Consider the following 138,494-nt stretch of genomic DNA (forward strand, 5'->3'; position numbering starts at 1 on the left):
GTTCTTTGCCGTCCCTGCCAACCAAGAGACTCCCAAGACCGGCCTTAGAAAGGGGGTGATGGGAATTGTGGACCCTCCCGTCACCAAACAGGGGCAGGAAGACTTTCTAGAACCCCTGGCCCTGAGCCAATGATGCCCTCCCTCCCACGCCTCTACCTGGTGAGCCCACAGCCTACAACCATGCGCACGGGCGCCCAGGCCCATCTCCCAGATGCACCCTTTCTTGGCCCCAAGAGCCTTCAGAAACTGAGGCTCCAGGCGCCCCCTGCGCCCCTGGGGAGGAGACCCCGATCCTGGTGCAGTCACGGAGGGGAGTCCCGGGAACTCCAGGCTGGGGTTTGGAAAGAAGAGTGGGAAGAACAAAGCCCCCACCCCTACCTTAGGGTGGAGGGCCGGGCAGCGCCCAGCCCGGTTCCCCCCCCCACCGCCCCCCATTGCAGGGGCAGCCCACCCTCACCTCCCCTCCCACCACGCCGGCCACCGAATTTTCCGGTGGAACTGGGACCTGGACTGGAAAAGAGGGCCAGCCACGCCCAGGGCCACACCCCACGGCAGCCTGTGTGTGTGTGTGTGGGGGGGCGGTCCTCAGGCCCCATCGTGCTCCCTTTCTCACACACGCACACACCCACAGGGACGTGCCAACTTCAGCCCCCACCTGCCTGCACAGACCTGGTCTGACTCCCCCCCACCCACCCTGCGTGTCCCTCCTCGGCTCCGCATTTTGGGAGCAACCCAGGTAGCCCGCACCTGTCGGGCTCTGGCCCTGGCCCCCTTCTCCCGCCCCACTCCTGTCCGCAAGGCCGAGCCGGGGGGCACCTGGGTGGGGCTCCGGCTGCCCCACCGGTGACCGCGGGCCCAGCGGAGCGGCGCTCGCGCTGTCGCCTCCGGGGCTGGGCTAGGACCGGGCACTGGGGATCGGGGACGCAGCAGCCGAGGCCGGGTCCCCAGGGCAGGCCCGCCCGCCTTACCTGCGCTGCGGCCGCCACTCAGGCTGCCCGCCCAGCCTCCGCGCACGCCGGCCTCGGACCCGCCGCCCGAGCGCGTCTGCGAAGCCTGGCGATGCTGCGTCGGAGGCGGCGGGCGGGGGCGGGGCGGGACGGGCGTGCGCGCGGGAGGAAGGGGAGGGAGAGCGGAGGGGGAGGAAGGGGGAGTGAGATCACCTCCCCCGCCGCCCGCTCCGCCCCGCCGCGCCCTCGCCCCTCGTCCCGGAGGAGCCGGGCTGCAGAGCCTCGCGCGGCGGGGAACCCCTGCTGGCCCCTTCGGGGAGCTCAGCGGGACCGTTGCCCGCACCCCGCAGTGTCTCGCTCCGCGCACCTCAGTGGAGGCTCGGGACAGGAATCGTGGGGCGGGGATGCTCCCAGGGTTCGGGGCTGCGCCTCGGGGAGAGGAGTCGAGCAAGGAAACAGACACCCATCTGCCCTCCCCCAGCCCCTCTGCCCTCCAGGGTGCCGGCGATCTGTGGGCACTCACAGCCAACGCCGTCCCAGCCGTGTCCCCGTCTTGAGGGGTTTGGACGCCTCCCCACCCGAGGCAGGAATCCCGAGTCTCTGGGCTCTCCCCACGGGTCCCCCCTAGTCCTAGGCGCCAGCCGGGAGGGGTGCGCCGGCCTCGATCTCAGGCAGCCAGGAGCGCGCAGATGGAGCGCGCAGATGGGCACGCACGGGCTCCTGGGCAGTCCAGAGCCTGGGGGCCAGGAGGTGGCCGAGGGGGCGCCCCTCTCACTGCCACTCCCAGTTCCCAGCTATTCCTCTGACTCCCCGCCAGCTTTCCCAAGCTCCACGTCTTATTTCTTTGTGGTGGGGATTAGCCCCATCCCCACCTTTCCCGATGGCCCCCCTCTCCGCAGCCCAGCCCCGGACGCCTGGGGAAGAGCTCCTCTCCAGCGCCCCCCCTAGGCTCCTGGCGGTCACACTGAGGGCGCAGGAATTCCAGAGTGAGCCTCGCGGGCCGCAGGGCAAGGAAGGCCTAGGGCCCAGATGGCAGATTGCAGCCCTGGTGGCCACGGTATTTTTATGGGCATGCCTGTTGCCCAGTGAAGCATTCCCGGTGCCTTCAGCACAGCCTTCTGAGGCCTCGGAGCCGCGCAGGAGGCCTAGCTGGGCGCGGCCCTGGCCTGTTGTCCCCACCCCATCCAACCATCTCCTTGCTGGCTCCTGGAAGGATCTAGAAGCCATGTTTCGGGCTCTCTTTAGAAAGAGCATGCACAAGACTAGACACCTGAGCCCAGCCAGCATGGCTCAGTGCTTGAGTGTCGACCTATGAACCTGGAGGTCACAGTTCCATTCCCGGTCATGGCACATGCCTAGATTGCAGGCTGCAGCCCCAGTGTGGGGTGTGCAGGAGGAGGCAGCCGATCAATGGATCAATGATTCTCTCTCATCATCGGTGTTTCTATCTATCCCTCTCCCTTTCTTTCTGAGCTCAATAAAATATATATCTTTAGAAAAAGATTAGACACCTGCCCTGACCAGTTTGGCTCAGTGGATAGAGTGTCAGCCTGCAGACTGAAGCGTCCGGGTTCGGTTCCGGTCAAGGGCATGGACCTTGGTTGCAGGCACATCCCCAGTGAGAGGTGTGCAGGAGGGGGCTGATTGATGTTTCTCTCTCATCGATGTTTCTGGTTCTCTCTCCCTCTCTCTTCCTCTCTGTAAAAATAAATCAATAAAATATATATATTTTTTAAAAAGACTGGACACCCGAGTGAAGGTGGAGGGTCTTTCAGCTCAGGCCCAGCCCCAGGGCTACCAGTGGCCAGGCTTTTGGTGCCAGAAGACCACGAGTGGGCGTGCTGGCAGGGCTCTGTGCCACTGGCCCGGCCCCTTTAGGAACCGTGAGGAGGCTGAGCAGGGGCACAAGGCCAGTGGGCCCGGAGCGGGCTGCGAAGGGCCGGCCTGAGCAGCCGAGATGGGGGTATTTTCCATGATGCACTGAGCTGCACTCTGCTTCCTGACCGCTCTGATCTGATCACTGATAGGCCTGGCCTCTCTTCTCCCCAGCCACCTCTGCTTCCACTCACCCCCTCTAGTTCCCAAAGCCTCTTCCGCCGCCACCAACTTCCGCAAATCCTTTATAGATGACAGGGTTTGATGCTGACCGCTGCAACAATGATAAGAGTACAGTCAGAGGAGGGGAGAGCCGGTTAGGGTGCTCTGCCTAAGCACACAGAGCGCTCAGCTATTATACTAGTCCCCATCGCAATTAGTGCCCAGGGAGATCAACCATTAGTCCATATGACAGGTTTGGAACCTGAAGCCCCAAGAGTAAGGTAACCAGACGCCCCGCTTTTGGCGGGACAGTCCCGATTTTTAACAATTTGTCCCGCGGCGTTTTAAAACAGTCCCGATTTTTGGAAAGATTCGGGACTGTCCCGCCAAAAGCGGGACTCTGGTCACCTTACCCAAGAGGCCAAGGACTGGGTCCCAGGAGCACAGCCAGGAAGTCTTTCTCTTCACTTGCTCATTGTATCTGAACGTGAACCTGGGATAAAGATTCCGTTATTGTCCTCACCCTCCAAATGAGGAGTCCCAGGCCGCACGGTCACTCAGCCAGGTTGTGCTGTGCCCGGCCTTCCCTGCCCCGTGGCTCACCAGCTCCTCAGCCCATCACCTTTAAGTAAGCACCACGATCGCCCCCCTTTCACAGACGAGGGAACGGAGGCTCAGGCGGGCCACGTGACTTACCCAAGATGGCCCAGAAGGTAAATGGCAGAGCTGGGGTTTGAACTTGCTTCTAGATAACCCCAAAGCCCGTTTTCCCACTGCTGCTTGCCGAGATGGAGGGGTCAATGGGAGCAAGAGCAGGAGGAACAAAAGAGGAGTTGGGGCAGAGCAAGTCCTAAGACACATGTGTCAAACACAAGGCCCGCGGGCCAAATCCGTCCCGCCAGGCCTTGCAATGTGGCCCGCACCGCGCTGTCATCACTGCACTCCGCTGCGTTTCCATCACAATGACAGTTTATGACTGTTCAGTAAACCATTCGGCCCGCGATTTAGGCTGGATTTTAGATTTTGGCCCCTTCTCTGATTGAGTTCGACACCCCTATCCTAAGAGAACAGGAGGGACTGGCTTTGAACAGAGGGGAGCCATCCCTCCAAGGCCACGTGTTCCCTGTGAAGGTTGGGGGGGAGGGGTCCTAGACAGACAGAGGGCTGGGACTTGCCCATTCACACCCCCTGATTGCGGGCAGTCCCCCAGAGTCCGGCCAGACTTCCCCCAGACAGCCACGTGATGAGGGCTGTGAGCCACAGAAGCCACTGGAACAGGAAGAACATCCCAGCGGCTACCAGGGCGGGCTCAGGAGCCTGGCATATCTTTCTCTATTTGTCCCCTTTCCCTCTATGTCTGTGTCTTAGGTGTACCTCTTTTTTTTAAAATATATATTTTATTGATTTTGTACAGAGAGGAAGAGAGAGGGATAGAGAGTTAGAAACATCGATGAGAGAGAGTCATCGATCAGCTGCCTCTTGCACACCCCCTACTGGGGATATGCCCGCAGCCAAGGTACATGCCCTTGACCGGAATCGAACCCGGGACCTTTCAGTCCCCAAGCCGACGCTCTATCCACTGAGCCAAACCGGTTTCGGCTTAGGTGTACCTCTTGAAACAGCATGTAGTTTAGCTTTGGTTTAGTTTGATACCATCTACAAGTCCTTATCTTTTGTTTGTGTTTTAGGGGCACCAAAAACATGAACTTTTTTTTTTTTAAGTCCTTATCTTTTTTAAAATCAGCTTTATTGAAGTACTAGAGGCCCGGTGCATGAATTCATGCATGGGTGGGGTCCGGGCGGCCCACCCCAATGGGGGTCCATCAGGCCTGGCTGGCAGTGGGGAAGGGCCACAGGCGGTTGGCCATCCAGTCCTGCCCCCTGGTCGAATTCCCGGTCAAACTCCCGGTCGAGGGGACAATTTGCATATTAGCCTTTTATTATATAGGATAATTTACATATAGCTACATTCACCCTTTTGAAGCGTACAGTTCAATGATTTTTAAAAATATATATTTTATTGATTTTGTACAGAGAGGAAGGGAGAGAGGTAGAGAGTTAGAAACATCGATGAGAGAGAGTCATCGATCAGCTGCCTCTTGCACACCCCCTACTGGGGATATGCCCGCAACCAAGGTACATGCCCTTGACCGGAATCAAACCCGGGACCCTTCAGTCCCCAAGCCGACGCTCTATCCATTGAGCCAAACCGGTCTCGGCCAGTTCAGTGATTTTTTATAAATGTCATGTAACCACCACCAAAATCAAGATATAGCCCTGTCCACGTAGCTCAGTGGTTTGATCATCAACCTATGAACCAGGAGATCCCGGTATGATTCCTGGTCAGGGCACATGCCCAGGTTGCAGGCTCGATCCCAGTGTGGGGTATGCAGGAGACAACTGATCAAGGATTCTGTCTCATCATTGCTATTTCTATCCCTTTCTCCACCAACCTTCCTCTCTGAAATAAGTAGAAAATATGTATATTTTTTAAAGATATTGAACATTTCCATTACTTCTACAAATTCCCTCCAGCCCCAGCCCCTGGCCCCTGACTTGCTCTGGGCTACTTCTGTTTTTGCTAGAATGTATTACAAACACAATTGTACAGTATGTACTCTTTCATCTGGCTTCTTTTGCTTAGTGTAGTTTTGGGGATTGTTAGCAGTGTGTGTGTGTGTGTGTGTGTGTGTGCTCACACAGTTTTTCTGTTTTATTACTGAGTAGCGTGCCAGTATTTGTTTAGCCATAAACCCGCTGAAGAACATCTGGGTTGTTTGCAGCTTTGGGTGATGATGGATAGAGCTGCTCAAAACATTCACTGCATGCCCCAGCCGGTTTGGCTCAGTGGATAGAGCGTCGGCCTGCCGGTTAAAGGGTCCCAAGTTCGGTTCCGGCCAAGGGCATCTGCTTGGGTTGTGGGTTCGATTCCCTCCCCCCAGTGGGGGGCTTGCAGGAGGCAGCTGGTCAGTGATACTCTCTCATCATTGATGCTTCTATCTCTCTCTTCCTTCCTCTCTGAAATTAATAAAAATATATTCTAAGAAAACATTCACTGCAGAGGACTTTGGTGAGCAGCTTTCATTTCTGTAAGGTAGGGGTGTCGAACTCAATCAGAGAAGGGGCCAAAATCTAAAATCCAGCCTAAATCGCGGGCCGAATGGTTTACTGAACAGTCATAAACTGTCATTGTGATGGAAACGCAGCGGAGTGCAGTGATGACAGCGCGGTGCGGGCCACATTGCAAGGCCTGGCGGGACGGATTTGGCCCGCGGGCCTTGTGTTTGACACATGTGCTGTAAGGTAACCACCAAAGAGCGGACTGCTGGGTCACATGGTGACTTTGTCTGTCTGTCTGTCTTCTACCTGTAGGGTTTAGTTGATCTCATTGGTAGTGGTTGCTGTATGTTTGGATTTACTCTTGCCCGCTTACTAAGTGCTTTCTATTTGTCTTCCTTTCCAAATTTCTCTGCCTTCACCCCCGCTTTCTTTCCCCTCCTCTTTCTTTCTTTTTTTTTTTTTTAATACATTTTTATTTATTTCAGAGAGGAAGGGAGAAAGAGAGAGATGGAAACATCAATGTTGAGAGAAAATCATTGATCGGCTGCCTCCTGCACACCTCTCACTGGGGATTGAGCCGCAACCCAGGGACCCTTCAGTCTGCAGGCCGATGCTCTATCCACTGAGCCACACCAGCTAGGTCTTTCCCCTCCTCTTTCTATCAGTGAAGTTTCGGGGCAGGAAGCAGAAATTGCTCCAGCTATCTTACACAGAAAGACATTTTGTACAAGAAATTGGAATCATACAACCATCAGAGGGGCCAGAGGGGTGTGTTCTGGGCGGGCTCCCCAAGACAGCTAGCTGCTATCTCTGCCGCCCTCAGCAAGGTAGGGGAACAGGCAGTCAGCAGTGTAACTATTGAGTTCAAGAAGACACCACCAGCCCTGCCAGTGCTGCTCAGTGGTTGCACGGCAACCTATGAACCAGGTCACAGTTTGATTCCCAATCAGGGCACATGCCCAGGTTGTGGGCTCCATCCCCAGTGGGGGCGTGCTGTAGGCAGCCGATCCATGCTTCCCTCTCATCATTGATGTTTCTATCCCTCTCCCTCTCTGAAATCAATACAAAATATTTTTTTTAAAAGAAGAAGACACCACCATGACAGCCTCAATACTGAGGAGAAAATGGAAGAAAGTGGGTTTTTATGATGACCTAGATTTTTCCATTCAATAAACGTGGCTAACTGTGCTGAGAGAGAAAATAAAAAAAGACACCACCATAATCATGAGCCAGGGATCAGCAAGCTGGGACCTGGAAGCCATTGCTGCCACAAGAAGCAAAGGCTGGACAGGGAGCATTGCTGCTGAAGCCCCACTCCCCCTTGACCTTGACATCCAGCAGAGAAAGAGCTCCACACAGTAAAAAAATGCTCCTCCTCCTCCCTCCGCTTTCTTTAGCCTTCCAAATCTTTTGCAAGTGCACCTAAATGGCCCGGCTGCACACAGTCTGGGTCTGGGAAACACCCTACCTCAGCAATAAGTACAAAGGCACATTAAAAGGAAGTGGGAGGCCCTAACTGGTTTGGCTCAGTGGATAGAGCATCAGCCTGTGGACTGAGGGGTCCCAGGTTCGATTCTGGTCAAGGGCATGCACCTTGGTTGCGGGCACATCCCCAGCAGGGGGTTTGCAGGAGGCAGCTGATTGATGTTTCTCGCTCATCACTGTTTCTAACTCTCTAGCCCTCTCCCTTCCTCACTGTAAAAATCAATAAAATATATATTTTTTTAAAAAGGAGTGGGAGAAAGCCTGAACCCAAGCAACCATCCCATTCGTTCCCTCCAGTCTTAGTCATCTTTTAGATGGGTCGAACTTGTTTTTCTTTCATTTTCCCTTCTATTTATTTAGAAGCACTATATGAATTTTTTAGTAGTTACCCTAGCTATTTTAACATGCATTCTTAACAAAGTCTAAAGTTAATCAATATCTCTGCTCTGGTGGTTTTAATCTATGGCCACAATTTTTTTAAAAAAAATATTTTTTTATTGATTTCAGAGAGGAAGGGAGAGGGAGAGAGAGAGGAACATCAATGATGAGAGAGAATCATTGATTGGCTGCCTTCTGCATGCCCCACACTGGGGATTGAGCCCGCAACTCGGGTATGTGTCTTTGACCAGAATCGAGCCCGGGACTCTTCAGTCTGCGGGTTGATGCCCCATCCACTGAGCCAAACTGGCTAGAGCCACAATTTTTTTTTTTAATGTTCCTGTAAGAGGTTGTAGCTACTTCCCTTCCTCTTGAGTGAGGGCTGGACTTGGTGACTCAATTTTAAATAAATTTTTATTGATTGATTTGATAAAGAAGAAGGGGGAGAGAGAAAGAGAAACATTGATTTGTTGTTCCACTTAGTTGTGCATTCATTGGTTGCTTCTTATATGTGGTCTGACCAGAGGTCAAACCCACAATCTTGGCATATTGAGATGATGCTCTAACCCAGTGGTCGGCAAACTCATTAGTCAACAGAGCCAAATATCAACAGTACAAGGACTGAAATTTCTTTTGAGAGCTAAATTTGTTAAACTTAAACTTCTTCTAATGCCGCGTCTTGAAAATAGATACGCCCAGGTTGTGGTATTTTGTGGAAGAGCCACATTCAAGGGGCCAAAGAGCTGCATGTGGCTCGAGAGCCGCAGTTTGCCATCCATGGCTCTAACCAACTAAACTAACCTGGCAAGGTGGTAAATATTTTTTTAAGGTATTATATGTGTACATATCTTACCTTTGGCCCCTCACTCACTCTCATACATGCCCTCCCCCCCCCCCCAGAGTTTTTCGTCCATTGGTTATGCTTATATGCATGCATTCAAGTCCTTTGGTAGATCTTTTATCTCCCCCGTATCTCTCTACCCTCCCCGCTGTAATTTGACAGTCTGTTTCTTTTACTGTCTCTGTATCTATCTTTTTGTTCATCAGTTTATAATGTTCCTTATTATCCATAAATGAGTGAGATCATGTGGTGTGTTTTTTTTCTCTGACTGGCTTATTTCACTCAGCATAATGCTCTCCAGTTCCATCCAGGTTGCTGCAAATGGTAATAATTCCTTCTTTTTTACTGCACCATTATGTAGATGCACCATAGTTTTTTAATCCATTCATCTATCTGCTGATGGGCATTTAGGCTGTTTCCAAATCTTAGCTATGGTGAATTGTGCTGCTATGAACATAGGGGTGCATATGTCCTTTCTGATTGGTGTTTCTGATTTCTTAAGTAAATATTTTTAATGAATAAAGTGAAGCATAAATGACAGCTGGCAACTTTGAGGAGCAGGTCATAAAAGGCACCTCTGCTTCCTCCTTCCTGGCTCGCTCCTTCTGGAAGAAGTCAGTCGCCATGTTGTGAGGGCACCCACAGTTCTATGAAGAGACTCCTTGAGGTTCTTCTCATTGGGCATGGCCAACTTCTGCACCTTCTTATGCTCTCACTCTGCATATTCACCTATGACTCCCAACCTTCCACTCGCCCACACAATATCCCAACCTCTCAGTATCTTTTAAAAAAAAGATTTAAAATTTGATTTTAGAAACAGAGAAATGGAGAAGCCAAGAGTGAGAGAAACATCGATATGTTTCTCTCTTCTGCACACCCTCTACTGGGGATCAAGCCTGAAACCCAGGCACGTGCTCTGACTGGGAATGGAACCAGTAACCTTTCGATGCACGGGTCAGTGGCCAACCAACTGAGCCAACACTGGCCGGGGCCCAATCTCCCAGTTTCTTGACCTTACCTTCAAACACCTGGATCTCTCCTCAGCCCCCTCTTCTCACCGTTGTGCCTTCTAGACCTCTTCATCATCCACAGAATTGCTCTGACATGTTAAGATCCAAATGCCAAGTCTCTGAGCATGCCCTTCAACCTGTTCCTTCTCGTTTTCCAACTTCCTTCTTTCTACCACCTCTTCATTTTGAGCTCATAGAACTTTCCAGTCCCTAGACCCTGCACCAAAGCTGTTAGGTCTCACTTGGCCTTTCTGTCTTCCGCAGCCCACGTAGGCCCTATAGCGTACCATTCAACGTGCTCAAGTTTCCCCATTAGTGGAGAATTCGTGTAGGAATAAGGAAGACAGCTGCATATGTCCGGGTTCTCCAAAGAAACAGAGCCAATAGGATGAGTGCATGTGGATGTGTGTGTAGAGATTTATTTATTTATTTATTTATTTATTTCCTCCTCCCAGCTGCCGGCACCGGCTTCCCTCTGGCCCCTGGGACCCGGGCTTCCCTCCGGCCGCAGGCAGGCACCCGGGACCTGGACTTCCCTTGCAGACCCGGCTTGGCTTCATCTGGAAGGTTGTCCGGAAGGATGTCTGGTCTAATTAGCATATTCCACTTTTATTATTATAGATTGGCTCATGTGACTATGGAGCCAAAGAAGTCCCAAGTTCAACTATCAGCAAGCAGGAAAAAGGCCAATGTCCCAGTGTAAGTAGTCAGGCAGGAGAGTTTTCTCTTACTCTGCCTCTTTAAAAAAAAAAAAAAAAATCCTTATTGATTTCAGAGAGGAAGGAAGAGGGAGAGAGAGAAGCATCAACAATGAGAGAGAATCATTGATCGGCTGCCTACTGCAGGCCCTACACTGCAGATCGAGCCCGAAACCTGGGCATGTGCCCTTAACCGGAATTAAACCCTTCGGTCTTCAGGCCATGCTCTATCCACTGAGCCAAACCGGCTACGGCCTTACACTGCCTCTTTATTCTTTTCAGGTCTTCAATGGATTGAATGAACTTCACCCACACTAGGGAGGGCAATCTGCTTTACTCATTTTACTGATCCAAACATTAATCTTGTCTAAAACACCCTCGCAGACATACACAGACTGCCTCACGGCCCAGTCAATTTGACACATAAAAATAATCTTCACAACAGTAACCTCAGACACATGGATAGCAACGCAGGCAGAATCAAACATCTGAGCTTTGGGGAGTTTGAAGCAGGTTTATCTGTTTGTTTTTTTTAAAGATATTTGTATTGATTTTTAGAAAGAGAGGAAGGGAGAGGGAGAGAGCGAAACATCAATTTGAGAGCATAATATCAATCAGCTGCCTCCTGCATGCCCTCTCTCAGGGAATCCAGCTGGCAACCTGGGCATGTGCCCTAACTGGGAATCAAATCAGCACTCAACCTTTTGGCGCACGGAACAACACCTGACCAACTGAGCCATACTGGCCAGGGCTAAACCATGTCTTTAAGAAGCTCTGGGGCCTAACCAGTTTGGCTCAGTGGTAGAGCGTCGGTCTGTGGACTGAAGGGTCCCAGGTTCGATTCCGGTCAAGGGCATGTGCCTTGGCTGCGGGCACATCCCCAGTAGGAAGTGTGCAGGAGGCAGCTGATCAATGTTTCTCTCTCATCGATGTTTCTCTCTCTCCCTCTCCCTTCCTCTCTATAAAAAATCAACAAAATATATATTTTTTAAAAGAAGCTCTGGGGACCAGGTTTTCTTATTCACACCCTCAACCTCTCACCTCTGAACTATTATGATGGGACTCATTCCATGCTCCTGTTACCACCAACCAACTATATAATCCTCTCTTACTGTGTGTTTTCTTTTCCTTTTTCTAAAAATACATTTTTACTGGTTTCAGAGAGGAAGGAAGAGGAAGAGAGATATAGAAGCATCAATGATGAGAATCATTGATTGGCTGCCTCCTGCACACCCCCCACTGGGGATCGAGACCACAACGCAGGCATGTGCTCTGACCAGGAATCGAACCGTGACCTCCTGGTTCATAGGTCAATGCTCAACCACTGAGCCACGCCAGCCACGTGTGTCTGACTTTTCTCTATCTCTTTGCTTCTGCCTAATCTCCTTGGCCTTTAATCCTTAGTGATAATTGCATATTCTCCACACTTTTGGTTTCTAATCTCTCTGCAGTTTAAGTACCCATGAGAAAGAAGCTTATTGGCCTAAATACTCACTATCTCTACCTGACAAGAGTCTTCGTGTCAGCTAACCTGGGTAGGGAACTGACCAGGATTTAGACTGGCTGTTCTTGTCCAGGTACTTGCTCCTGGTCCAGGCAGTTGATGGGCTCTGTGACGTACCAAGTAGCCATCTGTTGTGGACTGAATTTTGTGTGTCCCCCGTACCCCCAAAGAAAACATATGTTGAAGCCCTAGATCCCCATGTGACTGTATTTGAAGCTGGGGCCTCTAACAAAGTAATTACGGTTAAATGAAGTCATAAGTGTGGGGCTCTGATTTGATAGGATTCGTGTGTTCTTCTAACAATGGTTCCCAAATTTCTCTCATGATGAGAATCACCTGGTGGAGTTGTTAAACTACAGATTCCTGAATCCCAACTAAGAAGTGCTAAACTAGAATTTTTGGGAACATATAGGTAAAAGTGTATACTTAACTAGTGCTCCAAGACAGAGATTTGAACAGAATTGCCCATTTGACTTCTCTTTTGTTGTTTTTGTTTTTTAATCCTCTTCTGAGGATATTTTTTCCCCATTAATTTTTAGAGAGAGTGGATGGGAAAAGTGGAGAGAGAAAGAGAGAGAGAGATGTGAGAGACACATAGATTGGTTGCCTCCCAACCAGCCATGACCCAGACCAGGGACTGAACCTGCAACCCAGGTATGTGCCCTTGATCCAAAATTGAACCTGTGACCCTTCGGTGCACAGGCCAAAGCTCTAACCACTGCGCCACACCCACCAGGGCCCATTTGACTTCTCTGCCCTCCCTTGCAGCTGCATAAAGTGCTGCCAGAGAAAACCATGTGAGTATGGAGACAGGTATCACTAGGCTCCAAGCAAGCTGGCTTGTGAGAAGCACAGTCCTGCCACGTGACCCCAGCCTGCCTCCCTCTCTTTCCACTCAGTTGCTCTTCCGGACTTTCTCCACATACTGTTGACTTGGAAACCAAGAGGCCCGATTAAACCCATGAGTTTACTTTCTCTTCTTCCTGAAACCTCACGAAAATGACATTAAATGACTTTTTAAAAGCAAAAATTCCCAAGGGCAAAAAATAACGAGATGAGATAACAGCAGCAAGATTGTGCTAGCTGAGCAGTAACCACTGTAGCAAATCCAAGGAAGCTGGGGGCAGTGGGGACAGCTGAGCAGCAGCTGAATTCTCATGGCAGAGCTCACGCATGGCTTACAAACCAGCAAAGGAAATGGGAGTGAGTGTAAAGCTGAAGCTGAAAATCTGCTTCAGACGCAGTGAGAGCCCGGCCAGCATAGCTCAGTGGTTGTGCGCCTACCTAGGAGCCAGGAGGTTAGGGTTCGATTCCCAGTCAGGACACATGCCTAGGTTGCAGGTTTGATCCCCAGTGAGGGGTGTGCAGGAGGCAGTCAATCAATGATTCTCTCTCATCATTGATGTTTCTGTCTCTATCATTTCCCTTCCTCTCTGAAATAGATTAGGGAACACCAAGAACAGCTTTAGGGGTTCCACACTGAAAACACGGAGACTAAACAAATATTTACCTACTGTATGTGGAGCATTCTTGCCCTACACAGCTCACTGAGTGCTGGCTGCCAGCCTAGGAATTAGACTGAAGCTCTTTCTCTTGCCTACTTGACCATTCCAAGAGGAAAGAATTAAAGACAGTAACATTGGGCCTGGCCAGGGTGGCTCAGTGACTGAGCATTGACTCATGAACCAGGAGATCACGGTTCAATTCCCGGTCAGGGCATGTACCCAGATTGCAGGCTTGATCCCAAAGAGAAGGCATACAGGAGGCAGCCAATCAATGATTCTCTTTCATCATTGATGTCTCTCTCTCTCTCTCTCTCTCTCTCTCTCTCTCTCTCTCTCTCTCTCTCTCTCTCTCTCTCCTTCCTCTCTGAAATCAATAAAAATATTTTTAAACAGAGTAACATTGGGATTCCCCACTAAAACAGCCTACTAGTAGGTACATCACCCTAAAATGAAACCCATAATTGACAAGCACACTCCCCCCAATAAGCTTTTTAGTGTCCCATTCTTAAATGTGAGACACCAACCAAAGATCACCAGACATCAGAGGAAGACTGTCACACCAAAACATAAAAGATAGCCCTAGCTGGTTTGGCTCAGTGGATAGAGTCAGCCTGCTGACTGAAGGGTCCCGGATTTGATTTGGGTCAAGGGTATATGCCTAAGGTGTGGGCTCAATCCCTTGTTGGGGGTGTGCAGGAGTCAGCTGATCAATGATTCTCTCTCATCATTGATGTTTCTGTGTCTCTCTCTCACTCTCCCTTCCTGCTCTAAAATCAGTAAAAAAACCATTTTTTTAAAAACATAAAAGATAGAGATCAAACTGAAATCTGTTTGAAAATCTGTGGGAAACAATATTATGAAGGATAAGAAATATTTTCTTTTTAAAATATATATGTTTTATTTATTTATTTATTTATTTATTTATTTATTTATTTCAGGGAGGAAAGGTGAGGGAGAGAGAGTTAGAAACATCAATGATGAGAGAATAACATCCATCAGCTTCCTCCTACATGCCCCACATGGGGGATCAAGCCCATCCAGGGGTCTTCAAACTACGGCCCGCGGGCCACATGCGGCCCACAGAGGAGTCTGATCCGGCCCGCCAGGTTTTTTGGGCAGTGAGCGCAGCCGAGGTGTTACAGTAGGAATTAGTAGTTCATATAGTCCGGCCCTCCAGCTCTCTGAGGGACCGCGATCTGGCCCCCACTTTAAAAAGTTTGAGGACCCCTGAAGGCAGTGCCCTGACCAGGAATTGAACCATGACCTCCTGGCCCATAGGTTGATGCTCAACCACTGAGCCACTCCAGCTGGGCACAAACTAGTTTTTTTAAATATATTGTATTGATTTTTTACAGAAAGAAAGGGAGAGGGAGAGGGATAAAGAGTTAGAAACATCGATGATAGAGAAACATCAATCAGCTGCTTCCTACACACTCCCTACTGGGGATGTGCCCACAACCAAGGTACATGCCCCTGACCGGAATCGAACCCGGGACCTTTCAGTCCGCTGGCCGACGCTCCATCCACTGAGCCAAACCAGCTAGGGCAAGAAATCTTTTCTTTGAAACTCCTAAACTTCCAAACAGAGATAATAGAATGTGACTATCCATGAAAAAAGAACAGGGTACTGTAAAAAGGAACATTCAGAGAACAAACAACTTCTGTGGTGACATAAATTAAAAGGCAGTAGATTGACATTTTGTTTTTGCCCAGGATACAAGAACTGGCGAGATAACCTCACTTCCACCCTAGCTACAAGAAGCTAGATAACCACCCTGGCCGGTTTGGTCAGTGGTTAGAGCAGGGGGTCGCACTGACCCACGGGCACTGTGGGTTCGATTCTGCATCCTCATCTGTTATGTGCAGGAGGCAACCAGTAGATGTGTCTCTCTCTCATAGATGTTTCTCCCTTTGTCTTTCTATCACTCTATCTCACTCTCTTCCCCTCCTCCCTCCCTTCTACTCTCTCTCTAAAGATTAATGGAAAATATATCCTTGGGCCCTGACTGGTTTGATGTGGGCGCTCCTGAGACCCCTGTTCATAGATCCTACTGAAGTCTAAGGGTGATGTAGAACTAAGATCCCCCAGGTACTCGGATCACAAGGCCTACTAAAGAGAAGGCTCTATCAGGGGTCTTCAAACTTCTCTCATTATGAGAATCACCTGGTGGAGTTGTTAAAACACAGATTCCCGGATCCCAACTATAAGAAGTGCTATCAGGAATCTGTGTTTTAACACCTCCACCAGGTGATTCTCATAATGAGAGAAGTTTGAAGACCCCTGCGTCTAACCCTACCTTGAAATACTCTGAAATCTATAGGGAACTGAATCTAGCTAAATCATTAAAAAATCTCAGACACAGCTTAATTACATACCAAATTGACTCAAAAACACTCTCTCCTCCCCTCACCGCCCCCCCAACACATACACACGTGTACACACACACACACACACACACACACACACACACATACTAACAGCTTAACAAAAGGAGAAATATGTCCCTTTGGGGAGGCATACATGTTATGATACTCATGTAGTCATGCACTTTGTATTAATATATTAGAAATCAACAGATGTGTTTTGTACTTTTTATACTGTTGGATACTTACTTATACTCACACTTTTACTAGGTTATTGAATAAATTTAGTCTTATTAGAAAAATAAATAAAAAATAAATGTTATGGCCGAAACCAGTTTGGCTCAGTGGATAGAGCCTCGGCCTGCAGACTGAAAGGTCCCGGGTTCGATTCCAGTTAAGGGAATGTACCTTGGTTGCGGGCACATCCCCAGTGAGAGGTGTGCAGGAGGGGGCTGATCAATGTTTCTCTCTCATCGATGTTTCTGGCTCTCTATCCCTCTCCCTTCCTCTCTGTAAAAAATCAATAAATATATATTTTTAAAAACAAAATTAAAAAAAATGTTATGCTACTCTGTATTGTTCTATTACATATAATGTCTGGCATTCAATTTAAAAAAAATTAAGACACATGTGAAAAATCAAGGAACTATGACCCATCATAAAGAGAAGAAATCATCACCTGGCGGGTGTGGTTCTGCTGGTTGAATGCGTCCCATACACTGAGAGGTTGCTGGTTTGATTCCCAATCAAGGCACATACCTGGGTTTTGAGTTTGATCCCTGGTCAGGGATCAGACAGGAGGGGGCCCATTGATATTTCTCTCACACGTTAATTTCTCTCTCTCTCTCTCTCTCTCTCTTTCTCTTTCTCTCTCTTCTTCCCTCCCTCCCTCACTCTCTCCCTCCCTTTCTCTACTAGAATCTCTAAAACCAATAAACAGATTCTCAAGTGAGGATTTAAAAAAATTAAGACAAAATAAAGTTGCATCCCCAGATAAGAATAAAGAATTCATTGTCAATTTTAAAAAGGCTAAATTAATTATTTAGATATAAGAGGAATTATATCAGGCTGAAGAAAAGAGTGCAAAATATCACTAAGAATAAATATATATGATTATTTACAGTTTTTGGAGAAATTTGTTATTATAAAATAACAGTATAATGTGGATTACTTTTTGCATATTGGATATAAAAATAATTTTATGTCCTATGTAAAAATATTGTATGACAACCGGAACACAAAGGGTGGGACCGTTGCAATTGCAATACTGTTATAACATTCTTTTTTTTTCTTTTTTTAAAATATATTTTATTGATTTTCCACAGAGAAGAAGAGAGAGGGATAGAGAGTTAGAAATGTCGATGAGAGAGAAACATCAACCAGCTGCGTCTTGCACACTCCCTACCGGGGATGTGCCCGCAACCAAGGTACATGCCCTTGACCGGAATCGAACCTGGGACCTTTCAGTCCGCAGACCGACGCTCTATCCACTGAGCCAAACCGGTTTCGGCTGTTATAACATTTTTATACTGTTCATCAAATTGTAGAATATTTCTTTGAAGGTAGAATGTGCTAAATTACTGTAAAGAAACATAATCTCTAGAGAAACAATTTAAAAATAGCACAAAAAGATTTATATCTAATAAGTCAACAAAGAACACCAAATACTACAAAATCCTATTTTCCCCCTCAAAAAAGGCAGAAAAGGAGAAATAGAAGAAAAAATTAATAGAACAAATAGAAGCCACACATGAGTTGGTAGACTTAAACCCAAAGATATCCATGATTATATTAAATATAAATGGACTAACTCTATCCTAGTTATTTTTGTTGCATAACAAATTGCTCCATGCTCAGCCTGCACGGTTCAGTGGTTGAGCATCGACCTATGAACCGGAGGTCACAGTTCGATTCCTGGTCAATGCACATTTCCAGGTTGCAGGCTATATCCCCAATATGGGGCATGCAGAAGGCAACCAATCAATGATTCTCTCTCATCATTGATGTTTCTATCTCTCCCTCTCCCTTTCTCTCCAAAATAAATTTAAATATATATATTTAAAAAAATAACAAATTGCCGAAACCGGTTTGGCTCAGTGGTGTTGGCCTGCGGACTGAGAGGTCCCAGGTTCAATTCCGGTCAATGGCATGTACATTGGTTGTGGGCACATCCCCAGTAGGGGGTGTGCAGGATGCAGCTGGTTGATGTTCCTCTCTCGTCGATGTTTCTGGCTCTCTATCCCTCTCCCTTCCTCTCTGTAAAAAATCAATAAAATATATTTTTAAATAATAATAAAATTAAAAATAACAAATTGCTCCAAAATTTAGTGTTTTAAAATAACTACAATAATTTTCTTACTGCTCATGTTTCTATAAGTATATATATATATATATATATATATATATATATATATATATATATACATGCGAAAGGCATTTCTCAAAAAGCTAAACAGGATTACCCTGTGATCCAGCAATTCTACTCTAGGTATATCTTCAAAAGAATTGAAAACAGGGATTCAAACAGATACTGTATACCAATGTTCATCGAAGCATTAGTCACAATAGCCGAAGGGTGGAAACAACCCAAATGCCCATCAATTGATGAATAGATAAACGCAGTATAGCTATACAATAGAGTATTATTCATTAATAAAAGGGAATGAAGTCTGGATATATACCACAATATGGAGGAACCTTGGAAACATTGTGAAAAAGGCAGACATGAGAGGATAAATATCGTATGATTCTATATGAAATAGCTAGAATACGCAAACTCATAGAGACAGAAAATAGATTAGAGATAACTAGAAGCTGAGGAGAATGGAAAGTTATTTCTTAGTAGGTACAAAAAATGTTTTGAAAAATGAAACAGATCAAGGTGGTGGTTGTATAACGTTGGGAATATAGTTAATGACACTGAATTATGCACTTGAAATTATATATACATATATACACACACACAGGGAGGGGCAAACTTAAGTTTTACAGTTATTTTGTATGAAAAATAATACCAATCAGAAAGGATATATGCACCCTATCACCAATCAGAAAGAACATATGCACCCCTATGTTCATAGCAGCACTATTTACCATAGCTAAAATTTAGAAACAGCCTAAGCGCCCATCAGCAGATGAGTGGATTATAAAACCGTGGTACACTACGGTGGAATACTACGCTGCTGTGAAAAAGGAGTTCTTACAATTCACAACAGCCTGGATGGAACTGGAGAGCATTATCCTAAGTGAAATAAGCCAGTCAGAAGAGATAAATATCACATGATCTCACTCATTTGTGGAATATAATGAACCACATAAACTGATGAACAAAAATAAATACAGAGCAGAAACCGGTTTGGCTCAGTGGATAGAGCGTCGGCCTGCAGACCGAAAGGTCCCAGGTTCGATTCTGGTCAAGGGCATGTGCATTGGTTACAGGCACATCCCCAAGTAGAAGGCGTGCAAGAGGCAGTGGTCAATGTTTCTCTCTCATCGATGTTTCTAGCTCTCTATCTCTCTCCCTTCTCTCTGTAAAAAATCAATAAAATATTTTTAAATAAATAAATAATAAATAAATAAATAAATAAATAAATAAATAAAATACAGAGACACAGAAGCTTGGAACAGACTGTCAAACCTCAGATGGAAGGCAGGGGAGAGGGAGGGGTAAGAGAGAAACCAAAGGATTTGTATGCATGCATATAAGCATAACCAATGGACACAGACACTGGGGAATGGGGTGAGGACATTGCTGGGGGTGGGAATGGCCAGGGAGAGGTCAATGGGAGGGAAAAAGGAGACTTATGTAATACTTTAAACAATAAAGAATTTAAATTTAAAATAACAATAATAATAATAATAATAATAATAATACAATAGCCCTAGCTGGTTTGGCTCAGTGGATAGTGACGACCTGTGGACTGAAAGACCCCGGTTTCGATTCCAGTCAAGGCCACATGCCCAGGTTGCAGGCTCGATCCTCAGTAGGGGGTGAGCAGGAGGCAGCCAATCAATGATTCTCTCTCATCATTGATGCTTCTATCTCTCCCTCTCCCTCCCCCTCTCCCTCTCCTTTCCTCTCTGAATCAATAAAAAAAATTTTTAATAATTTAATTAATAAAATTATTGTTTTTCAATAATAATATAAGAATAAGCTGTGTTTAGTGTGCTCAGATCTGTAAATTTACTTTGCCCCACCCTGTGTATAAGAATGTGGGGGCCCTATCTGGTTTGGCTCAGTGGATAGAGCGTTGGCCTGTGCATTGAAGGGCCCCAGGTTCGATTCCAGTCAAGGGTATGTACCTTGGTTGTAGGCACGTTCCCAGTGGGGGTGTGCAGGAAGCAGCTGATTGGTGTTTCTCTCTCATTGATGTTTCTAGCTCTCTATTCCTCTCCCTTCCTCTCTGTAAAAAAAAAAAAAATCAATAAAATATGTATTTTTTTTTAAAAAGAATTCTCTTGCCGAAACCGGTTTGGCTCAGTGAATAGAGCGTCAGCCTGCAGACTGAAAGATCCCAGGTTCGATTCCGGTCAAGGGCATGTGCCTTGGTTGTGGGCACATCCCCAATAGGGGGTGTGCAAGAGGCAGCTGATCGATGATTCTCTCTCATCGATGTTTCTAACTCTCTATCCCTCTCTCTTCCTCTCTGTAAAAAATCAATAAAATATATTTTTTAAAAGAAGAAAAAAAAGGTACATATCTAAAAATAAATACATAAATACATAAATACATATTGTAAATAAATAAATAAGTAAATAAATAAATAAATAAGAATTCCCTGTTTTCTCCATGAGGGCTGGCTAGTTTGGGCTTCTTCCCAGCACGGCAGCCTCAGGGAAGAGCGAGTATCCGTGCTAACAGGGCAGAAAGCGCGTTGCCTGTTCTGACCCAGCCTCGGAAATCAAGCGGCGTCACTCTGACCACATTATGTTGATTCAAAGCAAGTCACAAGCCTTCCCAGATCACAGGGGGAGGGCTCAGTTCCACCACTTGATGGGAACATGGCAAGCTTCCAGAAGAGCATGTGGGCTGGGAGATATTGTTGGGGCTACCTTTGAAAAACACAATCTGCCGCACACGCTGGTGAAAAAGGCTAGAGACTGTCAAGCTCGATAAAATAGCTATATGTTATTTACAAGAAGCGCGCTTTAAGCATAAAGACACAGACAAGCTGAACATAAAACGGGGGTTAACGATATACGACACAAACGCTGAGCATGAGAAAGCTTGCATGGCTATAGTCATATCGGAGTGGAATTCAAGACAAAGAGTATTAGCAGAAATAAAGAGGGACGTTTCACAATGGAAAAGGGACAAATAATCAGGAAGACATCATCATTTTAAATCTGTAAGCAGCTAATAGCAAAGCCACCGAATACATGGAACAAAAATGGACAGAGTTCTAGAAACAGACAAATCTTCAAACAGAGCCGCAGACTTTGACAACCCTTTTCAGTAATTGATAAAAACAAATAGGGAGCCCAGGGCATGGTTCAGTGTTTGAGCATTGACCTATGAACCAGGAGGTCCCAGTTTGATTCCCGGTCAGGGCACACGCCCAGGTTTGGGGCCCAGTCTCCAGTGGGGTGCATGCAGGAGGCAGCCAATCCATGATTCTCTCTAATCGTGGATGTTTCTAGCTCTCTCTCCTTCTCCCTTCCTCTCTAAAATCAGTAATAATATATATATTTTTAATAATAGGGAAAACTATGCCATAACCAGTTTGGCTCAGTGGATAGAGTGTCAACCTGCAGACTGAAGGGTCCCAGGTTCGATTCCGGTCAAGGGCATATACCTTGGTTGGGGGCACATCCCCAGTGGGGAGGGGGGGTGCAGGAGGCAGCTGATTGATGTTTCTCTCTCATCAATGTTTCTAACTCTCTATCCCTCTCCCTTCATCTCTGTAAAAATTCAATAAAATAAAAAAATTATAATAGGGCCGAAACCGGTTTGGCTCAGTGGTAGAGCGTCGGTCTGCGGACTGAAAGGTCCCGGGTTCGATTCTGGTCAAGGGCATGTACCTTGGTTGTGGGCATATCCCCAGTAGGGGGTGTGCAAGAGGCAGCTGGTCAATGTTTCTCTCTCATTGACGTTTCTAGCTCTCTATCTCTCTCCCTTCCTCTCTGTAAAAAATCAATAAAATATATATTTTTTTAAAATTATAATAGCGAAAACTCAGTAAGATATATTTGACCATCAACTCTCAACAATATCAACCCAAGTGACCTACTTGATATTTTTAGAATCCTACACCCAGCAACAAGAGAATGCACATTCTTGTCAAGTACACTCAGCAACATAGATAACATTCAGAGCAGAACAAGCCTCAATAAATTACGAAGGAGAGAAATCACACAACATAGAATTTCTGACCACAGTGCTATTGAATTTTAAATCAATAAAAAATGATTTCTAGGAAATTTCTAAATATGTGGAATTGAAAAAAATAGACTTCGAAATAACCCATGGATCAAAGAAAAAAATCCCAAGTTAAATTAGGAAATATATTTATTTTACTTTTTTTTAAATTGTCTTTAAAACAAAACTGGAATGTTATTCCCCTTAAAATGTACAGCATTCAAAATGCTCTGTAATGATTAAAAAACACACACACACATGCAAAGTGCCACAATGTAAATTTTCACAATTTTCCAGTAAATGACATTTCTGGATCAAAAATTACCATTACAGACCCCTTAATCCAGGGGTGGGAAAACTTTTTCCCCCGCCAAGGGCCATTTGGATATTTATGAGACTGACGCGCTACCTACTGCGCTAACGAGGCACCTCATTTGGATATTTATAACATCATTCACGGGCCATATAAAATTATCCACTTAAAAATTAGGCTGCTATATTTGGTCAAACATTTAATTAACTCACCCCTAATGCCTTGGCAGGGCCAGACCAAATATTTCACGGGCCGTATACGGCCCGAGGGCCAGACGTTTCCCACCCCTGCTTTAATCAAATGTTTATTTTCTGTTTCTAACATTACAATTTGCTGTAATTCATAAACTTTGATCTAAGTAAGCTTTTAAAATTTTTTTGTTTGTTTAATCCTTACCTGAGGATATTTTCCCATTGATTTTTAGAGAGAGTGGCAGGGAGGGTGAGAGACAGAGACAGAAACAGCAAAGTGAGAGAGACACATTGATTGGTTGCCTCCCACATGCATCCCTAGCAGAGCCTGGGATCAAGCCTGCAACTGAGGTATGTGCCCTTAACCTAGGGGTGTCGAACTCAATCAGAGAAGGGGCCAAAATCTAAAATCCAGCCTAAATCGCGGGCCGAATGGTTTACTGAACAGTCATAAACTGTCATTGTGATGGAAACGCAGCGGAGTGCAGTGATGACAGCGCGGTGCGGGCCACATTGGAAGGCCTGGCGGGACGGATTTGGCCCTCGGGCCTTGTGTTTGACACATGTGCCTTAACCAGACATGAACGCAGGACCCTTCAGTCCGAGGGCTGACACGAACCATTGAGCCAAACCAACTAAGGCCCAAGTAAGCTTTAGGCACTGACCTCATATAGGTAGTTAGGTCCTTATGTCAAAGAGATCATTCAGCCACCACACTTGAGTGAACAATGCTCAGTGTTACTTGAAAAATATCAAGTACATATGGGCCCTGCAAATTTGTCTCAGCTGGTAGAACATCGGCCCGTGGACTGAAGGGTCCCAGGTTCGACTCCGGTCAAGGGCACGTACCTCGGTTGTAGGCTTTATCCCGAAAAAAATCCATGGAAAAAATGTCTTTAGTGTGGTTGACGAAAGTAAAATAAGATACAGGTGTGTTGGAGATTATTCTAGATTACAAGCGACTCAAAAATAAAACCAAATGCAATGTGTGGACTTCGTTGGACAACGGTTTGAACACACCAGCTGTAAAAAGACATTTTAAAAAATCAAATGCATATGAGTTAGCGGCGAGCCCTGCGGTCAGTCACCGAGGCTGTGGGCCTGGCATGGCTAGGCAGCTCCAGGCAGCAGGAGAGCACCAAAATCTTGGCTGAGTTCTTCTCATTTGGCATCAACAGCATTTTATATCGGCGTGGCATCTGAAACCTTTATCGCGTGCAGAAATATGGGCCCACCTTGCTTGTAATTACTGATTCTGAGCTCATGAAATACCTAAATAATTTGGTGGAACAACTAAAAGACTGGTTATACAAGTGTTCAGTTAATGTATTTATATCTTAAAATATATTTTTATAGATTTCAGAGAGAGGAAGGGGGAGGGAGAGATAGAAACATCAATGATGAGAGAGAATGATGGATTGATCGGCTGCCTCCTGCACACTCCCTCTTGGGCACTGAGCCCACAATCCAGACATGTGGCCTGACCAGGAATCGAACTGTGACCTCCTGGTTCATAGGTCGATGTTCAACCACTGAGCCACACTGGCGTGGTAACAACTATTCTGTTTAGAAACCAGTGGTAGTCATCACGAATATTGAAAGTGGGAAGGCCCTTGAAAGATGACAGTTTGGCCCTGGCCGGTTTGGCTCAGTGGATAGAGCATTGGCCTGAGGACTCAAGGGTCCCAGGTTCGATTCCAGCCAAGGGCATGTACCATGATTTCGGGCACATTCCCAGTAGGGGGTGTGCAGGAGGCAGCTGATTGATGTTTCTCTCTCATCGATGTTTCTAACTCTCTATCCCTCTACCTTTCTCTCTGTAAATAAAAATCAATAAAATATATTTTTTTAAATAAGAAAGATGGCAGTTTGATATTGAGTGTGACAAGGCTGTCACAGATGATAGTCTACCCAGAGAAAAGCCTCAGAAATCCCCTCATTGGCACAGATCACAGCTACAGTGCCATTTCTGCCACGGTTGGAAGTTTCTTATTCATTTGACCTGCTGATCTATACAGACAAAGATTTGCTTACATCTGAAGAATGGGAAGAGTTCATTACCAAATTCATTACCAATTCTGAGTAAGTGCGACTGCGTTCCTTCACTACCACAACCCACAAAGCAAAAGGCGTGGTGAGCCAAAACCAGTTTGGCTCAGCGGTAGAGCGTCGGTCTGCGGACTGAAAGGTCCCGGGTTCAATTCCGGTCAAGGGCATGTATGATAGTTGCGGGCACATCCCCGGTAGGGGATGTGCAAGAGGCAGCTGGTCGATGTTTCTCTCTCATCGACGTTTCTAGCTCTCTATCTCTCTCCCTTCCTCTCTGTAAAAAAATCAATAAAATATATTTATAAAAAAAAACATGGTGGCCGACAAAATCCTGTCCGTGGAGATGAGATGAGAGCAAGCATGGAATTCCCCAATGTGTGTTTCCCGAAACCAAGGCGACCATAGTTCATGCTTTATTTCATTGATTAATTTTTATTTTCCCCCAATAATACACAATTTAATATCATATGTACTACATAATGAGATTTTCCAACTTTCACAGCACATTGACAGAGTTACTAGGAAAACTGGACTGTCACAACAAAGATATTACAGATGCACAAAATTCTGACAGGGAGAGCCAAGATCAAGGACTGGTTTTCTTTAGGAACCAATTCTACCAAAAGCACGTGAACAGAAGTAATTTAAAATGTTCAGGACATGGCAAACGCACGACTGACTCCAAATTGCCATTTAGTATGCTTTGTATTCTAGGATATAAAAACTACCCCCATCTACGGAATGCTAAGCTGACACCCAAGACAATCAGTCTCCCATATTCAATGTCCCACTATTTTCTGGTTGTGCCAAAAAATAAACAACCAGCAAATGATTTCACCTCTTAACAAAAAGCATTTATATTTCTAAAAAAAATGATGAAGTGGAGTTCCCTTCTTCTTAAAAATGTTTCTAGAGCTACTAAAAAATTTGCATTTGCAAAATAGTTGATAAAACTATTCCTCTGGATTGTCCAAGAAGGAAGACAGGGACCACTGGTGAGACAAAGGCATATGGCATTCATCAGACTTGGCTGCTTTTTCTCCTGCTTTTTCTGAGGCTGGACTCTCCTCATGTTCAGTTCTCCATTTTCCACAAGTAGATCTTCTTCTTCTTCTTTTTTTTTCTTTTTAATATATTTTATTGATTTTCTACAGAGAGGAAGGGAGAGAGATAGTTAGAAACATCGATGAGAGAGAGTCACCAATCAGCTGCCTCCTGCACATACCCCACGGGATGTGCCCGCAACCAAGGCACATGCCCTTGACTGGAATCAAACCCAGGACCCTTCAGACCGAAGGCCGACGCTCTATCCACTGAGCAAAACCGGCCAGGGTGTAGATCTTCTTTAGGTTCCTGGTCAGCCACGTCGGCCTGCTTTCCCTTCTCCCCTTTTCCCTTTCCTTTGCACTTTTTTGTCTGCAGATTTATCCTTTCCTGCTGCCATTTTGGGCTTCGTTTCCAATTTTGCAGGAGCAGGTTTGGCTGACAAGCTGGCCCACCTCCTCTTGGGCTCCTCCTTGGCCACCCCCTCCACAGAGCTGACCTTGCTCTTGGGCATTGTGAACCTGGGCTGCCTGGCCGATGCCGAGTCTCCGGCTGCCCAAGCTCCATTGATTAATTCTTAGATGAGGAAAACTTCGCATTATACTTTTCTCAACTGTATACACTGAGTGGCCAGATTATTATGATCTCTGAACACACAATAGTCTGGCCACTCAGTGTGTATACATATATATTTGAGGCCCGGAGCATGAATTCGTGCATGGGTGGGGCCCGGCCAGCCTGGCCAGGGGAGGGGACATAGGTGGTTGGCCGGCCTGCCTGCTGGTTGAACTCCTGGTCGAGGTGACAATTTGCATATTAGCCTTTTATTATATAGGATATACACTGAGTGGCCAGATTATTGTGTGTTCAGAGAGCATAATAATCTGGCCACTCAGTGTATATTGTTCCATTTTTTAGTATCTGACTTTCCATAGAGTTGACGTAATTTTTTGCACATGGTTCAAAGGGAACCAGCAGATTACATCAGCACTGTAAAGTCAATTCCTTTGAAGGTGGCACCTGGAGATGGAAAACTTTTGCTATAAAGCTAAACGCCTTCCTAAATCAGACTTTTTTGTCAAGTAGCTTGACTCAGAATATAGGTAAATATGAAGCACAGCAAAAGAAGTCTAGCCTGGCCGGCATGGTTCAGTGGTTGAGCGTTGACCTATGAACCAGGAGGTCATGGTTCGATTCCTAGTCAGGGCACATGCCCAGGTTGTGGGCTCAATCCCCAGTGTGGGGCGTGCATGAGGCAGCCGATCAAACAATTCTCTCTCATCATTAATGTTTCTGTCTCTCTATCCCTCTCCCTTCCTCTCTGAAATCAATATCTTTTTTAAAAATATTGCTGAGAGAAATGAAAGAAGCTTACATAAATGGAGACAAATAGCCTATTCATGGGTTGAAAGACTCATTATGGTTAAGATGTCAATTTTCCCCACACTTATCTATGGAGTTAATGTAATGGTAATTAAAATCCAGCTCTTTTTTTGTAGAAACTGACAAGCTGATGTTCAAATCTACATGGAAATGCAAATTACCTAGACTAACCAAAATGATTTTGAGAAATAACAGAGTTGAAGAATTTATACTATCTGGGTTCAAGACTTACTATAAACCTACAGTGATCAAGGTAGGTATTGGCATAAGGACAGGATAGACAGTGGAACAGAATTGAAAGGCCAGAAATAGACCCACACACAGTTTGTGGCACAGGTAATAAGGTAATTCAATGAGGAAAGGACAGTCTTTTGAACAAATGGTGCTGGAACAACTGGTTATTTGCATGCAAAGGAAAGAACCCAACCCTAGAGAGGATCCAAGATGGCTGCTCTGGTAGACACCTAACCGCAGCAGCACACAACAATTTCAATGGGATACAACTAAAATGTAGAGTGGACATCGCCCAGAGCTACAGGTAGTCGACTGACTGAAAATTCTACAACAAGAAGGAAAGAGAAAACCAGAAGGAAAATCAGAGGAGCTGAAAAAAAGCCTAAGGTACGGAGACATGCTGCGCGCTCGCATGCGTGCGCGGAGAGGTCGCAGCCGGAGAGGAGGAGAGGGCTGGGTGCTGCCTGGCGTTCCCTAGCAGGAAGGAAATAAAACCCCCAGCCTGGGCTAAACCCCCGAACCAGCAGCGCTGACCCCCAGTTATGAGCCAGACCCTGGGGACCCAGGCTCCGGCGGAGGAGACGAGGCTGTGAGGCGGAATCCCAAGCGAGCAGCGAAAAGCAGGGCCCACGGAGTCGCGCGCACTTTGCGCGCAGAGGACTGAATGTTGACTCTGATGCTGGATTACCCTAGCCCACATGTGTCAAACACAAGGCCCTCGGGCCAAATCCGTCCCGCGGGCCAAATCCGTCCCGCCAGGCCTTGCAATGTGGCCCACACCACGCTATCATCACTGCACTCCACTGCGTTTCCATCACAATGACAGTTTATGACTGTTCAGTAAACCATTCGGCCCGCGATTTAGGCTGGATTTTAGATTTTGGCCCCTTCTCTGATTGAGTTCGACACCCCTACCCTAGCCGGAAGAAACAAAGCCTCTGGCAGTGCTGAGCCTCAGTCCGGACTGCTCTGAACCCCAGTGCTGGACCAGACCCTGGGGACCCAGGCTCGGGCAGGGGGAGACGGGGCTGTGAGGTGGAATCCCAGGGGAGTGGCAAAAAGCAGAGCCCCCAGAGTGGCACGCACTGCGCGCAGAGGACAGTCTGTTGACTCTGATCCTAGACTCCCCTAGCAGGAAGGAGAAAAAAAAAAAAAAAAGCTCCAGACTGGAGGAATGTGACAGGGAGCAGGAGCCCCTGTGGGACACCAGCCAGGACACCAGCCAGCCGGGCGCCGGCAGGAAGCCGGGCGACGGGGCCCCCAGGGGGGGGTGCCCCCAAGCCATCGACCTCTGAGCGCGGGCAACAGAGCCAAGACCAGGGGCTGCTTCCTGGGCGGCGCCGACCCCGGCAACAGGCTGGAGCAGCGCGGGAGCTCGCGGAGAACAAAGGGGTGCCACAGGCCAACCTGCTGAGCTCCCAGGACAGGAGGAAGAAACCAAAGTTCTCAATGTGAAGAAATCAAGTGGGAGCAAAAGATAGTAAAATTACTTAAGAAAGAATACAAAGAAGATCTTGAAAAATCAAAGACTAAGTCAGAACTCAACTCACCAGCCAACATTGCAACATAAATGCGTTTAAAAAAAAAAAAAAGGACAGAATGTTGGAACAGCGGCGGCCAGGCCTAGAGTGCCCAGGCACAAAGCAATGGCAACCGGGCCCGGAGCAGCAACGGCCAGGCCCCAGAGCAGCAGCAGCCAGAACCAGAGCAACAACAGCCAGCACTGGAGCAGCCAGACCTGAGGCGGAGGCAGCCAAGCCCAGGGTGGCCAGTCCAGGAATACCCAGACCCGGAGTGGCCGGACCCGGAGAAGCTGGGCCCAGAGCAGCCGGGTTGGGAGCAGCCAGGTCCAGAAGAGCAGTAGCCAAGCCCGGAGCATCCAGGCTGGGAGCGGCCGGGCCCGGGGCAGCCGGGCCCAGAGCAGCCGGGTCTGGTGCGGCCAGGCCCGGAGCACCAGCTGCCAGGCTGGGAGCAGCCAGGCCCGGAGCAGCCAGGTCGGGTGTGGCCAGGCCCAGAGCAACGGTTGCCAGGCCCGGAGCAGCAGCTGCCAGGCTGGGAGCGGCCAGGCCTGGAGCAGCTGGGCCCAGAGCAGCCAGGTCGGGTGCGGCCAGGCCCGGAGCAGCAGCAGCCAGGTCCAGAGCAACTAGGTCGGGAGCGGCGGTGACCAGACCCGGAGCAGCTGGTTGTGGAACAAACCAGAGCAACAGAGGCCAGGCCCGGAGCAGCCAGGCCCGGAACAGCTCGCTCCTTGCCTGCCCCTGCCCCACGGCTGCCTCTCAGACATGGCTGGAAACTTTTGTGGGAACTTGAGGGTCTGCTGAATCAAGTGATGAAGGCTTAGACCTGGATGTGTTGAGTTAGTATAGTGCTGGGGTGTTGATCTGTGAGTGCCTTGCGTGGGGCCTGGATGAGGCTGGTTGACCTATTTGGAAATGTCTTTTGTGTGAAATGTATCATTGGGCATGTGGTGGTATTATTGATATGAGAAAATGCTAAGTAACAGATTTACTATCTGAAAAGGGATTTACTATCGGGGAAAGGGAGGGAGGAAGAGACAACATAAACTGCACTTATGGATGAGGACAATGGGCGATGGGGAGGGGGCGAAGGGTGGGGTGGGAACCTGGTGGAGGGGGGAAGAAATGGGGAACCTTTGTAACAATATCAACAATAAAGATTGATTAAAAAAAAAAAGAAAAAGAAAAAAAAAAGAACCCAACCCTAGCCGGTTTGGCTCAGTGGATAGAGCGTCAGCCTGCAGACTGAAGGGTCTTGGGTTCCATTCTGGTCAGGGGCACGTGCCTGGGTTGCAGGCTCCATCCACAGTGTGGGGCATGCCCAAGGCAGCCAATCAATGATTCTCATCATTGTTTCTCTCTCTCTCTCTCTCTCTCTCTCTCTCTCTCTCTCTCGCTCACTCGCTCTAGCTCTTGCTTTCCCTTCTGTCTGAAATCAATAAAAATGTATTTTAAAAAATTTTTTTAAAGAAGGAACCCAGACCTTTACCTCATACCATGCACAACATTTAACTCAAAATGAATCCCAGACTTACATATAAGAGCCTGAAATATAAACCATCTGGAAGAAATCATGGCAGAATATCTGTGACATTGGATTAAGCAGACTTTTTAGATAGGACACAAATATACAAACTATGGAAAAACCCCAGATAAAATTAGACTTCATCGAAATTTAAAATGTTTCCTTTTTAAAAGACACTTTTAGTCAAATCAAAAGGCAAGCCACAGACTGGGAGAAAATATTTGCAAAACATATCTGTTAAAGAATTTGTAACCAAAGTATGTCAAAAGGGAACGAACTCTTACAACTCAATGACTGAGAAAACGTGAACAAATTGACAAAAGATTTGATTATTTTACCAATGAATATATACAAATGGCAAATAAGTGTATGAAGATTCTCACCATCACCAGTCATAAGGAAAACGCAAAATAAAACCCCGAGAAAAATACCAATAAAGCTGAAACCGGTTTGGCTCAGTGGATAGAGCGTCGGCCTGCAGACTGAAAGGTCCCGGGTTGGATTCCGGTCAAGGGCATGTGCCTTGGTTGCAGGCATATCCCCGATGGGGGGTGTGCAAGAGGCAGCTGGCCGATGTCTCTCTCTCATCGATGTTTCTAACTTTCTGTCTCTCTTCCTCTCTGTAAAATATCAATAATATATATATATATTTTTTTTAAAGTAAAAAAAAAAAAAATGTGTTTACTTCAAAGAAAAAAGGAGATGCCAAAACCTGTCTGGCTCAGTGGATAGAGCGTTGGCCTGCGGACTGAAGGGTCTCAGGTTCAATTCCAGTTAAAGGCAGGTTGCGGGTGCATCCCCAGCGGGGAGTGTGCAGGAAGCAGCTGATCGATGTTTCTCTCTCGTTGATGCTTCTAACTCTCTATCCCTCTCCCTTCCTCTCTGTAAAAAATTCAATAAATATATTTTTAATAAAAGAAGAAGAAAGGAGAGGTAGAAACATCCACGGTGAGGGAGAATCATTAATCTACTGCCCCTTGCACGCCCCCTACTGGGGATCAAGCCCACAACCTGGGCATGTGCCCTTGATCTGAATCAAACCTTGGACCCTTCAGTCCACAGGCCGACCCTCTATCCACTGAACCAAACCCGCCAGGGCCAATTTGCCAGTTTCTTATCAACTGAAACATACACCTATCATATGACCCAGCAGCCCCACTTCTAAGGATTTCTCTGGGGAAATAAAAACATGTGCCTACAAAGGCTTGTACTCAAGAGTTCAGAGAAGCCTTCTTCATAACAGCCCCAAACTGGAAGCAACCCACATGTCTGCCCATCAGCTGGCACTGGGCTAAATGAGCTGCGGTTCATGAACACAATGGAACCCTACTTAGCACTATTGGTAAGAGGAACCAACTCCTGACACACAGCAGAGAAACTCCGCTGAGTGAAAGGAGCCAGACACGAAACACTACATGCTCTATGGTTCTACTTAAATAAAATTCAAGAGAAAACAAATCTGTAGTGCTAGAAACATCCTGGTTGCTAGGCTCCAGGTGGGAGAAAAAGATTGCAAAGGGCCATGAGGGAACTTTCTGGAATGATGCCAACGTCCTATGTCATGATAATGGTGGTGGTTACACGACTGTATCTGCGGCAAATCTCATCAAACAATTTGTGAATTTCATTTTATGCCAATCTTACCTCAATGAAGCTGATTTTTAAGCCATTCAGGCCCGGCCGGCATGGCTTAGTGGTTGAGGGTTGACCTGCATGAACCAGGAGGTCACGGTTCAATTCCTGGTCAGGGCACATGCGCGGGTTGCAGGCTGGGTCCTCAGTGGGGGGCGTGCAGGAAGCAGCCGATGGATGATGGATTCTCTTTCATCATTGATGTTTCTCGCTCTCTCTCCCTTTCCCTTCTTCTCTGAAATCAATTAAAAATATATTTTTTAAAGTCATTCAGGACAAGGAGAGAAATCATTGGCTGAGCCACAAGAGTCAGAAGAGTGGAAGCATTGGGCACTGATGACGCGGCTCTCGATGCAGCTGTATGGAAGGCAGGCGGGGGGGGGGGGGGCTGTGTGGTGGTGGTGATGGTGAACAAGAGCCGGAGGTTCATGTCTGAGTCACACAGAGGTAATTACTCAGAGAGCCCCTGGAAGGAGCTAAAACCGGTTGGTTCTGCCCTGGGAAGGCGAAATGAGAAGCAGCTGTTGCTTTTTCTTACAAGCCTCAGCCTCGAACAATCTGCTACTTCAAGCCACATGCCTGTATAACTCTGACCAAAAAGGGACATCTTTTGCCCAGCCAGGGGTTGAGCATTGACCTATGATCCAGGAGGTCATGGTTCCATTCCTTGTCAGAGTACAAGCCCGGGTTATGGGCTCCATCCCCAGTAGCAGGCGTGCAGGAAGCAGCCGATCAATGATTCTCATCATTGATATTTCTATCTCTCCCTCTTCCTCCCTTTCTGAAATCATATATTTTGAGATAGAGAGAGAGAGACGCCTCCTACAGGCTGCCTTCCTCTCAGATGGGGACCTCATGGCCATCTGGGGACACAGCCCTCAACTGCTCACCTGCCTTCTACACCCCAGTTCCTCAACCCAGGAGAGGGGAGCCCCAGAGCGTCCTAGGAGGACCCTGCCCTTCCCAGCCTGCAGGGCTCCTAACACACCAGCTATCACCCTCCTCCTTCTGCAACTTTGCAAGCAGGCTCTATTGAACTTTACTTTGGACCTTCGATGAATGGTCACCCCATCTTCCTGTTGTCATTGGCCCATGCATGACCCAGTGGACACTTGCATGCACGTGCCCTCACTTCCCTCTTCTATCCCTTCCTTTGATCCCATCCTTTGACTCAAAGCTCTTTCTCCCATCCGGGCCTCTCCCAGGCACATGAATGACATCAGGCTCTCCTCGCTGGGCTCCTCGGGCATCATTTCAGTTGGTGTAAGCACATTCATTCTTCCCACTGCCACGCAGGTCCGCCATCTGCAATGTGCGCCCAGTCAGAAGAGATGTCCAGTAGGGATGCGTCCTCCTTCTCTGGGCCTCTCAGCAGCTTTGCTGTGTCTTTTCTTCCCTTGGGGCTCCTGTCTGTCCTCCGAGCCTTGTGAACCCAAGCTCTCCTGGCGTGTTCTTATATTCTCAGTAATTTCAGAGAGGAAGGAGAGGGAGAGAGAGAAACTTCAATGATGAGAATCATTGATTGGCTGTCTCCTGCATGCCTCACACTGGGGATCAAGCTTGCAATCCAGGCATGAGCCCTGACTAGGAATGGAACCGTGACCTCGTGGTTCGTAGGTGGGTGCTCAGCCACGGAGCCACGCTGGCCCGGCGCTCTCCTGGTTTTCCATCACTCCTTCTCCGTGTCCTTGGCTGGCTCCTCTTACACTTTCATCCCAAATGTCTTTCAAGAGTCTATCCAGCCAAAACTGGTTTAACTCAGTGGATAGATCGTCAGCCTGTGGACTGAAAGGTCCCAGGTTCGATTCCGGGCAAGGGCATGTACCTTGGTTGCGGGCACATCCCCAGTACGGGGTGTGCAAGAGGCAGCTGATCTATGATTCTCTCTCATCGATGTTTCTAACTCTCTATCCCTCTACCTTCCTCTCTGTGAAAAAATCAATACAATATAAGGGGGGGGAAAGGTTCTGATTAACAGCCTGGCTGTCCTGGCTCAGTGGTTGAGCGTTGACCTATTTACCAGGAGGTCATGGTTCAATTCCTTGTCAGGGCACATGCCGGAGTTGTGGGCTCAATTCTTAGTGGGGTAGGGGAGCTGGGGTGCAGAAGGCAGCCGATCAATGATTCTCTCTCATTATTGGTGTTTCTATCTCTCTCTCTCCCCCTGCCTCTCTGAAATCAATCAAAATGTAAATAAATAAAAGGTTCTGGTTACAGAGAGCCAGTGAGAAAGCAGGCCAGGCAGATCTGGGGTCCTGCCAGCTCTGACCTTCTGCCCTGGTGGCTGGCACCTGGGACAGCCCGTGTTCCCTGCTTCCCGGGGCCTCCTGGCTGCTGCTCAGACCGGAGGAGAGTGGAGACAGAGCCCCACAGTTGGACCGCACACAGCGTGCTTCCTGCCAGTGGAATCTTAGAGGGAGGTGGCGGAAAGCAGGGCAAAGGGGCTGCTCTGGGGGTGGAGGGGTGAGGAGGATGTCCACTCAGTCCTGCCCCAGGCCCCAGGCCCCAGGCCCACTGAGGGTAACTGGCCAGCGCATGGCCAACCACTTCTCCAGCCTTCCAGAACGAATTTCCCAGTGCTCCCCAGGGTGAGCGTGGGCCAGTTAGGCCACCCCCTCCAACATTTCTCAAGGATCCTGCCTTCTGTCTCCTCTCCAGGGCCCCCACTCACCTGCCTGTCTCCAGGAACGTGCCCTGCTCTCAGTACGTGCTGCCCAGGGGCAGCCCAGTGGGCAGCCCAGTGCCATCTCTGCTGACGCACTGGCCCTGAGCGTGAGTAATCCAGTCAGCCTTTCTTCCCACGAACTGCTGCCAAGCTCCATCTTTCCTATGGGTGGCCGGGGCAGGGGCCTCTCCCCTCTGACTGGCTCCTTGCTGCAGGCAACGGGACTCCGCCAGGCTGGCCTCTCCCTAGCACGGTGCCCACGCAGCGCCAGCACGTGCACCACGAGCTCCTGAGCCTCCGGGGCTCTCAGCTGGGGAGCCAGGCTCCCTCGGACACACCCTCCTGCCTTGGTGGCTCTCAGATCCTCGGAGGCCCCCCCAGGACTGTTCTGGCGGGCCAGGGGGGAGTTCCAGAACAGCTTCCCTTTCTGTCCTGGCCTCGGCGTGGACACAAACCCCTCCCCTTGCTTCTTGGAGCTCAGAGAAAGCGACAGGAAGGGGGCCTTCCCCAACACTTGTCCCTGGCTCAACAACAGGAAACAAGGAGTGCGCAGAGCAGAGATGGTTACAGCCCGGCCTCATGGCCCGGGGCCCCGCCCTGCGTCAGCTCTCCGCTGGGATCCAGCCCTGCGAATCCAAGAATCCAAGCGGAGAGACTCATAAGGAAGTGATTGCCTGGGAAGGCTGGCACCCCTTCCTGGCCAGTCCCAGGGGCTTCTCTCGCCAGCTTCTAGGCACTGCCCTATCGTGGTTAAAGCAGGCGCTTCCGGAGGCGCTTCACCTGCGGGTCAGGACATTGCCCATCCTATCGCTGTGTGTCCTCTTCTTTTTTATTTTCATTCTTTTTGTTTTCTTTTGTTGTTGTTGCTTTTTAAATATATTTTGATTTCTTTTTTACAGAGAGGGAGAGAGAGGAAGAGTTAGAAACATCAATGAGAGAGAGTCATTGATCAGCTGCCTCCTGCACACCCCCCACTGGGGACGTGCCTGCAACCAAGGTACATGCCCTTGACTGGAATCGAACCCAGGACCCTTCGGTCTGCAGGCCGACGCTCTATCCACTGAGCCAAACCGGTTTCAGCTGTTGTTGTTTTTACAGACAGGAAGGGAAAGGGAGAGAGTCAGAAACATCGATGAGAGAGAAACATCAATCAGCTGCCTCCTGCACAGCCCCCACTGGGGATGTGCCCGCAACCAAGGTACATGCCCTTTACTGGAATCGAACCTGGGACCTTTCAGTCCACAGGCTGACGTTCTATCCACTGAGCCAAACCAATCAGGGCCTCTTTTTCTTTAAGGGAGAGAGAGAAAGAGATAGAAGCATCAATGATGGGGATTGAGCCGCACCTGGACACGTGCCCTGACTGGGCCTGGAATCATTACCTCCTGGTTCATAGGTTGACGTGCAACCACTGAGCCACACCAGCTGGGCCACCATAAGTCCACCTTCGATCATTAGATTCCTGCTGTACAGAGGGGGAAGCTGAGGCGCAGCGAGCTGGGCATAGCCTGGGCAAGGTCACACAGCTGGGGATGGCAAAACAGGGACATATGATCCTCTGCGGGTGCCTCAGTTCCCGGGGTGGACAGGGAGGTCCCACCTAACCTGCAAGGCTGGGAGAGTCTTGGGGACCAAGGCCACAGAAGCCACTGCAGGCTGGTACATATGTGTGTGTTGTGTGCATGTGTGTGCACTGAGTGCTGTGTGTGCGCATGTGTGTGCACTGAGTGCTCTGTATGCTATGTGTGCAGTGTGTAGGGGGTGTGGTACATGTATAAGACACCTGCCCCCACCCAAACCTATTTAGCTCAGTGGATAGAGCGTCGGCCTGCAGACTGAAAGGTCCCAGGTTGGATTCCGGTCAAGGGCATGTGCCTTGGTTGTGGGCACATCCCCAGTAGGGGGTGTGCAGGAGGCAGCTGATCCATGTTTCTCTCTCATTGATGTTTCTAACTCTTGATCCCTCTCCCTTTCTCTCTGTAAAAAAAAACAATAAAATATATATATTTTTAAAGACACCTGCCCCCACCTCCGCTGCTGCCCAGTCAGAGGCTGGGAGGGGCTGGGGGACAGCCAGTCTGTCTGGGTAGGAAGAGGCTTGGCCTTGGTTGTACTTGGGCCCGGTTGGTGAGGGGCTGTTCTGGCTTCTGCAGGTCAACAGAGAAGACGGATAAACAGGAAAAAAGAGGCAAACTCTGGCCAGAGCCTGGCCCTTGGCCTGCGCAGGCTACCGCCTTGGGCTGGGCTGGGCCAGCCTGGGCTGAAGGCAGGGGAGGGGTGAATGGGGGCGCCTGGATCGGGGAGAACGCTGGGCGAGAGGTTGAGGGAGTCCTAGAGCCTGAGGAGGGGGGAGGAGGCGGGGGAGGCCCAGCCTGAAGCCCCTGGCAGGGAAGCGCCTCTGGCAGGGAAGCCCACACGTGTGTCTGTCTGTGACATCAAGTGCGTATGTCTTTGTGGGCATGTGGCTGCTTCATATAAGTGAGGTGTGTGCGTGCGGGGGAGTGGAGCTGCAATACTCACTAGTGTGGGAGCTCAGAAGCCCCCTTCTCCGGGGCCAGGTAGTTTCAGGTGGGGGAGGAGCGGGGCAGGGGTGTCCCTGGCTGCCATTGGGCCTTGGGGAGGAAACTGGATCTCACAGGGCACGTTAAGACCTTGATCCCACCCCACCTCCTCCCTTCCTGTCCTTCATCTCCGGCTGGCCCTAATTGAGGAGGAGGAGGGGCTTCGTGGGCCTGGGAGGGCCGGCCCTCTGTGTTAGCGGGGACTCCTGGTGCTCTCACCCTTTCCTCACTTCGTTCAGCGTCTCCATCCTATACCCGGGGAAACTGAGACCCAGGATGGAGACGCTGAACTGTGATCTCCCAGAGGCCTGCCAGACCCAGCATTCTAGTAAGCTGGGCCCCATGGGGGGAGGGGGCCGCAGGGGCAGAGTGGGAGGTGGGGAGCCGGCCTGGCGGTCACAGCCGGCCACGCTGGGGACCAGTCTCCGGGCCTCAGGAATGGAATCCTGGGGACAGACCTGGGAGGGGCTGGGGGCGGGAAGGGAAGCAGTCCTTCCCGGTGCCACAGGCAGGAGGCCAGCAAAGGCGGAGGGGAGGAGGGGAGGAAGTCCCCCCCTGGGCAGGTCACTCCCAGACGCTGGGCTGGGGCGGGGCGGGCGATGGAGAGCAGAACTGAGCTCCTGGGACACCTTCGAGCCCGCTGCTGCCCAGCTTCCCAGGAACCCTCCCAGGACCCCAGGAGCCCAGCCAGGTAAGGGGCCGCGAGGGTCCCCAAGGAAGGCACGCAGGCCCTTCCAACCCAGTCCCCAGCCCTCCTGCTGCGCTCTGCGTCTCTGTTAGGACACGGGTTCTAGATGTTTGTCTCCGGGCTGTGGACTGCCTAGGTGCATCCTAGGCTCCGTTTGTCTGTCTGTTTCATTGTTCCTCTTTCTGTCTTCCCCTGCCCAGTTCTAGGAGGAGCAGAGCAGGGCCCCATGGGTGTCCCCCCAGCTGCTGATCGCTAGAACACACACACACACATACACACACACACACCAGCGCCCAACCGCTGGAAAACACACATGTGCATACACACAGTTGCACGCACAGACTGGTACCCCCACCCCACCCCATCCCCACACACCGTGCCACCCTAAGGGCTTCTGGCCAGAGTCTGGGCAGGGGGGCCGGCCTTGGGGTGGGAGGTTGAGCTGGCCACCCTGTCTCCCCCAGGCGCTCAGGAGACCCCACCATGCTCACGGCTCCCACCATCTCTGGTAAGGTTCCAGCCCCCGAGCCCCTCCTCTCCCTGGACGGGGCAAAGCCAAGCGGGCTGGCTGCAGTGGGGTTGGAAGAAGCCTAGAAGTCCGATTCGGGGACCTCTTTCACCCTCTCTCCAGGCGGTCCCTGGGGGCCGGGGCTGCCCCTCTCTCCCCAGCATGCGAGGTGAGGGGTGAGCGGCCTGCGGGTGGGGCATCTGAAGACCCAGGCCACTGGCTCTGCTTGTCCCCTGAAAGGAACCTCCTTCGGTTCTCTGATCCCTGCAGAGCACACCCCCTAACTTAGCCCTCTCCCCCTCCCCCCACCCTATCCCATTCCCCTCCTTGCCCAGCTGTGCCTCGACCCCTCTCTCAGCCTCTCCCACCCGGGAACAGCAGCAAGGAGGGGCGTGCGGACATCCGGGACCCGCTGCTGGCCCAGGCGGAGCTGGCCCTGCTCTCCATAGTCTTCGTGGCCGTGGCGCTGAGCAACAGCCTGGTGCTGGGTGCCCTGGCGCGGCGGGGCCGGCGCGGCCGCTGGGCACCGATGCACGTCTTCATCGGCCACCTGTGCCTGGCCGACCTGGTGGTGGCTCTGTTCCAAGTGCTGCCCCAGCTGGCCTGGGATGCCACCGACCGCTTCCAAGGGCCCGATGCCCTGTGCCGGGCCGTCAAGTACCTGCAGATGGTGGGCATGTACGCCTCCTCCTACATGATCCTGGCCATGACTCTGGACCGCCACCGCGCCATTTGCCGCCCCATGCGGGCCTACCGCCACGGAGGGGGAGCGCACTGGAACCGGCCGGTGCTGCTGGCCTGGGCCTTCTCGCTGCTCTTCAGCCTGCCCCAGCTCTTCATCTTTGCCCGGCGCAACGTGGGCGGAGGCAGCGAGGTCTTCGACTGCTGGGCCATCTTTATCGAGCCCTGGGGCCTGCGCGCCTACGTCACCTGGATTGCCTTGATGGTGTTCGTGGCACCTGCTCTGGGCATCGCTGCCTGTCAGGTGCTCATCTTCCGGGAGATTCATGCCAGCCTGCTGCCCGGGCCAGCAGAGAGGGCCAGGGGGCGTCGAGGAGGGCGCCGGAGATCTAGTTCCAGCCGGACAGCCAGTTCCGGCGGCGAGGGAGCCCCTGTGTCGGCAGCCATGGCCAAGACCGTGAGGATGACGCTGGTGATCGTCATCGTGTATGTGCTGTGCTGGGCGCCCTTCTTCCTGGTGCAGCTGTGGGCGGCGTGGGACCCGGAGGCACCGAGGGAAGGTGGGTGTGGCTGTGGCAGTGCCACAGGGAACGCCCGGGGCTTGGCTGCGTACGCACCTCTACCTGCACCCCCTCCCCCCCACATCCAGCCCCTAGTAGGCACATGGGGTCGCCCCCCTGCCTGGGTACCCTCAGCCCCAATCCTTCTCCTCCCCCCACACAGGGCCCCCCTTCGTGCTGCTGATGCTGCTGGGCAGCCTCAACAGCTGTACCAACCCCTGGATCTATGCCTCCTTCAGCAGCAGTGTCTCCTCCGAGCTGCGCAGCCTGCTCTGCTGCGCCCGGCGGCGCGCCCCGCCCAGCCTGGGGCCCCAGGAGGAGTCCTGCGCCACCGCCAGCTCCTTCCTGGCCAAGGACACTCCCTCCTGAGAAGCCAGGGGGCGCCCTCCTCTCAGAGGCCCGGGGTTTGCTGGGAGAGGAGGGCGCGCGGGGAATTGGCTGTGGATTGCGAGGGGCCCGGGAGGTCAGCTCCTTGGCACGGGGTACGGAGAGGGCAGCAGCGTGGCTGCCTGGGAGATGGGGGTCCACGGAGCCCAGGAGGAGGGAAAGGGGGTGAGGCCAGGAGAACTTCCTTTCTTCACCTCCTTAGTTCTCCTCTCACTGTCTTTCTAATAAAAGTGTCAGCTCCTTTTCCACCCAGTGAGTCTCCTTGGATCCGGCTAACAGACCCATGCCCCCCCACCCCACCCCACACACACATGTATGACTGTGGAGCCCACGATGCAAGTGACAGCTTCAAATGACCAAGCCCCCAACCCACACAGCCCTGTGCTGAACCCCCCGACCCCCAGGAGAAGCTGGCCCAGCTGTCCACCCTGCCACCTTTGCTGAGTGCCCTGGCATCTGGCCTCGAGCAGTGAGGGTGCCAGGGGGTTGACACTGTGCCCACATGCCCAGTCCCCCAAAACAAGACACCTGGCTCAAGCAGGGGAGTCAGTGGTCAAGTCTTTATGAATGGCTGCCAGGCCCACCAACCCCCGCCAGTCCTGAGCCCCCGGTTGAAGCAGAGAAGGGCCTGGGCACTGGCAGGCCTGCAAGGGCATCTGAGCAAGGGTACCCACCACCCAACAGCCACTGATAAGCCCTCACAGGCAAAGGGGCCTAAGCCTGGGCTGGGGCAGGCAGGGGGTCGTTTGGGCAGCCACGTCCTTCTTTCCACAAAGGGTCAAGAGCAGGTGCTCCGTGCTTGCTGGCCAGGGCCAGGGAGAAGCAGAGGGCCTGGGAGGGAGGAGGGTCTTGCAGGCCACCCCTTAGGGGGAGGGGAGGGTGTGCTGAGGAGCCAGCAGCACCTCAGTGTGGCTTAAGGGGTGAGTCCAGGCCCGGGGGCTGGGACGTTGAGGGTGAGGCTGGCGCCCCGGGGCTGCGGGAGAAGCCTTTGTTCTTGCCCAGGCGGCCACCGCCTAGAAGCTTCGGGCTTCGGGGCCCCGGGCTGGGAGAGCTGGTGGATGCTGGCCCCAGGCCCTGGCGGACGGCCGTCTTTCCCAAGAGCTCCTTGAACACAGAGTCCATGGTCTGCGCCACAGCCTGGCAAAGAGGTGAGAGGGAGGGCATCTGGTAGGGGTGTCCCTCACTGCCCTGCCATTCCCCCAACCCCGGCTCAGCGTGTTGACAACGAATGCAGGAGCGAGGCCCTCCTACACCCTGCTGCCCAACCCTCCACCGAACCCCCCACTCCAAAACCAAAATCATCTGCCACCAACCTGTCCCTCCTCCCTCGCCAAGTCTCCCTCCTGCCACCTTTGCTGTGGCTGTCACCACCTCCTCTGGGGACAGCAATCTTCAACCCAGCCTCTGGCTGAGCCCTGACTGCCCCCTTCTCCTTCTTACACCCACCCTCTCCCTGGCTGAGATCTCCCACATGACCTTGGGGGCCGCCAGCATGCAGGAGCTCCCAGGTCAGCATCCATCTGCACCCCGCCGGCCCCCACCTGCTGACGGCCTCCCCTGGAATCTCTCAACCTCCATCCCCCGGCTCCCAGCCTGGCCACTGGGCCACATCCAGACACAGCCTACTCGCAAGCTCTCTCCTCAGGCCTGGTCTGTCCTCAGGGCCTCTGTCTCAGCTGGGAGCAGTGAGCACCCATCGGGTGGGTGCCCGGGGTCCAATGGACAGAACAGGAAGCCAGGGCTCCCCAGGCTGCACCCCATGCCGGGGCCATGCCCAGTACCCCCTCTTGCCCCCTGAGAGAACCGCTGTCCTGCCCAGCTCTGCAGCCAGCCACCCCCTCCGACCTCTTTGCCATCTGTCCTTCTCATCCTCCCTGGCCCACCAAGCTCCTGCCATGTCACCACCTGCCACCCAGCCTGGCTCTAGATTCCAGCTTTGAAGCCTGCCCGGTAGCCCCTCGCCCAACCCACTCACCACTTCCCACTCAAGAACCAACCACGTGAGAAATGTGGAGTCAGCCCAGCCGGTGTGGCTCAGGGGTTGAGCATCGGCCTATGAACCAGGAGGTCACAGTTCGATTCCCAGTCAAGGGCACGTGCCCAGGTTGCAGGCTCGATCCCCAGGGGGAGGCGTGCAGGAGGCAGCTGATCAATGATTCGCTCTCATCATTGCCGTTTCTCTCTTTCTCTCTCTCTCTCTCTCTCCCTTCCTCTCTGAAATCAATAAAAATATATTTTTTAGCCCTAACTAGTCTGGCTCAGTGGATAGAGCGCCGGCCTGTAGACTGAAGGGTCCCAGGTTTGATTCCGGTCAAGGGCATGTACCTTGTTGCAGGCACATCCCCAGTAGGGGGCGTGCAGGAGGCAGCTGATCAATGATTCGCTCTCATCATTGCCGTTTCTCTCTTTCTCTCTCTCTCTCTCTCTCTCTCTCCCTTCCTCTCCAAAATCAATAAAAATATATTTTTTAGCCCTAACTAGTCTGGCTCAGTGGATAGAGCGTCGGCCTGTAGACTGAAGGGTCCCAGGTTCGATTCCGGTCAAGGGCACGTACCTTGGTTGCAGGCACATCCCCAGTAGGGGGCGTGCAGGAGGCAGCTGATGGGTGTTTCTCTCTCCTGGATGTTTCTAACTCTCTATCCCTCTCCCTTCCTCTCTGTAAAAAATCACTAAAATATATATTTTTAAAAAGAACCATGAAGCCCAAATGCATGAGCCTCCGGGTCACCCCTGTCTTGCCGCTGGGCACACCCTTCCCCTGGCTGGCCTGCCCCGCTCTGGGATGGGCTCAGCCAGCCTGTCTGAGGTCAGGAGGGGCGGACCCAACCTCGGGGGGGGGGGGGAATTTGGTTCATGAAGGGGGGCAGGGGATGCCCCCCAGGAAAGATATTCCCCCCTGCCACTCAGCCATACCCCCACTCACCTTATCCACCTCTACATGTCGGTCTGGGGAGGTTGGGACCAAGCAGTGCCGTCTGTGCCCAGATGAGCCCGCGGGTGGGGTACAGAGCTCTGGTCTGCAGGGCACAGACAGTGAGCCAGGCGGGGCCCTGGGAAGTCTGCACAACCGGGCAGGGACTCCTCCCATGCCAAGGGAAAGACAGAGAGGCTGGCCCAGCGGGTCCATTCTCTTCTCCTGTGGCATGCCTCACCCAGACAACGGTCCCCCCACTGTGCCCAAAACCTGGCCCCATCCCCCTCCAGCCCGGACCATGTCCTGCTGCCCGGGACAGGGCTGGCCCCCAGGGCACTGCTCAGATGGGGGCGGGCAGTGAGGCCACCAGAAGGTTCTTCCCGAGGAGCCCACCTCCCCTTGCTCACCGCTGGGTGGTCTCCGCAGCCGGAAGCCCCTCCGCACTGCTCAGCAGCTCCCCAACCTGCAGTGCCGGGCCCACCGCGTGCTTCTCTGCTCTGGGGTCAGAAAGATGGCCTGTTTAGGGTGCTGGGGGCCAGCAGGTTCTGGGCCTCAGTGGCAGCAAGAAGTGCTCAGAAGGGCACTCAGAAAGCCTACAGACTGCCCAGCTGGTGTTGCTCAGTGGTTGAGCGTCGACCTATGAACCAGGAGGTCACGGGTTGTTTCCCGGTCAGGGCACATGCCCAGATTGTAGGCATGATCCCCAGTGTGGGGTGTGCAAGAGACAGCCAATCTGATTCTCTCTCATTATTGTTTCTATCTCTTTCTCCCTCTTCCTTCCTCTCTGAAATCAATTTTTAAAAATATCTTTATGGCCCTGACCGGTTTGGCTCAGTGGATAGAGCGTCGGCCTGCAGACTGAAAAGGTCCCAGATTCGATTCTGGTCAAGGGCATGTACCTTGGTTGCGGGCACATTCCCAATAGGGGGTGTGCAGGAGGCAGCTGATGGATGTCTCTCTCTCATTGATGTTTTTGACTCTCTATCCCTCTCCCTTCCTCTCTGTAAAAAACAAAAAAATCAATAAAAAAAATATTAAAAATATATATATCTTTATGCCCTAGCTGGTTTGGCTCAGTGGTTAGAGCATCGGTCTGCAGACTGAAAGGTCCCAGGTTCGATTCCGGTCAAGGGCATGTACCTTGGTTGTGGGCACATCCCCAGTGGGGGGTGTGCAGGAGGCAGCTTCTAACTCCCTCTCCCTCTCCCTTCCTCTCTGTAAAGAAATCAATAAAATATTTAAATATATCTTTAAAAGAAAGCCTCCAGACCCTGAGACTTGGGACTTGGGGCAGGAAAGGGCCAGGCCCGGGGGAAGGGCCGCTGTGGGGGGTCCCGGACAGCACGGGCACTCACCCCTCGGGCAGTGTGATGTACTTGTGCGGAATGAGCCCCCAGGTGCCCGCGCACTCGCCCCGCCACCAGTCCTCCGAGGCCCGCTCGTGCAGCCGCAGCGCGTCCCCACGCTGGAAGCTCAGCTCTTGGGCCGTGCGGCCCGTGTAGGCGAAGCAGGCCACCGCCTCCACGATGCCCTCCAGGACTGAGGAGGAGAAGGGGTCTGAGCGGGGGGGTGTAGTGGGCACTCAGGGCAGGGCCAGGGTGGGGTCCTCCTTCCAGACACACTCACCATCCTCCTGGGCCGGGGTCCCAGCTTCCAGTTCCGGCTCGTTCTCGCCTGCCAGACCCTCCACCTGGGTGTCCCTGAGGCCCAGAGTAAAGCGAAGACGATGAGCATTGAGAGGGCTCCGCCGGACACCCCCCGCCTCGAACCCCACCCGCCAGCAGCACAAAGAGCGTACCCCAGGCAGCTGGCGGAGGGCGGTGCCATGCACTTCTCGTAGACAGGGCCTGGCAGCTGGGCGAGGGACGGGAAAACCCTTGCAGGCTGCACGATGAGCGTCTGCACCAGCTGGTTCACCTGGCCCTGCAAGGCCACGGGGTCCTGCCCAGGGGGCACGGGCAGCAGCGTCGGCCCAAAGCACACGGCCAGGTTGTAAGGGTCCATCATGTTCTCATCGCTATACTGGGCCAGGCTGGGGGCACACGCGGGTCACAAGCAGGGAACTCCCTGCCCCGTGTTCCCCGCACCCCCCTGGGCAGCCGCCCTGGCCCCCCAGAAGCACTCACTGGCTGAGGAAGGTGAAGAGGTAGCGCAGTACCACCAGCACCGGCCCGGGCAGCTGTGCCAGGAGGCGGCTCACCAGCTCCACCCGCTCCTCCAGGGCCTCCAGCTCTGTGACCGAGGCCACCACCCCAAGAGGAGAGAAGCCCGTGAGTGCGGCCAGAGGTAAGGTGACCAGACGTCCCGCTTTGGGCGGGACAGTCCCAATTTTTAACCATTTGTCCCACGTCCTGAGGCATTTTTAAAAAGTCCCAATTTTTGGAAAGAATCATTTAAATCTTTTGGACTTTAAAAAATATATATATTTTATTGATTTTTTACAGAGAAGAAGGGAGAGAGATAGAAACATCGATGAGAGAGAGTCATCGATCAGCTGCCTCCTGCACACCCCCTACTGGGGATATGCCCGCAACCAAGGTACATGCCCTTGACCGGAATTGAACCTGGGACCCTTCAGTCCACAGGCCTATGCTCTATCCACTGAGCCAAATTGGTGTCGGCTAATCTTTTAAATCTTTTGGACTTTTTTAAAACGCTGTGGGATGCAGGACAAATTGTTAAAAATCGGGACTGTCCCGCCCAAAGCGGGACATCTGGCCACCTTAGCCATAGGCCACTGGGGACCCGCCTTCCCACCCCGCCTGCCTCAGGCCCTGGCCTCACCCGCAGAAGCCAGAAGCTCCAGGAACAGGTCTGGGGGGAAGAGCGGGGGCTCCAGGCTCCGAAAGTAGAGCTTCAGGACCCCCGCCACCGAATCCAGGTCACCGGCCGAGCAGCCCTCCACCAGCGGGTCCTCCCCTGCGGACAACGCAGGGAGCAGGAGGCTGAGCACAGCCAGGCTGGCCCGCCTCCCACCCCACCCCACCCGCTCGGCCCCACCTCTCTCAAAAGCATCTCGGATCTCTGAGATGCGGAGCTGGGCCCCCGACACTCGGAAGATGCCCTCATGCTGCAGGCCTGTGGGAGGACAAAGGGCTGGTGGGCACCAAGGCCTCCCCCGCCCCCCAGATGGGTGCCAGGTGTCGGTGCCAGGCTTACCGTTGAGGTTAATGAAGCGGACACAGCTCTCCACCACCAGGGGCACGGGCTGGCCTGAGCTCTGGGGACAGAGAGGGTGTTCACGTCTCTCTGGACATGGCACGTCCCGTCTTGTCCTCTCTCTCATTTTTTTGTTTGTTGTTGTTGATAATCCTCACCCGAGGATATTTTCCCATTGATTTTTTCCCCCCAGTTCAAGGTTCTTTTTAGTTTTGCAATCTCTTTCCAGACGAAAGCAATAAAAACTTAACAGTCTTCACAAGAAGTTAACAATGGAATGTTGGGACAGAAAATCTGTATACATTACCATTTACAGCAATTTTACATGGTAAATTAACTGTGTAAAAAAATGTTCTTTCGAAATCCCTCTGCTGCCGTAACTCTTGGAGTATTATTGGTAGAAGGCCTACCTGGCACTATTTACAAATACCCGAATTAGACTGCATAACTTACATAAGCTATTACTTTCGCACCTTTGACTAGTCAGTACGCTGTGTGCAGGAAAAAGTCCATTGATTTTTAGGGAGAGTGGAAGAGAGAAGAAAAGACGGAGAGAAACGTCGATGTGGGAGAGACACATTGATTGGTTGCCTCCTGCACGTGCCCCAACCAGAGCCCGGGTTGGGGAGGAGCCTGCAACCAAGGTACGTGCCCTTGACCAGAAATGAACCAGGGACCCTTTGGTCTGCAGGCTGATACTCTATCCACTGAGCCAAATCGGCTAGGGCCAACTTGTCCTCTCTCTCTCTCTCTCTCTCTCTCTCTCCCTTTTAAAAATATATTTCTTTATTGATTTTAGAGAGTGAGGGAGAGAGAGAAACATCAATGATCAGAATCACTGACCGGCTGTCTCCTGCACATCCCCTATTGGGGATAGAACCCTCAACCCAAACATGTGCCCTTGGCCGGAATCGAACCTGTGACCCTCCAGTCCGCAGGCCGATGCTCTATCCACTGAGCCAAACCAGTTAGGGCCAACTTGTCCTCTCTTAACAATGCATTATGGTTGCTGGCAACGAGGCCCGGCAAGCTGCGTGCAAGACTGGCTCCCAGGTATTTGATGTCCCCGGTGCCATTTTGGGCAGAGCCTTACATTTTCCTTGCTGACTGTTTATTGCTGGCATGTGAAAATGTAATCCGATTCTGTATGTTGACCTCCAATCAAGTAGCATTGCAAAACTCGAGTTTGTTTGTTGAAATAGCCTGTCGACTCTATTTAGAATTGTTTACATACATAATCACAGCCTGAAAAATAATAGCTGCTGCCGCAGGCGCTCTGTGGATGCGTGTGACTAGATAAGGACCGTCCCGTCCATCAGTGGAGGCCCAGCAAAGACCCACCCAGGAAGGTGGGCTGACAAGTGCGTGGCAACAAAGGACACCGGGGTCATAGGCAGTGGGCTACAGAGGTGGCTCAGGGCCAGAGAGAGACCAGAATGCAGGCCTGCATTTATTTACTTAGTTAGTTATTTTCACACATATTTTTATTGATTTCAGAGAGGAAGGGAGAGGGAGAGAGAAACAGAAATATCAATGATGAGAGAGAATCGCTGATCAGCTGCCTTCTGCATGCCCCATACTGGGGATTGAGCCTGCAGCCGGCATGTGCCCTGACCAGGAATCGAACCGTGACCTCCTGGTTCATATTAATAGGTCAACCCTCAACCACTGAGCTACGCTGACTGGGCAAGGGCCTGGATTTAGTTGGAGCGCGAGGCAAAGCAAGTACCTGGATAAACTTCTCCATGTCTCCCCCGAAGAGTTTATGGTGATACTGGGAGCTGGGGCGGGGGTGGCGGCTCTTCTGGAGTTTTCTCTGTGTGTACTGGGCGCTGTGATGGATGGGAGCTGGCTCTGAGGGTTTGGGGCGTGGAGAACAGGATGCTCCGCCCCCCAGCCCAAGCAAGCAGGGCCCTGGAGCGTGGGAGTTATTCCAGAACCCACCGGGCAAAATGGGGAAATTGAGGCCACAGGGGAATGAGTAGCAGAGGACGAGGACAGGGGGGGTGGAGTCATCACACCTTGCTTGACCCCTGCAGAACCCCAGCTCCTTGAAACCAACCAGCCCCTCATGAGGGACTCACCATGGCACTTCCTGCTCCTCCTTGTCACCTGGGAAACAGAAAGCATTGGTGTGACTCTCAGGCCAGCAGGTCCACAAGGCCCTGCAGAGAGGAAGGTGTGGCCTGAAGGCCAAGGGCAGTAGCAGGGCCAATAGAGGCCAGGAACCTGGCTGGATTATTTCCCTCACGCCAAGCAAGCTCTCTGGGCAGAGAGGAGCATGGGTGGGTGGGCTTCCAAGGTAGGAGAGCCAAGGGCAGGTGCCACTCCTGGCCCTGGGGGTGAAAGAGACTAAGGGGGCCGGGCATGGGGCCCACCTCGCTGAATGGCCTCCTGCAGTTTCTCGTGCTTGGCCTGCAGCTTGGCAAGGATGCTCCGTCCACTCAGGTACTCCTCGAGCTTCTGGAAAGCCCCCCAAAGAGCCCGCAGGTTTAGTCCCAGCTCTGGGCCCTCCCTGTACCCCACCCCTGCCCCCCGGCCCGGCCCTCCCCACCGAGATGTAGAAGGATTCAGTCTCCTGTTGCTGGCCCCGCCTCCGGCCCGCCTGCCGAGCTCCTGGGTCAGAGCTGGTGGACTTGAGGGACTCAGTGGAGGGACTGGCCTGGAAGGAGTCAAGCATGTCCCCATCCTCCAATGCCACCACTTCCAGCAGGGCCTGGAGTGTGGCCTTCAGCGTCTTGTTCACCTAGGGAGGAGACAGGGCAGAAAGAAGTGGGGGACAGGCAAGGGACAAGAATCCAACTCTGGCCCAGCCAGTGGGGCTCAGTGGTTGAACCTATGAACCGGGAGGTCACGGTTCCATTCCTGGTCAGGCCACATGCCTGGATTGTGGGCTCCATCCCTAGTGTGGGGGTGTAGGAGGCAGCCAATCAATGATTCTCTCATCATTGATGTCTTCAATCCTCTCTCCCTCTCCCTTCCTCTCTCTGAAATCAATTAAAAATACATACGTATATATTGTTTAATCCTCACCGAGGATATTTTTCCATTGTTTTTTTAGAGATAGAATGAAAGAGAGAGGGAAAGATGGAGAGAAACATCGATGTGAGAGAAACACATCTATCGGTTGCCTCCTGCATGAGCCCTGACCCAGGCCGGGGAGGAGCCTGCAACCGAGGTACATGCCCTTGACCGGAATCAAACCTGAGACCCTTCGGTCCACAGGCCGATGCTTTCCACTAAGCCAAACCAGCTAGGGCAATAAGGTATATTTTTTAAAAAAAGAATCCAGCCGAAACCAGCTTGGCTCAGTGAATAGACTGCCGGCCTGCGGACTGAAGGGCTCCAGGTTCGATTCCGGTCAGGAGCATGTACCTTGGTTGCAGGCACATCCCCGGTGGGGGTGTGCAGGAGGCAGCTGATCGATGTTTCTCTCTTATCAATGTTTCTAGCTCTCTGTCCCTCTCCCTTAAAATATCGATGTTTCTCTCTTATCAATGTTTCTAGCTCTCTGTCCCTCTCCCTTACTCTCTGTAAAATATCAATAAAATATATATTTTTTTAAAGAATCCAACTCTGAAGGAAAAGGAAGGGAGGCTATGGCCATCTGGTTCCGTGTTTCCAAGTCCTTATCCCCCACGCCAGGCCGGGCCATTCATACCTCCTCTGTCTCTATGGTCTGTCCGTTCAGGCGGCTCTGGATATTCTGGGCTCTGGGTAGAATCTCGTCCCGCAGCTCCACCTCCACCCGGATCTCAGCCACCTGCAAGGGACAGCGTCAGGGAACTGGGGCCGAGCCTGCAGACAGAGAGCTCAGACGTGGGGGTGGGGCAGGGGCTGGCACTGAGGTCTGCGGGGCACCAGGGAACTGAGTGCATTCCGCTGCCTCTGGTACAGGACCAGCAGGCCTTGACGCTTTGTACATCTGCCTCTGAACAATAGCGAGGGCGCCGCCCCCAGAGAAAGGAGCACACCCAGACTTGCGCACGGATTCTCATGGCTGCACACTCACAACAGCCCGAAGGCAGCAGCAACCCAGGCGCCCAGCAGCCACTGAATGGATCAGCAAGTGCGGCGCATCCACGCTAAATAGAATGGTATTCAGGCATGAAAATGAATGAAGTCCTGGCTGATCCCGGCTACAAAGTGGGTGAACCCTGAAGACATTCTATTGAGTGAAAGAAGCCAGACACAAAGGCCGTGTATTCCAGGAGTCTATTTACATAAAATGTCCAGAAGAAGCAACTCCATAGAGACAGAAAGGAGATTAGTGGGTGCCAGGGGCTGGGGGAGGGGAAAGCAGGGTTAAGTGGCTAACGGGAACAGAGTTTCAGTCTGGGAAGAGGAAAAAGGTGTGGAGGTGGATGGCAGTTGTGGTTCATGTGCTTAATGTCACTGAACTGTACACTTTAAACATGGTAAATCTTATGTATATTTTACCACAATGATAAAAGCATCTCCACAAAAAAAGCAAAAATAAATTTTGGAAACAATAAACAAATACAGCCAAGTTGCAGGATACAGAATCAATGTGCAAAAATCCATCACCTTTCTTGCAATGGACACAGACAAAAGGGGGCGAGGGCGAGGGCAGGACTGGGGGGATAGGGGATATTGGGGTGATAAAGACACATTTGTAATACCTTAATCAATAGAAAATGCATAATTTAAAAAATCCACTGCCTTCCTGTATACTAACAACAAAACTTCAGAAAAACAAATGAAGAAAAAGAAAACAATTTCTGCCCTAGCCGGTTTGGCTCAGTGGATAGAGCGTCAGCCTGTGGACTGAAGGCCCCGGGTTCAATTCTGGTGAAAGGCACATGCTTGGGTTGAAGGCTCATGCAGCCGATCAATGGTTCTCTCTCATCGTTGATATTTTTATTTCTCTATCCTTCTCCCTTCCTCTCTGAAATCAATAAAAATATATTTAGAGCCGAGGCCGGTTTGGCTCGGTGGATAGATCATCGGCCTGCAAACTGAAGGGTCCCGGGTTCGAATCTGGTCAAGGGCATGTACCTTGGTTGTGGCCACATCCCTAGTGGTGTGCAAGAGGCAGCTGGTCGATGATTCTCTCTCATCAATGTTTCTGACTCTCTATCCCTCTCTCTTCCTCTCTGTAAAAAATCAATAAAATATATATTTTTTTAAAAAATTTAGAAAAAAGAAAACACAAAAAGTAACCCCCCCAAAAAAATTTCTTTTACAATTGCAACCGAAAGAATAAAATACCTAGGAAGAAACTTAACAAAGAACATGAAGGATCTATATACTGAACATTACAAAGCATTATTAAAATAGATAAAATAGACACAATAAAATGGAAAAATATTCCATGCTCATGGATTGGAAGAATCATCATAATTAAAATGGCCATATTACCCAAAGCGATATATTGACTTAATGCAATCCCCATCAAAATCCCAATGTCATTTTTTAAAGATTGGTATGGAACCACAAAGGATCCAAAATAGCCAAAGCAATCCTGAGGAAAAAAAAGAATGAAAATAGAGCCGAAAACGGTTTGGCTCAGTGGATAGAGCATCGGCCTGCGGACTGAGGGATCCCAGGTTCGATTCCGGTCAAGGGCATGTACATTGGTTGTGGGCACATCCCCAGTAGGGGGTATGCAAGAGGCAGCTGATCGATGTTTCTCTCTCGTCGATATTTCTAACTCTCTATCCCTCTCCTTCCTCTCTGTAAAAAAATCAATAAAATATATATATTTTTAAAAAGAATGAAGCTAGAGATATCACACTACTTGGCTTCAAATTATACTACAGAGCTTTGATAATCAAAACGGCATGGTATTGTCAGAGAAAAAGACACACAGACCAATGGAACAGAATAGAGAGCCCAGCTATAAAACCATGTGTACGCCCTACTGGCATGGCTAAATGGCTGAGCATCGACCTAAGATCCCAGAGGTCACGGTTTGATTCCCCATCAGGGCCCATGCCCAGGTTGTGGGCGTGGTCCCCAGTATGGGGCAGGCAGGCAGCCAATCAATGATTCTCTCTCATCATTGGTGTTTTCTCTCTCCCTCTCCCTTCATCTCTGAAATCAATAAAATATATATATTTAAAACCACATGTATATAGCCCTAGCTGGTTTGGCTCGGTGGATGGAGCATTGTCCTGCGGACTGAATGGTCTTGGGTTCGATTCCAGTTAAGGGCACATGCCCAGGTTGTGGGCTCAATTCCCAGTAGGGGACATGCAGGAGGCAGCCGATCAATGATTCTCTCTCTTCATTGATGTTTCTGTCTCACTCTCTCTCCCTTCTTCTCTGAAATAAATAAAAATATTTTTTAAAAATCTACATGTATATGGACATAATTTTCAACAAAGAAGCCAGAAACACACAATGGAGTAAAGATAGTCTCTTCAATAAAATGGTGCTAGAAAAACTGGAAAGCCACATGCAACTGAATGAAACTGGATTACAGTTTGTCCCCGTGGTCAAAAATTAATTCAAAATGGACCAAAGACCTAACTATATGACCTGTAACAACAAGTCACATAAAAGAAAATATAGGGCCAAAACCGGTTTGGCTCAATGGATAGAGCGTCGGCTTGGGGACTGAAGGGACCCGGGTTCAATTCCGGTCAAGGGCATGTACCTTGGTTGCAGGCATATCCCCAGTAGGGGGTGTGCAAGAGGCAGCTGATCGATGACTCTCTCTCATCGATGTTTCTATCTCTCTCCCTTCCTCTCTGTAGAAAATCAATAAAATATATTTTAAAATATATATATATATATAGGTACCAAACTTATGGACCTTGGTAAAAGAGAACATTTTGTGAATTTGACCCCAAAGGCAAGAGAGGCAAAGGCAAAAATAAATGAATGGGATTATATCAAACTGAAAAGCTTCTGCACAGCAAAAGAAACGGACAACAAAACAAGCAGGCAGCCAACCAGATGGGAAATGATAATTGCAAACAGTAGCTCCAACCAAGGCTTAGTTTCCAAAATATATAAAGGACTCATTAAACTCAACACCAACCAAACAAACAACCCAATCAAGAAGTGGGCAGAGGACCTGAAAATACACCTCTCCCAAGAAGACATACAAACAGCCGATAGATATATGAAAAGATGTTTAACCTCACTGGCAATCAGGGAAATGTAAATCAAAACTATAATGAGATACCACCTCACACCTGTCAGAGTGGCCATCATCAACAAGATAAGCAATAAGTGCTGGAGAGATTGTGGGAAAAGGGAACCCTCATTCACTGATAGTGGGAATGTACTACCGTGTTTCCCCGAAAATAAGACATCCTCTGAAAATAAGACCTAGCACATGGAAAGATAAGACATCCCCTGAAAATAAGACCTAGCGCAACTTTGGGAGAAAAAATTAATATAAGACACTGTCTTATTTTCGGGGAAACAGGGTAGTAGACTGGAATAACCACTATGAAAGCAGTCTGGTGATTCCTCAAAAAATTAAGAATAGATGCCCAATTTGGCTCAGTGGGTAGAGCGTCGGCCTATGGACTGAAGGGTCCCAGGTTCGATTCCGGTCAAGGGAATATACCTTGGTTGCGGGCACATCCCCAGTAGAGGGTGTGCAGGAGGCAGCTGATTGATGTTTCTCTCTCACTGATGTTTCTAACTCTCTATCCCTCTCTCTTCCTCTCTCTAAAAAATCAATAAAATTTTGGGGGGGAATTAAAAATAGAGCTACCATATGACCAGCCATCCCTCTGCTGGGTATAGATCCAAAAAAACTCAGAATCATGTATTTGCAAAGATATATACACCCCTGTGTTCTTTACAGCATTATTCATGGTGGCCAAGACATGGAGAAAACCAAAGCGTCCCTCGATAGAGGACTGGATAAAGAAAAAGTGGTCCATATACACAAATGAATACTACTCAGCCATAACAAGGATGAAATAGCGCCATTTGCAACAACATGGATGGACTTTGAGAACATTATGCTAAGTGAAATAAGTCAGTCAGAAAAAGCTACGAACCATATGATCAAAAAAGACTCAACAAAATGGAAAAATATTCCAACTCATATGTGGGATATAAAACTGAAACCTATGCGCCCTGACCGGTTTGGCTCAGTGGATAGAGCATTGGCCTGCGGACTTAAAGGTCACAGGTTCGATTCCAGTCAAGGGCATGTACCTTGGTTGTGGGCACATACCCAGTAGGGGGTGTGCAGGAGGCAGCTGATTGATGTTTCTCTCTCATCGATGTTTCTAACTCCCCCTTCCTCTCTGTGAAAAATCAATAAAATACATTTTTAAAAAATAAATTAAAAAAATAAAACTGACCGGGACTGGTTTGGCTCAATGGATAGAGCCGTCGGCTTGGGGACTGAAAGGTCCCGGGTTCGGTTCCGGTCAAGGGCATGTACCTTGGTTGTGGGCATATCCCCAGTAGGGGGTGTGCAAGAGGCAGCTGATCGATGACTCTCTCTCATCGATGTTTCTAACTCTCTATCTCTCTTCCTTCTTCTCTGTACAAAATCAATAAAATAAAAAATAAAAATAAAAAAAATGCCACTGGGATGCATAATTTAAAAAATAAATAAATAAAAAATAAAATAAAATAAAATAAAACTGAAACTTATGAACACAAACAGCAGTGTGGTGGTTGCCAGAGAGAAGAGGATGGGGAGACAAGAGGGTCCTAATATAAGGTGACAGGAGATTTGAATTTGGGACTTGGGCACACAGTGCAATATACAGATCTTGTAACATAGAACCCCACACATGAAACCTATACGTTCATGTTGACCAATGCCACCCCAATCAATTTAATAAATAAATATTTTTTAAAGACTATCCAGGCCATAGGAAGCACTGAGGTTAGAAGTCCCACCCTCTCAAAACCCACACGAATAACGGCAAGCTAGAGATTGACTCTCGGGAAAGGATTAATCAGAGGAATGCTGGACTCAGAGACACTAGTCACAGCTGAAGGTGACGAAGCTCCCTACTGATGAGAAAGAGCAGGCAGCCGCCGCCATCTGGAGCGGGCCGGCCACTCACAGCTGGGTCTTGGTGCTGTCCCACTGAACATAAGGAATGTCAGAGAGCATCAACGTCAGACAAGGCCCCTCTGTGACCAGGAGGGGTGAAGACAAAAGCATGACCACCTTGTAATCATGTCTGAGCACAAACAGAAACAAAAACGCTGTCCAAGCCACAAATATCAGCAAACTGTCCTCTGTGCCAGCTCCTAAGTGGCTGCTGCTTCCTCACTTGAAGACAGCTTTAGCCTCCCTTCATCGCTCACCCTGACTTCCAGATAAGACTTTTTGTTGTTGTTGTTAATCCTCACCCAAGGATGGAGATATATATATATATATATATATATATATACACACACACATACATATTTTTTTTTTTAAGAGAGAGTGGAAGGGAGATGGAGAGACACAGAGAGAGAAATATCGATGTGAGAGAGACACATCAATTGGTTGCTTCCCACATATGCCCCAACTGGAGCCTACAACCGAGGTACGTGCCCTTGACCGGAATCGAACCCACAACCCTTCGGTCCAGGGGCCAACGCTCTATCCACTGAGCCAAACCGGCTAGGGCTAGATAAGACTTATTAACATACACACCCAGAGTTACCCCTGCTTCCTATCAGCATCCAAGTCAGAGTCAAGCCTCTCTCCCAACTCCCCTCCCCTCCCCCCATTCTAGCTCAAGTCCTAGAGTTTTCCTAGCACCCTCTTACTGAGATGCACCTCCTCGGTTCCCCAAGGTGTGGGTCTCCCTTGGAGCATCGATGTGAGTCCCCTTCCAGCCACCCTGTGGGGAAGGGCACTGTTGACCAGCTCTGCTCACACACATCACATTTTTAAAAATTGATTTCGCTGAAACCGGTTTGGCTCAGTGGTAGAGCGTTGGTCTGCGGACTGAAAGGTCCCAGGTTCGATCCCGGTCAAGGGCATGTTCCTTGGTTGCGGGCACATCCCCGGCAGGGGGTGTGCAGGAGGCAGCTGGTCGATGTTTCTCTCTCATCGATGTTTCTAGCTCTCTATCCCTCTCCCTTCCTCTCTGTAAGAAAATCAATAAAATAAAATAAAAATAAATAAATAAATAAATATATATATATATATATGAAAAAAAATTGATTTCAGAGAGGAAGGGAGAGGGAGAGAGGGATAGAAACATTAATAATCAGAAAGAATCATAGATCGGCTGCCTCCTTCACAGGCCCCGCACTGGGGATGGAGCCCGCAACCCAGGCATGTGTCCTAACTGGGAATCGAACCGTGACCTCCTTGTTCATAGGTCGGTGCTCAACCACTGAGCCACAGAGGCTGGGCCACATCATGTATTTAATTCCCCTCTCTGTGCCTCCTCTTACATATGAACGATGGCCAAGTCAGCCATTTCGGGGAAACTCTAAAATAGAAGACAGATCAAAACAAATTTTTAAAAATACTGGAACAGTTGAAACCGGTTTGGCTCAGTGGATAGAGAGTCGGCCTGCAGACTGAAAGGTCCCAGGTTCGATTCCAGTCAAGGGCATGTACTTTGGTTGTGGGCACTTCCCTGGTGGGGGGTGTGTAGGAGGCAGCTGATCGATGTTTCTCTCTCATCGATGTTTTTAACTCTCTATCCCTCTCCCTTTCTCTCTCTAATAAATCAATAAAATATATATTTTTAAAAAATACTGGAAGAAAATGCAAGAAACAGAGAAAATTGTCCAGCAAACAAAAATAAACATTGCAGAAAGATTCGAGAAGATATTATATTCGTGAAACAAGAACAGAGGATTATTCTAAACAGAAACTTGTAAAAGAAAACAGAATTCTTAGAAACAAAATATGAAAGTACACTTTAAAAAAAATTCAACAAGGGGTTGGAAGAGGTCGTTGAAGAAATCTCTCAGAAAGCAGAATTAAAAGGCTTAGTGATGTGGAAATAGAAAGCATAGATAAGGAAATTAGAGAATTAACCCATGAGGTCCAACATGTAACTACAGAAAGTCTCAGTCTGGTTTTATTTTCTTTTTCAATGACAGTTGACAGTCAATATGATTTTTATATTAGTTTCAGGCATGCAAGAGGCAGCCAATGATTCTCTATCATCACTAATGGTTCCGTCTCTCTCTCTCCTCCTCCCTTCCTCTCTCTGAAATCCATAAAAATATATTTTAAAAAGTGAAAATAAGCCAAAACCAGTTTGGCTCAGTGGATAGAGTGTCGGTCTGTGAACTATTGATTTCTTTACAGAGAGGAAGGGAGAGAGATAGAGAGCTAGAAACGTCGATGAGAGAGAAACATCGGCCAGCTGCCTCTTGCACACCCTCAACTGGGGATGTGCCCGCAACCAATGTACATGCCCCTGACCGGAATTGAAGCTGGGACCTTTCAGTCCACAGACCGACACTCTATCACTGAGCCAAACCGGTTTCGGCGAAATATATATATTTTTTAAAAAGTGAAATTAGAGGGAGTGCACAGATCGCCTGGCACAATGGACAGGACGAGAGGACTATTACAGGGATATGGTGGGGCTGAACCCTGATCATCCATGGAAGGAAGTCAGCAGGGCCTGGGCAAAGTTGAAAAGCAACTAGCAGCCGCTGCATGATCTGAACACGCACACAGAAGGTCCAGAAGCAGCAGCTAGAAGACGGGGAAGTGGCTATTTTGGGGGAGCAGGAATCAAGAACAGAAAGGGTGAGGTCAAGAATGGCTGTATGCCACTGAGAGCCTGGAGTACCCTTTGACTTTTTCTTTTTTCTTTTTTTAAAAATATATTTTATTGATTTTTTTACAGGGAGGAAGAGAGAGGGATAGAAAGTTAGAAACATCGATGAAAGAGAAACATCAATCAGATGCCTCTTGCACACCCCCCACTGGGGATGTGCCCGCAACCAAGGTACATGCCCTTGAAGGGAATCGAACCCGGGACCCTTCAGTCCGCAGGCCAATGCTCTATCCACTGAGCCAAACCGGTCTTGGCCCCTTTGACTTTTTCAATCATTATTTTGGTCAAAAGACACATGAAATAACTGATAGCTCCATGTAATGCCAGTCCATGAGTAATGCCCATTAGAATAAACTGGTAAAGGAAAAAATAGTGCAGAGACAAGTAAAAAAATAGTGCAGAGCCGGTTGAATGTTGGCCTATGAACCAGGTGGTCACGGTCTGATTCTTGGTCAGGGCACATGGCTGGGTTGTGGGCTCAATCCCCAGTGGGGGGAGGGGGGGTGCAGGAGACAGCTTATCAATGATTCTCTCTCATCATTGATGTTTCTTGCTCTCTCTTCTTCTCCCTTCCTCTCTGAAATCAATAAAAACATATTAAAAAAAAAAAAAAAAACCACCAACAACTCCTAGTTATATTTTACTGCTTGTATGGTTTCTTTCCCTCCAAGTCTGTTATGGTATGTCTAAAACATACAGAACAATTGGAAGAAGACTATATGGACAGCCATAAGCCCACCTGCTGTCAACACTGATGATATATTTTTTAATATATTTTATTGACTTATTACAGAGAGGAAGGGAGAAAGATAGAGTTAAAAACATGAATGAGAAACATCGATCAGCTGCCTCCTGCACTCCCCCTACTGGGGATGTGCCTGCAACCAAGGTACATGCCCTTGACTGGAATGGAACCTTGAGTCCGCGGGCCGACGCTCTATCCACTGAGCTAAACCTGTTAGGTCAACACTGGTGATATTTTTACTGTGTTTGCCTTTGGGGCAGGTGGGTGTTCATGAGCTGGATGAACTGCCATGAGCTGCAGAAATTCGTTTGCTTCCAATGCAAGCGTGAAGACCTCATTTGCCTCAAGGCCACTGAATGAGGGTCCAAGAAATAAGCTACATTCAGGAGTTGCCACCCCTTAGCGAAGCGAAATTCATTGACTTACCTGAAGGGCAGGGAACGCAAAGCCCTTGGTGTCCATGCCGGGGGCACTAAAGGGGCAGGGGCGGTGACCTCACCTCATCCCCCTCGTGGGGCTGGTAGTCAAAACGCTGCGGGGGGCAGAAGGCCACTGAGTGCACCTCCAGCACCTTGGCCTTGTCCCCTGGAGGATCTAGGGCCTCCACCGCCTCCTCCAGGCTGCCCAGGCCCTGCATCTGGGAGGCCTGGGTGCGGCTCTCGGCAGCCGTGTAACTCCGGAGCACCTGCCCCAGGGCCAAGTGGAACCCTGTGTCGCAGCACTGGGGAGAGAGCAAGGACACGGCTCGGGCGGGCCCCAGGGCACTGGGCACCAGCTCCCCCGCCTGTCCGCCTCGCACTCACGTCCATGAGGTCCAAGACGTCATACAGGTAGTAGTTGCTGACTGCGGCGTTGACGCTGGCCAGGCTGAGCAGGTACTCGTTGCGCGCCTTTGTGCACTTCAGTCTGTGCTCCAAGAACTTGGCCTGACGCTGCTCAGGGTCAAGAACGCCAGGGTCATCTACCCAGCCGGCCCCTACACTCTTCCCCCTCCCTACCCCCTCCAGCTCCACCTAAAGCCCCACAGGCTCCTCCACAGCGAGGCCAGAAGCCCCGACGTGCTCACCCACCCCTCCCGGCTGTGCACAAACCCCGCAGTCTCGGGCTGGCAACCCCTCCACCTCAGCTGTTCCCAGCTTGGCGCCTCTCCATTCTGGTATCCCTGCCACCCTCAACCTCTCCAGCCTCTCTTCAAATGCTCCTTATCCCTGCCCATCACCCCAGCACCCTCTCTGTGTCTCCCCGCGCCTCTGAAACCTCACGGCACTGCAGGAGGCAGGGAGGGTGAGAGTTCTCTTTGCCTCTGATGGGCTGGGGGGCAGGCAGCTAAGAGCACGGGGCAGACAGACGCCATCCTCCTGACCTCTCTGTGCTCCACCCCAGCATGAGCCCTCCAGAGCCAGCAGGGCTGACTAGGCTCAGCCCATCCCTCCTCTTACAGCCCTGGCAGAGGTCTGTGGCTCTCCCCTCCGCAGCTCTGCCTTCCCCCTCTCTGCGCCACCTTCTAGCAGGCCCCGGTCAGGGCCAGGGCTGGAAGGGACAAAGGCCAGGAGCCATGGCCTCCAGGCCCACCTTTTCTACCAGCCGTGATCCCTTCTTGACAGAGATCTTGCGCAGGGGCCCTGCCTCGGTGGTGGCCGTGGCCGTGGCAGGAGCAGGACTACGGCCAGCCCGCTTCTCCTCCTGCCGCTCGGCTTCCCGGAGCTTGGCCTCAGCGTTCATGCTCTCCGTGTGGTACGTCTGGTATGTCTTCTTGGCCTGGAGGGGGGCCCAAGGCCAGGCAGCCCCGCTGAAGGCCAAGGCCACAGACAGCCCTCCCCGTCCTCCTCCCAACCCGACGGGGCCTCAGACTTACTCAGAGAGTAAGGCAATCCCATATGAGCCCCCAGCCCACCCAGCCTGAGCCCATGCTTATGGTCCTTGGGCCCCCATCCTCCTCCTGGGGCCTGGCGGGAGGTGCGGGAGGACAGAGATGTAATGAGAGCCTCCCTCTCATTGTCATCCTCACCGTCTGCAGCTCAGACACCACCTCCAGGAGCTCTTCCTGCAGCTTCTGCTCCAGATCCTTACTCTGGGGAGAAGGGGAAACGTGACAGGATCACTGCCCCCGTGCGGGACCCGCCGCTGCCCTGGGATGGTCACTGCACCTCAGCGTGGCACCCACGCCTGACACCCATTTGGTCTCTTCGCCCTCCCAGGCCTGATGCCTCTGGAGTGTGTCCCCACAGGCTGCCCTTGATAGATCCCGAGGCCATTCACCCCTCCTAGACCCAGGGTCAGGGCTTACCTTCTTTTTAAAAAATATGTATTTGGTTGATTCCAGAGAGGAAGGGAGAGAGCGATAGACACATCAATGATGAGAGAGAATCATTGATCGGCTGCCCCCTGGACACCCTACACTGGGATGGAGCCTGCAACCCAGGCCTGTGCCCTGACCGGGAATCGATCTGTGACCTCCTCGTTCATAGGTTGATGTTCAACCACTGAGCGACACAGGCCAGGCAGGGTCTTACCTTCTTTTCTTTTTTAATTAATTAATTAATTAATTTTTATATTTTTCTTGGTTTCAGAGAGGAAGGGAGAGGGAGAGAGAGATCGAAACATCCATGATGAAAGAGAATCATAGATCAGCTCCCTCCCACTGGGGATCAAGCCCACAACGTGGAATCAAACCCGGGATGCTTCATCCGAAGGCAGATGCTCTATCCACTGAGCCAAATCAGCCGGGACCTGGGCCTTACCTTCTTGACTATCCGCCCCACATCCTCCGCAATGTGACTCAGGCGCTGGACCAGCGGCCCGGCCAGCACCTCGCTGAGGGCCGCGCTGTCCCGGCTCTGCTGCCGCGTCTGCTGCAGCAACACGGCCCAGCAGTGCAAGGACGACAGGAGGGTCGGCTCCTTCCTGGGGACAGAGGGGCACTCAGCCTGGGAGCGGGGCTTGAGCCCGGCCATGGCCATCCAGCCCTCCAGGACCTACCGGAAGCTTTGGTGCTCGCGGCTGCTGCCCCCCAGGCGGCCTCCTCGGCCGGAGAAGCGCTCGGCCAGCTTGTCCAGGCCCCGGGAATACTCCAGCTCCACCTCGGCCCTGCGCCGCATGAACTCCGACAGCTCCTGCAGCAGCTCCCGCCGCAGCTCCCCCTGCAGCTCCAGGCAGCGCAACTGCTCGCTCAGCTGCGAGCGCATCTCTGTGGGCAAACCGCGGCTCAGGCCTGGGCAGCAGGCTGTCCCGTCTGCCCCGAGGGTGACGGCTGGGGCAGGAGGGGAAGAAAGAGGCCCCCAGGGAGAAGTTCCAGGCTCAGACGTCCAGCTGGACTCAGATCAGTCCTGAAGAGAGGGACCTCTGGGCTGAGGCTAAAGGGAACCAGCCAGGCCCCACTGGTTGGAGAGGAACAGGAAGGCTATTTTCGGAGAGAGGGGAGAGCCATGCGAAGGCCCAGGGGTGAAGAGGGAGCATGGCGGAGCCAGGAGCCATGAACACAGAGCTGCCCGAGCCCCATCTTGCCCCGTCCCAGCCAGACGCCATTCACTTAGGCTTCCCACAACTCCCCGGTTTCTGGAAAGCCCCCGAGTTGCTTCCCATGCCACTTCCTGCCCTGTAGGTGCCCAGGACCCCAAGCAGAGCGGCCTCCCTACAAAAGCAGACACACGGGGCTGCACGGCGGCATGGGGGCTGTGGCGCTCTGCCAAATCCGCAGTGAACTTGTGGCCACGGCGGCCTCATGGCCAAGGTCAGTGGGCAGGGGGTGCTGGTCAGAGCTGACAAGTGAAGGGAGGGAGGAAGCTGGCCTGTCTTCTGTCCCCAGTTCCCACTCCCGATCACCCACCCCAGGGCACCCCCAGTCCCACCTCCCAGCAGACAGAGCCACACCCGGGGCCCCCACTCCGCTGGCTTTTGACACCTTATCACAGGCCTGATTGAGCAACGCTGCTTTCCCCACACAGACCTACGCGGCCAAGAACCGCCTGACTGATGAGCTGAAGCAACGGCTGCAAACATCTGTGCCGCCCACTTGCGTGCCCAGGTGGGACCTGGGGCTCCTGGGTGAATAAGTCACAGTCCTGGCTTCTGGCAAGCAGGTCACCCACGGACTGATCTCTGTCCACGTGCCCCGGGAGGGACATGAACTGCTTTCTGCATTTCGCAGAAAGTTGACTACACACCCAGTTTGCGCCAGGAGCGTTCTGGATGCAGAGAGGGGTGACCGAGAGCGTCTGCCCTCATGGAGCCGAGATGGGAACGGGGGACAGACAGCTAGTGACCAGATCAGAGCAGAGGCCCCAGTAGGGTTCTTTTAGAGGAGGGTGGTCAGAGCTGTGGGGACAATTAGGGAAAGAAAGTTGGGGCAGAGGAAACAGTGAAGGTGGTTGGAGCCAGTGTGGCTAGTGAACAAACGGTGCCAGGGGAAGTGAGGAGCCTGAGAGGCCAGTGGGGGCGGGGAGCCGAGGCCAGGGAACTCCCGGCTGAGGCCACGAAAGACGGCAGCCACAGCCCCCTGGGGGTGCCGTGGGGAGCCCATGAGGAGATCAAATGCCAGAGGGAAGCGCCCAGCCCAGTTGGCCACTACTGTACCAATCCAGGCAAAAGACAATAAGGGGCCCTGACTGGTTTGGCTCAGTGGATAGAGGGTTGGCCTGCAGACTGAAGGGTCCCAGGTTCAATTTCGGCCATGGGCACACGCCCGGGTTGTGGGCTCGATCCCCAGTAAGGGGAACGCAGGAGGCAGCCGATCAATGATTCTCCCTCATCATTGCTGTTTCTCTCTCTCCCTCACCCTCTCCCTTCCTGTCTGAAATCAATAAAAAAAAATATAATTAAAAAGAAATAAAATTAGTGAAAAGGTGCTTTTATTCCACCGTGGGGTCAAGCTGGGTAAATGGAAGCCTGGGGAAGGTAGTGGTAGGGGGTAGGGGGTGAGTGAGAACTTCCTGACAGTGAAACCAATGCAGACCAGGGCAGAGGCAAGCAAGACAGCTTCTTCATTGATTTGGGGTAACATTTTTTTTAAAATATATTTTATTGATTTTTTTACAGAGAGGAAGGGAGAGGGATAGAGACCTAGAAACGTCGATGAGAGAGAAACATCGCCCACCTGCCTCCTGCACACCCCCTACCGGGGATGTGCCCGCAACCAATGTACATGCCCTTGACCGGAATCGAACCCTGGACCCTTCAGTCCGCAGGCCGATGTTCTATCCACTGAGCCAAACCGGTTTCGGCTGGGGTAACATTTTGTAAATAAAAGGAAATTCCATTTCATTGCAAGAAATGTCTGAGACCTCAAAGCTCACCTCATCTTCCTCTGGCATCTGCCCACCTTCCGGGAGCAACAGCTCCCTGGGGACAATGACAGAGCTGAATGGACCAGCATGCCACGATGTTTCATTTATTCTTCAGGGCAGCCTTGCCTGGATCAGGATCCAGACATGCGCACTGGTTGCTGTCACGTAGGAGGCAAGGGAATTAGCGCTCTCTAAGCACCAAGAGCTGGTGCCTGGCCCCAGCCTCTAGGGCACATGTGTCAAACACAAGGCCCGCGGGCCAAATCCGTCCTGCCAGGCCTTGCAATGTGGCCCGCACCGCGCTGTCATCACTGCACTCCGCTGCGTTTCCATCACAATGACAGTTTATGACTGTTCAGTAAACCATTCAGCCGGCGATTTAGGCTGGATTTTAGATTTTGGCCCCTTCTCTGATTGAGTTCGACACCCCTACTCTAGGGCCAGGCGTCCTCAAACTTTTTAAAGTGGGGGCCAGATCACGGTCCCTCAGAGAGCTGGAGGGCCGGACTATATGAACTACTAATTCCTACTGTAACACCTCGGCTGCGCTCACTGCCCAAAAAACCTGGCGGGCCGGATCAGACTCCTCTGCAGGCCGCATGTGGCCCGAGGGCCGTAGTTTGAAGACGCCTGCCTAGGCTGTGTCTCTGTCCACCTCTCAGACCTCAGCTCAGATGCATGCATCAGAGAACCCTTCCCTGATCTCTCCCCAAACTAGGACCGTTCTTCCTACCCCCTTTCTAGACATCCCGGCTTTCCCTTTACGGTGGTCAGCATCATAATTAAAACTATGTGATGTGCCGAAACCGGTTTGGCTCAGTGGTAGAGCGTCGGCCTGCGGACTGAAGGGTCCCGGGTTCGATTCCAGTCAGGGGCATGTACATTGGTTGGGGGCACATCCCCGATAGGGACTGTGCAGGGGGCAGCTGGTCAATGTTTCTCTCTCGTTGACATTTCTAGCTCTCTATCTCTCTCCCTTCCTCTCTGTAAAAAATCAATAAAATATATTGGAAAACAACAACAACAAAAAAAACTATGTGATGCCGCCCAGATGGTGTGGCTCAATGGCTGAGCATCAACCTATGAACCAGGAGGACCCGGTTCCATTCCCGGTCAGGGCACATGCCTGTTTTGCAGACTTGATCTCTAGTGTGGGGCGTGCAGGAGGCAACCGATCAAATATTCTCTCTCCTCATTGATGTTTCTCTCTCTCTCCCTCTCTCTTCCTCTCTGAAATAACAATGTTATTTTAAAATAAAAATAATTGTGGGCCCAAACTGGTTTGGCTCAGTGGATAGAGTGTCGGCCTGCAGATTGTAAGGTCCCAGGTTCAATTCCAGTCAAGGGCATGTACCTTGGTTGCGGGCACATCCCCAGTGAGAGATGTGCAGGAGGCAGCTCTCTCACCAATATTTCTAACTCTCTATCCTTCTCCCTTCCTCTCTTAAAAAAAAATCAATAAAACATATTTTTAAAAATAGTTGTGTGATGCCTTGTTTACTAGATGTCTCTGAGCTGTAAGGACGGAAGCGACTGGTTCTCTTTTGCTCAGCAAAAGAGTCAGAATAGATGCATAGAAAACATCTGTCATAAGGAAGGATGGAATCCACTGTGCTTGGGCCCCACCAGCACTTCCTGTGAGCGAAGGCCTAGGTCTCACTTCTGCTGACAAGCAAAGCAGAAGAGAAGATGGCCTCCCAACCACGACTCTGCTGACCTGTCAGAATTTGGGGTGTCAAGACAGTGATCCTGTTTTCTCGCCTGGTAGGAAGTTTCTTTTGTTGGTGGTGGGAGTGGGGGGCGGGGAACAGAAGCTAAAATAATCCGAGGGCCAGAGCAGAGAAGGAACATCGGAAAGACAGCCTCACTCACACTTCCAATTTGTCCATGTGAATGAACTGACACATATGTGCTGACTGAAGACTTTCCAAAGCCCTGCAGCCCACCTCGTGGCATTTTGAGGAAGCAGGATGAGCAGCATTCTCTTCATCTTGGAAATGATGAAGGTGAGGCTTGGGGAGCAGGCTCATCCTCACCATTTAAAAAAAAAACATATTTCATTGATTTTTTTACAGAGAGGAAGGGAGAGAGATAGAAACATCGATGAGAGAGAAACATTGATCAGCTGCCTCCTGCACACCCCCCACTGGGGATGTGACTGCAACCAAGGTACATGGTACATGACCTTGACCGGAATCAAACCTGGGACCTTTCAGTCCGCAGGCCGATGCTCTGTCCACTGAGCCAAACAGGTGCCAGCACCCTCCCCATTTAAAAAAATATATATTTTATTGATTTTTTTTTTTTTTTTTTTTTTTTTTTTTACAGAGAGAAAGGGAGTTAAAAACATCGATGAGAAACATCAATTATCTGTCTCCGGCACATCTCCCACAGGGGATGTGCCCACAACCAAGGTACATGCCCTTGACCGGAACCGAACCCAGGACCTTTCAGTCTGCAGGCCGATGCTCTATCCACTGAGCCAAACCAGTTAGGGCTCACCCTCACCATTGCCTCATGCTGGCTCCGGGTGGAAGGCCGCCTCTCTCAGGCGGGCAGACTCCAGCATTATTTTAGTATAAATTGCTTGCATTGATAATTATGTTGCAACATGCATCTGTGTGTTGCAAGAAACGTCAGGGGTCGTTTCATTTGACCTCCTAGGAGCTGCAGTGCTGTGTGACTGCGTGCCAGCCACTGCTCCTCTGAGCTTCAGTTTCTCCCATCTGTAAACAGAGCGATGGAGAATGCTCTATGGGGGCCGCGCAACGAAAGACACTGAGAAATTTTAGGACCCCAAACTGCTGGTGCTTTTGGATGCTACCTCTTCCCTCTGCCGGAGTCGCCACACCCTAAATAAAACTCCTAAATAAAACCACAGAAGTTGCCGACTAAGAATCTGCAAGGCTGATTTGCATGCGATTTGCACAGCATGTTTATCAGCGCCCAAGGAGGTCTACTCTTCACACGGCTGCGAGGCTGGCCCTGCCCAATGTCTCAGGCCAGGACTCCCTGTGCCCGCTTGACCCAGAGAAAGTGGCCCTCGCTCTGAGCCACCTCCGTGCCCAAGGGAGGGCAAAGAGGCTGGGCGCCAGGGACTGAAGTGGTTTAGGGACAAAGCCATCACTCATACATCCACCGAGGCACCTGGACTTCCTTCCTGGGTCCCCCTCGGCGAAGTCAAAGTGTTCGATTTCATCGTGGCTAGAATGCCACTTTCTAGGGGGTCATCTTGGTGCACCCAGGGCCCCATTCTCTCCTCGGGCTCCTTGGGCGAGGTGCAGGGAGAACTCAAGAGGGCAGAGACCAAAGGAAGGGAGTGATGGAGGAGGGAAGGGGGAAGGAAGGAGTGACGGTCAGGGGGCTCAGGTTCCCTCCTTCAACACCCCCTGAGGTCACTGGGCCAGCAGCGGGACTTTTGGGGCTCCCCCACAGCCTTGGGCCCCCCGCAGGGCACCGGACCGGAAGAGCCCAGCGCCCTCTCACCTTTTATTTGCGTCTCATACTCGGCCTGCAGCCCCCGCTCCCGGCGCAGCTTCCCGTGCGCGGCCATGGCAGCCGGGCAGCGGCGCCGTCGAGGCCTGCAGCTACTACACAGGGTTCCTGGGGCTCCGCAAGCGGCACCCCGCACCAGCCCCGCCCCGCCCCGCCCCCAGCGCGGCCCGGGGGCGGGGCGACCCAGGCCTGGCAATGCCCTGGAAGGATGCCTGTGGGGGTCCCACTGAGCTGGGGCCCTGCCTCCCCTCCCGCTGGGCACTAGGCCCCACCTGGGCTGCCTGGTGCCCAGAGCTCTCCTGCCAAGCAGCCAGGGCCAGTGTGAGAGCCCCAAAGTGCCCAGCAAGCTGGCACCTTCTGGCTGCTGACCTGCCCACCTCTAGAAGGCTGCCTGGCCACCCCTGCCACACGGGACCCTTCACAGCACGGCCACTGGCTCTCAGGATATCAGATGGAGCCCACCCCTTGCAAGCCACAGCCCTGAGGGATGAGTGCAAAGAGCCTGGAGAACCGGGTGGAACATTCCCAGGGTGGGCTGGGAAGGAAGGTCAGCACCAGAGACTAGAACCTCAGCCTTGCCGAGACTGGTTCGGCTCAGTGGATAGAGCGTCGGCCTGTGGACTGAAAGGTCCCGGGTTCGATTGCGGTCAGGGGCATGTACCTTAGTTGTGGGCACATCCCCTGTGGGGGGGGGGTGCAGTGGGCAGCTGATCAATTTTTCTCTCTCATCGACGTTTCTAACTCTCTCTCCCTCTCCCTTCCTGTCTGTAAAAAATCAATAAAAAATATATTAAAAAAAAAAGAAAAGAACCTCAGCCTTTGTTCCCTCCAGCCCCCCTCTGAGGGGGACAGCAGCGCTCAGCTAAGGTTCCCCTTTTGCTCCACCCCGTAGGGAGGAACAAGCCTTGTTTCCCCATAGGTGGTTACCACTTCCTGCTGCCGGAAGAGACTGTCTCTTTTCCCCTGCAGCTTGCACCTGTCCTGTCCTAGGCCTGGGGGTGGGGGTACAGCCTTCCCCCCTGCCCCTCAGAGCAAGCCTGGGGGCCCCCCTGTCATCCAGGCATAGTTTCCCTGCACCCCTCTCTGCCAACTCAGAGCCACAGGGCGACAGCTTTCCTCCAGGAAACTGGGAAGGCAGGAGCAGGTGGCAGGTGACAAGCCAGACTATACCAGTCTTCAGTTGGGTGGGAGGGAAATCCCGGGGGTATAGATGGTGGGAGAGGAGAGAGGATTGTGCTCAGGGAGGCTGGTCTGTAGGCTGGTGCGAGGGATCCAGGCCTTTGTGTGCAGGGATATCAAAGTCAGGCTCTGTACACGTGTAAGCACATGTGACCTAGACCTGCAGCTCTTGGGAGGGCGGGCAGAGGTGCAGGTACTTCCTGCCTTTCAACTATAAGCAATTCTCCCCCCCCCCCTGCCGGAGGGGGAAAACATACCTCCTCAGCTTGCTGCCCTCCCCCAAGTAGCAAGGGCCTTCTCTAGGATGCTACGTGTCCATGGGGCTTGGGGCTGAGAGGCCTGGGAGCTGGCCAGTTCCCAGCAGGCCCGGGACCTGGGCCTCCAGCAGCTGGTCTCAGCTGTACTAACTGCTGGAATCCTTCAGCAAGACAGATGAGGGAGCCTCAGTCCTTTTCTGACGCCAGAAATGCTAACACGTGGTCCCATCCAGCCACTGCTTTAAAACCTCAAGTAATTAGCCCTGGCTTTTAGGACACTTGTTTGCCATTTAAGGCCTTTACTGGCCTCTGTTCCATTGTTCCCACAGAATTCAAAATCCCATTATCCCGCATTAGGCAAGGCCCAGATCTGCCGGGCCTTGCTCAACCTGTTAATGAGCGGAGTGCACACTTGGTCCTGAGGGGCGACCACAGGGCAGACGTGATCAGATCTGCTGCACGGCTGACAGACCAGAGGGGGAGAGGAGATAAAAGGGGAGGCTGTTACGAGCAGTCCACATCAGAACAATAACTGGGCCGTGCGGCCCCTCCTATTCCTCTACAGATCAGCCCTGCAGAAGTTTAACAATGAGGTGCTGCAATGTTATGCGCCTTAGTATATAGGTTGGCGGGGGGGGGGGGAGCCACACGGCGAGAGGATAAGGGAGCCAGCTTTCCCTCCATCAGCCTTAAAGCCACAGCTCAATTCATTGGAATGGAAGCGGCCCCGCCCAGAGGAAGGTGCTGCAGAGGCGGGGGAAGTGCTGGGCCCCAAGGGCCATTCGGGCCTGCGGCTTCCCCTCCTTCCCCTTCCCTCCCGCCCGCAGTTCCCACCTCCGCCCAGGAAACTCAACCGCCTGGGGGCGGCCGAGTGTCAAAGGCCCGCCAGGGAACCGGGCGCCGAGGGCAAAGGGTGTGTGATAGGTCCCTGTGGGCTGGGCGGAGGGAGGAAGGCGGGCGCCGCCTTGCGCCACCGGCTTCCTCCCACCAGCGTTGGGGCGCGGCCTCTGCAGCGCCGGCGGACGCCGGCCTCCGGTCGGACCAGTCAGAACCTGGGAACGAAGCCCGCGGCTCGCGAACCGGAAGGGACTGACGCCAGACGTGGAGGGCGGAGCGAGTAACGGAGCCAATCAGAACAAAGCGCCGCCCGAGCCGGCGAGCAAGCGGCTGCGCGCAGACGCAACCCCGCCCCCTAGCTCCACCCCCCCTCCGCTGCCTGTCGACCACGTGCCAGGCGCCAGCCAATGAGAACCGAGCTCCAGGCCAACGACGAAAAATTCAGCCGGGCGGGAGGAATAGCGTGCCATCTGCAGTAGCAGGGACATAAGGTACTGACAGCTCAGGAGTGCTGAGCTTCCCTGGGAGGTGGGCAGCCCAGACAGCCTGCCCTGCGTCTAGGAGCAGCAAGGGATGGCGCTGCAGCCAGAAGAAAGGGCACAGGAACAAACCTGGGGATTATAGGGAAGCTGTGCAATGACATTATGCATTTGTCAAAAAGCCATAGAGGGAAATGTAACCCCTGGACTATAGTTAATTATCAATATCCGCTCATCAATTGTAACAAATGCAACACCATACTAAATGTTAATAGGGAAAACGGGATAGATGGGGTGTGTGGAAACCACACACTGCTCAGTTCTGTAAACCTAAAACTACTAAAAATAAAGCCTATTAATTATTTTCAAATTAAGGCTTAGGTTAGGAAGTAGATTCAAGGGGCATTATGGTGGTCAAACACACAGAACCCACTGACCTTTTGGATGCAGGAGATGGAGGAATTAAAAACAGTTGCCAGAACTTCAACTGGGTAGCTGCTTGGGCCATTATCCAGATAGGACATCAGTGGATAAGCCCAATGAGCATTTGGACTGAGGCATCTAAAGCCCAGCAAGGCAGTGAAAAGCAGGGCTCAGAAGGCAGAACAGCTGTCCCCAAGGCTCCCATAACACCAGAGTCTCCCTCCCTAGACCCCAAAGATGCTGAAAGCCATCAGACTTAGGAGCTCCACCTCCAAACCCACACGAAGCTTCTCGGGCTTTCCAGGATGCGCTGTGCCAAAGGCTCTTGAGGTCCAGCCCCGCAGGGACACAGAGGGGCCTGAGAGAGGCAACCCCCCACAAACGCGCACACTCGCACACACAAACCCCCCCCGGGTGAAGTTTATTGTGAAACCTCGGGTGAGGGTGGCAGGGGCAGGCCCGGGCAGAGCTGGAGGCTCTAGGAAGCGGAGTCGGAGGCCTCTGAGCTGTCCTTGACGTCGGTGCTCTCTGTGGTCTCGCTGACCTCGCTGAGGTCCTTGCTGTCACCACCGCTGTCCTCGGCAGCCAGGCCCTTCTCCTCTCGACCGGGCTCTCCCGAGCTGGGCACTGAGCTGCCCTTGCCCTCCGCCTTGTTCTCGATGGCGCCCAGCACTGTGTGCCTGCCCTTCTCCTTCAGCTCCAGGTGCCGCCTCAGCTGCCACCAGGGGCCCAGGGAGAAGCAGGAGGAAGATGACAGGGCCTAAGTCTCCAGACCATGTGGGCCCTCTCTGGCTGCCCAAGGGAGCCTGTGCCTGTCACTTGCTGGGGGCAGAGGGTCAAATGAGAGGCAGCAGGGCCAGGGTAGGGAACACAGGACTGTATTGCGTTGAATCCTGGCCTCTGCTCTCTCTGGGGCTGTCTCCCTTCCTAGAAAGGAAGAATGCTCATGCCTCCCTCATTTCAGCCGCTGTTTTTGTCTTACCCCTGAGCCTGGGGCCTCCCTCCCTTGCCTCTCACATCACGCCTCAGAGTGGCACAAGCCACTGAGAATGGAATCTTGGGGCCTCCTTCAGAGCCCTGACAAGGCCCAGCTCCCCACCTGACAGCTGGGGAAACTGAGGTGACGAGCGCCATGACTCCCAGCAACGTAGCTACAATGGCTAGCGCCTGATCCGTCTTGTCTCTAGCCCATCGCAGGCCTCCTACTGTCTCAGGGCCCCTGGGAGCTTCACCTTCCCTCCAGCGGGGACTCCCCTACTTACCTTGCTCTCCTTTATCTGTGGGGACTGTGGCCCTGCCCCCCTAGACTTACCTCCTCGGCCATCTGGGTGAGATCCCGCTTCATGGCGTAAGCATCTTCCCCATCCGCATAGTATTTGGGTTCCACTTCACTGATCCTGTGGGCAGGCAGGGGTTAGAGAGAAGGACAACCGAGAATCAGGGGTCAAATTCTCCTCAGCCTTCTGGCGTCATAGGCCAGTGGAGCAAGATGTCATTTCCACCCAAAGGACCCTTTGGTAGACAAGCCCCATTTCCAACGCAGCCTTCCCTCTGCTCTGTCAAGCGCCTTTATCCCTCTCCCCACTCCCCGGGTCCCGCCATGGTCCTGCCTATCCTAACCTGGCTACCAAGATCTTTTTTTTTTTTTCTTAATATATTTTTATTGATTTTTTACAGAGGGGAAGGAAGAGGGATAGAGAGTAAGAAACACCAATCAGAGAGAAACATCGATCAGCTGCCTCCTGCACACCCCCTACTGGGGATGTGCCCACAACCAAGGTACATGTCCTTGACGGGAATCGAACCCGGGACCCTTCAGTCCACAGGCCGACGCTCTATCCACTGAGCCAAACTGGTTATGGCGTTCTGTGGTTTCTTGCGAGCTGAAGCCCTGAATTTGGCCATCCTCTTCCCTCCCTGCTCTGCTCCCTGTCACTTACTGAGAACGCACTGTCGGTCCCTATGCCTAGCAATTGGAACGGAGAGGAGGGGCTGAGCTTTCACTGGAGGTGTGCCCGCAGGCTTGGGCATCTGCCACTGAAACGGGGTCTGGACTCAATGGCCCAGAAAGTGCCTGCCATACCTAAGCCCCTGGAATGGTTGATCAGAGGTGTCAGCATCTGGGTCAAAGATTGCTCCTCAGATTGTATCACTGTGGGGAGGACAGGAGGCCCACACAGGTGCACCTCTGCCCTTCACATCTGTCACATCCACCCAGGCCCTGACGCCCCCACGCAGAATTGTGCGTGCCTCCCTTCACAGCCTCACCTGGGAACTCTAGACAGCGTGTTCCATAGGTGGCCACCAGACACGTGGCCCCCTGAGACATGCTGCCAGTGTAAAACACACCAGAATCTAAAGACTTAGCCCAAAAAAAAAAAAAAAAAAAAAAAAAAAGAGGATGTATGCCCGGCCGGTGTGGCTCAGTGGTTCAGCATCAAACCATGAACCAGGAGGTCAAGGTTCGATTTCCGGTCAGTGCACATGTCCGGGTTGCAGGCTCCATCCCCAGTAGGGGGCGTGCAGGAGGCAGCCGATCCATGATTCTCTCTCCTCATTGATATTTCTCCCCCCCCCTCTGTCTCTCTGCTTTCCTCTCTGAAATCAATAAAAATATATTTAAGAAGAGGATGTAAAGTAACTCAATAATTTCTTATATTGCTTAACTGTTCAAATGAGAAGAATATGGATTTATTGGGCTAACAGTGATAAAAAAAAAAAAAAAAAAAAAAAAAAAAAGATTGTTCCTCAAATGCCCTTCACAACATTCCCTTCTCATCCCCCACCAAACTGAGGCCGAGTCCTGTCTCAGGGGGCTCCTCCATGGACAACCCACCCAGCTTCACTTTCAAGTAGCTTCTGCCATCATGTATTGGGAGCATCAGTTCTCTGCCAGGCTCTCTCTGCCCTGTGCCGGGCACACAGAGACTCCAATGCGCCTGATGGACCCACCCTCGTCCGCCAGGCTGCCCAGGGCTCCAGATCAGCGGCCACCAACCTTTCCGACCTCAGGGAGCACCAGTGGTCCGCAGACCACCGATTGGCGCAGTCCCTCTGCTCCCCATGCTGACAGCGCATCCTACCTGGATGTGCTTAAGCTTCTGTGGCAGCAACATTCTCCTTCCTTCTGGTCCCACTTTAGGTGCCTGGCCACTTTGAGTTCTATTCCTTGGCTTCTGCTATATCCTGAGCCCTCATATATACTCCCAAGAAGCCCATGTGTTCTTCACCACGCTGCCCATCATCTGCTCTCAGCCACCATCAAGCAATCCTTCCTCCACCCAGCAAGACACATCACACATCCTCCTGCATCACCCAATCCCTGAGCAGATGGCAGCAGGCAAGTGCCATCACCGTTGAGAATGGAGGAGGCACCCTGGCAATGAGTGTGGAGTCCAGGACCCGCTCCCCCTCTCAGCTGCCCCTGCCCCCAGCCCGGAAGGCAGCTCAGTCCATCTCAACAATCTGGATGAGCCAGCCAGACCTGGGACTACCCCCACGCCATTAGAAAAATCTAGATGTACTTACTGGAAGTTGAGGGTGTTGGAATAGAGGTGCAGGGCCGCCCGGTTACTGCAGGAGAATAAGGCACTGCTGAGCTGTGCAGACTCGGCCAGGCAGGGACAGCACATCCAGGTTCTGCCCCTTTTCCTAGTGCCCCCTCCCCACTGATCCCACTTCCCAGATCTTCTCCAAAAGCCAGGGTACCCCACGACCCACATCAACAGTGTCTTTTCCCCACTCCTCCCTTCCCTCTTCCCCGGCTTCCACCTCTTCCTGACGTGCAGGGAGACATATTTGGCATTGAAGTTCTCGATCATGGCTCGGGAGGCCTGGTCCATCAGCTTCTGAGCCAGGCCAAGGCGCCGGTGGGAACGCTTCACAGCCTGGAGGGAGAAGGGGAGGAGCTTGAGGGCTGCCCCAACTAACCCCTATATCCATCCCCATCAAAGCCTACGTGGGCCTTACGCACCAGTGAGGTGATATGTCCGTGAGGCACATCATCTGGGTCCTCTTCCCTGTATCAAGAAGAAAGGAGAGAGGTTAGCAAGGAGCCCTGTGAAGATGCAGCCATCCCCACCACCTGGCACATGCGCATGGCAGGAGCACGTGCCGGGAGGTGGCCCCAGATCTGGGGTGGCGGGAGAGCTGGAACTCTCAAACCCCTCACAGCAGCCAAAAGACATATATAGTGTCAATGGAGTACAATGGAATGTTGTTCAGTGATAAAAAGAAATGCACTAGCTGAAACCGGTTTGGCTCAATGGATAGAGCGTTGGCCTGCAGGCTGAAAGGTCCCAGGTTCGATTCTGGTCAAGGGTATGTACCTTGGTTGCAGGCACATCCCCAGTAGGGGGTGTGCAAGAGGCAGCTGATGGATGTTTCTCTCTCATCAATGTTTTTGACTCTCTATCCCTCTCTCTTCCTCTCTGTAAAAAATCAATAAAATATATTTTTTTTTAAAGAAAGAAATGCGCTAGCAAGCCATGAAAAGACACGAGGGAACCTTAAATGCACACTGCTAAGTGAGAGAAGCCAATCTAAAAAGGCTACCTCATTTCGGATTGCAGCTAAATGACATTCTGGAAAAAGGCAAATCAAAACTATAATGAGATACTACCTCACACCTGTTAGAGTGGCTATTCTCAACAAGACAAGCAGTAACAAGTGTGGGAGAGGTTGTAGAAAAATGGGAACCGTCATTCACCGTTAGTGGGAAGGTAGACTGGTATCACCACTATGGAAAGCAATCTGGCAATTCCTCAGAAATTTAAGAATAGGGGACCCTTTTCCTCTCCCCATGTGGGAGTCTGTACTTGTTCTTCAATAAATCTCCACCTTTGCTATAAATAAAAATTAAGAAAAGAACTACCATATGACTCAGCAATCCCACTCCTGGGTATATACCCGAAAAACTCTGGCCCTAACCCTAACCCGGCCAGCGTGGCTCAGTGGTTGAGCATGGACCTATAAACCAGGAGGTCACAGTTCGATTCCGGTCAAGGCACAAACCCAGGTTGCAGGCTCCAGCCCCAGTAGGGGGCGTGCAAGAGGCAGCCAATCAATGATTCTCTCTCATCACTGATGTTTCTATCTCCCTCTCCCTTCCTCTCTGGAATCAATAAAAATACATTGAAACATTTGAACTGAAAGTTGAACTTTAAAAAGTATATAAATTAATTTTAAAGCACAACCAAGGCAGCACCCACCAGACACGTGCAGTGCTGGTGCCCCCACCCCGTGGCAGATCCATGCCCCATCCCCCAGCTCCCACACCAGGCTTCTCTCCCTCCTTGGAAACTCACATTTTGGCCAGGACATACCCCACAATCTTCCCATTCTCATCCTCAGCGATGTAAGAGAGCTGGGTGACAGGGAGGAGAAAGAAGTCAGAAAACAACTTCCTGTCAGAGGTGAGGAGCCCTTAGCAGCCACCTGGTGCCACGGCCCGCTGTGCGCTGTGCGCATGACAAGCAGTAGTCCCTCCAGTGGTGAGTTCAGTAATAGCTCCTGACCTCCAGGCCAAGTGAGTGCCTTGGTTTCCCCATACCACACTGTGTCCTGTCACAGGCAGGGAGGACACACACAGGTGGAAATCCTGTCCCTCCTTTGGCCCAGGCCTTAAGCTCCCCACCTCAGCTGAGAGCACCCACTCCCTCCCACACGGACGCCTGGTGTCCCCAGTCCCCACATCCGGCTGCCCACCTGGGGCCAGGAGAGGCCATGGTAGAAGTAGTACTTCATTTGGTAGTTCTCTGGCAGGCACAGCAGGTTGCAGTGCTGCATGTTCATCAGGTCCTCTGGCTGCGGGAGGAGGGCACGGGAATGCGGTCAGGCCAGGGGCTGCGGTGACTAAGCAGGCCTGGGTCCTGTCAAAGCCCGATCGCTGTCTGTCTATTCACCGACACACACACGCACCCGACCGCTGACCCCCGCAGGGCTGGGCGGGCCAGTCTGTACACATGTCCGGCTCACAGCCACTGTGCAAAAATCCTCTGTTCCTGGAATGATCGTGGGTGAAAGGGGAGCTCCCAGACACCATCCAACGGAGCCCCGACATCCCGCAAAGACGGGATTTGCAGCCCTGAGCCCCGCTCCGGGTAGATCCGACCCCCACTCGGTGTAGGTCCAGCCCCACGGGCGCGATGGCCTTCCCCAGCCCCGCACAGGGCGGTCGGCCCTGGACTCTAGGCCCCTCGAGAGCATGCGCACGCGGCCACCCAGCCCGCACCCACGCGACACAGTCTTCCGCCCCGGACCCTCACCCGTGCATTGCGGATGTTCATGACGGCGACGAGGATGGCGGCTCCCAGCGGATCGTGAAGGCGCAGTCAGCTGCTGCTGGCCGGACCCGGGCTGGGGCTGGGGCTGGGGCTGGGGCTGGAGCAGGGGCCAGGCTGGGGCTCGCGGGGAAGGCGGCGGAAGGGGCGGGGCGGACCGGGCGGACCACGGGCCGGAAGTGCTGCCGCTGCACCCGCCCTCGTGACCGCTCGGCCAATACGCGAGGCGGACAGGGGGCGGGGGCGGGACTTTGGGTGGGCGGGGCGGGGTACGCAGATACTCTGGGCAGTGGGGACTGTGGGCTGGTGGGTCACTGTCGGGGTGAGCAGGTGTCCTCCGGCCATCGCGGCTGCTGCCCCTCCCTCGACCCCACAGACACACACACACACACACTCGCGGGAGTGGAACAGGCTCAGCTTTATTTTGCGGCTCCGAGGGACGGGTGGGAGGGTGCGAACCCGGCCCCTGGAAAGGGATCAGGGCCTCAGCGGCTCAGCAGAGCGTCCAGCATCTCTTCGCACATGGCTAGGCACCGCGGCACGTGGAAGCAGCCTGCGGGAAAGGCGAGATTGCAAGTTGGGAGGGCCGGAGTCAACCAAATCCCCAGAGTTCCAGACACCCCACCCCGTCTCCGGCTCACCTTTGAAAGGACCTCCTTTGATGGTGAGGGCAACCGTCCCATCTCGGTTTAGGTAGCCAAACCACTCCCCATGCTCAGGATCGCGAAACTGGAATAACAATGGCAGAGTGACAGCCAGGAGCTGTCCCTATGAGACAGGCCTGGGAAGGGCTTCTCACTGCCCCACTGCACCGCGACCAGGGTCAGAGCTCCGGTTCACCCCGGGTAACGTGGCTCCAGGATCAGTGCTCAGCGTAGTGGTCAAAGATAAAATGGAGGGGCTTCCTTCCCTTTTTCCCTTCCTGAGAGGGGGCGGGGAGGATGAAAGTCTGCAGTTGGATAACCCACTGAGGGAAAGGGCCACAGGCCGTTAGATGAAACACTGGGAGATGAACTCACAAGAACCCTGGCTTGGGATGACAGAAACGCCCTCTGTCTTGTTCAAACGCCATCTCTATCTCTTAAAGACATATTCCTTAACTGTAACTTCAGACAGTTTAAACTGGTGGCCTCTAGCACATGTTCTTTATGAATGCATTCAATATTAAGATATAGCCTTGCCTGCCAAAACCGGTTTGGCTCAGTGGATAGAGCGTCAACCTGCGGACTGAAGGGTTCCAGGTTCGATTCCCGTCAAGGGCATGTACCCTGGTTACGAGCATATCCCCAGTAGGGGGTGTGCAGGAGGCAGCTGGTCGATGACTCTCTCTCATCGATGTTTCTAACTCTTTCTCTCTCTCCCTTCCTCTCTGTAAAAAATCAATAAAATATATTTTTAAAAAAATATATATAGCCTTGCTGAAACCGGTTTGGCTTAGTGAATAGAGCGTCGGCCAGCAGACTGAAGGGCCCCGAGTTCGATTCCGGTCCAGGGCATGTACCTTGGTAACGGGCACATCCCCAGTAGGGGGAGTGCAGGAGGCAGCTGATTGATGATTCATCGATATTTCTAACTCTCTATCCTCTCTCTCTTCCTCTTTGTGGAAAATCAATTATATATATATATATATATATATATATATATATATATATATATACACACACACACACACACACACACACACACATACCGTATTTTTCGGACCATAAGACGCTCCAGACCATAAGACGCACCAGTTTTTAGAGAAGGGAAATGAAGAAAAAAAGATTCTAAAACAAATAGTGTCCTAAAATATTTTATGTGCATTAAAACCCAACATCACAGTCATAAACACATGTAATCAACCCTGTAAAGTAAACAGCAGCATTTAGAACCATTTTAGAGCCGGGCAAGCACACAGAGACCACACAGAGCCGGGCAAGTAAAAGAACTTTTTTTTTAAAGTATATGTATAGGCTATATTTGGACCATAAGATGCAGGGACTTTTCCCCCCCACTTCTGGGGGGAAAAAAAGTACGTCTTATGGTCCGAAAAATATGGTGTGTGTGTGTGTGTGTGTGTGTGTATATATATATATATATATATATATATATATATATATTTTTTTTTTTTTTTTTTTTTTTTTTTTTTTTTTTTTAAGATATACCTTGCCCTAGCCAGTGTACCTCAGTTGGTTGGGTGTTATACCTTGCATGGAAGGGGTGCCAATTCAATTCCCAGTCAGGAAGCATGCCAGGGTTACAGGCTCCATCACAGTAGGGGCTGTGCAGGAGGCAGCAAATTGAAGTTTTGCTTACACATTGATGTTTCTCTCCCTCTGTCTTTAAAAAATCAATAAAAAATTTAAAAAAAAATTTTAAATATAGTTTATTGATTTTTTTTCAGAGAGGAAGGGGAAGGGATAGTTAGAAACATCAGTGAGATATGCTCGTAACCAAGGTACATGCCCTTGACCAGAATCGAACCTGGGACCTTTCAATCTACAGGCCGACGCTCTATCCACTGAGCCAAACCGGTTTCGGCAATAAAAAACATTTTTTAAAGACACAGCCTCGAGTCTCATGAGCCCCTGGTTTGGAAAAAGTGATGAGCTTGTGCTATACTTGAGATGCCTCTCTAAGTACAGTATAACATGAACGTATAAAAATACGGTATCGTATTTTTTGGACCATAAGACGCACTTTTTTCCCCCCAGAAGTGGGGGGGAAAAGTCCCTGCGTCTTATGGTCCAAATATAGCCTACACATATACTTTAAAAAAAAAAGTTTTTTACTTGCCCGGCTCTGTGTGGTCTCTGTGTGCTTGCCCGGCTCTAAAATGGTTCTAAATGCTGCTGTTTACTTTACAGGGTTGATTACATGTGTTTATGACTGTGATGTTGGGTTTTAATGCACATAAAATATTTTAGGACACTATTTGTTTCACAATCTTTTTTTCTTCATTTCCCTTCTCTAAAAACTGGTGCGTCTTATGGTCCGGAGCGTCTTATGGTCCGAAAAATACGGTATGTGGGGTTTCTATTGGTGACAAAGTCAGGCGCTGCTATTGTGGTTACTGCCTCCATTCATAATGGGAGTAAATGCTGGGTTTCAGTTAGTGCTTAGTAAAAATAACGATGGAATTTTCCCTTAGTTTTGAAGCCCACAAACCCCAGAATAAGACCCCCTGCTGATTCTTGTCTCCTTTGCTGGGCCCCCCTATTCCCTCCTCTCCTGTGCTTTTATTTATTTTTTATTTTTATTTTATTTTATTTTAAAATATATCTTATTGATTTTTTTACAGAGAGGAAGAGAGAGGGATAGAGAGTTAAGAAACATCGATTAGAGAGAACCATCCATCAGCTGCCTCCTGCACACCCCCTCCTGGGGATGTGCCCGCAACCAAGGTCCATGCCCTTGACCGGAATCGAACCTGGGACCCTTCAGTCCGCAGGCTGACGCTGAAACGTGAACTCCAGGGGAGCAGGGACTGCTTCGTTGACTAAACAGAGCGCACTGGGGGACCTCCAGGAATTCTCATATCAGCTTTGAGAGACCACATTCAATGAAGGAGAGAGTAGGGGGTCGGGGATGAGCCACCCTATCCCTCCCAGGGAAGAATGACTGCCCACTGTGTCTCCCACGCCCTTGCCAAGCCCATCGAGGACTGTGGACCGGGAAGCAGCACGTACCTTGCGGAAGGTGTACTCAGCCACCTGGTAGAAGAGGTGCAGTAAGGCAGGGTCCCCGCTGTCCCTGTAGCCCATGAGGAAGGCAATCATGGCTTCACTGTGCGGCCACCAGAGCTTCATGGCCCACTCCAGCTGAGAGCAGAGCAGAGGCAGCATCTGAGAGCCCTGCGTCCCACCACCCACCACCTGTCTCAGCAGGAATGTCACCCCATCGTTCCGGTCCTGGCTCAGACTCCCTCTGGCCCAAGCACTTGGAGCTTGGTCACAGGATGGACATCTCGAGGGTTGGAAAGACTCCTAAGAATAAGACTAGCTTGTTTTTTTTTTTAATTTTTTAAAAATATTTTATTGATTTTTTACAGAGAGGAAGAGAGAGGCATAGACAGCCAGAAACATCGATGAGAATTATCGATTAGCTGCCTCCTGCACACCCCCCACTGGGGATGTGCCCGCAACCAAGGTACATGCCCTTGACCAGAACCAAACCTGGGAGCCTTCAGTCCGTAGACTGATGCTCTATCTACTGAGCCACACCGGTTTCGGCAGAACTAGCTTCTTGAGCCAGTGCACCCCAAAGGCAGGGGTGAGTCAGGCTACTCTTTCACCTTGGAATTGAAACCATGTCTCTCTTGTCAGTCTGTCTAAATCCCCTCAGACACTCAGCCACCTTCTGGAGATCTCAACAAGATCAAGACACAGAGGAAACAGACTAGGGAGCAAATCTGTTCCCCCTGCTGACACCTTAAAATCACCTAGACAGCTCCTCCAGTGTGGCTCAGTGATTGAGCGTTGACCTATGAACCGGGAAGTCTTAGTCACATGCCCGGGTTGTGGGCCCCGATCTCCAGTGGGGGGTGTGCAGGAGGCAGCTGATCCCTGATTCTCTCTCATCATTGATGTTTCTATATCTCTCTCCCCCTCCTTCCTTTATGAAATCAATCCTATATAATAAAAGGCTAATATGCAAATCTACCAAATGGCAGAACAACTGGTTGCTATGATGCACACTGACCACCAGGGGGCAGATGCTCAATGCAGGAGCTGCCCCCTGGTGGTCAGTGCACTCCCACAGGGGAGCGCCACTCAGCCAGAAACTGGGGTCAGGGCTGGTGAGCCCCCTGGCAGTGGCAGGAGCCTCTCCCACCTCCTTGGCAGTGCTAAGGATGTCCGACTGACGGCTTAGACTAAGCCATCAGTCAGACATCCCCCTGAGGACTTCCGGACTGCGAGAGGGTACAGGCTGGGCTGAGGGACCGCCCCCCACCTCATGAGTGCATGAATTTCGTGCACTGGGCCTCTAGTACAAATATCTTTTTAAAAATTGAAAACTTTTGCCGGGACCGGTTTGGCTCAGTGGATAGAGCGTCGGCTTGGGGACTGAAGGGCCCCGGGTTCGATTCCGGTCAAGGGCATGTACCTTGGTTGCGGACATATCCCCAGTAAGGGGTGTGCAAGAGGCAGCTGATCGATGACTCTTTCTCATTGATGTTTCTAACTCTCTATCTCTCTCCCTTCCTCTCTGTACAAAAATCAATAAAATATATATATATTTTTTTAATTTGAAAACTTTTACTAAAACAAATCACCCAGCGAGCTTTCAAAGATGAAGGGGACAAATGTCTCTGCATCAGCATTGTCTGTGCTCCCTCGTGGCCTTCCTCTGCACACAAGGTTGAGGACCACTGGGGTCACACTGGGCAAGTTCACTGCTGAGCCCTGAGTCCCCCTCTATGAAATAGGTGATGGCAGCAGCTATGAATCACCCAGGACAGAAAGCTTGGAACAGGTTAGCATCACGTGGTCCTGGACGCACTCCCACCTGGGTAGGGCAGAGGCCGTCCACATCCTGGAAGTACAAGAGGCCTCCGTGGTCAGGATCCCAGCCAGAGCGGAAAGGTAATAACAGGAACTTGTCAATAACGTAGGCTCGAAGTTCAGGGTCACCTTTCCGGGTGGCGTGACGGAGCAGGAACCATCCAGCTTCTAGTGCGTGGCCTGGTGAAGGATCGGGGTAAGGTAGGCATTGGGTTCTCCCCTAGGCAGGGAGGCTCAAGCCCCTATACTGACCACTGTACCTTCCTTCCTCCCTAACAATGGGAGCTGCTCTGAGCTCCCTGGCCCACCCAACAGCCTCTCCCATGCAGAAAACTCCCCCCCCCCCCCCCCCCGTCAGCCCCAGACTACCTCTCCTGCTGATACCCCAGCCTGGGAGGCCTGTCACCCCTCTTAGCCTGGTCCTTGGTTGGCGGAGGGTGGACGGAGGAAGGCTGTCCCCATGCTGAAGCCCAGGGACCAAGGCTGGTCACTTCCCTTCTCCTGGATGGCACCAGCCCACCCAGCTCCTCACCTGCGTTCTGGTGTCTCCCCAGGCAACCGGGGAGTTCCTTGCCATCCTCTGACACATTCTCAAGCACAGCCTGCCCATCTCTCTGCCAGGGGAAGAGAAGGGAATTCTGGCTTCAGCTCCTACCATCCAACCAGAAGGACCCTCCTGCCCTCCCGAATCTGCAAGCTTGGGCAAGCCTGGCTCAGAGGGGCATTTGAGGAGGGGCCAATTCACCGCCAGAAGCCCAGATACCTTGTAACCTGGCCTGCCCTCCCCGCTCCAAGAAGGAAAAGGTGAAACATTAAAGAGGACTGAGAGTGGACGGGCTGGGCTGCCCACGGAAGCGAGGAAGGACTTGGGTCTGGCTGGTTTCCTGCTGGTTGATGTGTCCCAGGCTCTGGCACCCTCCCTCTCTCTCTCTCTCTTTTTTTTTAATCTTTTTATAAATATATATTTTTAATTGATTTTTTTACAAAGAGGAAGAGAGAGGGATAGAGTTAGAAACATCAATGAGAGAGAAACATCGATCAGCTGCCTTTTGCACACCCCCTACTGGGGATGTGCCCGCAACCAAGGTACATGCCCTTGACCGGAATCGAACCCGGGACCTTTCAGTCCGCAGGCTATCCACTGAGCCAAACCGGTTTCGGCCCTTCCCTCCCTCTGGCCCTCAGCCCCACCCAGCTCCCTGGGCTCTTCACATTTCCAAGGGTCCAGGGCCAAGCCTTCCCTCCCTATCATTTTTTTGTTTTGTTAATCCTCACCCAAGGACACTTTTCCATTGATTTTTAGGGAGTGGAAGGGAGGGGGAGAGACAGAGAAACATCGATAAGACACAGCTCTATCTATTGGTTGCCTTCCCCACAAGTCCTGACCTGACCAGGGCCGGGGATCGATGGAGCCTGCAACTGAGGTACTTGCCCTTGGCGAAATCAAACCCAGGACCCTTCAGTGCACTGACTAATGCTCTATCCACTGAGCCAAACCGGTCAGGGAAAGCCTCCCTATCTTAAAGGGGACCATGAGGACCAAGGTTGGGGTGGGTGTGTGAGGAGGAAGAGCCCAGCCCGGAGGAGTGGGAAGTGCCCTGCCCCCCAGTGCCCAGGCCCCCATCTGGCAGTTGGCATCAGCCACCTGCCCCCACCTGGACGTGCTGCAGAATCCTCTGTGCGCACCAGTCACCCAGCTCCGCGTACTTGCTCGTCATCTCCTTGTCCGCCTCCCCGAGCTGATCCACCAGGTTGAGCAGCACCATGGGCACCGCCATGGACTCCGAGGCCGGGGCACCTGAGAGCCAGGGCCGGCCCAGTCCCACTGGGTCTTTCTGCACCCAGTGTACGATCTGATCCATCATCTCCACTGCTTCGCTCTGGGTGAGGGAAGGGGATGGGAGGCCCAGGCTGAGGCTTCATCCCATCCAGCCCACCAATCACAGGCCACCTTTCTCCCAGGGCCCGCCCCGGGCCTGGCCCCTCATTGTAAGGATCTGCCCCACCTCGACTCAGAGGTCCCAGTGGGGGGTATAGGCCAATGGTCAGCAAACTCATTAGTCAACAGAGCCAAATCTCAACAGTACAATGACTGAGAATTTTGGAGAGCCACACTTTTTCAACTTAACCTTCTTCTAACGCCACTTCATCAAAATAGACTCGCCCCGCCCGTGGTATTTTGTGGAAGAGCCACACTCAGGGGGCCAAAGAGCTGAAGTTTGCCGACCATGGGTATCGGCTACTCCCAGGTGGTGAGGTTGGGTTTGAAAGCACAGGAGCCCCAGGAGGGAAGCTGGGCAAGGATTGGCCGCTTTGTGCCCAGGGCCCCTGTGAAGGTGTGGGGAGAGAGGAGGAGTTCAGAAGTGAACAGTTTGGCTCAGTGGTTACAGCACTGGCCTTCGGACTGAAGAGCCCCAGATTTGATTCTGTGCCTGGGTTGTGGGCTCCATCCCCAGTGTGGGGCATGCAGGAGGCAGCCCATCAATGGTTCTCTCTCATCACTGATGTTTCTATCTCTCTCAATCAATTTAAAAAATATATATATTTTATTGATTTTTCACAGAGAGGAAGGGAGAAGGAGAAAGAGTTAGAAACATCGATGAGAGGGAAACACCGATCAGCTGCCTCCTGCACACCCCCCACTGGGGATGTGCCCACAACCAAGGTACATGCCCTTGACCGGAATCGAACCTGGGACCCCTGAGTCCACAGGCCGACATTCCATCCACTGAGCCAAACCAGCCAGGGCTGAAATAAATTAAAAAAAAAAAAAACTTTTTTAAAGACTTCTGGGGGACACCCTTTGTGACAACACAGTGACAACATAGTGCAATAAGAGGGGTATTGCCAGCAGCCTTGGAGCCCTGGCGACCCCTAGGAAGGATTAACATGGACAGATCAGCCTGCAGACAAGGCCCGGGGAAGGATTTACATTGAGAGCAGATCCAGCCCTCAGACAGGGTGGGAGGGGGAGGGGCGGAGGGGCGGGAGTGGGGGGTGGTGCTCGCAAGAACTATGCCCGGCGCAGGCCAGAGCACAGAGACGCTCAGAACAGCCTTCTTCCCACACACCTGGTAGCGCGCTTCCCCTGTCACCCTCCACAGCTCGTTCATGGCCATGATGTAGAAACACTCGCTGAAGATGGTTCGCTGCACCTTGACCGGGCGGCCATCCCGCGTCAGGACAAAGGCACACTTCTTCCCGGGAGGCGCCACTCGAGCGCAGCGCAGCAAAAACTCGCCCCCTGGTGGTCGGGAAGTGGACATGCTACCACTCAGTTGAGAACACCACCTTCCCTCACTTCATTCACTGTTTCTAAACCCCCGTCTCCGCAGGAAGTAGGAGCACAGGAACTATTGAGTAAACTTGGGAGTGACCTCTGGGGAGGTGGGGCAGGGTGGGGGCACCTGCTTTAGCCGATTCCAGAAGTTCAGGGCGGCGGAAGCGCTCAAATTTGCGGTACAGATGACAGTACATCCACACCTGGAAGGGCAGAGGGAACACGGCTTAAACGGGGAGCAGAGGGACCCCAGGGCTGGGATGAGGGGGAGTCAGGAGAGGAATCGTGTTTTGAGATGCCAGGCCTTGTGGTGTGGGTGTTTGTGCATGCGTGGACCGTAAGCCTGGCGTTGGCTTATGCCCCTGGGAGAGCTACAAGCCTCAGCACATCCCTACCTGCCTCCCCTGCAGCCAGACATACTTGAGGTCGTCATACACCTTCCCATCTCGGCCGAGGCAGGTGAAGAAGCCCCTGTGGGACACACCTCAAGTTAAGGCCTGCACCCCCCACAGCCCACTGGGCCCAGCAGATCTGTGTCTGCTGGGGGGGGGGGGGTCAGGGGGGCAAAGACCACGTTGAGGAGATGAGAATGAAGAGGCGAACCCGTGCTCCTGGTCGTGGGAGTGCTCCGTCCAGAAAGCCACCACGCGGTCCAGCTCCTGCTCCACGCGCTCCTTCCAGGCTTGCAGAGTCTCCCGCTCCTTCTCCATATCCTGGGCAAACTTAGGACTTGGAGGCTCAGCACCCGACAGACCCCTCCTCCCCATCACCCTGGTATCCACCCTCCTCAACGGGCTCCTCTGTGCCCAAGACACCGCAGGCTTGAGTGGGCTGTCTGACCCCTCTCCCGGGCTTGGGGACCCAGCCCTTGGGGGTCCCCCACACCCCCACCAGCCGTGTGCAGGGCTGTCCTCCGGCCCGGGATCAGCCACAGGGCTGATCCCACCAACCCCGGACATCTACCCCGCACGGGTCCCACCATGGGCCAGCCACACTCTGAGACACCCCCCTCCACCTCATCCCTACCTCTCCTCCAGGAAGCCAAACGGAGCGGGTCAGGGTCCCGTGACTGTCACTCAGCTGATCCAGATTGCCCCACCCATCCCCTCCTCCCGGGTTTTGTAGGGCCTGAGGGCGGGGAGCCGCTGCGGGGCGGAGCTTGGTCACCGCTAGGCCCCGCCCCCGCGCTCGGGCTCCGCCTTCACGTTCGGGCTCGCTGTGGCCCTCTGGTGGCTGAACTTACCGATTGCCGCAGCTGGGGCCCTCAGCTCAATAAACTCTTGGTGGGAAATACTGGGTAGCCGAGAGGAAGGTCTGGGGCTGTGGGGGGTGTTTTGGGGAACACGAGCCGGCTTTCCCTCCTTAACCACCTCCCCCTGAATCCCAGGGCATATATGCACTAGTCTTTGATGTCACAATGCCTGCCTGTCACAATGCCTGGAGGCCCCTGGGCTCGTCAGGTCAGAGTTGGTGGAGTAGGGAAGCTGTGTCACAATGAGTAGGACCCCACCCAACATGAGACACCACGAGCCCAGCAGAGTTAGCACCAGGGAAAGAAGAGCTGGCCCTGAGAGGCTCCCTGGGAGAGAGAGAATTGGACTGGGCCTCCCTTGCAACTGTGTGCCTGCCGGCACTGTATGAGTTCCTGCCGAAGGCTGACCTTCCCAACCCTTTGTGATGTTTGAGAATAAGACTGACCTCCCTTAGTGTGGTCCCATGCACCCCGAAAGATCATTGGTTCAATTCCCGGGCAGGGCATATACCCAGATTTCAGGTTCAATCCCCAGTAGGGGCTTCTAGGAGGCAGCTCATCGATATTTCTCTCTCATCAGTGTGTGTGTGTCTCTCTCTCTCTCTCTATATATATATATATATATATTTTTTTTCCCCAATAAAATTATATTTAGCCTTAGCTGGTGTGGTTCGGTGGATGGAGCATCGGCCTTTGGACTGAAGGGTCCCAGGTTTGATTCCAGTCAAGGGCACATGCCTGGGTTGTGGGCTCGATCCCCAGTGGTTGTCAATCAATAATTCTCTCTCATCATTGATGTTTCTCTTTCCCTCTCCCTTCCTCTCTGAAATTAATAATGACAAAGACAAAACATCTAAGAAGTGCAATAAAACAAGGTATGCCTGTACATTGTAGCTCTCTGTGCCACCTCCACCCTCTGCCTTAGCTCAGGCTCAGGGGCCTCCTTGCTTTGGGCCCAGCCAGGCTTGTGTTGACCTGCCCTGCTCACAAACGCCTGTCCTTATTGATGGCATGTCCCTGTACATTCAGCCTCTCCCTTGTCTTCCTCTCACTCTGTCCCCATCATGCCTAGCCAAGGCTTGGCTCAGTGGATAGAGCATCGGTCCCGGGTTTGATTTGGTCAAGGGCGCATGCCTGGGTTGCGGGCTCGATCCCCAGTAGGAGGTGTGCTGGAGGGCAGCTGATCAATGATTCCCTCTCATCATTGTTGTTTCTATATATCTCTCTCCCTCTTCCTTTCTCTCTGAAATCAATATAAATAAATAAATAAATAAATATTGACAACATTCCTTTCCCCTGGTGGGTCTCTGCCCAGGAGACTGATGAGTGGTGAGCCCATTAAAGACCTTCACCAACTGGTGTAGCCCTGCCTTCTTTTTTTAAAAAAAAAAAGATATTTTATTGATTTTTACACAGAGAGGAATTGAGAAGGACAGAGTTAGAAACGTCGATGGGAGAGAAACATCGACCAGCTGCCTCTTGTACACCCCCTACTGGGGATGTGCCCGCAACCAAGGTACATGCCCTTGACCGGAATCGAACCCGGGACCTTTCAGTCCGCAGGCCGATGCTCAATCCACTGGGCCACACCGGTCTCGGCATGGCCCCGCCTTCTGGAGTGCCATACAGGCCACCCTGAGGCAGGTGAGTGAGTTGGGACAGCAGAGAGTAAGTGGGAAGAACCCTTACAGCACTTCAAAGATTAAGCATCCAGCCATCTGTCACAGGCCTGACAGATCTGCACAGGCCCCGCCCCTTCTGGGGCCAGCCCCACAGACCATTGGCAACAGCTGGTCTGCATCAACCCCTCACCCCAGCATTGCTCCAGCTACTCCAATCTGGACCTGTGCCTGCCTCTCCCCGTGCAGGCGCCTGGGCTCATTCAAGTCTGAGTTGGTGCAGCGGGGAAGACAGAGCTGTGGCTCCCAGTGTCACGATCAATAGGACCACACACAATACGAGACACCAGGAGCCCAGGGAGTGAGCACCAAGGAAAGAGGAATTGGCTCCGAGGGGCTTCCTGGGAGAGATGGAATTGGACTGGGCCTCCGTGACCTGACACTGCATGGGCATGCGCATTTGCCAGGCAGAGATGGAGGCAGCTTTTGGCACCAGAGTTAAGGGGCCGGGGGGGGGGGGGGGGGGGGAGGCAGGTGTGCTGAATTCTCCCCTTGTTTTGTCCTGAGCACCCTCTGACCCTGGCTATACCCTAGCAAAAGCACCCCACCCAACAGCAGGGCTATCACAGTTGGTTCTGCTGCTTCCTCTCTGGGGGTGCAGCACAGGGAACCTGGACAAGAAGATTCACTCTTGCAGCGCCAGACAGGGGAACCACCCAGTGGGCGACAACAGCTAGGTAATTGATGTTCTGAGGTCCTTTTGGGGGTCCTGGGCCCCTGGTGGAAGGACCTCCGGCTAAGCCCTCCCCAACTGGCAGCTAGTGTCCTGCCCAGCCTTTGCCCCAGCCCCCTAGTTGGGAGAGGTGATCTGGTCCCGACAAGAGTTAGTAGTAACTACTATGGGACCTTCTGCTGAGACAATCTGGTCCTATCCAAGGTCAAGGGCCATGGTGGAACCTTGAAACGTGAGGCAATTGGGAAGCAGAATCCCACTCACACAAAGTCCCTGCAAAAGGCTCCCTGGGGATTTGAACTTGGGAGTCCCACCTCCCCGCCCCTGGTCCCCTCCCAATGGGAGTTCCAGACACACTGAAGACATCAGGTGGTTATTTCAAAAAAGGTCTTTTAATTGTTCAAAATAGCACAAAACGACATTGCACTATGGTAATATTGAGTCACGGGGGTTACTCTACAATAGAACGGGCGTACTGTTCTTAGAAACGAGAAATCAAAGGGCGCTTGGGACGAGGGACAGGGAAACGATGAAACCAGGCGAATGGGCTCCAAGGTGACTAAACATGACATTTTCCACAGCGAAATATACTATAATACAACAACCAGAGGCCCCAGAAAGGAGCCAGGCGGTGGGGGCATGGGGGGGCAGTCATCAGCTACAGCTGGTCTCCACTGCAGACTGGGGTTGGGAGGCGGCGCCTGCAGTCGGGCAGCTCACCTAGTGGGACCGGCTTGCAAACCTTGCTCCTTACCAGAAAGCTGGCTCAGTAGCCACTCTGAGCAGAGGCCTAAGCCCGAGTCCCCATAGGACTGACTACACAGCCTTGGGACAGTGCTGCACATTCAGAGACATGATAGCCAGTGCTGTCAACCCACACGCATGCCCTCTGACTGCCTGAAGTTCCCCTTCATGCCTACCCCACCCTTCCCCTTACTAAGTTGCTTGTGGAGTGGAAGTGGGTGGCTGCAGGAAGCGGTAATTTAATTGAGGGTGTCGGATACTCGAAGCCAGCTATGCCAAGGAGGGAGCCTGGGGGCGGGGGGCGGAGGGATGCTGTGAACCAGGATCAGGATGGTTGGCCCGGGCCTCTGGACTGTCCCCCTCAGAAACCTGACTCGAGGTTCCCGCACATTTTCAAGCTCAATCCTGTGGTGTGAGGTGGAGCACTCGCCCGTGGAGAGTGATGTTTGACAGCTCACCCCTTCTTCATCCCGGAGGCTTGAGGACAGGCACAGGGGCAGAGGGCAGAGCCGGGAAGAGGAAATTGAGCTGCGCAGAAAACACCGGGTGCACGGGGGGGGGGGGGGGGGGGGGAAGATTCCATGCCTCGTCTATCCTGGCTGCCCCCAGCTTTTCCTCCCGAAGGATGCCTGCGCCAAGGCTTAGCCAAGGAGAGAAGTTAACAACAACAACAAAAAAATACACATTCTGTACACAACTAACAAAAAAGGGACAAAACCCCACACGCTAAGGCTAAAATTACAATAAAAATGTTGCCTTCAATTTAAACTTAAAAAAATACAACAAATGCAGCAGTTGGTGATGTGGCCCCTGGCTCCAACCCAGGGGGGCCGAAGCCAGGCTGGGTGGGGGGGGGGGGGTAGGGGGCTTCTGTAGGCCCCGCCGGGAGCCAGGTTTTCACAGAACACTGCTCAGCCCACCATGGGGCCCCTTCTCCCCCTTTCGGCTTCTTTCTTTCTTGTCGTCTCTTACAAGGGAAGAGGGAAGGAGGAGATGGGGGAGATAAAAAGGCCTCTGAGAAAAATGTGTAAGCTTCCCATGGGATCACGGGCAGAGATGGGCTGGGTTAAGTCAAGGGCGGGCTATTAGGTGGCGGGAAATGCAACGGGAACAAAATAAAATAAATCATACACACACACACACACCCAGCTCAGGCTGCCCCCACAAAGCGGTGTAGGGGGGGTTGAGGGGTGTTGTTCCCTGGCTTCAGTCCACTGCCCCTCGGCCGCCTTCTCCAGCCAAGGGGAATCAATAGCAAGAGGCTCCCAGGTTGGCGGGGCGCGGGCCCCCACTGCTTTCGCATCTTTGCTTTAAAGTTTGTTTCCCTCCCTCGGGGTCTCTGGCCTCGGGGGCGCTCAGCCCCCACGGGAGGCCTGGAGAGGAGCAAGTGCACTGCTCTCACGGGCTCACGTTTCTTCCAGACCTGCCTCTGCTTCCTCCCAACAGCAACGGTAAGATGTGCTTTCTTGAGATTATTTTCAAAACAGAGAAAAGGAGAGAGAATGGATGGTGGCCAGTAGCTTGGGAGGGTAAAGTGTAAGCGCTCAGGGGTGGGATGGCCCGGGAGGGCCCTGGTGGGTGGTGTTCCTGAAGCAGAGGTGGGGTCAGGAGAGGAATCCAGGTGCGAGCCAGCTGCCTCTCACTGGCCATCTGCCTTAGATTTCTTTGGAGCGGTTTTCCTGGGGAGATGGGAGGAAAAGGGAAAGAGAAAGTGGGCGTTAGCATGGCTCCTGACGACACTATAGGACTTGCAGTGGGGGTTCATACCCAGTTAAGCCCCCTCCATCATTTAAGAAGTGAAGCCCCCCACCCCGCAAAGGGCTTACATTTCGGGGGAGGACATGGGCCGCTTGCTGGCAGGCTTGGTGCCAGGGCTGTCTTTACTGGTTTCTGAAAGGAAAACGGAGCAGTGAGACACGGTAAGGTGGGTCCAGTAACTTCAGCCACACAACAGTCCACAGGCGACCCACCCCTGACCCATCCCATCCCCTCCCTCAGCCTCTGGCCCTACAGGGGGACCAGCTGGCCTGCTGGATCTGCGGCCCCTCCCTCTGGTGGGTACATTCCCCATGGTCCTGGCCACCTGTGTGCCACCCCAGGTGGCCCTGGACTCAGGTTAGAGGCCCTCACTGTCCTCCCTGGTCAGCCTAGGGGAGCTGACTTGCCAGGGCAGCCTGGGGCCTCCACTCCCTACCCTTCTTGTCCTCTCCACCCAGCTCACCTCAAACATCCCTGGGAAGCTTTCCCTGTACCTCCAGATGAGGCAAGGTGCCCCAGGGGACCCCCACAGCACCCTAGGCCCTCACCCACCCCATCTGATGCTTGCCAGGGCTTCCACTCCCTAACCTGCCCCTCCGCAGAGAGCGCCCAAGAAGCCTTAGAAATGAATGACACCCACCTTGCAACCACCTCACTTGGGTGGCCGGGCCGTAGCCCTTCTCGTTGCGGGCGGCGATGCGGAAGATGATGGCAGGCTTGGTGGTGTAGTCAATGTGGGCGTTGGAGAGGCTGGATGATTGCACGAGGCAGGAGGGGCTGGGCCCGCAGTACACGCGCATGAAGGCCAGCTGGGCCGGGGTGGAGCTCTTGGTCTCACCGCCGGCCTGTGAGCTCTGGATGGCCAGGTACACCGAGTACTCAACAATCTTGCCGGAGGTCACAGAGGGCGGCTCCCAGGTGAGGTGAGCACCATCCGGACTCTAGAACCGAGGTGGCAGAGGTGAAGCGGTGCTGGGCTTCGGCCTTTGAGTTTATCCCGCGCCCTGCCTGTGCTAGGCCACTGCACCACTCCCAGAGCTGACCACCCCCCGTTCCCACCACTCCTGTCACAGCAGGCTGCTGTCACAGGAGTTCAGGGAGCGCCAGAGATGGCTCATCTGCCTCCATCTAGAAGGAGCCTCATGTAATGGCTAAATGATCAGAGCCCGGCCAACACGGACCAGTGGGTGAGCGTCGACCTACGAACCAGACTCACTTTGCTGATTTTAATGGCACAGGGGGCCCCTGGGAAACCAGGCAGACACGTCTTAAAAGCCGAGATCTCACTGAAGGGCCCCCGGCCACAGGCGTTGATCCCAGCGACACGGAACTTGTAGGCTGTGCCAGGCTGCAGTTCATGCTTCTTCAGTTGGTTATAGTCCGGAAGAGTGCCCGAGTCGTCCTGGGGAAGAGGCCGGGAAAACGGGAAGAGGGAGAGAGGAAAGTGGCGTCAACCCCACTATCAAGAGTAAGGTGACCAGATGTCCCGATTTTTAACAATTTGTCCCGCGGTATTTTAAAGAAAGGTCCCGATTTTTGGGGGGGAAATTGTCGAAAATCGGGACTGTCCCGCTAAAAGCGTGTTGTCTGGTCACCTTAGTCAAGAGGGCAGCTCTGGGGCCAGCAGACCAGTTTTTCCAACCTATGGACCTGTAGGTCCATGTCGGAGAGAGGAAGCGAGAAAGAGAGCAAAAATGACAACCCCTTGCCAACAAGAAGGAACACTGCTGCCCTCGGCTGGCTCCAGGCAGGGGGCTTTAGAAGGCCCCTCAGGGCCCTATGCCAGCCTTATGACCAGGACCCACCCACCTGAGGGCATCAACTCCCAGGGTCACTTACATCAGACGGGGCAGCATCATCAGGTGGCAGGAAGTAGTGTGTCACCATGACATTAGTGCCCTTAATAACGCCCACATCAAACCACTGGTTCTCTTTCTTCACGGGGGCTTTGCTGGGCGGGGGTGGCAGGTCTGGCTTCTGGAATACAGAGAGGGAGGAGGTCAGGCCCTCGGTCTTTGGGGCCCAGAGGTAGTGACCCCCGAAGCCCCATCACTTGAGACTCACCACACCCAGGGACTCAATGCCATTGGCCACCTCAGTCAGGGTAGCGGCGGCCTGCAGCTTAGCGGGACTGGATCCCACGACTGGCTGGGGGGCCACAAACGTGTTGGAAGGAGCCAGGCCTGGGAGGAAAGAAGGTGTCAGCGGGAAAGAACCCAGAAACTCCGTTTCTGCATGGGGGCCCTTCCCTCAGACCAGGCCGCCCTCCCAGTCTGTGCGGGGAGGGGGGGGGGGCACAGATAACCCCCAAAACCTCTCCCCAGTCCGCGGAGACCCTGGGGGACAGTGCACATGGCCACACGGGGCTCTACTCACTCTCAGTGGCTGTGGAGGGCAGCAGGGCCACAGTGCTGGGCACGGCCCCGGCCAGCTCACTGAGGCAGTTGCCCTCGATGGTCGGGTCGTTGAGGCTATCGGCAGGGGCCAGGGCCTCCGTGGGCAGGTGGTGGTGCTGCTGCTGCTGGGCCTGTGCCTCCTGCAGCTGCTGCTGCTGCTGCACCAGGGCGGCCAGCTCTTGCTGCGTCAGCACGATGGGGATGGTGGTGGCCTGGCCCTCCTGGCCCTCAGCAGACAGGTGGCTCAGCTCCGCCTGGGTCACAGCTGCTGCCCCCTCGGACGTGTCCATGGCTTCCCCGGTGCCTGCTCCAGAGTGGAGAGAAATCCTCCTCAGCAGGGGCGCCAGCTAGGCGGAGCCCATCCCTGGCTTTCCAGTGTCGCCTCCTGAGCCCGCCCCCCCCCGTCAAGCAACCCAAGCCCCGAAAGCCTGTCCCATCGGCCACGCTTCCTGGCCTACCTCTCCCCTGCCGTTCCACAAAGAACCTGCCCGCTTCCCGGGTGTCCAGCGAGCCTAGCAGCTGTGCCCCTCTCCTCCCCTTTATGTAGGCTCCGCTCCTCCCTAGCAGGAAGCAGGCCTCCTCCTCTTCTCTTGGCTGCCCGTCAGCAGGGAGGTTCCAGAACCCTGTGTTCTCTCTCTTCCTGAGGGCTCATCCTCCCTTCGGGGCACTGGTGTGGACTTGACCTCACACGGAGGAGTGAACTCTCCGGCCCCAGCACCTACCCATGACAGCCTGCTGTGCGGCCTGCAACACCGCCTGGATGGCCAGGGCCTGGGCTTCCTCTGTGGCCGCAGCCTGGGCAGCCGCTTCGGCAGCGGCGGTCACTGCCAGCTCCTCAGGGGTGAGCCCCGTGACCATGAGGGTGGTAGTGCCCGCTTGGGCCTCAGCCATCAGCTCTTGGGGAAGTGACAACTGGTCTACTTCCGACTGGGTGGGCGCCGGTGGCTGGACCACCACAGTGGCCACCATGGCGGAGTTGGCAGACTCCTGGCCCGAAGCGGGGTCGCCTGTGCTGCTCAGATCCACAGCGGCCTGGAGCTCAGAGGTCTGCGAGGCTGACAGGACCTCGGCGGACTCCCCCATCATGGGGGTGGAGGCAGGCTGCAGGAGTTGCTGTGGCGGCAGCTGCTGGCGAGGCCCGGGGGAGGCCTGGAGTTCCTCTGGGGGCTGCAGGATGTCAACAGCAGAGAAGGGCATGTCAGAAGTTTCTGTGTTGGCTATGGTCACTGTTATCGTGGCCGGGATGGGGACTTCGGTGGTCAGAGCCCCTGGGGCAGTTTCGGTCACTGATGAGATCTTCTAGAAAGGGAGAGAAGCCCCTGTCAGAGGGGAGGAGAGGGAGGCCAGGACCAGGCACCCTTCATCTTTCTTTAGGGCCTGGATTCCCATTCGCCATGGACCGGCACAACCCCTCTAAACGGGCAGGGGTGGCAGGTCACTGAGCAGCAGGTGTCCAGCAATGGGAGAAGACACCTCTGAGACCTGCTGGCCAATGCTAACCCATCCTCAAGGAAGCCTCCCAGACTAGTCAGAAAGGGGCACTCAAATGCCCCCCACCCTTGTTGCCCCTCTAGGCTATAGTGAACCGGCAAGCCATGGCCCTGGGGGACCGGTGCCTCTCGCCCTGTTGTGCCAGGAGGTTGCCCCTCTCATAATCTGGAGAAGGGGCCAGGAGCAGCGTTGTGCGTGGTGCAAGAGTGACACCTGGTGTCCAAAGCCGGAACAGCAAGGGCAGCAGATGCACTGGGCTGCAGGGAGGCAAAAGGGGACTTTCCTGGGGCTCTTACCGGCACCGAGGGGCCGGGGACTGGGGTGGACTGTGTCACGGTGGTCACAGCCCGCGTCAGCGTGGAGGACACAGTCGTCGTGATGGCACTGGAGCTGGTGATGTTCACGCTGTCGCCCTGGGTGCTCTCCGCCTCTCCTTGGTCACTGGCAGCTGGTGGCGGATCTGAGGGGACAGGCACAGCTGGGTGACAGGCACTCAGCCAGCAGGGACGTAGAGATGAGGCTGGTTGCCAAGAGCCCCGGGGTCTCTACCCAGCTTTGCCACTAAAGGACAGTTGCCAGGACTCCGCCCCCCTCCCCCCCCAGGTAAACCGAGCCCCACGGGATCTGGGGCTCTGGCTAGATAGATCTTTTACCCACCACGGCCCTTACTCTTCTAGCTTGGGCTCCAGGAGACCACCGACACCAGACTGGCCACCTGCACTCACCTTGGTTGGAGCTCATGTTGGAGGTGACCGTGGTGGCCGTGTGCGTGGTGCCTGTCTCGTGAGTCTCACAGGGGGGGTTGGAGCACACCCTCTGTGTTGGGAAAGGGGTCAACAGCGAAGCGCTGGTCTGGGGAGCGCTGGTGGGCGGTGCTGCCCCCTCCAACCCGGACTCCTGGGTCCTGAGGGGCGGGTTGCTGTCCGGGGCTGTGGCACCCACGCTGACTGACATGGTGGTGCCGGTGGAAGTGGTCTGGTGCGTCTCGCAGGGGCGGCTGGCGGGGGGCTGCTGCTGCTGCTGCTGCTGCGCCCCCTCGGGCTGGCCTGCACCCACACCGGAGGTGGCGGTGGTGGGCGTATGGGTGGTGCCCGTCTCATGGGTCTCGCACGGTGGGTTGGAGCAGACGCGCTGGGCGTTGCCTGCATTCGAGGTAGTGGCCGTGTTGGTGGTGCCCGTCTCGTGGGTCTCGCAGGGTGGGTTGGAGCAGACCTGTGTCACGGGGGCCGGGGAGCACAGCAGTGTCTCCAGGCCTGTCACAGTCACAGCGGCACTAGAAGAGCTCTCACATGCAGGCGTGGGGGTCCCCCGCAGCTCGCCGGACTCCCCAGCACCCATGCTGGAGCGGGCCGTGGTGGGGGTGTTGGTTGTGTGGGTGTGCTGTGCCTCCGGCTGGCGCCCCATGGACACCAGCTGGCTTAGGTCGGTGACAGGGCTGTCCTTGCTGCTGGGGCCAAGCCTGACTTGGCCACTTGCAGGGGCCAGCTGCACGAAAGCAGGGCTGTCTGAGCGCGAGGCCCCAGTAGCCATCACAGTCATAGTGGTGTTGGTCGCGCTGGTCTGGCGAGTTTGGCATAAGGACTTGAAACTCACGGCTCCCTCCAGTTTCCCGGTGGGCACGGTGACCCGGATCACAGGGATGGTGGTGGCCGCGCAGGGGTGCCGGGTGCCTTGCTGCTGGCCGGCACCGATGCTCGACATGGCAGTGGTGGCGGTGCTGGTGGTACCCGTCTCGTGGGTCTCGCAGGGTGGGTTGGAGCAGCCGAGCTGCCCAGCCATGTTGGAGGTGGCAGTGGTGGCCGTGTTGGTGGTGCCCGTCTCGTGGGTCTCGCAGGGCGGGTTGGAGCAGACGCGAACCACACTGCCGTTCTGCTGCGCCACCGTGGAGGTCACGAGGGAAGCGGCTGCGTCGGGCCTGTCGCAGACGAACTGCACTTGGGTTGGCTGCGGGTGCCCTCCCATGTTAGCCACGACGGTGGTGGTGGCGGTGTTGGTGGTGCCCGTCTCGTGGGTCTCGCAGGGTGGGTTGGAGCACACCAGCGTCACGGTGCCTGGCTGCACGTCCCCCTGGCCAGAATCGGCGATAGTGACAGTGGCCGTGGGCTGCTCTGTGGTAGGCGAGGCCAGAATGGACACCGGAAGGTCGTGCACGGGCTGGGCCTCGACCCCGCTGGGTGCCGTGATCAGAGTCACCTGAGTAGGCTGTGAGACAGGCTAGAAAGACACCAGACGGGAAGAGTTAGTGCCCCACCTTCCCATGTTTGCCCCTCCCAGTGTCCTACAGTGTCCCCCATGCTGGCTGGGACCACAGACTCGTCTCCTGCTCGCCCTCTCACCCCAAAACACCAACATGCTCAGGGACCAAGGAAGAGGCACTGAGGGCCTGGGAAGGTGCTGGGGGCAGCCGAGGAAGAGTCTAGGTGGGGCCAGCCCTGGTTGGGAAGGAACCCCATTGACCCCATAAATGCCAGCAACAGAGGCTTCACCAAGTCCAGGAATTAAGGTTAAGACACGAAGAGAAGGAAAATGCTATATACATGTGAACATATACGGTCCCATCTCCTATACTATCATAAGAAAGAAAAATCTAGCATTCAAAACTATAAACCACTGAAATATGTCTCAACACAAAAGATGACTAGTGATGAAAAATTGATTTGGCAACAGGGAACACATCCCATGGGTGCTACGTGCATGAGGAAGAAAGAGAACGTGGTGCACGCAAATGAGAGACTGGACACACTCAGGCTGGGCTCACGCACCCAACACTTATGGACAGGAACCCACAGCCCTCATGCACGTCCCCCCGTCCCCACGTTCCTTACCTGCATCGTGATGGTGGGTGTGGTAAGACTTCCGGCCCCTGTCAGCGTGGTCTGAGCAGCAGACACAGTGATGGCAGTGGGATTGATCACTTGGCTGGAGAGGGTGGCAATGGTGCCCAAGGTGGTGATGGGTGTGGCCAGGGAGGCACTGGTACTGTGGCCCCCAGCTCCCGCGAGGCTGGTAGAAACGGTGCCCGTCATAGTGCCTAAGGTTGTGACGCCTAAAGGCAGAGAGGCAGGAGGGAGATGAGGCCTGCTGCTGGTACCTCCTTTCGAGCAGTTTCTCAACCTGGACGGGAAATCTAGAGTGCCCCCACCAGAAACAGAAGGCTCCAGAGAGATCACCTGCACCCTCCCCCAAGCCTCGGATGGGAGGTGGACCCAGGAGAATATGCAAAGCAGCTCCCACCTGTGGTGCCCTTCACAACCAGGGTGGTGACGGCCGGCTTGACGGCAGAGACGGTGCCAGGGGTGACCAGGCGGACGCCCCCCATGGGCACGGTGCGAAGAATGGTACCTGGCTGTCCGGGAGCGCCCTTCAGCACCACCTAGAATGCCAGGGAAACCACCCCAATATACTCAGAGACTGGCTGGATCTCATGCTGCCCCCTTCCCGGACCTTCGGGTCTGCTCAGGTCCTAAACTGAACAGTGGGGGTCAGCCAGGCACGCCTCACCTGGGTCACTCCTTGCTGCCCATGGCCAGTGGCAATTTTGGGGACAGCAGTGATGATTTTCGCAGGTGTTCCAGTACCTGAAGTCATAACCTTGGTGGTGATAATAGTGATGGGGGACTTGATGCCAGGACTGCTTGTCACACCTACACAGGAGAGGGGTTTTAGGCTGGGTTCCTGAGGCCCCACCAGTGCCAGCTCCCGTGTCCCATTTCCAATAGCTACTCTTTTTTTTTTTTTTTTTAAACATTTCTTTATTGATTTCAGAGAGGAAGGGAGGATAGAGAGCTAGAAACATCAACGATGAGAGAGAATCATTGATTGGCTGCCTTCTGCACGCCCCCTACTGGGGATCAAGCCCGCAACCCGGGCATATGCCCTTGGCTGGAATCGAACCTGGGACCCTTCAGTCTGCAGGCTGACGCTCTATCCACTGAGCCAAACCAACTAGGGCTCCAGGAGTTACTCTTAATGCCCCTCACTTAAAATGATGGAGTGCCGCCCTAGCTCAGTGGCTAGAGCGGACTGAAGGGTCCCAGGTTCAATTCCGGTCAAGGGCATGTACCTCAGTTGTCGGCTCAATAATCCCCAAGGCTGGTGGGGTGCGAGAAGCAACCAATAAACTGAAGTGTCTCTCTCACAACAATGTTTCTTTCTGTCTCTCCCCCTCCCTTCCACTCGCTTTAAAAATCAATGGGAAAATTTGCGCTGGGACGGGTTTGGCTCAGTGGATAGAGCGTCGGCCTGCAGGCCTGCAGACTGAAAGGTCCCGGGTTCGATTCCGGTCAAGGGCATGTACCTTGGTTGCGGGCGCACCCCCAGTAGGGAATGTGCAAGAGGCAGCTGATCAATCATTCTCTCTCATTGATGTTTCTAACTCTCTATCCCTCTATCTTCCTCTCTGTGAAAAATCAATAAAATATATATTTTTTAAAAAATCAATGGGAAAATGTCCTCAGGTGAGGATTAACAAAAAAGACCACCAAATCAATGAAGTGACAATTAAAACCACACTCTGATACCTCCCTACAAACCTTAAATAAAAGGACAGGAGAGGGTGAAGAGGGGGGAAAAAAAAGACAAACAGAAACCAAGAGCACGGCAGAGCCTGGCTTCTATGCCTATCTGACATTAGCCTCCTGCCAGTTCATTGCCCATGCGCTGGGGGAGACCCCTACCTGTGGCGCCCGCCTGGGTGATAATGGCGGACATGGGGATCGTCTTGATGATAGTGGTCGTGCCAGGCTTGGTGGTGCTGGGCGACACGCTGCTGATGCCCAGGATGGTGGGCTTACTCCCAGCCCCGCTGGCCTGCGTGGTAGTGATGATTGTGGTGGGCTTGCCATCTGCTGAGGTCACCAGCTTCAGGATGGTCCCGGCTGGCAGGGGCCCTTTGGTCTGCAAGGGGAAACAGGTGGACCAGCGTTACTGCCAGGACAGAAAGTCTAGCCTGGCTCCTCTCCACCATGGCCAAGCAGCTATGGGACTATTCTGAAGACGGTGGGTCACAGGCCGAGCAGTCGGACTTTCTGAGCAACACGTGCTCGGGGGACCTTCTCTAGGCAGGGACGCAAGTTCTACTTGCTGGAGTTGCAGGGACTCGGCCCCACGCGCTCACCTGGATGATCTGAGTCACGGGGCCCGTAGATGCCTGGCCTGTGACTGCAGAAGTCTGAACTGGTTTAGTCTGGACCACTGACATCACTTTGCCCAGATTGGAAATCTAAACAGCAAAGGAGGGAGCAGAGTGTTATCTGGAGACCAATCAAGGGCACTGCCTGGCCTGGGGCTCTCCAGGGCAGTGCCATAGCCTGGCAGCTGCCACATGCAGTCGGCTGCCACTCACCAGAGCACTGCCTCCTGGGACAGAGATGGGGCTCTTCACCAGGGTGATGGTCTTGGTGACCCCGCCCACAACTGTAGTCACCACCTGGGCTTGCTGGGCCACGGTCACAGTCCCGGACTTGTGCACCGTGATGATGGGCCGAGTGGATGTGTTGGCAGCGGAGGAGACCGATGTCCCCACCTGGGCAGCTGCAGTCTTCAGCATCCGAGTGGCTGGGTTGCTCACCTGCGGGCGGGGAGGAGAAAGATGGGTGATGGGTGGGATATCCTGGCAGGCCTGTAGCTCAGGCTCATCTCCCCCGACTCTCTTTCCTCTCTCCCGGAGACTGAAGAGCTCTGTGTGAACCACAGATCTAGCCTAAGGCTTCACATCCCTAAAAGTGAAAGCTTAGCCCAGAGCCCATGGCACGCACCAATTACAGACCATCAATCAGCCTCTGTGGGTTGGTCTAAATCCCTAGAGAAGTGACAACTGTCAGATCACATCACTGCTTAGGAGTCTCCGGCCCTGCGGTTGTTGGTTCAGAACCAGGCCCGGAGGATACTCACCATGACTGGCGAGGAGGCCACCTTGACCGTGGCTGGGAGGGTGGTAGTACCAGGTGTCACAGCCACAGTCTTGACGATGGTGGTGCCCGCTGGGACACTCAGCACCGTGGGAGCCGAGGAAGGAGGGATCTTCTGGGTGGCGGCGGCTGCAGCGGCCAGCGCAGCCATGCCGCTCATCTGTGGGTTGCTGCCGATCACCTGTGGTGGACACGAGCGTGTGAACCGGAGCACTGGGACCTACGCACTCTAGCTCTCAGCTCCAGACTTCACCAGGGAGCCTCCTTCCTGCCCAGGATCCTCGCAAACCTGGGTTCCTACCGCCAAGCAGGCAACGTGACCCCAAGGCAGGAGTTTGTCAGCAGCTCTGGATCTTCTCCAAAGTTAAGAGTCAGAGACAGCTCCCTCTCTCCATGGGCCCGGGGCAACCAACCCGCTTCCCTTTAGGTTCTCCCCTCAGGTTTCAGAACAAGCAAGTCCACATTCAAAAGGCCCCTGGGATCAGACGGCAGGAGGTCCTTCTGAGGCATCGACTTGGTAATTAATATTAACTTGGCAATGCAACCTCTTCGGTGCTTCACAGGTGAGAAAGGCCCAGGATGGATGGTGCTGGAGCTGGTGGGATTCTAACCCAGTCATCCTGCTGTCAATCACTGGGAGGTCCCGCCCCACCCAGCCATCTCACAATCGCGCCTCACCGTCCCCTGAGCACTCTGGGATGGCACAACCATTCGCACGCCTGCAGGAAGGGAGGTCACGGTGACAGGGGCTTTCCCGGCCTGGCTGGCGGGTCGCATGGTGACTAAGGGGGTTCCCGTTGTAGCCTGAGGACCAGTCACTTTGAGAACAGCAGGGACACCTGACGACAGAAGGAGGTGGCTATCAGCAGAGCCCCCCAGCCCCTGTTGGGTCCTTCAGCATTTAGACATGAACTGCTAGCGCTTCGTGTCTACTCTTTCCAAGCACCCTCAAAGTGACAGTTCCCACAGGAGGAACCGAGTTTGCCCCCCAACCCTTAACCCCACCACTCAATTGCAAGCCGGTACCGACAACTGCCAGGCATGCTTACTTGGCAGCCCTTACCCAGGAGCGCACTCTCATCCTGGTGGCCAGTCCCAGCCCTCAAGTGCTTGGCGCCCAGCTTACCTTGTGTCCTGGCTGCAGCGGGCACGGAAATCGAGCTCCCAGGCACCGGTGGCAACACCTGGATGGTGGTGGTGGTAGGGGGCGCGGCGGCAGCTTGGGGCAGGAGTGTGATGCCTACTTGGGTGAGCGGCTGCACAGCAGGTGCGGCTGCTGCGGGGGCAGGACTCTTGGGGGGGTTAGCAGGCACGGACGGGACTGGATTGGGTGTGGGGGAGGTGGCAGTAGCAGCCGTGGCAGGAATGTCATATTTCTGGAGCTGCAGAAGGTAACTGTCGGCGGTTGCCACTGCCCCCCAGCTCACCTCCAGGGAGTTGGTGTTTGCGCGTACCAGCTGTACCCGGGCTGGAGGCGGTGGCTTTTCTGCAAGAGGGTACAGCCAGGGCAGGGGGGAGGGGAAGACAGAGGCTTCAGGAGTGAGCATGGCAGGCCATGCTCTCAGGCTGAGCTCCACTGTAGAGGCCCTCAGGCTGCCTCTCCCCGTTGGCCTTACCTGTTTCCAGATACCAAAGGTCCTTGCAGCAGACCTGGTTGTTCCAGGCCTTTCGGTAGCCGTCACGCCCACTCCATATGTACAGGCGGGTATTGATGGCCACGGCACAATGGCCAGCTCGGGCTCGGGGGATATTGTCCTCCAGTGTGTCCATCAGGATGGTTTCCCAGGCCATGGTATCTGGGGAGAACGGGAGAAACCACAATCCCTATTGGCCCTTTGGCCTTTTGCTGGCAGGGATGGGGAATTAAAGCCAAGAAGGCATCAAAGATTGTTAAGTTAGAAAAAAAACACACCGCGCCCCCCCCCCCCCCCCGAACAACTCTGCCCGGCAAAGAGACCCTAACGAAGAAAATGAGAAGCCACAAACTATCCACTGAGAAAACTACTTGAAATACACAAAGGTTTCACATCTAACTACACAGGAGCCTATAGCAAGATACAGGCGAAGAGAACGCAAGTCATGGAAAAGGCAGCGGATCTAAGAAAAATGTATTATAGTACAATGTTCAACAGAGGAGAGGTGTGAATTTGATCTCAGTGCCTGCCCCAGCTGGGGCTCAAGGTGAACCGGGGCATGGGGCTGGCACAGGGCGAGATGTAATCGCTTATCAGACCTGGTGAAGAGCAAATGGTTCCACGGTCGCTAGGCACGGCTAGAGGAGTCTATGTGGGTACAGAGCAGCTTGGCAGCATCCCTTTGGCAGCAAAGGGATGCTGAGGTGTTTACCCTTCAGATACACTTGCACGTGGAGAGTTCTAGACACACGGTGCAAGGATACTCACGGAGCGGCGTCTGCGCAAGTCCCGACCCCAGGAGAGCAATTCAAAAGAATGAGGACGCTTGGCATATGGGGACGGGATGGTCTCCGAGACGGAGTGAATGGAGGACAGGTGCAGCTCTGAGGAGAGCAGGCTGCCGTTTGGTTTCTAGAGGAACCTATAAGCATGCTGGGATACACAGACGAGTCCCTGCAGGGTGGAGGAGAACCTACCAAAGCGTCTGCGTCTGAGAAGCAGAACAGGAAGCTCTGCACCCTGAGTCTTTTGGACTTCCGGGTGTCGGACCTCGTGTAGCAAGAGCCCATTCAACCAATTCGAAGAGCAGGGTCCCTCCAAGCGCTCTGACCAGTGGCTACTGCTCATGGATTCTAGAAGCCTGAGCCTTAGTTTTCTCCCTGCACACCCCGCACAGCTCCAGGGCCGAGGAGGGCCAGCTCCCCGCAGCCCTCCACAGGCCACTCCGAGCCCCAGGAGGCCATACCCAGGTTGAGACAAGCCAGGGTGTTGGTGCACTTCCACTCCTTCTCGTGTGTGGCCACTTTGACGTCATCCATGACGAGAGGTACCCAGCCACCAAACACGTACATTCTGGGATGAGGGAGGGAAGAGTAGGAGACGATTATAGAGGAGGTGGCAATCTAGAGGCCACCTCTTCCATCCAGAAAGTTCTCTAGACACGTGGTCCCCTAGCTCTCCCCAGGAGAGCCGTCTAGGATACATGAAGCTCTCGATGTGGTCCTCTTCTGCTTGGTGGCTCAGCCCTCCCAAGAACTGTCACCTCCACTACCAGGAACCACCGCTCAGCTCAGCTCGGTCCCCATCATTCTTACTTTCACTTTGGGACCTCGGTATTGACAAAGGCACCCAGCTGCTAATTAATATGTGGAAAATCTAGAACAGTGAGTGCCCCTCTGCTCTGTCCTCTCGCGGCCCTCCAGAGTGGGGTGATAATGAAAACACAGAGTTACTGAATGCCAACCCAGCCAGAAAGAGGCCTTCTCAGGACAAAACTGTGAGCCCTTTGGGGCCGGGTATAAGGGCCGGCGTGAAGGGAAAAGCAATGGCTAGCTACTCACTTGTTGCCTATGGTTGTAGCTGAGTGGAGACTTCGAGGAAGAGGGGCCACTCCGCTGAGACTGGGCTTATTCCACGTCAGAGTCTCTGCAGAGTGGCGGAGAAAGGAGGGTTACCCACACGGGGTCAGACATATGCTTCCTGACCCAGAGGAAGTTCCCTGGCCTCGGGGAAGGCTTTGGAAAGTGGTGCCAACCCTGTCAAAGAATCCCATGCCTGGTCCCCCCTATAGCCCAAGGGAGGCCCTTGGATCAGCTTCTGGCATTTCTCAAGCTGTGTTCGCCCATCCTGGCAACTGGCGTCTCTCAGATCTGCTATGAGCAGGCACTGCTCTCAAGGTTGGGGCAGACATGCCACTGGGCGTCCGACTCTCCAAAAAAGTGTTCATACCCACACCACCTCTACTGCCTACAGACCGAGTGTTGGGAAGCAGAGTGCTGCTGGGAGTTTCACTCATGAAAAAAAAAAAAAAGTGTTTCTAGCCCGGCCGGTGTGGCTCAGTTGTTGCATATCGACTTATGAACCAGGAGATCACAGTTTGATTTCCATTCAGGGCACATGCCCGGGTTGCGGGCTTGATCCCCAGTGTGGGACGTGCAGGAGGCAGCTGATCAGTGATTCTCTCATCATTGATGTTTCTCTCTCCCTCCCTCTCTGAAACCAATAAAAACACATAAAAAAAACAACCGCCCCACACCACTGTTTCCTTTGGATACCCACACTGATCGAATCTATCCTCCAAAACTACGTTGTCTTCTTCAGGTCAAAAATCCAAACTTCTTTCTACCACTCCGGACACCCTACCTGCTTCCCAACCTAAGTAGCCCCCAGAGGTCTCCCGGGCTCTTGAGACCCCTCTTAACTCGGACAGGCCAGTGTGCAATGCTCCTAGTGCAGGCTGAGCACTGAGGAATCGGCAGGGACTAACGCTATCTAATCTAGACAATTCCATTTTGGAAAGGCCCTCACTTCCCCTGTTGATCTCCTATAAGCAGACCAACTCAGCCTTGTTCTGGGAAAAAAAAAAAAAAAAAAAAAAAAGATAAAAAGAAAAACTGCCACAATCTTGGGGCAGATACGATAACCCTGAACAGGGTACTGCCTGCTCCCATGACAAGGACCCAAGCAGGACACTCCTCCTCCTCCTCCCTGTGGACCCCACGCTGGCTGCACAGCAGACCAGCTTTGCTCTCAGGCCACTGGAGAAGCCACACCCCCACCTTACCAATATCTAGAGTCCAGAGGTCCCCCAGGCGGCAGCCGCTCATCCCTCCGTAGATGACCAGCTTGGACTTCTTGTTGTCTTTCTCGGTGTAGACCACGGCAGTGTGTGACTCCCGCGGTGGGGGCAGGACACCGTAAGTGATGGGGATGTCCCAGGCCACCACTCCGGAGCCTGGCCGTAATTCCAGGATGTATAAGTCATTCAGGTACCTGGAGAAGAAACGTCAACTATGGCAAACTCACCAGCTTCTCTGGGTGAATGGAGGCTTCCTTGGGAGACAAAGGGAGCTATAGTCACATGACCAAGTTTTTCTACCCTCATCCCCAAAGGGGGGTTGCCAGAAGCTCCTAAGGATGAACTTGAGGCCAAAAGGAGCAGCAAGACAGGGCATGCTGGGTGTGGTATTGCTTCCAAACTTCAGAAAGGCCCTTGGCCACCAGCCATGGAAAAAAAAATAACCATCACTAACCCTACAGGCAGAAGTCTGGGAAAGTGCTGGCTCTAAACTGGGTCCTAGGTGCCCAGCCGGCATGGCTCAGTGGCTGAGCATGGTTCGATTCCCAAGCAGGGCACATGCCTGGGTTTCGGGCTCAATTCCCAGTGTGGGGTGTGCAGGAGGCAGCTGATGAATGACTCTCAACATTGATGTTTCTCTCTCTCTCCCCCCCCCTTCTTCTCAGAAATCAGTATGTGTTTTAAGAAATAATAAACTGGGTCCAACGAGTAGGAACCAGCCCAAAGCTAGGGAGGTGTCTACCTCCTGGCCAGGCCCTTCTTCCCCAATACCACCTCTTCCAGGCTGGAGAACTCAGTGCCCAAAAGCTCCTTACAGGGCATCTAGTGTCACCCTCTCCTGGCACAAAGGAAACTTGGCATGGTGGGGCTGGCTGGCAGGTGGGATTCCACATGAAGAGGACACAGCCTCACCTCGGAATGTTGTTCTTGGGGTCCTCGCTATCGTTGGCCAAGCCCCCAAACAGGTAGCATTTGTTGCCCACAAGAGAGAAGCTGTGCCCAAGCCGAGGACACGGAGGGGGCCCGTTTTTGGGTGTCTTTGCTTTGAGCCTCTTCCACTCCCACCGACTTGCCTGCAAAATCAAGACTCGGTGATTGAGTTGGGGATGGCCCACCTCCTGAGCCCAAGCTATTTGTCATGTCAGGAGGAGCTGGCCACCCCCTTCCCCCCATCATTCTTTCCTCACTGCCCCCATCCCACCCCCCACCCCCACCCCCGCCACAACTGTAAGGAGCACACCAGGGGCCATTACCTGGAGTTCGTAGAGGTCATTGCTGTACTTCCCATACTCTACCATTCCACCAAACACCAGCAGGCGAGTCCCGTCACACACAAAGCCATAGGCTGCACAGCCAGGGGGGATGTCCCCTCTCACAGCTGGGATGAACCACTGGTTGGTTGCTGGTGAACAAAAGGAAGCAGATGTCAGAATGACTCGGGAGCTCCCAGAACCAGAGTCCTCACTCCTGTTACTCCCCGAATCCACTGGCCTCAGAATATGGCCCGAGAAAGGAGGGGCTGGGACAGCGCCTCTATTTCCAAGGCCGTGGCCCTCTACCTCAGCTCTCTTCTAAGCCTCTTGACTTCAGAGGTCCCCTCAAAACAGCCTGCGAGCACGCTGCTTTGCATCGAGTTTGCCTTAAGAAGCCGGAAGTCACTGACCAAGATAATTCATCAGCTTCTGGGAACGTGGCCACCGACTTCCTTCCCCTACCGCTCAGTGGGTCATCAGAAAGAAACTTCTGACACCAGAATCCTCTCTTGGTGGCCCCAGGCTCCTCCTCCTAGGGGCCCACGACTGCACCTTTAGTGGCTGAAAGAGCAACTGGTACTGGCTGGTGTCCCCTTGTCCTTGCAGGTGCGGGGCACCCAAAGGAAGCCAATCAAGGCAGCCTGGGCTGTGGGAATGGGGCGCAAGGCCACACAAGAACGATCTCTGCTGGGGTCTCCTGGGCAGTGGTCCACATCCACCATCTCCCCGTGCCACGCCCACACCCCTCCAGAACACCCTCAAAAGCCAGAGGTGGCATGAGCTGTGGCACCTAACGGTCTCTGCCAGCCACAGAAGCTTCCCCCAAACCCATCACCTCTAGCTGGGGGCTCAGGAGGCCACCAAGATAGAAGACACAGAAGCCAGGCAGCAGAGAACTCATGGACATGGACAACAGTGTGGTGATTGGCAGGGTGGAGGGAGATGGGTGGAGGTGGAAGAGGGCAGAGAGGGGATAAATGGTGATGGGGGGAAAAAGTCTGGCCAGCGTTGCTCAGTGGTTGAGCGTCAACCTATGAACCTGGAGGTAAATCATCAAACTGGGGGTCAGTCTCAACTCTGCTTGTTTCCATGTTCCTAAATCTGTTTTGGTCAACATGAGCACGCAAAGGGATTGGGATTTGGGTGTGAACGTAGCACCAGCTGGGATCTGACTAGTATGGGGAAGGCCTTGGGAGGCCCCAGCTGCTTGCTGCTTCTTCGCCTGACTTCCCGCTCATCAATGCAATTGGTCATTGACATAGCGCCCCCTCAAGGCCCAACATGCATCTTGCCTGCCCTCATCTAAAAGCACAATTGCAAAAAACCACTGGCAGAGAAAACTCAGAAGTATGAAGATTGTTCCGGGGGCAGCTGTATATACAGAAAGTGAAACCAGAGCTATGTGACTATAGGGCCTACGCAAGTGATCCACCCTAAGGCAAGATCATTGTGGAGGCCAGACTCAGTGATTGGTGAAGGTAACCTAGCAGAATAATAGGCGCTGATCATAAATGCTCACTCTGATAATATCACCCCTGACTCTGAAGAGCCAGAACCCAAACCTGTGAGCACTGGCACCAATGTGTCTGGAGTTGGCTGCTAATCCCACCCAAGTCTGTAGGCAGAAATGTAATACTGACAAGTGGTCGCATCATTTGGGGCTTGTTGCATCCTAAATAAATTGAAGTCACCCTTGGGAATACAGTGATCTATGGTGTAGACCGGCGGTAGCCAACCTTTTGGGTCTCACGGACCACCGGTTGGCGACGGCCAGTGTAGACTGCCTTTGTCAGGTGCAGACGGAGCAACCACAGCCCTAGACACTACAGCTGGATCTCCTGATTTAAAAAATCTTGCCAAACTACCACCATTTAAAGAAGACTGTGAACCTAGCTGGCATGGCTCAGTGGCTGAACATCGATCTATGAATCTGGAGGTCACAGTTCGATCCCCAGTGGGGGGCATGTGAGAGGCAGCCGATCAGTAATTCTCTCTCATCACTGATGTTTCTATCTCTCTCCCCCTTCCTCTGTGAAATCAGTAAAAATATATTTTAAAAAAGGCTACAAAATAAAAGGTAACTCCAGTTAAGAGCTAAGAACAAGCTGTGACATCAAGATAACATTTTGTCTTTGACCGCTGTCTTCTGAAAGGGCCAGTGTTTATGTCCTCCTGGAAGGTCACCCAATATTACAAGTTGATTTTATTTTGTAAAAAAAACGGAGCTAGAAACAAAGGTGCCAGATCTTCATTGTAACTGTCCCCTACTATTTATTTAAAATGTATTATTTTCCTATTCCTTGTATTTTCCTATTCCTTGTTCCTTTTTCCAGTAACTTACCGATTCAGCTTTCTTTTGTTATATAAAACGTTGGCTACAGATTTTACTTGCACAAAAGACTGCCCATAAGAAAGGACATATTGTTATGCATTTATATTTTGCCGTGTACTGAACTAAATAAAAATGACAGGGGGAAAAATAAAATGATAAATAAAAGCACAGCTGGACCTCCTGAGACAGATTACAGCCCTACCGCTCACTCCCCACCACCCAACTCTACAGGTTGGTTTGGAAGAGGCTGCCTGGCCTCTCCGTGGTTTAGCTGAGTCATGGGGACTTTAGGATGCCTAGCACCAATCCTCCTCTCCCCTCCGCTGCCATGTTCCTAGCAGAGGTGCAATGCCGTACTGCCTGCCATGCGCATGCGCCCAGACCCAGGTCCCGGCTCACTGCCTCTCTCTCATTCCTCGTGCACATACACACCAAGAAAAGCCAGCAGCTCCCCATGCTGAGGCAGACGGCCCTGCATGAATGGTCCCCGAAAGGGATCTCGTCTGAGTTAGTGGGATTAAAGCTGACAGAAATCTCTGAGACCATCTCAGCCGAAGTCCCTTAATTGATAAAGAAAAAGAACCCAGGAGGGGAAGTGACTTACCTGAGGTCACAGAGCAAAACAGACCCAGACAAGAACCTCGTCACTTAAAGGGATCGCTAGATGCCCACCTCAGGGCCCCATCAGCCACCTTTGCTCTCCTGGAACATCCTTGTGGCTATGGGGCCGTCAATCAGGGCTGGGACAAAGCTACATGGCAAATGGCATCAGCCTACCAGTTTCCCAAGACACTCATTACCGACCGACCCAGCTTCCAGACTAGAAGTAACCTGGAATGTCACAATGATCAGCACATTCTATGGTGCACAAGAGGTCCCGATCTCGTTCTAGAACATTCCAGGCAGGGCAGTGGTTCAGGTACGAAGTTGTGAACTGCCTCTCTTCATTTCAGCCCCAGCCCCAGGGTGGCCCCCGAGATGGCACAAGCAAACGTCTCTTAAATATGACAGCTGCTCCTAGTCACCCCTTAATATTATCTCTAGCTCATCGAGTGGGGAGTGTTGTGCAACCCAATCTCTGGGTCTCTCCTCCTTGATATGCTCTGGTTTGGTCCCGGCTCTCAGCTGGGAGGGGGCTTTGAGGAAGGGAGGCCGCCTGCACCTGGGACCCTTCGTGGGATGGCCAGAAATACGACTCCACCTTCTCTCTCCTCAACAAGCCTGAAACCCCAGCTTCTGTGTTTTATCAGTCCCCCCAGCCCTTCCCATGCTGTGCCAACTCTGTCTATAGTAGCTGCTGCCCCGTCAGCCTCTATGCACCACCACCACCCAGAGACCCAAACCCACACAGCAGGTAGATGGTCCAGCCACACCAACTGCCTTTTTGTTCGCTGTCACGCGGAGGCACTTCCTGTGTGGCAGCCTCAGTGCCGGGAGGCACAGGGGAGACGGCTCGAGGACTCAGACTCCCAATCTACCGTGTTTCCCCGAAAATAAGACATTCTCTGAAAATAAGACCTAGCACATGGAAAGATAAGACATCCACTGAAAATAAGACCTAGCGCAACTTTGGGAGAAAAAATTAATATAAGACACTGTCTTATTTTCGGGGAAACAGGGTAGTAGGGAAGCTGCCACGTCCTCCTCCCACCATAGGAAGAGCAGCCAAGAAAGAGGTCTGCACTGAGCAGGGGCGATGATGGGGGGGAGGGGGGGCCTTCTCAGAAGAGGGGACCATTGGAGCTAGGCCTCGAAGGGTGAACGGGATTTCCCGACAAATGAAACTAACAGGGCCAATCAGGAAGTGACTGCAAGAACCATGTGAGGAGAGGGCCCCGGATGGAGGGGGAACAGATTTGAGACAATCTTGGTTCCGTGACTAATTAGCTACAGGGACAGGGGAACAGGGAGGCCTCTCCAGGGTGGTGGTCTCCATCTGTGAAGGGAGAGACAGCCTAACGGTCTCTGGAGAGATCTGTACTCCTGCCAAACTCTGAAAGCAGCTGGCAGGGTGACCCCGGACCTGTCACTTCCCTTCTTGGACCCTAATTTCCTCATGTGCAAAAACAAGGAAGTTTTACTAGATATTTTCCAAGGCTCCTTCCAGCTGCAGCAGTTGGCAGACCTTAAAGAACCATTGAGGCCAGCCAGCCTTGGGTGGCTCCTTTGGCAACTGGCCATGTCCTCCCCTCAGCAGGTCGCACCCCACCCTGTCAGCACCAGGTCTTCTGATTAATCCGCTTTGCTGGGCTGAAATGAAATTCCCCGAGGTCAAGGACGGCTACCCTAAGACCTCCCAAAAGCCAGTCAAGTGTCCCACAGCTGCTGTAGTGACTGTCGAAGAGGAAGAACACACACTTTCTCACACACCTGCCACTCCTCATTCTCCCTTGTCACACACTCCCCCCACCTCCCCACGTTGAGCTAACCAAACCAGCCTCCCACCTCCTGAATGCACCCCTTGGAGTCTTTTATCTTAGCAACAGGGATCTCTCCCAGCTCAGCGAGTCGCTGAGCTCTCATCCTGTAGAAGGAAAAGGGCAAGAGAGACCTCAGGACAATATGCTGACCTCGTTTAAAACAAAGGAAAGGTGCCCGGCCGGTGTGGCTCAGTGGTTAAGCATCGATCTATGAACCCAGAGGTCACAGTTCCATTCCTGGTCAGGTCACATGCTTGGGTTGTGGGCTTGATCCCCAGTGTGGGACGTGCAGGAGGCAGCTGATCGATGATTCTCATTGTTGATGTTTCTATCTCTCTCTCCCTTTCTGAAATTAATAAAAATGTATTTTGAAACGACAAAGGTAAGCAGGAGGGCAGCTGTGGAGGCAGCAGCCAAGGATGAGGGGCATCTGGGCCACCACTGGTGGGGAGGCAACAACAAGCCCCATCTCCCCAGAGAACACAGGAACCTTGCAGCTACAGGAAAGACCAGAGATCTCTGCACCGTTATTTGACCATATCTGTCGGAGCATATACACTCAGGAATAGGGAGGGGAGTAGGGTCGCTGGTCGCCCTCCTGGGAGTTACCCAAGGAGTGGGCTAGGGCAGTTTGCAAAGCGCTCCCCTGGAAGAATCTGGAAGAATCGAGGCTGCAGTCCTTCTGGAGGGCTGGCTATGGCCGACTACCCACCATATCCTTCTAGGCTGGGGATGAATCCAGGCAGAAGCCTTGTCATAAACTAACGAACATGCAGAGGCCCCAGGAAGAAGTGGACTTTGGAGTTGAGTTGATGCTAATTAGGCCCCTGCCCTACTTTCTAAAATGGTATTTCCCTGCCAAGGGGCCTGCTCCGGGCCTTGGGAAAATCAAGTTGGTCCAAGGAGCTGAGGTTCTGCTCGGGGCAGCGGCCTCTCTAAAAACAGCCCTGCCCCTCAGTCTTACCTTACCGGGCTAATTGCTGCCACCAGCAGCTGTCTGAGCTGGCACGGAGCACCACCAACCAGCCTGGCCTCGCTGCTGGAGGCAACAGGTGCCGAGACCCGGAATGCGAAGGGTCACTGCAACCCACCAGCCTTTGAAAGTCAAACTAGGTAGGTTGGGGGCAACCGCCTACAAGGTTCAGAGAAAACTGCACTCTGCCTGGGGGGGAGGGGGAAGCACCCAACCAAGAACCTAGCTCTAACCGTTGCCACTCCAGTCAACTTCTCCCTCCGCCTGCCAGCTCTCCACCCCAGGGCAACCTCAAAGCTGGAAGGGGTGCCCCAACCCAAGGACCCCGGACTTCCAGAGCCTGGGGGAGGATGGATCTGGAGCACGAGATGTTTTGCTATTTATGCTAGCAAGACGGAAAGAGCTGGTACATGGCCCCTGGCTGTGTCCCACCAGAACCCATCTCCCTGTGGCTGCAGAGGAGAGCTCCCTAAAAGATACTGTCTGATGCAGGGGACGGGGGCTTTCTCCTGCCCATCCAGGCCTTGGTCCCTCAGGCTCTCACCCAGAGCACAACAGACACAGGCCCAATGTTCCCAGTGCCTTAAGCCCCTCCTTACGAGCAAGGGGAGGTACTACGGGCCAGCAGCCATTCAACAGCCCACTCAGAATGAGGCAATAGGTGTGCAAATCGGGCCAAGTGGCCGCCGTGGGGAGGGGGCTGCAGGAGGATGCAGCCAGGCCTTAGAGACCTAGCAAGGACAGCAGGCAAAAGGCTGATAGCCAGCCACAGGCCAGCATACCTACAGACAGAAGCCCAGTCTGCGTTCTTTCAACCACCCAATCCCGCTCTTTCTCCCCCCTAACCCCCCCCCCCGGCCCCCCCGCGCCCAATAAAACTAGGCCTTGGGTTCAGGGGAGGCATGAACATGGACAGATAACCTCTTCCAACCTCAGGCAGAGGAGTCAGGTGAGGGGCCACCTAAGCCCGCTGTGGGATCACTGGAATTCACCTCTTATCTCCGAGGATCAAGAAAACCGGTCATTTGAAGAGAAACATCGCAGAAGTGAATGCCAAGAGAGGGAGGCGGCAATGCTGCCTGGTCTGTGCTTGCCCGAGGCTCCTGCACCATCTCTGGGAGGTTACCCGCCAACCACACAAGCCCCCCGCCCCCCACCCCCGCCCCCGCCCAAATCGGGACTGGGCTGCTGGAGTCTGCCCCTTTTCTGGAGACAGAACTCATCTGTAATCTAGAAGTTGTCATCTCTCCCGAATGAGCATTAGCGATGAATAGCTGAGCAGGCGCAGGAGGAAGGAGGGAGGGAGGAGGGAGGGAAGGAGGGGGTGGGAATCAGCCTGCACCAAGGGAGGCATCCGCCAGCCCGCTCGCCCGGGTAACGGTGTATGTCTGAAGTCACCACCACTGGCGACGCCCCCGCACCAGCCGGACTAGACGGTTCCTCTTCAATAATGAAAGCGCCCCTCAAACACGAGTCAGGGGGTGTCAGAGCGGAGGAAAAGGCAGAGCAACGAGGCAGAGCGAAGGGTTATGGAGGGAAGAAAGCAGGATCGGCGTGGAAGGAGGAGAGGAATGGGAGAAGGGGGAGAAAAAGGAGGGGAGGAGAGAGAAGAGAGGCGAGGGAAGTGATGGATGGAGGGAAGGAGAGGAGATGGAGGGAAAAGGGAGGGAATAGATGGAAGGAGGGAAAGATCCCAGGACCCGGCGGGCTTTGCACTCACCCGTGTTGTACACGTGCAGTTCGTCCACTATCCCTTCGTTGCCACCGCCGAACACCACGATGAGCTCCTTGATGGCCACGGCGCGGTGGCCGTGACGGGGTCGGGGCACTGGACCCGACCAGCCTACCACTCTCTTCCAGCGGGGCTGCAGGAGCACCGCTGGAGAGTTGGCGGGCGACACGGCCGAAGCCATAATTCCGGGAAAGGGAGCGATGGGGGAAAGTCACAACGCGGGAAAGGAGCCCCCCAATACCTCCCACACACCCCCTTTAGTCTAAGGCAGCTCTCTCGGAGAAGCAGTTCCTCACACAGCGGTGGACGGCTCCATGGAGGCCGCCATCTTAACTACCCTCCTTCCCTTCGGCTCTTTTCCTTCTTCTCTTCCACCCGACTCTTCAAAAGCGTCCCGAAGCTGTAGAGCGGCTAGGCCCGAGAAGCTTGAGGCATACGAGTCCAGCCGCTCTGACTACTTGCCCGGGTGCTCCTGCTTATAAGCTCGGGCGGGAGGACCTGGGAGCCGCCATCTTGAGCCGCCTCTCTCTCCTCCCTTCCTCAGTCGTAGCCCACACCCGCCGGAAATGGCGGAGCCCCGGCCCGGTTCCCACACCCCCCAAGTCCCCCGCACTGGCCGGCTTCCGGGGCGGGTGGATAGGAGCCACCAGCGCCGCGGTTGTCCCAGCCCCGCCGGTGCTCAGACCACAATTGTGGGAGCCGCCATCTTGAGACCGTCCCGCTTCCCCGCCCAGCGCTTAGTGCAGCCGCCGCTCCCCACACAGTCTCGACACTCGTAAGGAAGAGAGGCGCGCCGGAGGCCAGTGGAATGAGCTGGAATTCTCAGGAACTGCTCAGACCCTAGCAGTTCGTACGGCTTGTGAGGTCTTGAACCTCTCCCGTCAGTTCGCCTCAGCTGCTCAGGCTGCGCCGGCCGCCCTGGGAGCCGCCATCTTGAGATTAGCTCCCCCTTCTCCCCTATTCTCTTCTTCCTGGGTCAGTTCTTCCACTGCAAACAAAACGCAAGGCAGCGTCGGATCCTCGATTCCCACCTTATGACTCCTTCCCACAGGAGCCGCTTCAAAGAGCCAGGTTAGGCCGTGAAGTGGCAACTGTACGGCACGCGGAGCGGTAACGGCAGGGTGCTCATGCCTCCTCCCTGGGAGCCGCCATCTTGTGTGAAGAAGTAACAACTAAACATGGCGGCTGCGACGGTCGGGCGAGGGGGCGGGGTCGGGTGACGTCACAACCCCCTCCCGCCTTCGCGCCGCTTCGCCTCTTAAAGGAGCCCCCGCGTTGCCCCGAGGCAAAGGCCTGGGGTCCCTGCGCGCTTATCTCGGGCTTAAGCCGCGCCCGAGTCAGGCGCCGGTGCGCCCATCCCCGCTGTACCCTTCGGCGCTCTTCCACGCCTCCGCCGTGGGAGCCGCCATCTTGCCACTTCCCCTCGCCCGGCTGTCCGCGGGCGTCAATAGCGACTTTCAGCACAAAACAAAGATGGCGGCTGCGGCATCTAGGGAATACCCGGATGAGAATGCTTCTGACGAGCTTGGCCCCGCCCCCCTTGGGAACCGTTCCCCGGGCCCTTATGGCGACACACGCCCGAGGAATTGCCTTTATCTAACAGTGGGGACAGGGTATTGATTGCCGAGGGTAGCTGACGGGAGTCGCTCAAGTCTCGCCTCGAGTCGGGCAGCGAACGTTTCGCCGCCCCGTAAACCCAGCGTCCGCCGAAAAGGCAGCTCGAGCCCCATGCCGGGGAGCTGGAGGCGGGGCGAGAGTGGGCGGTGACGCAGCCGGCTCCCAGGCTCCCAGGCCGCCAGCTCCGCCCCCGGGAGCCGCCGCCGCTCCTTCCCTCCCCATCGAGAGGGGCCGGGCCGCGCGCCAGGGCGCCGCTGCGCGCTGAGCGGCTCCCGGCCCAGCCGGCCGCGGGGCGGGCAGCCAGGCTGGCGGCGTCGGAGCGGGGCGGGCGCGCGGGCGGGCGCGCGCGGGAGATTTCAGCGCGGCCTCGCGTCACCTCGCGTCACCCCGCCCCGCCCGCTTCCCAGAGCCCCGCGCCCCGCCCCGCCCCGCGCGCATGCGCAAGCCCGCTTCTCGGGTCCGCCCTTTTTTGAGATTTGAATTTCCCCCAGCAAAGTGAGGGAGACAAAGTACCCGGATGGTGATCGCTGGCCTTTTCGCGCCAGTACTGTGAGTTCTCACAACAACCTTGAGAGGTGGGTACTGACGTCGCCCCCGGGTTCCAGATCCGTTACGAATCTTGCGAGAGAGGCCGCCTGGGTGCCGGCTGCACTGTCATGCTCACTGCTAGACTCGGGCCGTAGTGCAGGGGTCCTGCACAGGTGTTTGGGGACTGGCAGTGACAATAGATGATTTTTTCCACTTTCATCTCTATTTCTTCTTTATTTTCACCAGCCTCTAGCCGAAATGTGGCCTTTCCCGCAATTACGAATATAGACCGCAGAGCACAGAGCCTTAGGAGGTGACTGTCACCACGGAAAACGACAGAGCAGTCATTTCATAGCTCACAGCTTTTGTTGTAGCTATCCTGAAATTAATTAAATGACAAGACATACTGGCAGGCAGAATAACTACTTTGAAATTACTGTAGTTATTCAAACTGCCTGGAGATCCTCGAATTTATAAGTAAAGAAGCACATATAGAACCCTATCTCACATTTTCAAAAATATTTTAGTGATTGTCTTTGGACACTCATTTTTTTTTTTTTTTTGTCGTAATCCTGTTTTTCTTTATACATTTGGGAGCATTTGTTTGAGAAAGGCCAAAGAGGCCTCTACCTGTGTGGCGGTGCTACCGAGTGTCATGACCTTGGCCATTCACCTCCCCTCTCGGGCCCTGGGTCCCTCCCGTGTGAAATAAGGAAGCCGAGCTGCTGGTTCCCAGGGGCCTTGCCCACACTCAGCGATTCTCTCCTCAGAGTTCAGGAAGCCCTGTGGTTGCTCCAGGTTTCTTGGGCACTCGGGTGGCTCAGAGGGACCTCACCCTTTTTTGGGGGTGTCCCACATTGCAGCTCTGGGGCTGGTGTCACCTTATCTGCAGAAAGGCAGCAAGGGTGATTAGGGTAGTCTGGGGCACGAGCAGCAGTTGTCAAATGCTACAGGCCAAAGAAGCCACCACTGTGACAGGTGATAGCGGCTTCTGTTTACATACAGATCACCCCAGGAAGCTGGACAATGAATCGAAGGAACATGTGTTAGCCAGGAGACTGTCATGCTTTCCGGGACCCCCGCAGAAGACCTATCAAATTGACAGTGTTTGACTCCTGTCCCTGGCTCCATGCTGGCTGGCAGAGAGGAGGGTCAGGCTAGTTCGGGCTACATGGGGCCCTTAAGGCCTGGCACTTCACACCAGGGAGCCAGGAGCCAGGCCCCAGATCGGTGCAGGGAGGGACTTAGCTCCTGTCCCAGCCAGAATCAGAGGTGCTGAATGAAGAAGTGCCTGAGCCAGGCCGGCATGGCTCAGTGGTTGAGCATTGACCTATGAACCAGGAGGTCACGGTTCCATTCCCAATAAGGGCTCATGCCCGAGTTGTGGGCTTGATCCCCTGCGGTGGGCATGCAGGAGGCAGCCCATCAGCGATTCTATCTCATCATTGATGTTTCTATCTCTCTCCGTCTTCCTTCCTCTCTGAAATCAATAAAAAATATATATTTTTTAAAAAAGAATCAACCAATGAATGCATAAAGAAGTGGAACAACACATCAATCTCTCTCTCACACCCTTCCTCTCTCTAAAATCAATAAAAATCAGTAAATAAATTATTTGCTTCTGTGATTGCAGGAAATGGGGAGTTGTATTGTGGGACAAGGAAAGAGGGTGATTGCGGGGGGGTGGATAGCAACTCTGGGGAGAGCAGAAGGTGAGCCAGGGTAGCAGGCCTGGAGGAGAGCGCCCTGTGCTGCCTGCCTCACACCCAAGAAGCAGAGGAGACATGCTCATAGTCCTCCCCACCCCCTACCCCCACCCCGTCCCTCCTCCTCCAGCACCACACCATCTCTTGCCTGGGATTCCAGAGCTCAGACCACAGCTAATGGTCTCTGGTTCAACTGGGTATTTGGCTAAAAGGGTTTTGGGGCTAGTCTGGAAACTTCCACATTTATAACGTCACGGAAGTGTGAAAACCCGTTCTGGTTGTAAGAACAGACCTAGGGATGTTGGTGTGTATAAATACAGTGGCTCTAAGGGAACTAGGGCAAGGAGCAGGGTTTTTTAAAATATACTTTTATTGGTTTCAGAGAGGAAGGAAGAGGGAGAGAGAGAGAGAAACATCAAGGATGAGAGAATCATTGATCAGCTGCCTCCTGCACGCCCCCTACTGGGGATCGAGCCTGCAACCTGAGTATGTGCCCTTGACCAGAATCGAACCTGGGACCCTTCAGTCCGCAGGCTCTATCCACTGAGCCAAACGAGCTAGGGCTAGAGCAGGATTTTTATAGTCCATGGATGAGAGAAGAACAGCATAGTTGTCAAGAGGCGCAAAATGCCTTGGCAAAAGAAGATTCTAGAAGCCATGTGTAAGAAGGTGAACATACTAGCGCTGTAGGTATCATTTCACTTTTACATGTTTTTGGTGTGTGTGTGCGTGTGTGTGTGTGTGTGTTTGTGTTTGTTTGTTTCTGATGAAAACTGTGGGTCCTGAGGCTGAGAGTCAGCAAGATGGAGGCTTTTCTTTGGATGGCTTTCTTTTTAACCACACTCTTTTTCTAACCACAAAGGAAAAAGGCAGAACAGCCCTCCACTCGTGCCAGCCAATCAGCGCGCCCTCCGCCTCCGCCCCGGCCTCGCCACCTACACTCCAGGGCAAGGTTGTAGCATCTGCGTCGGAAATCACGGGACATCTTCCTGCTGGCTCAGCTGGGAGGCCCAGGAGCGTTTTTGTGTGTTTTTTTTGCAAAAGCTGTTTGACTTCTGAAAGGACAGCGAAGGCTGCCACTCTCTGAAGCTCTCCGCCCCAAGTCACAACCGGGCTTCCTCATGAAGCCTGAGTCCGGGCAGGCCCTCTGCCACGTGGCCGTGGCCACCTGCCTCTGCGTGGCCACCGTCTACACGGGTGTTTTTGAAAGCGTCTTTGTAGAAGTAGGCTACAAGCACTATGCAGAAGCCCCGGTAGCCGGCCTCCCCGCCTTCCTAGCCATGCCCTTCAACTCGCTCATCAACGTGGCCTACGTGCTCCTGGGGGCGCACTGGCTGCAGAGAGATGTCAGTGCCCGGGGGCACCCCGGGGAGGCGCAGCGAGCTCGGTACCTGAAGGATGTCTTCGCAGGCATGGCTATGGTGTACGGCCCCGTGCAGTGGCTGCGGATCGGGCTGCAGACGCGCCCTGCTGCTGTGCTGGACCAGTGGTTCACCTTGCCCATCTTCGCGTGGCCCGTGGCCTGGTGCCTCTACCTGGACCGGGGCTGGGAGCCCGGCCTGCTCCTCGCCATCGAGTGCCTCTCGCTGTCCAGTTACGGCCTTTCCCTGCTGCATCCCCAGGGGTTTGAGGTCGCCCTGGGCGTGCACATCGTTGCCGCCGTGAGCCAGGCCCTGCGTGTCCACAGGCGCCACGGCAGCACGTGCTCCGGGGTGTACCTGCTCCTGGGGGTGCTCTCCTGCCTGGGCTTTGTGGTCCTCAAGCTGTGTGACCACCAGCTGGCCCAGTGGCATCTCTTCCAGCGGCTCACAGGCCATTTCTGGTCCAAAGTCTGTGATGTGCTTCAGTTCCACTTTGCATTCTTATTTCTGACAAATCTCGACACTTGCCAGCGACTCCCTCCTAAGGGGAAGATGCAGTAAAGCGTGGAAAGAGGCTACTGACAGCCGCTGGCCGCAATGGCAGAATGGATGATCAGATGAGATTTTGTCCTCAGTATTAAATTCCCTGGGCGTGCTAAGAGATGATTATTACATGGGCGATGCTCTTTTTCCTTCGAAGTGATGGGCTTCAATATTTAGGCGTGAAATGGTATTCCCTATCGCACTATCCTTTTCACTGCTCTGTATTATGAAATTGTTCAGAATAAAATGTTGGGTGCCAAAAAAAAAAAAAAAAAGTTGGATGCCTAGCCAGTGTTGCTCAGTAGTTCAGTGTCAAATCAGGTGGTCACGGTTCGATTCCCAGTCAGGACACATGCCCTGGTTGCGGGCTCAATCCCCAGTGTGGGGCATGCAGAAGGCAGCTGATCAGTGATTCTCTCATCGTTGATGTTTCTATCTCTTTCTCCCTCTCCCTTCCTCTCTGATATCAATAAAAATATATTTAAAAAATAAAATAGCCCTCGCTGGTTTGGCTCAGTGGATAGAGTGTCATTCATCCTGTGGACTGAAGGGTCTCAGGTTGGATTCTGGTCAAGGGCATATGCCCGGGTTGTGGGCTCGGTCCCCAGTAGGGGACATGCAGGAGGCAGCTGATCAATGATTCTCTTTCATCACTGATGTTTCTATCTCTCCCTCTCCCTTCCTCTCTGATATCAATAAAAATATATTTAAAATTTTTTTTAATAAAATACATACATAAAATGTTGGGGATAATGACCCCAAGAAATTCCTGATGCTTGCAGTTGGAGAGAGAACTTCAGGATGTGGGTTACAGAGTGGGCTGGTGACAGTGGTAGCTACTGGCCAGGCAGCGGGGTTACCCGAGCGTGTCCCCAAGAGTTGAGGGTCAGGGAGAGTGAGTCACATGAAATACATGCCCAGCAGATTGATAGGGAAATCAGAAGGCCAGAGCACTAGCTCACTGTGACATCTTAACTGCCAAGCTGACAGCAGGTCATATGGAAGCCACATCACTCCGTAGCTTTTGTGGAACAAGGCAGGGTGCGGTGCATTTAGATGAGGAAACACACAAATGTTGTTTTTAAAAATATTCTATTGCTTTTTTACAGAGAGCAAGGGAGAGGGATAGAGAGCTAGAAACATCGATGAGAGAGAAACATTGATCAACTGCCTCCTGCACACTCGCTACTGGGGATGTGTCTGCAACCAAGACACCTGCCCTTGACCGGAATCGAACCTGGGACCCTTGAATCCACAGGCAGACGCTCTGTCCACTGAGCCAAACCGGTCAGGGTACAAATGTTAAAAATGGAATTCTCAACAGAATGTTGCTTGGTGAGTCCACCCTCAGCCAAGGTGTGTCTTAGATGTCCTGAGAGTAGATTTTCAACCTTTTTCATCATGATATACATAAACTAATTACTAGAAATCAGCACACCAAAAAATATTTTTTGCCAGTCTGAAAAAATGAAATAGGTATAATTTTGATTCATTCACACCAGACAGCTATTGTGTTAACTGTTGTCATTTTATTTTATTTATTTTATTTTTTTAAAATATATTTTATTGATTTTTTACAGAGAGGAAGGGAGAGAGATAGAGAGCCAGAAACGTCGATGAGAGAGAAACATCGACCAGCCGCCTCTTGCACACCCCCTACCGGGGATGTGCCCGCAACCAATGTACATGCCCTTGCCCGGAATCGAACCCGGGACCTTTCAGTCCGCAGACCGACGCTCTACCACTGAGCCAAACCGGTTTCGGCGTGTCATTTTATTTTTTGACAGTATAAGGGGAAAGAGGTCAGTGCCTCTGATAAAATAGTTTTAAAAATTATTGTGGGCCCAGCCAGTGTGGCTCAGTGGTTGAACGTCACCCTATGAACCAGAAGATCACGATTCAATTCCTGGTTAGGGCACAAGCCTGGGTTGCAGGCTTGATCCCCAATGTAGAGTGACAGGAGGCAGCCAATCCATGATTCTCATCATTGATATTTCTATCTCTCCCTTTCCCTTCCTCTCTGGAGTCAATCAAAATATATATTTTTTGAAAAGGTGAGGGCAGCCCTAATCGGTTTTGCTCAGTGGTTAGAGCATTGGCCTGTGGACTGAAGGGTCCCAGGTTCGATTCCGGTCAAGGATATATACCTGGGTTGCGGGCACATCCCCAGTAGGAGGTATGCAGGAGGCAGCTGATCAATGTTTCTCTCTCATCAATGTTTCTAACTCTCCCTCTCCCTTCCTCCCTGTAAAAAATCAGTAAAATATATTTTTTACAAAATAATAAGGTGAGGGCAGAGAAAGGATGCCCTGTCCCTGCCAAATGGCATCTCAGGACTGGTCATCCATGTGCATTAGCTCAGTGCCCCCCCCCCCCAGGTCTCTTTCCCATGAGCCTCTCAGGTTGGCATGCGGCCCGTTGCTATGACTACCAAGATGCTTTTGAAATGGGGTACCTCGGCTGGAGGACCTCTCCTTGGCTGGGCACATCTAAAACGGGTGGTGGGTCTCCACCAAGCTGTCACCTGAAGAACCCAGCAGGTGCCAGCCTATGAGGGTTGCCTCTGCTTGGGTGCCAGCCAACCAGCCTCCACCGCTCCCCCGCCCCCAAAGGCCTGGGCAGATGTTGGGCCAGCGCAGGACTTGGGAGCCCGAGGCAAGGCATGCCAGCAGGTGAGGAGCAGGGGCAGCATTTGCTCCGGGAAACAGCTTTATTCCATTACGGTTGTGTCAGAGGCCCTCTGAGCCCTACCAAGAGGAAAAAGCTCGTGGGCGTCTCCAGAGAGGCTGCCCTTATCTCAGAGAGGCCTGAGGGAGAGAGAGAGGATGTGCTTCCTCGGGTGGCCTGGTTAGAGATGAGGGTGGGAGGGTGGAGGAATGACGGGGGCGGGCTGTTCACCTCGCATCTGGGTGGTTTCCCCCCTTTTGCCGTTTCTCCCTGCGTCGCTGTTTACTTGGCTGGCACAGTGGATCCTCTGAGAATTGCTGGGACTTGCAGCCTAGCGTTGCTCATTCCACGCCATCAGAAGCACAAGCACCAATTACTTCTTCGATTTCTACCAATACTTCATAAAGTACCCTGAGAACCTTCTGGCTTTCATTCCACGCCTGTGTCAGGCTGGGTCCCCACAGGAAACAGGTGGTAGGCTCAGATTAGGGTGATTGAGGACGGTTTCAGGGAGAACTAGAACACCACTGTGCCGGGGTGGGGGCGGGGGATCCACAGCGGGACTTCACCACTCGGCCTGGGGAGAACCTGGGGAAGAGACCTCCAGAGGCCCTACCCACTCTCCTGCCTGTCAGATGAAATGCGGGACGATGAATGTTTTAGTATCAGTATGTCTAAACTATCACATGAGCCCTAGCCGGTTTGGCTCAGTGGATAGAGCAGCGGCCTGCGGACTGAAGGGTCCCGGGTTCGATTCCAGTCAAGGGCACACGCCCGGGTTTCGGGCTCGATCCCCAGTAGGGGGCGTGCAGGAGGCAGCCGATCAATGATTCTCTCTCATCACTGATGTTTCTATTTCCCTCTCCCTTCCTCTCTGGAAAAAAAAAAAAAAAAAAGACATAAAATATCACATGAGATGCCCCTAGCCGGTTTGGCTCAGTGGATAGAGTGTCAGACCTTGGACTGAAGGGTCAATTCCGGTCAAAGGTACTTAACTCAGTTGCAGGTTAGATCCCAGGCCCTGGCTGGGCAGGGTGAGTGGGGGAGGCAACCCATCGATGTGTCTCTCTCACATCAATGGTTCTCTCTGTCTCTCCCCCTCCCTTCCCTCTCTCTCTAAAAAATCAATGGAAACATATCCTCGGGTGGATTAACAAAACAAAAAGATAAACAAACAAGATAACTATCACATGAGATGTGCATACCTTGAAAAATTCTTCGTTGTTATCTGACTTTCAGATTGAACGGGGAACGTGTTTCTATTTGCTAAGTCAGACAACCCTCCGTTGAACTGACCCAATTAAAGCCAGAGGCCTGGAACTTTCTCTTTCTGCCCCCGTTTTTGATGAGTGCGTCTCAAAAAGCGTGGCCAGCATTAACCATGCAGCTCCTGGTCCCTCCAGCCCTGGCTTCTGGGGCTGGGACCACAGACCGCCTCAGCCCTGCCCTTCCCCCCGCCCTCCCCTCCCCCCCTGGGTTCAAGGGTGCCAGGAACATTTGAGATGCTGAAGGAAGGAGGCTGGTGGCTGTACCCCCACCCGACTGTGCTCTAAGAATCTTCTCCTTCTTGCCCCTCCCTGTTCCTTTATCCGTTGTTGTCACTATCATCCACTCCATCTTCCACTCCCCCCCACCCCCCACAGCACAGCTGAGAAGCCAATAGCTACCAAACGGGGCCCTCTCCCCACGTTTGGCCTAACGGTTTGATTCCAGAGCTGGGAGGAATCTTAGCAACCATCTGCGCCAACCCCCACATTTCACAGAAACTGAAACTCTAGAAGTTGGTCTTGGCTGCAAGTTGCGACACAGTATCAGCAACCCGGGCATCCCCTCGCGGCCAAAGCCCTGTCCTGTCCACTCCTGCTGCTCTGCCTGTCCGGTGGCATACCAGGGCTCGGAGATTTGCCCCCAGGGAACCTAGACGTGCTGGTTCTGCTCTGATTGCGTAGGTGACACTGGCTCAGGGGGCTTCCGTGACGCTCCGACTACTTCACCCTGTCCTCACCCAGCACACTGATTCCCTGCCAGATAATGCACAGGCGCGCCCTAGCCCGTTTAGCTCAGTGGCTAGAACGTCAGCCCGTGGACTAAAGGGTCTTAGGTCCAATTCCGGTCAAGGGCACACATCTCGGTTGCAGGCTGGGTCTCCAGCCCCAGGTCGGGGCGCATACAGGAGGCAAGCAATCGATGTGTCTCTCTCACATCAATGTTTCTCTCTCTGTGTCTCTCCCCCTCTCTTCCACTCTCTCTAAAAAAATAAATGAAAAAAATATCCTCAGGTGAGGATGAACAAAAAATTAAAATAGAATAAAAAGAAAGTGCACCCTGGAGCTCGTCTTTCTGTGGGTCATTCTCAGGAGTGTGATTGAAGGGCGCAGGGGCCCTCGCTGGTGTGGCTCACTTGGTTGGGCGTGGTCCTGTGCAACAAAAGGTTGCGGGTTCAATTCCCAGTCAGGGCACATGCCCAAGTTTCAGGCTCATCCCTGGTGGGAGGTGTGCAGGAGGTGGTCAGTTGATGTTTCACACTCACATCGATGTTTCTCTCTCTCCCTCCCTCCCTTTCCCTTTCTCTCTCTCTCTCTTAAAATCAATAAAAAAAATATTTATTTTAAAAAGGGCACCTGGGTTGCTTTTCCCACTGACTCTCATGATTCACATTTCTACCAGGGACGAGAGAAAGCTCCCTGCGCCCCCACCCACCAGCAGGTGTTAGCACACTGTTTGGTCTAACTCGTGCCTTCTCCACACATGTGCACATACACACACACACACACACACACACGTGCACAGCTAGTGCTTGTGCATTCGTCTATTAGGAGTCTGTGTTTGTCCTGGAAGGTGCTTGTTTATATCCTTTGTGCAGAAGCCATTTTTATATTGTAAATATTAACCAGTCATCTGTCATACAGATGATAAATACGTTTTCTTCAGCTATGGTTTGGCTTTTGGCTTTGTGGGTATCCCCAAGCAACGTGCTTGAAGATTGATGTAGTCACATGTGCCTATATATCTTTTCTTTATATATATATATATATATATATATATATATATATATATATATATATAAAATATATTTTATTGATTTCTTACAGAGAGGAAGAGAGAGGGACAGAGAGTTAGAAACATCGATGAGAGAGAATCATCGACCAGCTGCCTCTTGCACACCCCCACAGGGGATGTGCCCGCAACCAAGGTACATGCCTTTGACCAGAATCGAACCCAGAACCTTTCAGTCCGCAGGCCGACACTCTAGCCACTGAGCCAAACCGGTTTCGCTATATGTCTTTTCTTTCTTCTTGTTTGTGTTAATCCTCACCTGCAGATATTTTCTCCATTGATTTTTTTTAGAGAGAGTGGAAGGGAGGAAGGGAGAGAGAGAGAGAAACGTCGATGTGAGAGAGACACAGCTGATAGGTTGCCTCCCACACAGGCTCCAACTGAGGCCCCGGATTGAACTTTCAACCCAGGTACATGCCCTTGAGCAGGAATCAAACCCAAGACGCTTCCATGCCAGGGCGGCTGACACTAACCACTGAACCACACCGCCAGTGCTCTGTCTGACTTTTCCTTCATAGCTTCTGGGTTTCTAGTCTTGCTTTAAACAGTTTTCTGGTTGTCTAGATTTTACTTGTCTCCACATCTGCCAGCTTTGTCAAATCTTAACACCTATAGCTGCTTCAGATCTTTTTCGTGATAACATTTTAATTATACAAATATTGCCCTGGCTGGTGTGGCTCAGTTTCTTGGATGTCGTCCCGTTTGGATGTCGTTCTGTCCACCAAAAGGTGGCTGGCTCAACTCCCGGTCAGAGCATATGCCCAGGTTACAGATTTGATCCACAGTTGGGGTGCGTGCAGGAGGCAGCTGATCCTGTCAATGTTTCTCTCTCTCTCTCTCAAAACCAATTTTTAAAAATATTAAGGACAATAATTATAAAAAAAAAAAACTAGTTAAAATTTACATTTAGAAATAAAACAGAGCAGCTGTCCTCATTGTCAGCATGTGGTTTACCGAAGCTAGTTCACTGGCACACTTGTGATCACGTTTTTTTGTTTGTTTGTTTGTTTGTTTTTAATATATTTTATTGATTTTTTTTTTTTTTTTTTACGGAGAGGAAGGGAGAAGGATAGAGTTAGAAACATCGATGAGAGAGAAACATCGACCAGCTGCCTCCTGCACACCTCCTACTGGGGATGTGCCCACAACCAAGGTACATGCCCTTGACCGGAATCGAACCCGGGACCCTTCAATCCTCAGACCAATGCTCTATCCACTGAGCCACACTGGCCAGGGCGTGATCACGTTTTAATTGAGGAGGAAACTCGCAAACCCTGCGTGAGATGTTCCTGGCGCCCCAGAGAACAATGGGTGTTTTGTTTGTCTGCGGTTGGGCACATCCAACAGGCAAAGCACTTCCTCCTCACCACGAACGTCTCCACGAGTAGACATCTTTGGATAAATATCAACTAAGTGACCTGGGTCCTCAAGCGAGCCCCCAAATAGCCTCATGATCAGGGTCACCTCTTCCCCTACTAAGTGGAGCTTGGGGCCCATTTTTCTCAGCCCTGATACGTTTCTGCAATCCCCATGCCCGTGGCTAAGACAAGCAGGCTTCATCCCGGGTGCCCCCTGAGTCCCTGCAGCTTCGCTGGGAAGTGACGGCGGCTGTTGGGCCTCATGGCCGGGCAGGGGGTGGGCTGGTGGCCAGGGCCCGCTGAGTCCTCAGAGCTCCAGGCAGCCTGGGCCGCGGCAGCACAGCAGGTCCTTCTAACCATTTTCATGCTTTTCTAGCCTTTTTTTTTTTTTTTTTTTCCTATTTCCCCGCCTTTCGCTTTGATCTTTGCCTTCTGCTTCTCTTCAGAACTGCTGACTTCTAGTTTTACTTCTGCCTCTTCCAGCCCCGCCCCGCCCCACTTCCACTGGGGCCCCCACTGGGGTGTCTGTCCCCCTACCTCTTAGCCAGCATGGGCCTCTTCCTCTGAAAGATACGAAACCCAACAGATGGGGCTGGTGTCCCTGCCCTGCCCTCCTGCCCCAGGGTAACAGCGTCCAGTGTTGGGTGTATCTGGCTTCTGGCATGCTCTCAAGCCTTTTTATTTATTTTATTTATTTATTTTATTTTATTATTTTTTTAAATATGTTTTATTGATTTTCCACAGAGAGAAAGGGAGAGGGATAGAGAGCTAGAAACATTGATGAGAGAGAAACATCGACCAGCTGCCTCCTGCACACCTCCCACTGGGGATGTGCCTGCCACCAAGGTACATGCCCTTGACCGGAATCGAACCTGGGACCTTTCAGACCGCAGACCAACGCTCTATCCACTGAGCAAAACCGGTCTCGGCTATTTTATTTATTTTTTATTTTATTTTATTTTTGTCTTGAGAAAAACTTTATTAATAAGGGACAGCTGGGACATCATACATCATTTCTTTGGAGATTCAAGTGCAGGCTATGAAATGGCATAGAAAATGATGCATAGCATAGTGCAATCTTAAGGTGCCATAGTTTTTATTACACACAGCCAATGTTTATATGTTCATTTTCTCCCAAAAATCCAGCTGTGGTGACACCTTTTAGCTTATTTATTTAGGTATTATTTATACTTTCACCCACATTTGGGGCTACATAGAATATCTTAACATTTTTTTAAAATATATATTTTATTGATTTTGTACAGAGAGGAAGGGAGAGAGATAGAGAGTTAGAAACATCGATGAGAGAGAGTCATCGATCAGCTGCCTCCTGCACACCCCCTTCCGGGGATATGCCCGCAACCAAGGTACATGCCCTTGACCGGAATCGAACCCGGGACCCTACAGTCCCCAAGCCGACGCTCTATCCATTGAGCCAAACCGATCTCGGCAGAATATCTTAACATTTTAACAAGTGGAATAATAGAGCATACATCTCGGAACTCCTAAATAGGGATTAAGGCAAGCCCCTATAAAGTTCAATAATCCAAAAAAACATGGAATACTCCAAAAAACATGGTCTCATGCCTTTAAAAAATATGTATTTTATTGCTTTTTAGAGAGAGAGGAAGGGAGAGGGATAGAGAGATAGAAACATCATGGGTTGACTGCCTCCTGCATGCCCCTACAAGGGATGGCGCCCGCAACCCCGGGCCCGTGCCCTGACCGGGAATCAAACCCGTAACCTCCTGGTTCCTGGGTCACTGCTCAACTGCTAGGTCACACCGGCCAGGCTCTCATGCCTTTCAAACAAGTGGGCATATGCAGCAGCCATATATACTGAGTGGCCAGATTATTATGATCGCTGAACGCATAATAATCTGGCCACTCAGTATAGATCAGTGGTCGGCGAGCCGCTGTTTGCCACTCTGTTGACTAATGAGTTTGCCGACCACTGTCATATACTACCCTTTACCTGTTTGCACACAATGTGCCACAATTGCCTAATCCCCACAGCCTTCAACTACACGGTAACATTTAGTGTGGCCAGTGGTCGGCAAACTCATTAGTCAACAGAGTGGCAAACAGCAGCTCTCTAGCCACATGTGGCTCTCGAGCCACGGTTTGCCGACCACTGGTGTGTGTGCGTGTGTGTGTGTGTGTGTGTGTGTGTGTGTATGAGTATTAGAGGCCCAGTGCATGAATTCATGCATGGGTGGGGTCTGGCCAGCCTGGCCAGAGGGAGGGGACATGGGCAGTTGGCCGGTCTGCCTGCTGGTTGAACTCCTGGTCGAGGGGACAATTTGCATATTAGCCTTTTATGATATAGGATTGCCACTGGATGGCCAGATGATTATGTGTTCAGAGATCACAATAATCTGGCCACTCAGTGTGTACTACTGTTTTGCATGTGTTGTAACTTTCGATAAATGCGGCACACAGTCCAAATCCTTCTTTCACTGGCTGCGGGATCTGATTGGTGAGCGTTTTCCCAGGGGTCTCCCGGGGTGCCCCTGCGGAGAGCGCCTTGTTTGGTGCTTGTTGTCCACGCCTGTGCTACGCGTGAGCACTTGGCCAGGGAATGAGCTTGCGTGCGGCACAGCTACACTGTACCTTGATAAATCCCTTGCCAAAGTGGTTGCTGAAATGACTCCCCACCTGAGCTTCCACAGCGCCACGGCCTCGCCAGTACTTGGTACTCTGAGGAGTGGAGTAGAATTTCATTTCCTCCTTGTTTGCCTTTCCTGGCTTAAAGGTGACTTAATATAGAGACTTAATAATATATGATCAAGGAATTCCACTCCTGATAATGTACCCAACAAATGGAAGCAGGAGCTCTACGAGATTTAGCAGTTTTATTCACATTAGCTAAAAGGTTTGTCAACAAAATGGACGGACATAACAGAATCAAAAGGAAGGAAATTCTGTCCTAGTTGGTTTGGCTTAGTGCTGCGGTCGGCAAACTGCGGCTCGCGAGCCACATGCGGCTCTTTGGCCCCTTGAGTGTGGCTCTTCCACAGAATACCACGGCCTGGGCGAGTCTATGTTGAAGAAGTGGCGTTAGAAGAAGTTTAAGTTTAAAAAATGTGGCTCTTCAAAGAAATGTCAATCGTTGTACTGTTGATACTTGGCTCTGTTGACTAATGAGTTTGCCGACCCCTGGCTTAGTGGATAGAGCACCCACCCGTGGACTGAAGCATGCTGGGTGGGTTCTGGTCAAGGGCAATTCCCTACGCCAGGCAGCCTCATTTTTTTAAAGTCAACATTGATCTCTGGCCCAACAGGAAGTCATGGTTTCATTCCTAGTCAAAGCACATGCTCACGTTGGGGGCTCAATCCCCAGTGTGGGAGCGTGCAGGCGGCAGCTGATCAATGATTCTCTCTCATCATGGATGTTTCTCTCTCTCTCTCTCTCCCTTTCTCTCTAAAGTCAATAAAAATATATTTTAAAAACAACTCAGAGCCGAAACCGGTTTGGCTCAGTGGTAGAGCGTCGGTCTGTGGACTGAAAGGTCCGGGGTTCGATTCCGGTCAAGGGCATGTACCTTAGTTGCGGGCGTATCCCCAGTAGGGGGTGTGCAAGAGGCAGCTGATGGATGACTCTCTCATCGATGTTTCTAACTCTCTATCTCTCTCTCTTCCTCTCTGTACAAAATCAATAAAAATATATTAAAAAAAAAAAAACACAAAAAAAACAGAAAACAACAACATTGATCTCTGCAATTCACCAGGCCAGAGTCTTTGAGTGAGTTTCATAAGCTCTTCCTGCCTCAGTTTTCTCTCTTTTTCCCAGCACCTCTCCCTTGCGGTGTGGGGTGGGTGTGAGGGTTAGGCGGGGTAACCCACAAAGGCCGCTCAAGCTCATCATGTAAGAAGGTGTCAACTCTTCCCAGCCCCCCGCTGCATTATGGAGGAGGAGACTCACCGTTCTGGGAACGAGCTAACTGTGAGAGCTAACTGTGACTGAGGTCTTACTGTCGAGGAAAGCGAGTTTAGAGAAGTTGAGCTTCAAGTTCACTGGAGGTGGGAAGTGGCCAAGGTGATCCTGGCCACTTCCCTCCCTTGCTCTTGGCTGCTACTTTGTTGTTTGTAACTGGAGCCCTCGCCACCCTGACTTGGGATCCAGACCTCATTTTGAAAATACATTTAAAAATTGAGATACAGCCAAAACTGGTTTGGCTCAGTGGATAGAGCGTCGGCCTGCAGACTAAGGGGTCCTGGGTTCGATTCCGGTCAAGGGCATGTGCCTGGGTTGCGGGCACATCCCCACTGGGGGGGTGTGCAGGAGGCAGCTGGTCGATGTTTCTCTCTCATCGATGTTTCTAACTCTCTATCCCTCTCCTTTCCTCTCTGTGAAAAATCAATAAAATATATTTTTTTAAAAATTGAGATATAAATTACATAGCAGTTTTACCCTGTTAATGTGTACATTTCAGTGGCTGTTAGTACATTCACAGGGCCGGGCCTCCATCATCACTACCTAATTCCAGAACATCTTTTTTTAAAAAATATATTTTATTGATTTCTTACAGAGAGGAAGGAAGAGAGATAGAGAGCTAGAAACGTTGATGAGAGAGAAACATCGACCAGCTGCCTCCTGCACACCCCCCACCGGGGATGTGCCTGCAGCCAAGGTACATGCCCTTGACTGGAATCGAACCCGGGACCCTTCAGTCTGCAGGCCAATGCTTTATCCACTGAGCCAAACCGGTCTCAGCTTCCATAACATCTTCCTCAACCCAAAAAGAAACCCTGGGCCCATAAGCATTCAGTCCCCATCCCCCTCCCTGCAGCCCCTGGCACCCACTGATCCACTTTTAAAAAAATAGACTTTTTGTTGATTTCAGAGAGGAAGGGAGAGAGCTAGAAACATCCATGATGAGAGAGAATCATTGATTGGCTGCTTCCTGCACGCCCCCCACTGGGGATCAAGCCCACAACCCAGGCATGTGCCCTGATTGGAAATCGAACCCTGACCTCCCATTTCATAGGCTGACGCCCAACCATTGGGCAACACTGGCCTGGCTTGATTTTTTTTTTTTTAGTATAACCATCCTAGTGGGTGTGAAGGTGGTATCTTATTATGGTTTGAAAGCACATTCTTCATTTTCAAAAGTCTCTCATCAGGAATGCAATAGCACTTGCACTTGGATGTGTCACGGGGTCAAGTGTACACATGGTGCCATGGTGCCCCGCCCTTAGCTTCTCAGCTTCGGCAGAGAGCGCCCTGCCCTGCAAGCCATTCAGAAATGTTTACATTCGGAAATTCTTCTTTTCTGCTATTCAGATGGGCCTCCCCCTGCTGATTGTTCTTTATATTGTACACCCCAACAGGTGGAGGAGCTGAGCCCGTGACACTGAAAACAACCAGCTGAGCCAGCCCCTCTAGAAACTTCTGCGGGGGCGGGGGGGGGGGTATAGCAGCACCTCTGAGAGGACGTCAGATCAGGAGACTGTCAGAAGTGACAGAAATGCTCTAGCTGGTTTGGCTCAGTAGACAGAACATTGGCCTACAGACTGAAGGGTCCCAAGTTCGATTCCGGTCAAGGGCAATGCCTGAGTTGCTGGCTTGATCCCCAGTGTGGGCCGTGTAGGAGGCAGCCAATCGGTGATTCTCTCTCAGCATTGATGTTTCTCTCTCTCTGTCCCTCTCCCTTCCTCTCTGAAATCAATAAACATATATTTTTTAAAAAAGAAGTGACACCCCTAACTGGTTTGGCTCAGTGGATAGAGCGTCAGCCTGCGGACTGAAGGGTCCCAGGTTCGATTCCGGTCAAGGGCATGTACCTTGGTTGCAGGCACATCCCCAGGAGGGGGTGTGCAGGAGGCAGCTGATCAGTGTTTCTAACTCTCTATCCCTCTCCCTTCCTCTCTGTAAAAAAAAAAAAAAATTTAAAAAAATATATATATATATATTTAAAATAAAAAAAAATAAAAATAAAAAAGAAGTGACAGACATTGTCATATTGTATCAAAACCACAACCCCCAGGCATATGCTACTAGGGACACACCTGAAACATGTCTGCAGGAAGATTACATGTGAAAGAATGAGGAAAAAGGCATACTAGGCACCTACTCATCGAGAGACAGCTGGCATCGCTCTATTAATATTAGACTAAATAGACTTTGGGACAAAACAAAAACATTGTAGGAATAATGTTAAAATAGGTTCAAAGTGTACAAAACAAAAGTGGACAGAACTCTGGGGAGAAGTAGATAAATCTGGCATCACAGAGGGACGTTATTATGGGCTTCCTGCGGAGGTATTAGATCCAGCAAATCCAGTTCCATGAAAATGTGAACAAGCCTGTGACTCAGTGCTCTCTGAGGGGCTGGTGTCCTCCCAGGGCACCCCATGTCCACGGGTGGCATCTAAAGACAGCCCCAGCCGGTTTGGCTCAGTGGCTAGAGCACTTGTGTCAAACACAAGGCCCGCGGGCCAAATCCGTCCCGCCAGGCCTTGCAATGTGGCCCGCACCTCGCTGTCATCACTGCACTCCGCTGCGTTTCCATCACAATGACAGTTTATGACTGTTCAGTAAACCATTCGGCCCGCGATTTAGGCTGGATTTTAGATTTTGGCCCCTTCTCTGATTGAGTTCGACACCCCTAGGCTAGAGCATCAGCCTATGGACCTAAGAGCCCAGGTTTGATTCTGGTCAAGGGCACATGCCCGGATTTTGGGCTTGATCCCTTGTGGAGGGCGTGCAGGAGGCAGCCAATCAATGAATCTCTCTCATCATTGATGTTTCTTTCTCTCTCTCCATCTCCCTTCCCTTCCTCTCTGAAATCAATAAAAGTATATTTTAAAAAACTCTTAAAAAATAAAAATTTCATCTTCCTCTCCCTCCCCCTTCTTCCTCCCCCTCTCCCTCCCCCTCTCCCTCCCCCTCCCCCTCCCCCTCTCCCTCTCTCTCTCCCTCTCTCTCCCCCTCTCCCTCTTCCTCTCCCTTCTCCCTCCCCTTCCCCTTTCTCCCTCTCCCTCTCCCTCTCCCTCCTCCTCCCCCTCTAAAATAAAAACATATATAAAAATACTTAGAACTACATTAGTAAGAATAACTACATCAAACTGGTGGGTGATAGTGAAAGCAGCCCTTAGAGTGACAGCTTTAGAGGTTCCCATATTTAAATTATTTTTTATTGAGCCAAAACGTATTAGTCAGGGTGGATGTTTCTTTTTCCCTCTCTCTTGCACTCTCCCTAACAGTCAATGGAAAGATATCCTTAGGTGAGGATTAACAAATAAAGAAAAACAAACAAAAATTAGTTAGCCCGGGCCTGTGTGGCTCAGTTGTTGAGCGTCCTCCTGTGCACCAAAAGGTTGCAGGTTTGATCCCCAGTGGCGGGGGTGGAGGGAACATGTGAAGGCAACCAATCAATGTTTCCTCTCTCACATCAATGTTTCTCTTTCTCTCAAATCAATAAAAAACATATTTTTAAAAAATTCATGTAATCCAGGTCCCATCTGTAACTGCGAAATGCGACAACAAAATAGATCACAAACGAAAGAAATGGAGGACAAAAAGCGTCTGGATATAGAGTTCAAATCTACGCTTATAAGGTTTTTCAAGAATTTCCTAGAAAAGATGGATAAGGCCTATGAGGATATGAAAAGAGATCAACTAGAATTAATAAGGGATCAACAAGACATAAAGAATACATTGTCTGAAATAAAAAATATTTTACAGAGTCCTAAAAACAGAAGGGAAGATCACAAGAATCAAGTCAAAGATTTGGAACATAAAGAGCCAGAAGACACTCCTCCACAGAAGCTAGAAGGCAAGAGAATCCAGAAAATTGAAGATAATGTAAGAAACCTCTGGGACAACTTCAAGCGAACCAACATCAGAATTATTGGGGTCCCAGAAGATGAGAGAGGGCAAGATATCGAAAACATACTGAAAGAAATAGTGACAGAAAACTTCCCCCACCTGGGGAAAGAATTAGACTTACAAGTCCAGGAAGCGCATAGAACTCCAAACAAAAGGAATCCAAAGAGGACCACACCGAGACACATCATTATTAAAATTCCAAGAGCAAAAGACAAAGAGAGAATATTAAAAGAAGCAAGAGCAAAGAAGGTAGTAATCTATAAAGGAGCACCTATACGATTGTCAGCTGACTTCTCAACAGAAACCATGCAGGCCAGAAGGGAATGGCAAGAAATATTCAAGGTGATGAATAGCAAGAACCTACAGCCAAAGATAATCTATCCAGCAAAGCTATCACTCAGAATCGAAGGCCAGATAAAGAGCTTCACTAATAAAAAAAAGCTAAAGGAGTTCATCACCGCCAAACCAGATTTATATGAATTGCTGAAGGGGGTTCTTTCAGAAGATAAAGTAAACAAAGATAAAAATTATGAACAACAAATACGTAACTATCAACAAGTGAATCTAAAAACCAAGGAAATTAAAAAAATCTGATGAACAATATTAACTGTTGAATATAATAGAATCAGAGGTATGGAAGGGGAGTGAACTGACAATTCTTGGGGAAAAGGGGAGAGGGGGGCGTGGGAAGAGACTGAACATAAACTGTGCACATATGGATGAGGACAATGGGGAGAGGGGAAAGGGCAGAGGGTGGGGTGGGAACCTGGTGGAGGAGAGCAATGGTGGTGGGGGGGGAAGGAACATTTGTAATAATATGAACAATAAAAACTTATAAAAAATAAATAAAATATTATAAAATAAAATAAAATAAAAAAAAAAATTCATGTAATCCAAAAGCAGATTAAGAAATTAATATACCATTGCCGAAACCGGTTTGGCTCAGTGGTAGAGCGTCGGTCTGTGGACTGAAGGGTCCCGGGTTCGATTCCGGTCAAGGGCATGTACCTTGGTTGCGGGCACATCCCCAGTAGGGGGGTGTGCAAGAGGCAACTGGTCGGTGTTTCTCATTGACTTTTCTAGCTGTCTCTCTCCCTTCCTCTCTGTAAAAAGTCCATAAAATATAGTTTAAAAAAAAGAAATTAATATACCATAGCCGAGTGGAGTTCATTCCAAAAGTGCAGCGATGACTCAATTAGGAAGTACGTCATTATAATTAGTAATATGAGAGCATCAGAGGAGGAAAAGATGACATCAGCAGACATTGAAAAGATCTCTGAACTTGGCGCTGAGGACAGAGGGCATTGACCCTGTGCTCACAGGCCTCTTCATGTCACCTTCCCCACAGCAGGAGCATAGTTCCAAGGGTGACCATCTCAAGAGAGGGATCTCACCTTGGAAGTTTCGACTTGTTCCCTTCTGCCACACACCATTGAGTCAAAGCAGTCAGGCCCACCAGGGTCAAGAGGACCCCACCTTTTAAAAAAAAAAATTGATTTCAGAAAGGAAGGGAGAGGGGGAGATAGAAATAGCAATGAAGAGAGAGGATCATTGATCAGCTGCCTCCTGCACGCCCCACACTGGGGATCGAGTCCACAACCTGGGCATGTGCCCTTGATGGGAATCGAACCCGGGACCCTTCAGTTCGCAGGCTTGTCTCTCTTATCCACTGAGCCAAACCGGCTAGGCGTCATTTTCTTTTTATTGATTTCAGAGAGGAAGGGAGAGGGGGAGAGAGATAGAAACATCAATGAGAGAGAATCATTGGTCGACTGTCTCCTGCACACCCTCTACTGGGGATGTGCCCGCAACCAAGGTACATGCCCTTGACCGGAATCGAACCCGGGACCCTTCAGTCCCCAAGCCGACGCTCTATCCACTGAGCCAAACCGGTTTCGCCTGGGACCCCACTTCTTGATGAGGGAGTGGAAATGTCTTGGAAACGCAAGCGAGATGGGAAATATTATCCCAGCCATTTTTAGAAAGTGAAATCTGCAACAGATGATAGCTTCATGAGCTGATACTGTGCAAATATACATATATATATATATATATATATATATATATATATATATATATATGTATGTATATCTTTTCTTTTCTTTCTTTTTTCAATATATCTATCTCAAGCCAAAAGGCAGTGTTATGCTTAAGGGCAAAGCCACAGGAGCAATTTCATTAGCTGAGAACAAGACCATAGTCCCATAATCATCATTATTGAAAAAGAGAAATATTGCCTGGCCGGTGTGGTGCAGTGGTTAAGCATAGGCCTATGAACCAGGAGGTCGCAGTCCAATTCCCAGTCAGGGTACATACCTGGGTTGCGGGTTCGATCCTCAGTGTGGGGTGAGCAGGAGGCACTGATGTTCCTATTTCTCTCTCCCTCTCCCTTCCTCTCTGAAATCAATAAGAATATATTAAAACGAAAAAGAGAAATACAAGGAATATGTGTTGGAAAAGACAAAACAAAGCTCTCATTATCTGTACATAAGATGACTGTACCACTGAAAAGTCCAAGAGAAACAACGGAGAGTCTTTTAAAAAACACACACAAGCCGAAACCGGTTTGGCTCAGTGGATAGAGCATCGGCCTGCGGACTGAAGGGTCCCGGGTTCGATTCCGGTCAAGGGCATGTGCATTGGTTGCGAGCACATCCCCGGTGGGGAGTGTGCAGGAGGCAGCTGGTTGATGATTCTCTCTCATCGATGTTTCTGGCTCTCTATCCCTCTCCCTTTCTCTCTGTGAAAAATTAATAAAATATATTTTTAAAAATAAACAAAAAACCCACAAATGCAGTCCATTGGCTAGTCACAAATTATCAGGGCACCAAACAGTGGGTTTCTATGTAAAAACA

At 52.3% G+C, this 138,494-nt stretch overlaps 7 protein-coding genes and 1 pseudogene across 25 annotated transcripts in view; 3 read left to right on the top strand and 5 right to left on the bottom strand.

Annotated features, from left to right (window-relative positions):
- Window positions 1-1,114, bottom strand: part of L1CAM (L1 cell adhesion molecule) — a 25,358-nt gene extending 24,244 nt beyond the window's left edge. For all 4 annotated transcript variants that reach the window (XM_036430038.2, XM_036430037.2, XM_036430036.2 and 1 more), the window contains exon 1: window positions 969-1,114. The gene's annotated coding sequence lies outside the window, so the exon portion shown is untranslated. The remainder of the gene's footprint in view (window positions 1-968) is intronic.
- Window positions 1,115-11,918: 10,804 nt separating this feature from the next.
- On the top strand, window positions 11,919-25,839 carry LOC123652010 (annotated as a pseudogene).
- Window positions 25,840-37,829: 11,990 nt separating this feature from the next.
- Window positions 37,830-40,373, top strand: AVPR2 (arginine vasopressin receptor 2). 2 transcript variants are annotated; one of them, XM_045578698.1, is made up of 5 exons: window positions 37,830-37,992; window positions 38,454-38,497; window positions 38,833-39,548; window positions 39,579-39,738; window positions 39,902-40,373. In XM_045578698.1, the coding sequence occupies exons 1-5, from the start codon at window positions 37,901-37,903 to the stop codon at window positions 40,105-40,107; spliced, it is 1,218 nt and encodes a 405-aa protein (XP_045434654.1). In that variant the 5' UTR covers window positions 37,830-37,900; the 3' UTR covers window positions 40,108-40,373. The 2 variants fall into 2 exon arrangements, with proteins under 2 accessions (XP_045434654.1, XP_036285864.1); XM_036429971.2 differs by having other exon boundaries at window positions 38,833-39,738.
- Window positions 40,374-40,666: 293 nt separating this feature from the next.
- ARHGAP4 (Rho GTPase activating protein 4) lies at window positions 40,667-70,863 on the bottom strand. Of its 3 annotated transcripts, none has more exons than XM_045578699.1 (22): window positions 70,612-70,863; window positions 61,625-61,832; window positions 61,387-61,549; window positions 60,654-60,716; window positions 60,218-60,403; window positions 59,449-59,577; window positions 59,145-59,366; window positions 49,860-49,961; window positions 48,753-48,944; window positions 48,577-48,661; window positions 48,283-48,310; window positions 47,928-48,030; window positions 46,199-46,259; window positions 46,040-46,117; window positions 45,824-45,958; window positions 45,166-45,271; window positions 44,838-45,071; window positions 44,666-44,739; window positions 44,395-44,578; window positions 43,447-43,536; window positions 43,049-43,142; window positions 40,667-41,262 (listed from the first exon to the last, which is right to left on the bottom strand). In XM_045578699.1, exons 2-22 carry the CDS (start codon window positions 61,828-61,830, stop codon window positions 41,029-41,031), a joined length of 2,769 nt encoding a protein of 922 aa, XP_045434655.1. In that variant the 5' UTR covers window positions 61,831-61,832; window positions 70,612-70,863; the 3' UTR covers window positions 40,667-41,028. The 3 variants fall into 3 exon arrangements, with proteins under 3 accessions (XP_045434655.1, XP_036285941.1, XP_036285942.1); XM_036430048.2 differs by lacking the exon at window positions 70,612-70,863 and adding an exon at window positions 67,414-67,561; XM_036430049.2 differs by lacking the exons at window positions 44,838-45,071; window positions 70,612-70,863 and adding an exon at window positions 67,414-67,561.
- Window positions 70,864-71,001: 138 nt separating this feature from the next.
- Window positions 71,002-77,029, bottom strand: NAA10 (N-alpha-acetyltransferase 10, NatA catalytic subunit). Of its 3 annotated transcripts, none has more exons than XM_036430054.2 (8): window positions 76,864-77,029; window positions 76,304-76,402; window positions 75,904-75,962; window positions 74,571-74,616; window positions 74,369-74,484; window positions 74,126-74,170; window positions 71,910-71,994; window positions 71,002-71,312 (listed from the first exon to the last, which is right to left on the bottom strand). In XM_036430054.2, exons 1-8 carry the CDS (start codon window positions 76,882-76,884, stop codon window positions 71,076-71,078), a joined length of 708 nt encoding a protein of 235 aa, XP_036285947.1. In that variant the 5' UTR covers window positions 76,885-77,029; the 3' UTR covers window positions 71,002-71,075. The 3 variants fall into 3 exon arrangements, with proteins under 3 accessions (XP_036285947.1, XP_036285946.1, XP_036285949.1); XM_036430056.2 differs by having other exon boundaries at window positions 71,286-71,419; XM_036430053.2 differs by having other exon boundaries at window positions 74,126-74,484.
- A 250-nt stretch (window positions 77,030-77,279) lies between these two features.
- LOC118714715 (renin binding protein) lies at window positions 77,280-86,801 on the bottom strand. 4 transcript variants are annotated; one of them, XM_036430052.2, is made up of 11 exons: window positions 86,671-86,801; window positions 86,248-86,357; window positions 86,040-86,115; window positions 85,772-85,847; window positions 85,436-85,608; window positions 84,020-84,244; window positions 82,897-82,978; window positions 82,369-82,544; window positions 80,550-80,681; window positions 77,520-77,607; window positions 77,280-77,431 (listed from the first exon to the last, which is right to left on the bottom strand). In XM_036430052.2, exons 2-11 carry the CDS (start codon window positions 86,352-86,354, stop codon window positions 77,364-77,366), a joined length of 1,203 nt encoding a protein of 400 aa, XP_036285945.1. In that variant the 5' UTR covers window positions 86,355-86,357; window positions 86,671-86,801; the 3' UTR covers window positions 77,280-77,363. The 4 variants fall into 4 exon arrangements, with proteins under 4 accessions (XP_036285945.1, XP_045434657.1, XP_045434656.1 ...); XM_045578701.1 differs by having other exon boundaries at window positions 86,248-86,366; window positions 86,671-86,742; XM_045578700.1 differs by lacking the exon at window positions 86,671-86,801 and adding an exon at window positions 86,436-86,628.
- A 2,820-nt stretch (window positions 86,802-89,621) lies between these two features.
- HCFC1 (host cell factor C1) lies at window positions 89,622-116,417 on the bottom strand. 7 transcript variants are annotated; one of them, XM_036430044.2, is made up of 26 exons: window positions 114,958-116,417; window positions 107,513-107,661; window positions 107,172-107,332; window positions 106,245-106,453; window positions 105,022-105,106; window positions 104,427-104,533; window positions 103,163-103,342; window positions 102,673-103,032; window positions 102,225-102,385; window positions 101,530-101,727; window positions 100,982-101,206; window positions 100,754-100,858; window positions 100,314-100,533; window positions 99,139-99,281; window positions 98,872-99,010; window positions 98,463-98,683; window positions 96,363-97,851; window positions 95,934-96,097; window positions 94,869-95,313; window positions 94,127-94,450; window positions 93,815-93,933; window positions 93,590-93,727; window positions 92,967-93,152; window positions 92,391-92,691; window positions 91,819-91,882; window positions 89,622-91,671 (listed from the first exon to the last, which is right to left on the bottom strand). In XM_036430044.2, exons 1-26 carry the CDS (start codon window positions 115,148-115,150, stop codon window positions 91,632-91,634), a joined length of 6,126 nt encoding a protein of 2,041 aa, XP_036285937.1. In that variant the 5' UTR covers window positions 115,151-116,417; the 3' UTR covers window positions 89,622-91,631. The 7 variants fall into 7 exon arrangements, with proteins under 7 accessions (XP_036285937.1, XP_036285936.1, XP_036285934.1 ...); XM_036430043.2 differs by having other exon boundaries at window positions 94,127-94,453; XM_036430041.2 differs by having other exon boundaries at window positions 94,127-94,453; window positions 94,869-95,442.
- Window positions 116,418-116,969: 552 nt separating this feature from the next.
- TMEM187 (transmembrane protein 187) lies at window positions 116,970-120,999 on the top strand. Of its 2 annotated transcripts, none has more exons than XM_036430057.2 (2): window positions 116,970-117,161; window positions 119,683-120,999. In XM_036430057.2, exon 2 carries the CDS (start codon window positions 119,942-119,944, stop codon window positions 120,740-120,742), a length of 801 nt encoding a protein of 266 aa, XP_036285950.1. In that variant the 5' UTR covers window positions 116,970-117,161; window positions 119,683-119,941; the 3' UTR covers window positions 120,743-120,999. The 2 variants fall into 2 exon arrangements, with proteins under 2 accessions (XP_036285950.1, XP_036285951.1); XM_036430058.2 differs by lacking the exon at window positions 116,970-117,161 and adding an exon at window positions 119,324-119,506.
- The last annotated feature ends 17,495 nt before the right edge of the window (window positions 121,000-138,494 follow it).

Source organism: Pipistrellus kuhlii, unplaced genomic scaffold, assembly GCF_014108245.1.
Source record: "Pipistrellus kuhlii isolate mPipKuh1 unplaced genomic scaffold, mPipKuh1.p scaffold_m20_p_100, whole genome shotgun sequence".
In the NCBI taxonomy this organism is placed as follows: Eukaryota; Metazoa; Chordata; class Mammalia; order Chiroptera; family Vespertilionidae; genus Pipistrellus; species Pipistrellus kuhlii.

Coding starts and splice junctions, on each gene's coding strand:
- AVPR2 (XM_036429971.2), top strand. CDS start 37,901: ATGGAGAGCAGAACTGAGCTCCTGGGACACCTTCGAGCCCGCTGCTGC. Junction 37,993..38,453: donor GACCCCAGGAGCCCAGCCAG/GTAAGGGGCCGC, acceptor TGTCTCCCCCAG/GCGCTCAGGAGACCCCACCA. Junction 38,498..38,832: donor CACGGCTCCCACCATCTCTG/GTAAGGTTCCAG, acceptor CTCCTTGCCCAG/CTGTGCCTCGACCCCTCTCT.
- ARHGAP4 (XM_036430048.2), bottom strand. CDS start 67,480: ATGGCCGCGCACGGGAAGCTGCGCCGGGAGCGGGGGCTGCAGGCCGAG. Junction 59,367..59,448: donor ACGTCTTGGACCTCATGGAC/GTGAGTGCGAGG, acceptor CTCTCTCCCCAG/TGCTGCGACACAGGGTTCCA. Junction 43,537..44,394: donor TACATCACACTGCCCGAGGG/GTGAGTGCCCGT, acceptor TTCTGACCCCAG/AGCAGAGAAGCACGCGGTGG.
- NAA10 (XM_036430053.2), bottom strand. CDS start 76,884: ATGAACATCCGCAATGCACGG. Junction 76,403..76,863: donor TGAACATCCGCAATGCACGG/GTGAGGGTCCGG, acceptor CTCCTCCCGCAG/CCAGAGGACCTGATGAACAT. Junction 75,963..76,303: donor ATGGCCTCTCCTGGCCCCAG/GTGGGCAGCCGG, acceptor CCTGTCACCCAG/CTCTCTTACATCGCTGAGGA.
- LOC118714715 (XM_045578700.1), bottom strand. CDS start 86,603: ATGTCCGGGGTTGGTGGGATCAGCCCTGTGGCTGATCCCGGGCCGGAG. Junction 86,358..86,435: donor CTTGGGCACAGAGGAGCCCG/TTGAGGAGGGTG, acceptor AAGTTTGCCCAG/GATATGGAGAAGGAGCGGGA. Junction 80,682..82,368: donor ACGGCCTCTGCCCTACCCAG/GTGGGAGTGCGT, acceptor CTCTGCTCTCAG/CTGGAGTGGGCCATGAAGCT.
- HCFC1 (XM_036430039.2), bottom strand. CDS start 115,150: ATGGCTTCGGCCGTGTCGCCCGCCAACTCTCCAGCGGTGCTCCTGCAG. Junction 106,454..107,171: donor CCCAAGAACAACATTCCGAG/GTGAGGCTGTGT, acceptor TTTCTTCTCCAG/GTACCTGAATGACTTATACA. Junction 97,852..98,462: donor CACCCACCATCACGATGCAG/GTAAGGAACGTG, acceptor GTGTCTTTCTAG/CCTGTCTCACAGCCTACTCA.
- TMEM187 (XM_036430057.2), top strand. CDS start 119,942: ATGAAGCCTGAGTCCGGGCAGGCCCTCTGCCACGTGGCCGTGGCCACC.